The sequence below is a fragment of the Mobula hypostoma genome, chromosome 19 (genome assembly GCF_963921235.1).
Source record: "Mobula hypostoma chromosome 19, sMobHyp1.1, whole genome shotgun sequence".
NCBI lineage: Eukaryota > Metazoa > Chordata > Chondrichthyes > Myliobatiformes > Myliobatidae > Mobula > Mobula hypostoma.
In genome coordinates, this window is record NC_086115.1 from 57,776,624 (window position 1) to 57,920,802 (window position 144,179).

At 43.3% G+C, this 144,179-nt stretch overlaps 1 long non-coding RNA gene across 1 annotated transcript; it reads right to left on the bottom strand.

Moving 5' to 3' along the window:
* Positions 1 to 21,401: 21,401 nt before the first annotated feature.
* LOC134358752 (uncharacterized) lies at positions 21,402 to 115,950 on the bottom strand. The gene is made up of 3 exons (XR_010020939.1): positions 115,885 to 115,950; positions 58,579 to 58,702; positions 21,402 to 21,510 (listed from the first exon to the last, which is right to left on the bottom strand). It is a non-coding gene; the product is annotated as an uncharacterized LOC134358752 (long non-coding RNA).
* Positions 115,951 to 144,179: the final 28,229 nt, after the last annotated feature.

Here is a 144,179-nt window from a genome sequence, read left to right on the forward strand (position 1 = left end):
CCCTCAAACCTGGAGGACTGGTGGATCACTCTTAGTCTGGCCTCTACCCTCTGACCTGTTCGGCATGAGCGACCCTGCAAAGACCTGAAGTATGAAGCCCTAACGCCTGCCAACATGGCTCTCCAGGTCATTGAGGCACAAAGCCTCCAAACCACAACAAGGTTGTTGTCCTCTTGGAGGTGCTTATTACAGGCTAGGCAATATTACATCAGAGCAAAATCTTTCACTAAAAATCTAAAGCTGGGAACATTAATTGCCTGTAGAGAGAAAAGAACATTAGAGACATAAAGTCATAGTTTAACACTGCATTACTGCTCAATAACTTTTTCAACGGTTCCAGGGGAAAAAGTTAAAATGATTACACTTAAACAAACAGAGAACCATAGAATCATTCAGCATGGAATAAGCCCCTTGGCCCATCTAGTCAAGGCAGACCAAGGTCCCAATCTAAGCTATCCCACTAAACCTTTTCAAACATCACCTGTCCAAGTGTCTTTTAAGAGTTGTTGATGTTCCATGGGTAGTGGGGTGGAGATACATCTCTACCAAAAGAGATGTAAGGTACTCCTTCCCTCCACTATCCTGCAGGTCACCCTTGGGCGAGGTGCGGCACCTGCTTAGTGCCCTGCTCAAGGTCAAGTGAAGCCATGGGTGCAGGTGGTGGATGGTCGTAGGAGCAGCTGGTGCATATCACAAGTCCTGGTTATGCAAACACTGATGCCAGACAAACAATCTCTGACGAGTATTGGTAATGGCTGGGGTCACCCATCTTGTAAAAACACTGCCCACAAGAAATCACTCCTGTAGAAATATTTACCAAGCACAATCATGGTCATGGATAGAACATATGTGTGGAGGGGGTCTTCTCCACAGGCAACGATCCCTCCTTCAGTAACAGATGGAAGACCATAATCACCAGTATCATACAACATGGCATATAATGATGATGATGATGACTGCCCCTACCTCAACCACTTCCTCTGGCAGATCTTTCCACATATTGACCACTCTCTGGGTAAAAGTGTTGCTGCTCAGGTTCCTATTAAATCTCTCCCTTCTCATCTTAGACCTCTGCCTCCTAGTTCTTGATTCCACAACCCTGGGATGGAGGCCCTTAATGATTTCACACACCTCTATAAAGAGTATAAAACCTGATTCTCCTATAGTCCAATGAGAAAAATATCTATCTGCTCATCTCTCTCCATAACTCAGTCCCTAGAGTCTTGGCAACATCCTTGTCAATTTCCTCTGCATTCTTTCCAGCAAAATGGCATTTTTCCTATTGCAGAATGACCAAAACTGAATAAAATATTTCAAGTGGGGTCTCACTAATATTTTATACATCTGCAGCATAACATCTTTGTATTTATATTCAGTTCCCTAACTGACAAATGCCAGCTAGCCAACCTGTCTACCACTCAGTTTCCCTGTGACTCCATCTTTAGGGAACTATGCATTTCTACACATAGGTCACTTTTTTCTACAACACTCCCCAGGGCCTTACCATTCTTTGTGTAAGTCCTACCATGATTTATCTTCCCAAAATGCAATACCTCAAACTTATCTGAGTTGAACTCCATTGGCCATTCTTTGACCCCCACTTATCCAGATGATCAAGCTCTCTCTGTAAATCTTGATAACCATCCTCTCTGTTTATGGCACCAGCTAGACTAATGTCATCTGCTTACTTACCTACGACATACTCTCATCCAAAGCACTGCCATAGATGAAAAATAGCAATGGGTCTAGCTCTGATCCCTGAGGTACGCCACCAGTTACAGACCTTCTGACTGAAAACAGCTATTCATCTTTACCTTCTGCATCTTACCATCAAGCACGTGTCTATCCAATTAGTAGACCTCCCTGAATCCCATGCAGTCCAGCTTTCCATAGTAATATACCATGCAGAACTTTATCAAAGACCTCACTGGAGTCCGTGCAGACTATATCTACTGCACTGCCCTCATCAACATTCTTGATCAAACTCAAAAGAAACTCAAGCAAATTCGTGAGGCTTGACCTCCCATGCTCAAAATTGTGCTGACCATCCTTAATCAGGCCCTGTCTTTCCAAATGCCTGTATAGCTTAATCTTATGTCTCAGAGAATCCCCTCCAATAATTCACCTGGCACAGATGTTAGACTTACTGATCCCTTGCTCCCAGCATTTTTCTTAAATAAAGCCTCCCTCTAGTCTTCCAGCACTTCAATCATCGTGAATGTTGGCTCTGAAAGAGAAAGAATGAGGTGACTTCAAAAGGATAGGAATTAGAAAACATATGGTCAAAATATGTCACTTATGATGGAGGGGAATTTAAAGTTCAAAGTACATTTATTATCAAAGTATGTATACATTATACAACCTTGAGATTTGTCTCCACACAGGCAGCCACAGAACAAAGAAACCTCAAAAGAACCCATTTATTAAAAAGACTGTCAAACACCCAATGCGCAGACAGAGAGAAAAAACAAATCATGCAAACAATAAAAGAAAACAAATAGCTTCAGAACTGAAGTTTTACGAAAGACACAAAGCCAGGCAACACTGCAGACAGAGCAGCGTAATTTAAAGAAATTTCGGAAGCTGGAATTATCACAACAGATGCGATGGAGAAATAAGAATAAATGGAATGGAATCCTTAGACAGAGCAGGGTGTTGGAAGTGGGATCAAGAGAGATATAGGAATTGCTGGTCATCAATTTAGGCTCATAAAGGAGAGAGAGTACTTGCGAGAAGAGATAGACCAGGCTTAAGATGAGTGAAAGATGAAATTAAGACTAAACATGTCTGCATTTTCTATCTCAGCGGAAGAGCAGAGTGCATTACCTCTATAGTTATCAATACACCAGAGAAAGAAGTTAAGCAGGGAGTTCAAGTAGATCTATAAACAAAAATATTCCATTTATCTCACACAATGTCAGACATAACTAGGACTCATTCAGGTTCCCATGGCAGCACTTTATAAAGAAAAAAATTGGTTTTTCTGTATTAATATTATAGAATCCATATATTCCCTCTTGGTCTACACATCAGCTGAATTAGGGTTTATTTGCGAACATGTTTCACATTGAGGAGGAATGAATAATGAGTGCTTGATGTGTAAATCTTCAGCCAATCTATAGAAGCTGAGAGCTGTGGAGAGTACTTTGGTTTTATTTGACAAAATGTGCATGGACAATGGGTATCTCAGGAAGAAGCACAACAGCAGAGGTTTTACAGATTTTGGGGCATCACAGTAGCATAGCAGTTGGCACGATTCTATTATAGCTTGAGGAGTCGGAGTTCAGAGTTCAATTCCCGTTGCTGCCAGCGGGGAGTTTGTACATTCTCCCTGTGACCATGTGGGTTTCCTCTGGGTGCTCCAGTTTCCTGCCACCGTCCAAAGACATATTGGTTAGTATTGTAATTGGGCATTGTAAATTGTCCAGTGGTTAGGCTGGGATTAAACTGGGGGAATTGCTGGGTGGTGTGGTTTGAAGGGCCAGAAGGGCTTATTGCACACTATATCTCCGTCAATCAATCAATAAATACATAGTCAAATAAATAAACAGATATTCTAAACATAACTAAATAAATAGATAAATTTATTAATGGTGGTCATAGTTTTGGGTGTGTGAGCATCACTGGGAAACCCACACATCCCAGAGCTGAACGGTCCCTGGAGCTGTGAAACAGAGAGAGAGAGAGAATGCCTTTAATCTCACGACAGACCATAGGTCATCAACTTTTTGCTGTTGATGTTTCTGTAGCAGGCAATTTCTTTTTTACGAGGTCAAGTTGCTAGCTTGACGCTCAACCCAGCATGGATGGAAAGCGTGCCTGGGGAGCCTGCTGGATTCGAACACAGGAGCCTTCGCTCCAAAGTCCGGGGCTGATGCCACTACGCCACCAGCCGGCCAACTGTGAAGCAGAAGTGTTAACTAATGTGTGACTGCACTGCTATGAGCACGCGTGCTGATGCACAGAGCATTCGCTGGGTGGATGTGTTTGCAACGCAACAGGTTAGAAGCTGAGGTGGTGTGCAAAATATCTGAGTGCAAGGCACTACTGACAGTGATAGTGGCAAAGCAGAGAGTAAAGGGAAAACAACAGGAATTCTGCAGATGCTGGAAATTCAAGCAACATACATCAAAGTTGCTGGTGAACGCAGCAGGCCAAGCAGCATCTATAGGAAGAGGCGCAGTCGACGTTTCAGGCCGAGACCCTTCGTCCTGACGAAGGGTCTCGGCCTGAAACGTCGACTGTGCCTCTTCCTATAGATGCTGCTTGGCCTGCTGCGTTCACCAGCAACTTTGAAGTATGTTGGTTGAGTAAAGGGAAAGTTACTTTGGGGTAAACTTTGGAAAGGAGCTGTCAGATGTCAAGCCTTTTGTACATTCAGTCCAGGGCCGAGGCACTTGAATACATTGCAATATTTATGTGATGAAGGAATCATCACTTAAACCAACCCTAGAGGAGATCAGGCAACAAATAGAAAATTTAATACTTTGCACTTGAACTAATTTCATTTGTGAAAATGAATGGAAAGAGACACTCAAATATCTCCTCACAGCTGTCTTCAAAGTACTTATTTATTCCATGCAATTATTCCCATTTTCACAGTTCTTTGTACAGTGCAGAATTTCAATTCTCCCCTGAACTCACAACACTTTGAATGGATGCTCCAATTTGCCGGCCCAAAGACGAATTCAGCCAATGAGTACTGTTAAACATTTTTGTTTATTATTAACTTAACCAGGACAATCTGTAAAACAAACCTGGATTAGAAAGTATTAAGCATATTCTGTGACAAATCTTAAACATACTTTGGAACAATATTCAAAAAAAAGTTGGTCTGAAATGAATCATTCATGGGTTATTTCACTCAACCTTTTTATTGTTACGACTGGAAAGGTTACTCCTGCTTTTGGCATAATTGGCACAAGTTTCTGTTTCTAGATTTAATTAAATCCAGCTGTACTGGATTACCTCAATGACTACAATACCAATTATATCACTAATTAAGGTAGAGTGAGTCAGACAAACCAGGCCAAATGCAAGCTGTCTCTTTTTTTTTTGTGGCGAAACACTGAGTTAAGTGAATCAAGATTGCCACAATACAGTGGAGTTTGGTTAATTAGGCCATTGGTTAATCGGGACAGATGCTTATTTGGGACAATTCTTAAAGAACAAAAATTAATCGAGAAAATAGCTGGAATTTCCTTTGTTAATTGGGGACATTGTGCCACTGAATTGGGACAGGAGACTGTTGCTGAATTGTTTCTGACTAGTATCAGTCACGTATTTGTGTGGCCATTAAGACTACACCATGCTTGTAGCAAACAATTTTTAAGTAGCGTCAGTTGCATGTTTGTGTTCAAAGCAGCAGTGTTATTTTGTCACTGATAGTTGCTGACAAATAAGCAGTAAGACAATTCGAACTGTTTTGCTCACTGAAGTTTCAAGCATTCAGGCTTGGAGTTGCCAGAAACAGCTGACAATGAAAAATTTCACTACTTTAACAAGTTAGGACCCAGAAAGATTTTAATGGTATCAACAATAATCTTAAATGTTACAATGAAAATGAAGATTTGGAGGATGCAATCATCAACAGCATTGTATGAAGGCAGTCCATTATCTGCACTAGGTGGCTGCGCTGATTTTGTTCATTTACAGTTTATCAAAGGAATGCATGCAGTCAATTAATTCTTCCATCGGTAACTATTAGGAACTGATACCCACTTCTATAGTACTGTAGTAGCACTGGTAGTGTTCAAGTTTGTTCTGTATTTCATTTAAATATGTAATTTGTTATTCAATTAAATTGTAGTTTGTCTTTTTTTTCTTTTTAGCTATTTCCACAAAACTTTGGCTAAGTGAGACAGCTGCTTAATTGGGCCAAAATATACTGGTGCTGATGTGTCCCAATTAACCTGAATCCACTGTATTGTGATTAACTTGTTGTCCTTTTGTATTGTAGAATACATACGTGTTTACTGAATCAAAGGGGAATGCGTGGAGATGAGGGAGAATATGTTATTGGGATGCATTGAGAAAAGGAGTAAGGGATTGGCCTGATAGGATCCCTCCACTGGGAGAGGTCCAGGACTGAATGGGAGACAGCAGGATGCCTGGCCCTTTCCTCTTCAGGACAATCAGGAGACCATGTGCTCTCCTCAAATGCTGTCTGGTACCAGGACCTCACCAACTGGGCCACACCCTCTTCTTGACTCTGCTATCGGGTTGGTGGTCTAGGGGCCTGAAGACACACACCTCAGGGTTCAACAACAGCTTCTTCCCCACTACCATTGTGTTCCTGAACTGAACTGATGACCTCTAAAACTACCTTCGACTGTATTTTTTCTTTGTCTTGACCATTACAATTTTTTGTTGATAGGCCATAGAAAGCATTCTTTTTGGATGCAGACCCATTTGGTATGGCAACTGCTCTGCACGTGACCACAAGACACTGCAGAGAATTGTGGACACAGCTCAGCACATCAGGGAAACCAGTCTCCCCTCCATGGACTCTCTATACTCACCGCCTCAGTGAAGCAGCCAGCATCATCAAAGACCACACTCACTCCAGACATTGTTGCTTCTCAGGCAGAAGATACAAAGCCTGAAAGCACACACCTTCCAGCTCAAGGACAGATTCTACACTACTGTTATCAAACCCTTCAACATACCTCTTGTATGACAAGATGGACTTTTGGCCTCACAATTTATGCTAAGTTTGTTAAATTATGTTTGCCGTCGTCTTGTCATATAGTGTTCTGCTACAGCATAAATAGAATTTTCATGTCAGTAATACCCTGGGTAATCATGCCTAGTGAATGGCTGTGTGTGTGTTTGTGTGTTCATGTTTATGTGTGTACCTGTGTGTGTGTATGTGTGTATCTGTGTATGTGTGTGTGTGTGTGTGTGTGTGTATCTGTGTGTGTGGTGTGTGTGCATGTGTGTATCTGTGTGTGTGTGTGTGTGTGTGTGTGTGTCCATGTGTGTACGTTTGTTGTCCTGCTAACCCTCCCCCCACCTCCTGGTGCTCAAATCAGCCAACACCCCAGAGACAGCAAATTCCACTTACCTGGGGGAGCTGTGAGCGCACCCCAGAACTCAGCTTGCTGACACCCAAAGACAACCCAAAAGAGGAATAAACAGACCCACCACACTTCACAAAACCAGGTGGGTGGAACACAGTGTTGCTTGAAGAATGAAGAGGAGCTTACAAAGGAACAATGAGCAGAGGACCAGCTTACAAGGGAGCTGGTCTTCACCCCAGGCACTCTCCACTCACCAAGTAGGGCAGAGGATGAAGAGGGAGGAGGGGCCTGGCTGAGAAGAGAGGCTTAAAGTGCCCTGGACAGACATGGATCAAAGCGAGGTTCTCCTCACGGCTGGGATTCCTGATCTGCCTTCAAACAGCCAGAACATCGGCCAGCTGGTCCATGTCCACATCCTGACTCTTCAGCTCCTGTTTGGTCTGGCGATGGCATCTGGGAATAAACGGCACTTTGATCAATTTGTCCCAGTAGCCGGAATTGGTTCTCACACAAGGTCCAGCCTCCCCACCCTGAGGTCTAGATGGACAGCATCTAGCACAGTATGTTGGAATGAAGAGATGCCCTGCAGAAGGTAGGCTCATCTTTAAATGTCAGGTGACTTGGCATTCTCCTGGGGCTCCTGAGCTGGCCCGGCAGCAGTGAAACACAAGGGTGACTGAGGACAGTATGTATGGCCGGGAAAGGGTTAACTAGGACCACTATCTTCTGTAACTTTCGGTAGCATCCTGGAGATCAGGCAACCCCCATGCAACAGGAACTGGGAAAAGAACCTCAGACTGTGGACCCGCCACCCCATCTGCCTGAGGTCCGAGCAGAATGGTAATTGTCTGGTGATGTGAGCAACTCACTCAGCCTGGTGACCTCTCCTGAGTCCAGAGGGGATCTGGACTGCCTCTGTGTTGTTCATCCACTCGTGAGGGTGGAGCTCAGAGCAGCTGAGAGGGTCAGCTGTTGGATTGTCCGACCCCGGCGGATTGTCACCCTGTCGTTTAGGAAGCAGTGTGTTGCCAAGACAGACAGATCTGGGAGAGGGTCCCAGCACATCGGCAGTGCCCTGGACTCTGGTCATACTATCTGTCTGGAGACACGCTGACTTAACCCTGCCCCGAGTCTGGAACTGGACAATGCTGATTGTACCCTTCACTCTCCGAGCCTGTGGAAGTACCAGGTGATCACATCCACGTTCAGTGGCCCAGAAGCCCACTGGTCCTGAACATCGTCCTCACACCCAAGTGCCAAAACATCTGAAGGACCCGAGAGCCACAGCACCCAGCCCGGAGAAGGCTGGACACCCAGGACCCCGGCTTATTCAAATGCTGCATCACAGGAGATCTGTGGACACATTCCCAGTGTGGACGCATGACCCTTCCATAGTGTGTATGGTCAGAGACCATGAGAACACCCAATGGTTTGCTCACCAGTAGAGCCAGATAAGCCCACGTAAAACAAACATGCAGGCTGAAGGCATGAAATGAGTGGGGCTTCACTACCTCAGATCTCCCAGACCCAAGCACTGGATTGAGCCATCCCTAGTGATTCCTCTTGGGATCACTGGCTGTGGCCTACTCCACCTGCTGGGTGCTGGGTGACCAAGCTGGACAGGGTCTCAGAGGTGAATGGTTAGAGAAGGTGGCCCCTCATTCCTAATCCCGAAGGACGGGTCAGTACGGCACAATGGACACCAGGGTCTGAGCACAGCCTCGGAGAGGCTGGTGGAAGGGGAGATGTCAAGGACGGGAGTCAATGCTACCAGTGTGCTGTTCCCCTGCTCCCTGACAGTCAGAGAGGGATCTCCTAAAGGTAAACACAAAATAATCTGCAGACGCTGTGATCAAAGCAACACTTTCAGTACGCTGGATGAACTCAGCAGTTCAGGCAGCATCGGTTAGAAACGATGAGTCGACGTTTCGGGCCGGAACCCTTCGTCGGGACTGAAGGATGAAAGATGGGGAAGGATTTGAAGAATGCTTGTAGCTTCAGTTGAAAGACCAGCAATTTGAAAGACAAAGGGGTGGGGGAGGGGAAGCATTGACGTCATAGCGCTGAAAACAATGGGTAGTAGAAGAAGGAGGCGGAACCATGAGGGAGCTGGGGGAGGGGTGGAGTGAAATAGGGATAGAGGAAGGGAGGGGGAGGGAATTAACAGAAGTTGGAGAATTCTATGTTCATACCAAGGGGCTGGAGACTACCTAGACGGTATATGAGGTGCTGCTCCTCCAACCTGAGTTTAGCCTCATCATGGCAGTAGAGGAGGCCATGTATGGACATATCCGAATGGGAATGTGAAGCAGAGTTGAAGTGGGTGGCAACCGGGAGATCCTGTCTGTTGTGGCGTACGGAGTGGAGGTGCTCGACGAAGTGGTCCCCCAATCTGCGTCGGGTTTCACCGATGTAGAGGAGGCCGCACCAGGAGCACCAGATGCAATAGATGACCCCAACAGACTCACAAGTGAAGTGTTGCCTCACCTGGAAGGACTGTTTAGGGCCCTGAATAGTAGCAAGAGAGGAGGTGTAGGGACAGGTGTAGCACTTACGCTTACAGGGATAAGTGCCGGGTGGGAGATCAGTGGGGATGGACGTGCGGAAAGGGGAGTCGCGGAGGGACCGATCTCTGCGGAAAGCGGAGAGGGGTGGAGAGGGAAAGATGTGCTTAGTGGTGGGGTCCTGTTGGAGGTGGCGGAAGTTGCGGAGGATAATGTGCTGGATCCAGAGGCTGGTGGGGTGGTAGGTGAGGACAAGGGGAACTCTGTCCCTGCTGTGGTGGCGGGAGGATGGGGTGAGGGCCAAAGTGCGGGAAATGGAGGAGATGCGGGAGAGGATAACATTCATGATGGTAGAAGGGAAACCACGACCCTTAAAGAAAGAGGACGTTTGAGATGTCCTGGAACGGAAAGCCTCATCCTCAGAGCAGATGCTGCGGAGACGGAGGAACTGGGAATAGGGAATGGCATTTTTGCATGTGGCGGGGTGGGAAGAGGTATAGTTGCGGTCGTTATGAGAGTCAGTGGGCTTGTAGAAGATGTCAGTGGACAGTCTGTCTCCAGAGATGGAGACCGAGACATCGAGAAAGGGGAGAGAAGTGTCCGAGATAGAGCAAGTGAACTTGAGGGCTGGGTGGAAGTTAGAAGTAAAGTCGGTGAAATTAACGAGCTCAGCATGGGTGCAGGAAGCAGCACCAATGTAGTCGTCAATGTATCGAAGGAGAAGTTGGGGAGCAGTACCAGAATAGGTTTGGAGCACAGACTGTTCCACATAACCAATGAAGAGGCAGGCGTAGTTGGGTCCCATGTGAGTTCCCATAGCTACACCCTTAGTCTGAAGAAAGTGGGAAGAGCCAAAAGAGAAGTTATTAAGTGTGAGAACCAGTTCCACCAACTGGAGGAGGGTAGTGGTGGTGGGGAACTGGTGAGGTCTATTATCCAGGAAGTAGCGGAGGGATTTGAGGCCTTCTTGATGCTGCCACTGCGCAGGACCTGGAGGAGTGCCCGAGGTGGAGGGGCAGGTGAAGTGGTGACTAGGCCGAGGGACTTGCTCCTTCACGGTGGCTGCTGCTGCAGTGGCTGATCTCGGAGAGCGTTCCTTCCTCTGATACCAGTTGATTCTTCAACTTACCTGCAAGATCTGAGGTGCCAGAAGGTGCAATCGGCGACATTGGTAGGATGAGTGGAGGGACGTCCAGACCCTCAGTTCCAGACTTGTATCACCCTGGTTCAGTACATCAGCCAAAATGACAAGAGGGTTGTAACCGACACACTTTCCCACTGGGCTTCCAAAGACGGGAGCCCTCGGGAAGCTTCCTTTGGGTGAACCAGCAGGGAGGGAAGGCTGAGAGGGAATCCCTGGGATCAGGAATGAAGGTGGCTATCCCGCTCCAAGCTCACAATTACAGACTGAAGGAGTCCGGCCCTCGCCGGGAGCCCCTGCCTCTCGAGATAGGTGCCGCTGGGGTTCATATATCCTCCCCAGGTGTGCCAACCCCAGGATCAACCCCAATGACCCCCGTAGGAATTGCAGAGACCGGCTGTGGGTGGGTCCACACTGGGGGGGGAAGAGTCACTTTAGGGCCAATTGAGACCTGTGACCACCCTCCCCACAGCCTAACCCACCGATGACACGGGTGCCCCGGAGTGGGATGCCATCCAGGAGGGTGGTTCCCCCAAATGAGTTGGCACCAACCGGAGACCAGGGTCCCAGGGCTGGGCTGGAGACACCACAGAGCATAATATGCACCCTGGTGAAAAATACACCAACAGCAGCTGTTGGCTCTTGGGGGAACTAGCCTGATTCGGGCAGAGACTCCTCAGAGCCAGCTGTTGCCAGACAAGGACCCATCCTGCCTTCTAGGAGGTCTTGGTACTAGTGTGTTCCAAGGTTTACCAGATGATGTGGCTGGCGGGTGGGCAGCAACTGTCTGGCCAGTGGCTTTAACCAGTCCTTCTGTTTGCCTCAGTGCCAGGGGAGAGCCCCCAGTTGGCATTGGCCAGAATTGATCTCTCCGGTGCCAGTGCTGTTACTCTGAGCAATGCCAGGCTAAGCCTGGAACCGGAGCAGGATCCGTTCCTGTTGCCAATGTGCGGACACGGAGACAGGACGTGATGATCCAGCTCAGGGGAGAACCCATTGTCAGATGTCACCCAGAAACAATCAGAGTGGTCCAAATGATACACCCATCAACATACATAAATGGCAGCTTTTAAATTAGACATAAATCAACATCAAAACAAATTTAGAGAAGTGTGAGCCCAGGTTGGACAGGATGGAAATCGTCCTGACATGTGAAAGGCGGTTTCACACGGTTGACCTGTGGAGGGAAGTGCCAGTGATTGTCGAGTTAGCACTGAGATGTGGATGGGACACTGAGAGATTGATCTGAGAAGCATCAGTTCGTTGCGGTCAGGGATCTGCTGTCTTGGGCTTGTATGGTGGACAGGTTGCTCACAGCTCCATCACTGGCACATGAGGTGAAAGCCTCCGTTTCCCTGCTCTCACCCAGACGCCCTGGTTTCCAGCAGTCATTGTCCTCTGGGAGAAGAAAGAGCAAACGTAAATTCACCAATTTACAACTAAACAACCACAGGGCCTTTCACACAGAGATACACAGCACAGGAACCCGTCCACACCTTCACCACCCTGTCCACCTGTGTCACTGTTTTCAACAGGACCTTTCACACAGAGGTACACAGCACAGGAACCCGTCCACACCTTCTTCACCACCCTGTCCACCTGTGTCACCGTTTTCAGTCTCTCTGTTCTACAACTGTCTTTGAGCCCTGTTATTCACTTTATATGTCTTGTTCTGGTTTAACTTCCCAAAATCTATCATGTTGTCCTTGTCCCAGTTAACTTCCACCTGCCATTCCTCAGTCCTCTCTCTCAGCTGGTCTCCATCCCATTGTAACCTTAAATGACTCTCACAGTCACCATTCACCACTCTTGGTGTCATTCACAAACTAAATATACCATCTGCACTCTCCCTCAAATCTTTAACACAGAAAACAAACGACAGATTGAAACTACAAGACCGTTTACATTTCTAGATTTTGAAGCAGGGTGAAATGTGACAGGATCCCCATTCTGCAATTGGACAATGGCAACAACTTTGCCAGCTCAAGGGGAGCATCTGACATCACTGAAGGGCCTTTGTTTACATCAATTTAGAAGAAGCTCCTTAGCAACGACCCAGGATCAAAAAGGACAGTGTAATAATGTAATAATGTAATAATTAGCCATGTTTACCATGAGCCGATCTTCCAATTCCCAACAGCTAATCTATCATCCCTCCCAAAGACTATCACTCTACTCATTTTCCCCTAAAGAAATGGAAAGAATCAGTACTTGGTCTCACTGTTACTGCAGTTCTCTCTCGGGGTGTCTCTCCACCTTGTGCAGGTTTCCTCATTCTCCTTCAGATATCTTCCACTATTCTCCACAGCTGCCTCTTTTCTCTTTAGAGTTTCAATGTCGAAGATTTAGTCCAGGAAAGTCAGTCAAGGTTGGGATGGAATCCCACCAAGGATCAGGATCCTGATTCTCAGGATGAGGCCTTTCATCCATCATGGTGCTACTACAATGAACACTCCATAGATCCTCCATGTCTGTCTCTGTCCTCTTCTTCCACTTCTCCAGCTCTTTCTCTCTCAAATACTTAACCCTAAAAACAGGACGTGTTCTTTTCCACAGTCTCCTGTGTTCACCCTTTCCAGTGTTAAGAGTTCCAAAACAGAAAATACAGTCCATGAAATGTAGTCAAGATCACAATGAAATCTTTCTGAAAAGAAGAATTCTAGAGTCCAAAATGAGACCTTTTGGCTGGTGGTGGTGCGGAAGATTTGAATTCACCAGGTTCTGACTCGATCCGTACTGCTCCCTTGGGAATGCTAGTGAGCGGAAGGTCCAAAGACCAGATTTGTCACTTTGACCAGTCAAATCCTGACATCACCATCCGAGGATCAGAGGAATCTGCAGCCCAGAGAGAGGCATCTGAACACATTGTGTCTACACCAGCCTCCAGATCAGCAGACTGTCCTCCAGCTGCACTGAGGGGTTGATATGCCTCTGGTATCTAGGTGACCAGAGTTAGAAACCTGCTGTGACATTACATCTCATTGTGATGTGTCCCATTAGTGTGACAGTGACCTTATGAGGTCAGGCTTTGACCTCTCCCTGAGTGGTCAGATCTCAACATCTCCATATTTAGTAAAAGCCCTGCTCATCGGCTGGGTTGCAATGATGTGATGAGGGTGAAAACAATAACTGGTTTCTATGGTGACCTGGATCTGTGACCTTGGGAATGGTAGAGATAAGACTGTTCCTTCTCACCGCCACTTGAATTAAGGGAGATTCACTGCTAAGATGGTGCTCAGAAACGAGGAAATAGCTAGGACATTGCACAAAATATTTTGAATTATTCTTCCTAGTTTAATTCAACCTTGAATTGGGAAATAAAGTGAAATATTGTAAGGAGACACATAAATGAATCATGAAAATGAAGCTGGGATGGCTTCTTGTGAACACTGCCCCACTGCCCGCAGTCCCCTGGAAAACACAGTGGTGTTACTGAAGACCTCCTGTGAAGACTGTCCCTCTCCCTACTGACTCCTTGACTACATTCTCACAGGAGCTTCCTGTCCCACTCCTTGCATCCTGACTCCCAATGTCCCAGAGTGGAAATCACGTCTCTCCGACGCAGGCAGCAAAACAAGCCACACCAAGTCCAGCTCCTTCAGTTTCTCCACTAACAAACAACTCTCTGATGGTGTAGGCCTTCAGAACCTTAAATTGTTAACGTCCAGCAGGGCCTTGCGATCATAAAAAATACTTTCAAAAATGAGACAATAACACCTTTGTTTAGCCAAGAAGAAACAGCTGTGTCCCAGCATGCTGCCATCTTACTGGAAAAGCTTCTCACTTCTGCAGCCAGTACATAGTAATAAGCTATAGCAAGGTGGTTAAGAAACATAGTAAGGTGGTTAAGGAGGATTATGGAATGCTTGCTTTTATTCGTCAATGAACTGAGTTCAAAAATCAGGAGGTTATGCTGCAGCTTTATAAAATTCTGGTTAGGCCGCATCCGGAGTAATGTGGACAGTTCTGGTTGCCCCAATATAGGAAGGACGTTGAGGCTTTGGAGAGGGCGCAGAAGAGGTTTACCAGGTTGCTGGCTGGATTAGAGGGCATGAGAGGCTGGATAAACTTGGGTTGTTTTCTCTGGAGTGCCGGAGGCTGAGGGGAGATCTGATAGAGATTTACAAGATTATGAGAGGCATAGATAGAGTGGACAAAGTGAATCTGTTTCCTAGGGTTGAAATATCTGATATCAGAGGGCATGCGTTGAAGGTGAGAGGGAGTAGGTTTAAGGGGGATGTGAGGGGTAAGTTTTTTACTCAGAGAGTGATGGAGGCCTGGAATGTGCTTCCTGGTATAGTGGTAGAAGCAAATACGTTAGAGGCTTTTTAGAGACAATTGGATTGGCACATGGATATAGGGAGGATGGAGGATAGTGACATGGTGTAGGTAGGAGGGATTTGTGTTTGGGTGTCTTTGATTTGCTCTTTAGATGATTCAGCACAACACTGTGAGCCAAAGGGCCTGTTCCTGTGCTGTACTGTTCTGTGTTCTCTATGTTCTTAACAGCCAAGCAGGGAGCAGAGCAATAGAAATGGAGGAACAGACTCAATGGGCTGAATGGTCTAATTCTGCTCCTATGTCTCTTGGTTTTATGGTTTGAGCAGCTGTTTACTCAACTGAGTTTAAGAAGTGGAGGGTTTGAACAGGGCAATAGTTAGTAATATCTTTGTGATGGAAGGAACTGTTTCTTCATCTTGTTGAAATAAGAGGATTCAGAACTGTGTTTTTACATTATTATTCAGTTCAGTACCCTTAAGTTAAAACCAATGCCTTTAACCCTCCTCCAAAAGGTAGATTGAGAGAAGATTGTTCAATGTCCCATGATTAGTGAGGAGAACAAACATTCTGTACCAGGAGAAGTAACTGCTCCCCTTAGACCATTCCGGGCAGTCAACAACTGACGTACTTTAGACCTGTGCTGTGGTACAGAATGCAATGGAGACAGCAAAAATGTTTGATAAAATGGAAAGCAAAACATAATAAAGACAGTGACTGGATTCAAAATAAACACCAGTTTCTAAACACAGGAGATTCTGCTGATGCTGGAGATTTTGAGCAACACACACAAAATGCTGGAGGAACTCAGCAAGTCAGGCAGCGTCTATGGGGGGGGAATAAGCAGGTGATGTTCTGGGCTGAGACTCTTTGTCAGTCCCATATTTTGTGAATGTTGAACCAGTTTATTCTTGCTTGTAATTAATGACGGGTCATCTTGATAAGAACTTCTCCACTGGGTCACCAGCAATCAGGGAGGGCACGGTAGCATAGTGGTTAGCACAACGCTTTACAGTACAGGCAACCCTGGTTCAATTCCCACCACATCTGGGTTTCCTCCCACACTCCAAAGATGTACTGGCTGGTAGTTTAATTGGTCATTGTAAATTATCCTGTGATAATGGGAGTTGTTGAGCAGTTTGGCTCGAAGGGCTGGGAGCCTATTTTATGCTGTACTTATTCCTTACTGCCTGTTATGTCACTGGCATTTAGTGAGCAATGAAGGTCCTCCATTTCTGGTGGGGTACAGACCTTCCTTCCTCCCAGTTTTCACTACTGTCAGTCATGCAAGTACTGCGTGGAGACTCTGATGCAGAAGGATTCTTCATTGTTTTTTTACGCTCGGTTCGATATCGCCAACACTGAGCCCCCGAGCAGAGCCACTGAAGCAACCTGCACCTTGGTCATCTCTGAGCCTGAAGTATGCAGGTGTTTCCAACGAGTGGACAGTCGCAAAGGTTGCAGGACCAGATGGCACCCCAGCGAGGGGTACTCGATATGTGTGTGGCACAACTGGCACGTGTTTACAGACATCTTAAATCCCTCCCTCTCCCAATGTAGAGTGCCCTCCTGCTTCAAAACATCCACCATTGTCCCTCTACCAATGTAACATGTCTGAGTAACTGGCGTCCTGTCACACTCACCGCAATAATGAGCAAATGCTTTGAGAGGCTGGTCAAGGCCTACATCTGCAGCTTGTTACCGCCCACACTGGACCCCCTACAATTCGCCTACCAACACAACAGCCACTGCTCTACACACCGTCCTTACACATCTGGAGAAGAAGGATGCTTATGTGAGAATGCTGTTCTTGGATTACAGTTCAGCATTCAACACCATAATTCCCTCCAGGCTCGACAAGAAGCTCAGAGACCTCGGCCCTCACCCTGCCTTGCGCAGCTGGATCCTGGATTTCCTGTCAGATTGCCAGCAGGTGGTAAGAGTGGGCTCCCTCACCTCCACCCTCTGACCCTCAACTCAGGTGCCCCTCAGGGCTGTGTCCTAAGCCTTCTCCTTTACTCCCTGTATACCCATGACTGTGCGGCCACCCACAGCTCCAATCTGTTAATTAAATTTGCTGATGATATACACTGGTTGGCCTAATCTCAAATGATAATGAAGCAGCCAACAGAGAAGAAGTCATCAGCCTGACGCAGTGGTGTCAAGAAAACAACCTCTCTCTCAACGTTGCAAAAACAAAGGAGCTGGTTGTGGATTACAGGAGGAATGGAGACGGGCTAGCCCCTATTGACATCAATGGATCTGGGGTTGTGGGGGTAAACAGCTTTAAGTTCCTCGACATACACATCACCGAGGATCTCACGTGGTCTGTACACACCAGCTGTGTGGTGAACAAGGCACAACAGTGTCTCTCTCACATCAGACGGTTGAAGAAGTTTGGTACGGGCCCCAAAATCGTAAGAACTTTCTACAGGGGTACAATTGAGAGCATTGTGACTGGCTGCATCACTGCCTGGTATGGGAACTGTACTTCCCTTAATCGCAGGACTCTGCAGAGAGTGGTGCGGATAGCCCAGTGCATCTGTAGATGTGAACTTACCACTATTCAGGACATTTACAAAGACAGGTGTGTATAAAGGGCCAAAAGGATCATTGGGGACCCAAGTCACCCCAGCCACAAACTGTTCCAGCTGCTACCATCCGGGAAACTGTACTGCAGCATAAAAGCCAGGACCAACAGGCTCCAGGACAGCTTCTTCCACTAGGCCATCAGACTGATTAATTCACACTCATGCAATTGTATTTCTGTGTTATACTGACTATCCTGTTATACATACTACATATTACAAATTACTATAAATTGTGCATTGCACATTTAGATGGAGACATAATGTAAAGATTTTTACTCCTCGGTTATGTGATGGGTTTAAGTAATGAAGTCAATTCTAACAGTTTTGTTTTACCAGTCAGGGTTGTTAGCCCTGACTGAACATCTGAACCTAAAGGACCTCTGCCCTTTGACCTGTTTGGCATGGGTGGCCCTACCAAAAGCCAAAGCACAAAGCTGTGATTCCAGCCTACATGGCTCTCCGGGTCAAGCATCCAGACCATGACAAGGTGGTGGTCCTTCTGGAGGATTTCGGGCTGTATCACAATAAAAATAAAAACAGTAAAAGAATGTAAGTTCCATGGTGCTTGACTAACTGATAGTCTATTAAGCAAATCTGAATAGGCACCAGTACAGTTGGTGTGAATGTTTGAATCGGACTAGTAAATATATTTGAATATTTATTTAATAAGTTCTAATTAATTGGCACTGATCAAAGTCACCCTTTTATGTAAAGACAGTAATTGAGGTGGGCTAAGATGAGATACTGTCTGATCACATCTTTAAAAATGCAACATATTTTAAAACCTTATGTCCTATGCAAATTTTGCAATCTGTGAGGTTTCAATACTCTTGTTCATTTTTCATTGAAAATTGCTGCTAATTGAGCAATTATTTTGTCACTCCGAATAAATGAAAATCCACCTTTGATAAATTCTTCAAAATTTGTGTTTGTGTTTCAAGCTTAGACATAAATGATATTGTTAGTTAATATTTCAAAAATTTACCCAATTTGCCCACAAATAACTTGCTGTAATTTTATTTTAAATGGTTAATTTTGTTAAGTGGTTCAAAGATATGAACTTCCTATGCAAACTTTCTGCTGAACAAGCCTACTCACAGCTAAGAGTAATAGTGCTCATGGATTACACGAAAATTTCATCCTCTGCCCGTTGTTACGTTCCTTTTGCTTTGAGCCTGGAATGCTGCCAGGAAACCTTTAGCAACAGTGGCAGTTAGATTGACAGCTCAGTTGGACATACCCTAGGCATGAAATGGAGGCATAGACAAAAGCTGATACCGTTTTCTTCTCAATAACAAAAACTCATATTGGAGCGGTGGACCGGGTTAGGTCCAGGCAGAGAAGATTTTCTTGTTTAACTGTGGCCAAATTATTGTCCAAAATCTGAAAAATAGTTTGGAGTTTGCATCTGACTCTTAGAATGGAGTGGGAGGAGCTAAAGATGGCAGCACAGCTTTTTGTGGACCTGGATGACTTCTCTCAGTTCATCCCGGAAACAGTTGAATCTCCTGTTCTCATTTTTTTTGCCTTTTCAAGGTGGCTAGGGCCCTGTCGGAGTCCATGATCTGCAGCTGCGCTCAAACTACGTTCTTCAGGGCGGTGGGTTCTTGCTCCTCAGAGCTTGTCGAGCGGCCTGCACCTCGGTATCTCAGGAGCGGCTTGTAAGACATTACCTTTGGGGTGTGGCCCTGTAGACAACCTGATTGCTCTCCGATATCACTGACTGAAGTGTCATGGCAGATTGAAACTTCAAGATGGCGGGCTGAACTATCAGCGGGCTTTGCATTCAAGTGACCGCCCCTCTCTCTCTCTCTCTTGATGGTGAGTGAGAATCTGTTGGCTCCGAGTCTGGGAACTCAGATAAGTGACGCTGCAGATTGTAACAATGAAACAGCAAGCTATTGGCCTCCCCTCTCTCTCTGGCAGGAACAGGAGATCTCTCTCCTTTGTCAGTGACAGTGAGAACCTAATGAGGTGGAGGGATGGGCAGTAGGTTTTGATAGCCTCTAGATCATGGCCTCGGTGGTCTTGCTATTGTTGGCATGGTGGATGCTGTGGCTCGGATTATTTTGCTGAAGCAAGTGGGGAAAGGGCAGGACTGTTGCTTCTGTAGCTGCTTAAGCTGGGAGGGGCAGGATTAGGGGTCTTTGGGGTTCAAACGTTTCTCTGCCATTCATTTTTTGATTTTTTTTCTCTCTGTTTCAAGGAGGTCTGTGAAGAGTAAGGATTTCAGGTTGTATATTGTATATATTCTCTGATATCCAATTGAACCATTGAACCAAAATGGAATAATGTATCCCAAGTTAACTTGTAAATAATATTCAACATCTCACTGGTGATCACTGTACTAGGGGCAATTAGCAGGAAAGTGAACAAAATAATTGGTTCACTTAACCTTCTAGAGAATTTGGAGAAATTTGCAGAACCTGGTTGATGGTACTTTTCTGATGCTTAAGAACCTGCTGTCAGTTGTCTGGGTCTCAGAAACATAAAGGACAGTTGGGATTACTGCTTTCCCATAGACATAAATTTGTGCCAGTTAGGTTGTCCCATGTTCAAATACTCTTGTGCTCAATTGCTGTGAAAGGCACATTAAGGGCATTGCAGAATTTCCTTATCGAAGTTTGCTTTTGCTAAGATGTGGCTCCTGTGATGTGGGAAACAGCCCATGTCTTCCGGGGCCTTTATGTGAGCCTTTATTATTGAAGGCAATGTGGTGGAACAGAAAGTGTTGGTATCGAATCTTAGCCTTACTAATGTTGAGTTTAAGGTCCATCCTCAGACACTTCAGTGATGCTTAGCATCTGATTGTGCACAAATTAGGGTGTGGTCTGCAAACTATAATTTGGCTGTAGAGGTCTGTGTGACCTTAGTTGTGGAGTGTACTCAATAGAGTTGGTTTATATATGTTTAGTTCCTTAATGTTGTTATAGCTGGGAGAGGTAATGGGGGTAACCTCCCACTACCTATTAAATGTATCCAATTGCATGTGTCTCCAATAGCCTCTGACGACCAAATCCAGCTCCTGGCCTTCACGTGTGGCTTAGCTACTGTGCCAGGTGGAACCATTTCTACTGACAGGAGAAAGAGCAAAGGCGGGTTTCTGGTGCCTTAAAACCAGTTGCTTTGGGCAGATGGGGCTATTCAGCCGTGGTTGGCAGCTCACCTAGGAGAAGGAAAACTCTGATCTCAAATCCGCGCTGCCCTGCGGCTGTACCCGCTCATAGTGAAGGCTTTAGGAGTAAACCCCGATGGTAACATCGAGAGCAGGAATCCTAAGGCAGTCCTACGTTGAGTTGAAAACTGTCTGGCAACTCCTGCGAGGGGGCTGGTGCCAAACTGGATGAGTCTCTGCTGTTCCTTTGGGTTCGTCAGATGCATGGAGAGGGGGAACCTGCTACTTGGGCAACAACTCGCTCTCCATTTCGTACTGCCCAGGCTTACATATCTAGACACCTAGGACACACCATCTATAGTCGACCCTGACTGATGAGGCCTCTGTCCTCTCATGTAGTTTTGTGCACATGGTATTTGTACAAATGACTGAAATCAGCTGTTTGTTTTAGTACATATCCATTTTAAAGAGACCATCAAACCATTCAGCAACATTGCAGTGAGAGTCATGACTTTATAACTATGCAAATGACAATCATCTGTCGCTCATGTATGTGGAAATCGTGAGCTATGGATTGTAAATGCTTGGAGTTTGCTTCTCAGACTTGCTGTAAACGCTGTAAGTAATGTTTTCCCCATTTGTACAATAGACAAGAAGGACAGGCTTAATGATTCAACAGACTTAAAAATAAATTCGGAGGAAAACAATGCCTCACCCATGTAACTGGAGGAGTCTTCACTATGGCAACATTTTTGGCAAAGAGCATCCTTTATTGATAGCAAGTCTCCGGAATAACCACGTACACAATACCAGTTGATGGATAAAAGGAACTGAACCATTCACACAACCAATGGCACCCCTGTCAAAAGATTTGTAGGTCACTTTTAGCCTATACCTCTATAACAGGGAAAAGGTGAAAGGTTGCAGCTTGTCGATTTGCTAGGCTATGATCTACTCACATAAAGTGTAGCTGGTAAGAAAGCCCTGACAACTTCAATATGATGAGCTATGAGTCCAATTACTTCTGACACTGGAGCTGTGGTGAGCGCATAATTCTGTCACTGGATGACAAGACATTATTAGTTAGGGCAGGCAGCAATCTGACACATGGCCAGCTGCAGACGTAACGTGACTTTGCAAGAAAGCCTCTGTTGAAATAAGCTAAGGAAAAATCTTCAGGTTGCGAGGGACACACTTTGGCATTTAAAATTCATGAATATTTTACTTATTTTAAAGATTTTGTTATTTATCACAATTGCACCCCATAACGAGGCAGATAGGAAGAACGGTATGAGCTCACTTAGTCCTGCTGAGTACATCTGTTTACTGGAATATCCTACAATTCCCAACATTTCTAACAGTTCTGCCAAATCACGTAATATCTATTCAATTACTTTATTTTAGGTACAACTATTGTTGCTAGAATTTCAGATGGTGACGAGAGGGCGTACAGGAGTGAGATATACCAACTAGTTGAGTGGAGTTGCAGCAACAACCAACGAACTGATTGTGGGCTTCTGAAAGGGTGGGATGAGGGATCCTCATAGAGGGGTCAGAAGCGGAAAAAGTGAGCAATTTCAAGTTTCTGGGTGTCAACATCTCTGGGGATCTATCCTGGGCCCAACATATCGATGCAGCTACAAAGAAGGCTTGACAGGGACTATATTTCATTAGGAGTTTGAGGAAATTTAGTATGTCACCAAAGACATTCGCTAATTTCTACAGATGTACCGTGGAGTGCATTCTAACTGGCTGTATCGCTGTCCAGTATGGGGTGGGGCGGGGGAGGTCTACTGTGCAGGATCAAAATGAACGGCAGAGGCTTGTAAATTAGTCAGCTCCATCATGGACACTAGTCTCTGTAGTATCCAGGCGCAATGCCTCAAAAAGAGGGAGTCCATCATTAAGGACCCCCATCACCCTGGACATGGCCCCTTCTCATTGTTACCACCAGGAAGGAGGTAGAGGAGCCTGAAGGCACACACTCAACAATTCAGGAACAGCTTCTTCCCCTCTGCCATTCCATTTTTGAATGGACAGTGAATCCATGAACACTACCTCACTACTTTTTATTTCAAATTTGATAACACTTATTTAATTTAACTATTTAATATATATTTTTACTGTAATTCATTTTTTTTCTATTATTATTATGTATTGATTATACAGCTGCTGCAAAGACAACAAATTTCACCACATATGCCGGTGATAGTAAACCTCATTCTGATTTGATCTCTCCATTTTGGCAGCACTGCTTGCGGACGCAGTGATTCCAGGCTGACGTGGCAAATCTGTGGAATTCTTTGTGACAGGCAGCTGTGGAGGTCAAGTTTTTATGTATCTGTATATTTAAGGCAGAATTTGATAGATTGTTGATTGTTCAGGGCACAAAGGGATATGGGGGAGGAGGCAGGAGATTGGGGCTGAGAGGAAAATTGGATCAGCCATGATGAAATGGTGGAGCAGACTCGATGGGCCAGATGTTCTAATTCTGTTCCAATATCTCATGGTCTTGTATCTCACTTCATGATCTTTAGGGTTGTTATAGCCAGGGATGGTAATGGGGACAAGCCCCCACTACCTATTGAATGTTCCCAATGGCATGCCCCTCAAATACCCTCTGACAAACAAGGCCAGCTCCTGGCCTTCACATGTGGCTTAGCTATTAAGCCCAGCAGAAAACATTTCTACTGACAGGAGAAGAGGCAAAGACAGGGTTACCGGCACCTTAAAACCATTTGCTTTGGGCAGATGAGGCTCGTCAGCCATGGTTTGCAGTTCATTTAGGAGAAAGAAAATTCTGATCTCAAAACTTCTGCTGCCTTGCGTCTATACCCACTGGAATGGAAAAAAATCCAGAGCCGGAGTCCCTAAGGCAGTCCTACAATAAGTTTAAAGCTGACTGGCAACTTCTGTGACGTTGCTGGTACCAAACTGTCTCTGCCGTTCCTTTAGGTTCATCAGATGCGTGGCGAGGCGAAGCTTGCTACATGGGCAACAGTTTGCTCTCCATATTGTACAGCCCAGGCTTGTGTATCTAGACAGCTAGGACACAATATCCATGGCCAACTCTGATCGACAGAGGCCTAAACTCAACAAAAACTCAGAATGTATGCTAAGTGCTTTGTGCAGCACTGTGGAAATGATTCTTTTTCAGAGCCCCGTCTTTCAAATGAGCAGAGGCAAGTGAGGAGATTTTCTGGTTTTCAGGTCAACATTTTTCAAGGAACCAACAAATTACGATATATTGGTTATTCATACTGGATGCTTGCATAACATTTCCATGAATAGTAGGGCTGCCAGACTTTGACAACGTAACAATAGTGAATGCACCCAAGGAATGAGATGTTGATGAGAATTGTGATAAGATCCAATATAAATACATGTTCTCCTTCCAGTACAAGGCTTATTTACGAAATACCCACTGGCAAACTTGACAACTGATCATGCTTCAGTAACTGTCCTCAGGCTGTTTTCATTATCTTCTTTCCTGATGGTGATAATTCTGTTCTTCGACAATGGGATAAAATTTACCTCTTGCCAGTCCATTAACAACTACGTTTTATGTCCTACCATAACTAACTCATCATAACTAATAACAATGGACCTCCCTGACTTAAATCATTGGGACTAACATCATCATTATGTGCTGTGTTGTATAATGTGGGTGAGCATGGTCTATAACCATGATTGTTCTTGGCAAATTTTTCTACTTAACTGGTTTACCATTGCCTTCTTCTGGGCAGTATCTTGTAAAGGAGGGCAGCCCCAGCAATTATCAATACTCTTCAGAGACTGTCTGCCTGGCGTCAGTGGTCACATAATCAGGATGTGATACGCACCAGTTGCTCGTACGACCATCCACCATTGCTTCACGTGACCTTAATCTTGGCGAATTAAGCAGGTGCTCCACCTTGCCCAGGAGTGACCTGCAGGCTAGCAGAGGGAAGGCGCACCCTACACCTCCTGTGTATCTCCACCCCGCCCCACCAATTGTGAGAACAAGACACTCAATTGAATGGCAAAAGGAAGAATACAGTAAATGTCAGTCTTTCCATCAACACCTCATAAATTAAATGTTGGCTAATGGGTTTCAATACTTTGGTCTTGTATCTTTCCATTTTAAATGCATATTGTCCTTATATACAGTATTATCATTTCATCAACACTTCACTAATTGTCCACATGATGTATCTAGTATCTGGTCTCCATGTTTGATCTCCGACATCTGCTGCGTACATCAGTAGTCCAGTTTTTGAAGCTATCCTATCAGGTGTCCACTTAGCTCCTCGGCAATCATGTCATTAGGACTTATTGGCAAATCTCGAAGCCCCTTGCTGCTTCACTAGGCAACTGGCTGAATTGTTTATACAACACTTCCCTCTGGAGATCTGGAACAGGAAGTCTATGCAAGATCCTAGATTCCTGCTCATGAACAGCATTGCTGATCTGTCATCGCATGAACAGGGTTCTGATACACAAAATATAAGAGCCCACCTTGTGCTGTAGAGAAGTATTCTCCCTGTTCATTGCTTTAATGGACTTCTTGAATGTTTGGATAAACCTGTCAGCTGACCCATTCATTGCTGGGTGGTGAGGAGCTGACTTGAAATGTCTGATGCCATTTTTCTTCATGAACAGTCTGAATTCTTTTGATGTGTATTGTCGTTTGTTGCCACTCACACTTTGTTCTGATAAGCCATTTCTGGCAAAGATAGTCCTCAGAGTGGAAGCAGTCTTTGCTAAGGTGATTGACTTCATTGGCCACTTTGAATGATCTTCCACAGCAATCAGAAGCATGGAGTCCATGAATGGCCCAGAAAAGTCAATATGTATTCGTTGCCATGGCGAAGATGGCCACTCCCACAGGTGTAATGGTGACCGTAGGGTGCATTTTGAACTATTTGGCAACGGAACAGCTTTTGGCCAAGTCTTCAATCTGTTTATTTATTCCTTTCTCAAATACCTTCTCAGCTGTGACAGTCTCTGGTTAGTGCTACCATTTGGGCTGCATTCATGTCCAAAAAATGCTCACCCTCCACTTTTCAATACATAAAGCTCTAACTGTAGTGTTCACATTCACAAACGTCACATTCATTTTCTGTTTGCCTTTGGGAGACACTTTTTTGCCTGTGTGTGTCTTTAGTATCTCTGAGTTTTTCTCTTATGGCAGCTTAGAAAACAGCCTTTGAAATTATAGACAAAGCTGACCCTGTATCCAGCTAAAATTTTAGTTTTATGCTGGACACATCTATTGTGATCCATGTGATTTTGTGATCTGCTTCAGTAATACTATACTTGACAGCTCACCTGTGTCAGACTCTGTGTTGTCTGACTCTGTTTCACATTTGCTCACTTTATACATTGGCTTAGTCTTGTGTTTGAAACTTTTCACTTGGTGTGCTTTTTCTCTTTGGTTGTGATTTGTGTCTGCCTTGCATAGTCTCTCTATGTGACCTTGTCTGTGACACTTTTTGCAAACGTTTTCTTTGAACCAACAGTCATTTTCATTACCACATTTGCCACATGGATATCATTTTTGGCTTTTTGCACCATTCAGAGACATTTTGTGAATTTCACATTCTAACCACTTTTTCTGTAGTTCTGCTGCATCCTTTGCTGCATTCTCTAATGATATTGCAATGATCAATCCTGCTCTAAGGTTAAGCCTCTTTCTGACAGTAACATCTTTCGAGTACTTTGACTATGTATGCCACATACAAGTCTCTCACTTAATGCGTCAGAAAGTCCATCTCTAAAGTCACAGTACTGGAAAAGTTTGCACAGTTCTGCAATGTATTCAGAAATATTTTCATCCTTTGATTCCTTTTGTAAAATCTACATCTCTCTGCTATTACCAGTGGTTTAGGGCTCAAGTGGTTTTATAAAATTGAAACAATTTTGTTGAACGTCTTGCTTGCTGGCTTTTCAGGGGTTACTAAGTTCATGTAGGTGACTGTATGTCCTAACACCCATTAAGCCAAGAAGCATGCTGGCTTTCTTCTCAAATCCACATTGTTTGTGTTACAATACAGTTCCACACTCTTGATCATACAAATTTGTCAATTTTCCTGACAGAAGCCATTGCCATGTTACTTTCACTTTAAATTTGCTAGATACGCATCTTTCACTGCGTACTATACAGAGTACTCAAGCATCCCTTTATTAGTGTCTACGACAGCCTTCTCTGTACTGTATAACTCTTCTCCGTGGATTGTCACCTTGTCGTGGTGGAGAAGCTTGTGCGGTCCCGTGATCCCGAGAGCAATGCCGTCTGGAGCTATGCTCCTGGTAGGGTCACCCACGGTGGTAAGGTCGAGGGTGAGGTCCCTGACAAAGAGCAATCCAACCAAGACCTCAACGGTGGAACAGGCGGACGAAGTTACTTCAAACTCAACGGCTGTGAAGGCGGATGAAGGCTGCAACAAATCCATCAGCTCCAATCGTCGTGGTTTCCATGCCATTGGAATCAGTTGGTTGATTTGCGAAGTATCGTGTGCTTCTTGGAGTGCAACGTCAAGTGCACGTTAAACAAATACACGCACAGGCGTCTTCGCTCTGTGGGCCACTTCTTCAGAACGAAGACCATCATCCTCGACCTCGAGGGATAGCCACGACGACGACGACAACTGTTTAACTCTTTCCTCTCACTGTCTCTCTCCCTTTTATTGTCTCGTGACTGTCGGTTGAGTTGGTGATATTCTCTGACATTCAGGTTTGTACTTGTCGCAAATTTGTTGTGTCTGTATACAACTACATATCGATTTCAAAAAAAAAGGAGATGGCTTTAACTGGTGAGAGAGAGAGAGAGAGAGCAATGCACATGCACAGACAACAGATCAATACGCATGCTTAGACAACAGATCTATACGTAGTGCTAAGGGGAGTCATTGTTCTAAAAGAAATAGATCATACATTACATATAGGTCATGGGCTAAGGGTGAAAGGTGAGATGTTTAAGGGGGATCATTAGGGAAGCTTCTTCACTCAGAGGATCGTGAGAGTGTAGAATGAGCTGCCAGCACCAGTGATGCATGCCAGCTCAATTTCATCGTTTAGGAGAAGTTTGGATACATACATGGATGGTAGGGGTCTGGAGGCCCACGGTCCCGGTGCAGGTCAATGGAAGTAGGCAGTTTTAATGGTTCAGCATGATCGAGATGGGCCAAAGGACCTGTTTCTGTGCTGTAGTTTTCTATAACTCTGTGGGTCTAATGAAAATTAAATGATTTTTTTCCCAAATAAGGCACTCTGAATAAATATTATCTAGTAAATAACTTTATGAGTCTGTAGTGTTTATGGGAGAAGGATAGGAAGTTCTGCGGGCTGGAGGAGGAAATGGAACCAAGCCTAAAGATTTACAGGGAGACTCCTACCATGGCGGTAATGAAGGGGAATGTCTGATACCTCTCCCCAACACTGTAGCTTACTTCTACTTTCTTTACCTCTTTGAATGCTCATTTAAAAGAAAGGACCTCCAGTGCTGTAACCTCAGGATTGCTACCAATGTCACGTGCTAATGAGGCCAGAAGTAGGACGATCATACAGTTTAACACGTGGCTATGGAGTTGGAGCAGGAGGCTTTTGGATCACTGGGCTCTCTTCCAGGGAGGTTGGGACCAGTACTGAAGGAACAGTTTGAACCTAACCTGGAGAGGGACGAATGTCCTAGTGGGAAAGTTTACTAGTACTGTATGGGGGAGGGGGTTAAACTGGAATTTCAGGGGGATGGGAACTAGAGTGCCAGAACAGATAGTGGAGTGGTTGCGGAGAAAGATGTTAAGACCTCAGACAAAGTCAGGAACCAAAAGGTTGAGCGTGATGGGACTAATGTTCTGAACTGTGTATATCGTGTAGGAAAGGCAGCTGAGCTCAGGACATGGATCAACATATGGAGTTATGGTATTGTAGCCATTAGAGAGACTTAGTTGTAGGAAGAACAGGACTGGCAGCTCCATATTCTGGGTTTCCATTGTTTGAGACATGATAGAGCACGAAGGATTGAAGGAGGAGGGGTGGTGTTAGTAGCCAGAGAAAATGTCATGACAGTGCTCCATCAGGACAGACTGGAAAACTTGCCTAGTGAGGCTTTATGGGTGGAACTGAAGAATAAGAAAGGTATGACCATTTAATGGAGCTATATTATAAACCACTCAACAGTCCATGAAACTTAGAGGAACAAAATTGTAGAGAGATTGTAGATTGTGGCAAGAAATATGAGGTGATAGTAGGTGACTTTAACTTTCCACATATTGACTGAGATACCCATACTGTAAAAGGACTAGATGGGATAGAGTTTGTCAAATGTGTTCAGGAAAGTTTCCTTAACCAGTACATAGAAGTCCCTACGATAGTGAGGATGGTACTTCATATTAGGGAATGAGATAGGGCAGGTGACAGAATTTTGTGTAAGGGAACATTTTGCACCTAGTGATCATGGTGCCATTAGTTTAAAGAAAATGAAAAGGGTAGGTCTGGTCTTTGGGTTGCGATTCTAAATTGGAGAAAACCAAGAAAGGATCAGCAAAATGTGTATTGGGACAGGCTGTTTTCTGGCAAGAGCATACTTGGAAAGTTGGGTACAAAACTTATATGTGCCTATCAAAATAGAAGGCAAGGGGAACGTGTTTAGAAAACCTTCGTTATTGAGAAATATCGAGACCTTAGTTAAGAAAACAAAAGGTAGGAACAAATGAGGTGCTTATGTAGTTTAAGAAATGCAAGGGAGCACTTAAGAAATAAATCAGGAGAGCTAAAAGAAGGTGTGAGGTTGCTCTGGCAGACAAGGTGAAGAAGAATCCTAAGGGCTTCCACAGATACATTAAGAGCAAAAGGATTGCAAGGGACAAAATTGGTCCTTTGGAAGATCAGAATGGTAATCTCTGTGTGAAGCCAAAAGAGATGAGGTAGATTTTAAATGGATTTTTTGCATCTGTGTTTACTAATTAACTAAATACTGTTTTTACTGTAAGTCACTAAATAATTATTATCAACAAATCACCTGCAATACCGGAGGAAATAACAGACAACAGATACACTAACTTCAAAAGTGGCTACTGTGCTATTCATGCCCACACTTTGGTAGGTCTGATCACCTGGCTGAACTTCTACTCCCAGAGTACAGGCAGACTGAAGACAGCAGCACCAGTAGTGAGGACCAAGAAGGTATGGAGATGGGAAGCACAGGAGCACTTACAGGACTGCTTTGAATCAATGGACTGGACTATTTCAGGGAGTCACCTTCGAACTTGGATGAGTATGCTGCAGTTGATACTGACTTCATTAAAACCTGTGTGGATGAGTGTGTACCTACGAAAACTTCCTGGATATTTCCATACTAAAAGCTATGGATGAACCAAGAGGTTTGTAGTTTGTTCAGGGCTAGATCTGTTGCACTTAAGTCTGGTGATCCAGTTCTGTATAAGAAAACCAGATATGACTTGCAGAGGGCTATTTCAAGAACAAAGAGACAATTCTGAGGGAGGTTGGAGGTGACGTTGGATGCATGTCAACTCTGGCAGGGTTTGCAGGCCATTACTTCCTACAAAACGAAACCCAACATCATGAATGGCAGTGATGTTTCGTGACCAGATGAGCTCAATGCGTTTTATGCTCACTTTGAAAGGGAGAATAAAACCACAGCCATGAGGATTGCTGTGGCATCTGGTGACCATGTGATCTCTGTCTCTGAGCCCAACATCAGGCCGTCTTTCAAGAGAGTGAACCCTCGCAAGGTGCCAGGGCCCGATGGAGTACCTGGTAAGGCTCTGAAAACCTGTGCCAATCACCTGGCAGGAGTATTCAAAGACATTTTCAATCTCTCACTGTTACAATCGGAAGTTCCCACTGGCTTCAAAAGGACAGCGATTATGTCAGTGCCCAAGAAGACCAGCATGAGCTGCCTCAATGACTATCAACCAGTAGCACTCACATCTATGGTGACAAAATGCTTTGAGAGGTTGGTCATGGCTAGAATCAACACCTGTCTCAGGAAGGACGTGGACCCACTGCAATTTGCCCATCGCCACAATAGGTCTACAGCAGACACCATCTCAATGGCTCCCTATGCAACCCTGGATCACTTGGGCAATGGAAATATCTATGTCAGGAGCTTTTTATTGACTACAGCTCAGCATTTAACACCATCATTCCTACAGTCCTGATCAGAAAGCTTCAGAACCCAGACCTCTGTACCTCCCTCTGCACCTGGATCCTCAGCTTCCTAACCGGAAGACCACAATCTGTGCAGATTGAAAAATAATATCTCCACCTCGCTGACAATCAACATTGGTGCACTACAGGTGTGTGAGCTTAGCCCACTGCTCTACTCTCTCTACATCCATGACTGTGTGGCTAGGCAAAGCACAAACAGCATCTATAAATTTGCTGGTGATACAACCATTGTTGGCAGAATTTCAGATGGTGACAAAAGGGTGTTCAGGAGTGAGACACCGGTTAGTTGAGTGGTGTCACAGTAATAATCTTGCACTCATTGGCAGCAAGACCAAAGAGCTGATTGTGGATGTCAGCAAGGACAACATGAGGGAACATAAAACGATCCTCAGAGAGATCAGAAGTGGAGAGAGTGAGCAATTTCAAGTTCCTGGGTGTCAAGATGTCTGGATACACATGTTGATGCAGCTATAGGGAAGGCAAGACAGCGGCTATATTTCATGAGGAGATTGAGGAGATTTGGTTTGTCAACTACAACACTCGAAAACTTCTACAAAGGTACCATGGAGAGCATTCTGACTGGCTGCATTACCATCTGGTATGAAGTGGCTACTGCCCAAGATTGCAATAAGTTGCAGAAACTTGTAAAATTAGTAATTCTAACAGCCCATTCAGTAGCAGGAACAGCACACAACAAGGAGGTTTCTTGCAATTCAGCAGTGCATTTCAAAAGGAGAGCTTAGCGAGCGTTCGGTGTCATTCTGGCAGCCCAGTCAGTGGCGGGAGCAGTGCAGCGAAGAGTAAATAAAAGTACAGAAGAGACAAGCGGAGCTGCCATTGTTGGGAGTGAGCCAGTGGTGAGAGTGGGCGTGTCATGTTTTGGCTCACAAGATGTGTCAGCTCAGGGTAGGTCGTCCACGTAAGTTTCTGTTAAGTTTCCCTTTTTTTTTGCTGTGTCAGGAGTACTTAGTTTAAATGGCCATTATGTATTCTTCAATCCGGATGTTGGAGTCCTGGGAGATCTACATCAGCATGAAGTGCGTCCGGCTGCAGCTCCTTGAAGACCATGTTAGGGATCTGGAGCAGCAGCTGAATGACCTTCAACTTGTACAGCAGAGTGAGGAGATCAACGATCAGAACTACAGGGAAGTAATCATGCCTAAGTTGCAGAAGGCAGCTAGCTCAGTGACTGTGAGGAGAAGGAATGGGACGGTGAATAGGCAGATAGTGCCAAGCAATCCTGTGTCCTTTCCTCTCAATAATAAGTATACCATTTGGATACTGTTGTGGAGGATAACCTCCCAGGGGAATGCCACAGAGACCAGCATGGGTCCATTGTGCAGAAGGGAAAGGGGGAGAAGAGGGGACTCAATAGTCAGAGGAACAGAGAGGAGATTCAGAGAACATGAACAGGACACCCAGATGGTACATTGCCTCCTAGCTATCAGGGTCAGTGATGTCTCAGATCATATCCACAGCATCTTGGAGGGGGAGGGAGAACAGCCAGATGTCTTGGTACATACTGGTACCAATGACATAGGAAGGAAAAGCAAAGAGGTCCTGAAGAGAGAATTTAGAGAACTAGGCAGAAAGCTGAGAAGCAGGGCCTCCCGGGTAGTATCTTCTGGATTGCTACCTGTACCACGCATTAGTGAGGGTAGAAACAGAATGATTTGGCAGATAAATGTGTGGCTGAGAATCTGGTTCATGGGGCAAGGCTTCAGGTTCTTGGATCATTGGAATCTCTTCTGGGGGAGGCATGCCCCATACAAAAGGGATGGGTTGCATCTGAACCAGTATTCTCCAAGGCAGGTTTGTTTCCAACATTTTGGGGAGGGCTTAAACTAATTTGGCAAGGGGATGAGAACCAGAGTGAAGGGACTCACAAAGGATGGATGGTAAATAAGTAAAGATAGCGTGAAGTCAGACTGTCAAGAAGGGTAGGCAGATGATAGGACAAAATAGCAGCTAGCTGGGAGGGTATTTGTGCACTAGGGATACAGAATCAAAAAGGGTAGCAAATACAGTACGCAAAGTGTTATATCTCAATGCACGGAGTATCAGAAATAAGGTGTATGATCTTGTTGCACTATTACAGATTGTCAGGTATGATGTTGTGGCCATCATTGAATTATGGCTGAAGGATGGTTGTAGTTGGGAGCTGAATGTCCAAGGTTGCTCATTGTATTGGAGGGGCAGGAAGGTCAGAAGAGAGGGTGGCATGGCTCTACTGGTAAAGGATGGCATCATATCATTAGAAAGATGTGGCATAGGATCGGAAGGTGTTGAAACTTTTTGGGTTGAATTAAGAAACTGCAAGGGTAAAAGGAGCATGATGGCAGCTATACACAGACCTCTAAACAGTAGCTGGGATGTAGACCACAGATTAGAAAAGGCGTGTCAAAAGGGCAAATTTATGATAGGCATTGGAGAGTTTAACTTGCAGGTCAATTCGGACAATCAGATTGGTAATGGATGTCAAGAGAGTGAATTTGCTTTGATATCTATGAGATGGCTTTTTAGACCAGCTTGTCATTGAGCCTACTCGGGGATGAGCTGTACTGGATTGGGTGTTATGTAATGAATCAGAAGAGATGAGGGAATTTAAGGTAAAGGAACCCTTTAAGGGACAGTGATCACAATATGATTGAGTTCAACTTGAAATTTGATAGGGAGGAAGTAAAGTCTAACAAGGCAATATTTCAATGGAGTTAAGAAAATTACAGTGGTATGAGAGAGGAGTAAATTGGAAGGTGATGATGCAGGGTTGACAGCAGAGAAACAGTGGCTTAAGTTTTCGGGAAAAATGAAGAAGATGCAGTACAGATGTATTCCAAAAACACAGAAAATCTCAAATGGCAGAATAGCACAGTTGTGGCAGAAAAGGGAAGTCAAAGCAAAAAAAGGCATATAACAAAGAAAAAAATTAGCAGGAAGAACAAGGCTAGGGAAGCTTTTAAAAACCTAAAGAAAGCAACTAAGAGAATCATTAGGAGGGACAAGCTGAAATTTGAAAGCAAGCTAGTAACCAATATCAAGCTGGATAGAAAAAACCTTTTCAAGTATATAAAAAATGAAAGAGAGATGAGAGTGGATATAGGACCACTAAAAAATGAGGCTGGAGAAATAATAACGCGGGACAAGGAAATGGCAGATTAATTGAATGAGTATTTTGCATCAGTCTTCACTGTGGAAGATACTAGCAGTGTGCCAGGTGTTGAAGGATGTGTAGGAAGTGAAGTGAGTGCAGTTATTATTACAAGGGAGAAGGTGGTCACAAAAGTGCATAAGTCACCTGTACCAGATGAACTGCACCCTAGTGTTTTGAAAGAGGTAGCATTAGAGATTATGGAGGTGTTAGTAATTATCTTCCAAGAATAATTGGAATCTGCAATGGTTCCAGAGGACTGGAAAATTGCAAATGGCACACCACTCTTTAAGAAAGGAGGAAGGCAACAGAAGGGAAATTATAGACCAGCTAGCCTGACCTCAATAGTTGGGAAGATGTTGAAGTCAATTGTTAAGGATGAGGTTATTGAGTACTTAGTAACATAGGACAAAGTCAGCATGGTTTCCTTAAGGGAAAACCCTGCCTGAAGAACTTGTTGGAATTCTTTGAAGAGATTATAAGTAGGATAGATAAAGGGGATGCAGTGGATGTTGTATATTTGGACTTACAGAGGCCTTTGACAAGGTGCCACACATGAGACTTCCTACCAAGATAAGAGCCCATGATATTACAGGAAAATTACTGGCATGATTAGAGCATTGGCTGATTAGTAGGAGGCAGCAAGTGGGAATAAAAGGATCCTTTTCTGGTTGGCTGCCAGTGACTAGTGGTGTTCCGCAGGGCTCAGGCTTGGGACCGCTTCTTCTTATGATGTATATCAATGATTAGGTGATGGAATAGATGGCTTTGTTGCCAAGTTTGCAGATGATACAAAGAGTGGTGGAGGGGCAGGTAGTGTTGAAGAAACATGTAGGCTGCTGGACTCAGATAGTTGAGAAGAATGGGCAAGAGAGTGGCAAATGAAATACAATGTTGGAAAAAGCATGGTCATGCACTTGGGTAGATGAAATAAATGTGTAGGCTATTTTCTAAATGGGGAGAAAATCCAAAAATCTAAGATGGAAAGGGACTGGGAGTGCTTGTGTCAAACACTCTAAAGTTTAACTTGCAGGTTGTGTCAGTGGTGAGGAAAGTAAATGCAACGTTAGAATTCATTTCAAGAGGTCTGGAATACAAGAGCAGGGATGTGATGCTGAGGCTTTATAAAGCACTGGTGAGGCCTCACCAAGAGTATTGTGAACAGTTTTGAGCTTCTTATCTAAGAAAAGATATGCTAGCATTGGAGAGGTTTTCAGAGGAGGTTCACAAGGATGATATCTGGGAATGAAAGATTCATCATATGATGAATATTTGATGGCTCTGGGCCTGTACTCGCTAGGATTTAGAAGGATGAGGGAGGATCTCATTGAAACCTTTCAAACATTGAAAGGCCTAGACAGAGTAAATGTGGAAAGGATGTTTCCTATGGTGGGAGAGTCTAGGACAAGAGGGGACAGCCTCAGGATGGAGGGGCGTCTATTTAAAACAGAGATGTAGAGAATTTTCTGTCGCCAGAGGGTGGTGAATTTGTGGAACTTGTTACCACAGGCAGCCGTAGAGGCCAGCTCGTTGGATGTATTTAAGGTGAAGATTGATATGTTCTTGATTGGACATGGCGTCAATGGTCATGGGGAGAGGACCAGGGAGGGGTGGGGGCTGAGGAGGGGAGAAAAGGATAAGCCATAATTGAATGTGGAGCCTAATTCTGCTCCTACAACTTTTGGTCTTTTGGTCTAGTCAGCTGTATCATGGCTATCAGCCTCTGTAGCATCCCAGACATCTTCAGGGAGTGGTGCCTTGGGATCACTAAGAATCCCCACCACCCAGTACGTGCCCTCTTCACACTGTTACCATCGGGAAGCAGATACAGGAAGCCTGAAGGCACACACTCAGCGATTCAGGAACAGTTACTTCCCCTCTGCTATCAGATCTCTAAATGAATATTTAACCCCACGAACACTGCTACTTTTCTATTTCTGTTATTTTGCACTACTTATTTAAATTGAACTATTTAATAGACATATATATACTTAACATAACTCAGATTTTTCTCTATATTTATTTATCATGTATTTCATTGTACTATTGCTGTAAAGTTAACAAATTTCACAAGACATGCCCGTGATATTAAACCTGATTCTCAGGAGATGGACACAGTGTCTACAGAAGTCTATCAGCAGTGAGATCATGGATCCTAGACGGAATACAGGGGAGGAGGTGCTTGCTGTGAGGCAAATCATGGTGGACAAATTCCCATGCTCTAATTAAGAGTTCCCTTAGACCCATGGGAGGCAAGTGCAGAAATTGCAAGAGCCTGAGAAGAGATATTCAAATCAACATGTGAGGTATCAGAGAATTGGAGCTAATGTTGCTCTGCTGTTTAAGAAAGACTCTAAGAATCAACCAGGAAACCAGGCCAGTTAGCCTGACATCAGTAGTAGGAATGTTATTAGAAGGTATTCTAAGGGACCAGATATATAAGCATTTAGATAAATAGGGACTGATTAAAAATAGTCAGCATGGCTTTGTGCATGGTAGGTCGTATCTAACCAATCTTACAGAGTTTTTTTGAGGAAGTTACCAGGAAATTTCATGAAGGCAAGGCAGTGGATGTTATTCAATGGACTTTAGCAAAGCACTTGACAAAGTCCCGCATGAGGGGTGCTGGTCAAGAGGGTTCAGTCCATCAGCATTCAGGATGAGGTGGTAAACTGGATTAGACATTGGCTTTGTGGTAGTAGAGGGTTGCCTCTCTGGCTGGAGGCTTGTAACTTGTGGTGTGCCACAGGGATCGGTGCTGGGTCCTTTGTTCTTTGTCATCTATATCAATGAACCGGACGATAATGTGGTTAACTGGATCAGCAAATTTGCAAATCACACCAGGATTGGGGGACAGCGAGGAAGACTATCGAAGCTTGCAGTGGGATCTGGACCAGCTGGAAAAATGGCAGATGGAATTTAATGGAGACAATTGTAAGGCGTTGCACTTTAGGAAGACCAATCAGGGTAGGTCTTACATAGTTAAAGGAAGGGCATTGATAAGTTCAGGAGTACAAAGGGATCTGGGAATACAGGTCCATAATTCACTGAAAATGTTGTCATAAGTAGATAGGGTTGCTAAGAAAGCTTTGTAGGATGTAAGCCTTCATAGATCAAAATATTGAGTACAGAAGTTGGGATGTTATGTTGAAGTTGTATAAGATGTTGGTAAGGCTTAATTTGTATTAAGTGCAGTTTTGGTCACCTACCTATGGGAAAGATGTAAATAAGATTGAAAGAGTACAGAGAAGGATGTTGCTGGGACTGGAGGGCCTGAGTTATAAGGAAAGATTGAATAGGTTCAAACTCTATTCTTTAGAACATAGAAGGCTGGGGGGGAGATTTGATAGAAGTGTACAAAGTTATGAGGGGTATAGGGTAAGTGGTTTTTTCACTCAGTTTGGGTGAGCATACAACTAGAGCTCATGGTTAAGGGTGAAAGGTGAAATGTTTAAGGGGATCATGAGGGAAAACTTCTTCACTCAGACGGTGGTGTGAGTGTGGAATGAGTTGCCAGTGCAAGTGGAGGATGCGATGTCGATTGCAATGTTTAAGTGAAGTTTGAATAGGTACACGGATGGGAGGGCTACGGTCCGGGTGCAGATCGATGGGACTAGGCAGTTTAAATGGTTTGGCATAGAATAGATGGGCCAAAGGGCCTGTTTCTGTGCTGTGGTTTTCTGTGACTCTAATACTCTAACTTAAATCACTTTTGTGCAGTATTGCACACAGGCACTCACTGCAATATGACATTACCAACTGTGGTACTATTGTGTAACTACTTTCCCCAGAGTTTTCTGTTCTTGTTACTCTCCAGAACAAGGAGATCATGACCAATCTGTAGGTCAGCGTAGCTCATCATGATGTTTCATCCATCCCTACAGTGACAAACACCATTGCAGATTCCTGTACAACATGGTTAGGTGGTGAAGTGTAAGAAAGAATAAATGAGAGATACTGTACCGTCTACGAAATTATAAGCCACCAGCCAAAAAGTCAACCAAAGGATCACAGCTGCTTCCAAGCTAAGGGACCACAGGACCTGCCTCGGTATGAGGATTGGTTGGGTTAGATCAGATTATGCTGTCAATTGGTCATGTGCCAAATAGCCTGGAAAGCAAGTATTGAATTATCACAAACAAGGGAAAATCTGCAGATTCTGGAAATCCAAAATAACACACACAAAATGCTAGAGGAACTCAGCTGGCCAGGCAGCATCTATGGAAAAGAGCAAGCAGGCAGTAAGTTGGGCCGAGACCCTTCATCAACACTGGAAAGAACGAGGAGGTTAGAGTAAGAAAGTTGGGGAAAGAGGGGGAAGAAGTATAAGGATATGTCCACACTACGCCAGATAATTTTCAAAACAAAGCTTTTTCTCTTCGTTTTGACCCTCTGTCCACATTGAAACGGCGTTTTCATCCCCCAAAAACGGAGCTTTTCTAAAACACTCTCCAGAGTGTGTAAATTTGAAAACGATTGTTGCGCGTTGTAGTGTGGACGGGATAAATGGAGAGATTTAAAAACGCTGTCATGACAACACCACAAGAACAATGCATTTTCTGCTTCTGCTTGGTACTGTGCAAGGACTGCCGGACGGCTGTAATAACGCGCAGTCGGTGTGAATGGCGTGAGAGTTAAATTGCAAAGTGAGCTTTTTTGACTAGATCCCCTAAATTGATTTGATTGAGTCTATCTTTAAAAATATTAATGTCAGAAATACTGCGCAGGTCGGGCAGCAGAAGATGATGTTGATCTTGGGTAGAGGACGGCTTCATGCATGTGTTGTTTACTTTATTGTCTACGTTAATAGCCTGTTTGGAGTTAAACATCTCCACGTTCTCCACTGCTTTGCTGACTTTGTAGTCATTTGTAACTCGCAGAAACAGTTCGACTTCATTGTCTGTCTAAATGAAGATGTCTGGTCTGCTTTTTCCAGCGAAGGTTTTCTTTGTATTCCTCAAAGACATTGTTCAAAACTTTCTTTCGCCGTTGTTGTTGGTACTCTAGTTTTTGACCAATGGAAATAACACAACGCTGCCGCAGAAACGTAACTGTTATACTGTTTCCTCTTCGCTTCTTTTCTGTAGATGTGTTTGCGCATGCCCAGTAGGAGCAGATTCGCCCAAATATCCGTTTTAATGTGGACAAAGATATTTTGAAAAATGCCTAGTGTGGACGCCTGTCATTTTTACTCGAAACCGGCATTTTCAAAATGATCTGGTCTAGTGTGGACGTAGCCTGAGGTGGCAGGTGATAGGTGAGAATGGGAGATGAGAAGGGGGTGAAGTAAAGAGCTGTGAAGTTGATTGGTGAAGGAGATAAAGGGCTGGAGAAGGGGGAATCTGACAGCAGAGGATAAAAGACCATGGAAGAAAAGGAAGGGGGAGGAGCACCAGAGGGAGGTGAGGAGATAAGGTGAGAGTGGGTAACAGGAATGGGGAATGGTGAAAGAGGGGAGAGGCAATTACTGAACATTTGAGAAATTGTTGTTCATGCCATCAGGTTGGAGGCTACCCAGATGGAATGTAAGGTGTTGCTCCTCCAACCTGGGTGTTGAAAAGGATAGCTACTGGGAGATCCGGCCTTCTCTGGCAGATGGAGTGTAGGTGCTTTGCGAAGCAGTCTCCCAGTCTACGCCAAGTCTCACTGATATACAATGGGCCACACTAGGAGCACCGGATGCAGTAGATGACACCAATGGACCCACAGGAGAAGCATTGCCTCAACTGGAAAGACTGAGGCCCTGAATGGAAGTGAGCGAGGAAGTGTAGGGACAGGTGTAGCACTTGTTCCACTTGCAAGAGTTAGTACTATTACATACCTCAAGGAGATCTTGTGAGAATGATGGAATGGTCTTTCGGAGGTCATCTGATGTAGTTTTCCCACCGATGTGAGGTCACGTGATGACATGTTCACCACGGGTATATAAAGGGAAGACCTCAGATGACATAGTTAGTTTTTAGTTTTTAGTTTTCCAGCTAGAACGTTAGTCTGTCTCCATTTCTGTTGCGTACTTATTTTATGACGCAGTTTCATTTTTAAAACGGAGTGTTATGTTCTGTTGCAAGGTACAACAGTGCCGGACTGGCAAGTTCTGCTGGACTTGTTGATGTACCTTTTTCCAGTAGTATTAGAGAGTGAAGACTTTATCGAAGTACAGGATATGAAGGATTAAGAGAAGTCGGGAATGTTCGGCAGTTTAATAAAGGATTGACCTTATTGAGTCTTCGTTGAAGAAGTAGCGACCTGCATTAAAGATAACTCCTGCCGAAAGAAAAAGGTAGTTTATGCGGGATTTGCTGTCTAGAAGAAATTAAGGTCAGTTGTTTTAAGCCGTTTATTTCCTGCATCGTGAATCCTTTGGACAGAACCAACTGGAAAGTTGCGTCTATGAAGAAATCCTTCTCCAGAGAAGTCTCTCCCAATTGAACGTATAAATTTGTTGGACTTTCGAACTTACCATTTTAGGAACTGTGTTTGACTTTACCGCTTTAAAAACTGTTTTCGCATTTGTCGCTTTAAGAATCAGTACCGAGTGACGATTTGTTGAACAGCCGCATAGTGGTTAACTGCTGGTTAAGGTTTTCATTTGTTTTTTATTGTTTATCCGTGTTTAATACATGTTTGGTTGTTTTTATATAACCTGTCTCGATTGATATTCATTGTTGCCGGTTACGTAACAATACCAGGAGAGAGATCAGTGGGGAGGGACGATTGGACAATGGAGTCCGGTAGGGAGTGATCCCTGTGGATAGCGGAAAGAAGGGGGAGTGAAATACATTCTTGCTGGTAGGATCCCGTTGGGGATGGCGAAAGTTACGGAGAATTATGTGCTGCTTCACTTATGATTCACATAGATCTACAAACCTACAGCTCAATACCCATAGCCCTCTATTTTTCTAAGCTCCATGTACCCATCCAGGAGTCTCTTAAAAGACCCTATTGCATCTGCCTCCATCGCCATCGCTGGCAGCCCGTTCCACGCACTCACCACTCTCTGTGTAAAAAATTTACCCCGACATCTCCTCTGTACCTACTTCCAAGCACCTTACAACTGTGCCCTCTTGTGCTAGCCATCTCAGCACTGGGAAAAAGCCTCTGACTATCCACACAATTAATGCCTCTCATCATCTTATACGCCTCTATTAGGTCATCTCTCATCCTCTGCCGCTCCAAGAAGAAAAGGCCAAGTTCACTCATCCTATTCTCATAAGGCATGCTCCCCAATCCAGGCAACATTCTTGAAAATCTCCTCTGCAACCTTTCTATATTTTCCACATTCTTCCTATAGTGAGGTGACCAGAACTGAGCACAGTACTCCAAGTGGGGTCTGACAAGTGTCCTCTTAGCTGTAACATTACCTCTCGGCTCTTAAACTCAATCCCACTGTTGATGAAGGCCAATGCACTGTATGCCTTCTTAACCACAGAGTCAACCCGCACAGCAGCTTTGAGTGTCCTATGGATTCGGACCCCAAGATCCCTCTGATCCTCCACACTGCCAAGAGTCTTACCATTAATACTATATCCTGCCATCATATTTGACCTACCAAAATGATCCACCTCACACTTATCTGGGTTAAACTCCATCTGCCACTTCTCAGTCCAGTTTTGCATTCTGATGATGTCCCATTGTAACCTCTGACAGCCCTCCACACTATCCACAGCACCCCCAAACTTTGTGTCATCAGCAACTTTACTAACCCATCTCTCCACTTCCTCATCCAGGTCATGTTACCCACTTATCTGTCTCCTGAGGCCCTGGTGTGATTACTTGCCTATACCTCCTCACTTTCCCTGACCAGATGAAGGTCATCGAGCTGCATCTCCAGTTCCCTAACCCGATCCCTAAGGAGCTGCAGCTCGACGCATATGCCATAGGTGCAGCTGTCCAGGAGGTTGGAGTCTCCCGGACGTCCCACATCTGAGAACCAGAACAGAACAACGGCCTCACAGACATACTTCCTGTTTCTATCCCTCATAGGTAACTTATCTCGCCTTGACCCATTATCACCAAAGCCCTACCACTCTGCCTCAGATCACTCCACTGATGACTGCTCTGCTAGGCAGCGTCTCCCTCTTATGCCTGAACCTTCCCTGCTACCTAACTCACAATTGGTGCTCTGCTTGTAGCCACTGATAGGCCACGTAGATCTCTTAGTTCCCTCCTATTATTTCTATAAATCTCTTTCCTACAGCATTGGGGATGCAAGAAGCATTCAAAAATTATTTCTCATGTTTGGGAAATTTGCTGATGAGCTCATATTGAGAGCTTTTTTTTTCCTTTTGCATCTGAAACACTCTGGGTCTTTCAGAATCCTTGTGCAGTGGGAAACCTCGGGAGTTAAGTTTTACCAGCAGCTGTGTTGATCTTCACAACAGTGAACTAATCTGATTTCTATGCTTTCATCATGCTGCCAACCAGAGAAGACAATGTTTTTGGTGGCTGCCTAGTTATGCCTTTATCTGAGCTCATCTCTTCACTTTCCATGGGGGAAGATGCCTGAAGCAAATTTTTGGAAGGAACTTGCCATAGTTAATAGTGCCATTTCTTGAGGGGAGATCCCATTCAAATTTACTCCACCTTATTTCAATTCTTTAGTATGCCCAAATAAGCATTTTCCCAATACTCATGGTGTATGTACAGTAGTTGGTAGGTAACTCACATGGTGTATGAAGTCCATTGACCATTTCCATCTTATTGCCAATTAGTCCTTGGTATTTGCCCATTTTAAATTCTCTCCCCACTAAGAAAGCCCATAGTTTTTGAATTGAAAAACTTGAGTTAAGTTAACTCGTAAGCTGCAGACGCAAACTATACAACCTCCAGGGCAAGCCTGACCATAGCAAGTAAATGCCATGAGCCCTGGTGGCCACTGTGCCAACTGTGTCATGCTGTAGAGTGTTGGGCTTCTAGGTTTCTCGAGCATCTGTTGCCGAGCAAGTAATTGTTGTCTTAAATACAGTTGTTAAGCACTTGTGCTGTCTGTTTAACTTGGCCAACTTAATTGTGACTGGTAATTTCTATGATTATTTAACTTGGACTCCTGGTTAGCTCGGCTGCCAGAATCATTGTGTGGAGAATTATTTTTCTCGCAGTGTCATTAGGTTGTGCCACCGATGTTCTGCTGGAATTACTATGTATAACCTTTTGTTTCCACCTCTACGTGAGGAGTCTGTACTTGGGTTCAGACATTGCCAGTGCTCACTGTGACAGACTCTGCCGTTCCTCCACACCTGGGTTCAGTCATTGCCAGTGCTCACTGTTACAGTGTCTGCCAATATTCCACATCTGGGTTCAGTCATTGCCAGTGCTCACTGTTACAGTGTCTGCCAATATTCCACATCTGGGTTCAGTCATTGCCAGTGCTCACTGTTACAGTGTCTGCCAATAGTCCACATCTGGGCTCAGTCATTGCCAGTGCTTACTGTGACAGTGTCTGTCAATACTCCACACCTGGGTTCAGTGATTGCCAGTGCTCACTGTGACAGTGTCTGTCAATACTCCACACCTGGGTTCAGTGATTGCCAGTGCTCACTGTGACAGTGTCTGTCAATACTCCACACCTGGGTTCAGACATTGCCAGTGCTCACTGTGACAGACTCTGCCGTTCCTCCACACCTCGGTTCAGTCATTGCCAGTGCTCACTGTCACAGTGTCTGCCAATATTCCACATCTGGGTTCAGTCATTGCCAGTGCTCACTGTTACAGTGTCTGCCAATACTCCACTTCTGGGTTCAGTCATTGCCAGTGTAAGTAGTTGGGATCACTAGTCGGAAATTTTAAAAGGATAATTCTTTTGGTGAAATGCAAAGTATCTGGGGAGAAATGATGTTGCATTGACAGGAACCAATGTATGGATAGAAGCTGCTTTATTGGTGAAGTGTGCTCTGAACCTTGACGGTCAGATGTGCTGTTTTACCTCAAGCACCTTTCCACATGGTGACAGGAAAAGTCATTGTGTAAAGACATTTCAAATGCATTGCAAAATGTCTCCATTCACTGGGAGCTGATTTAGTTCTTCTGCCAATTGAGGGACAATAACAATTCTGTCTTCTAGCTGTAACTATGATCTGTGAATTTGTGTCTCACATAAATTGTGAACTGCAAGGAGGCATGACTGGAATTCTTGTACATCCAGGAAAGGACTGTTGGGAATATCCAAGTTGGAGAATACGTGTTGACCAGAAGGTTTTGGTCTTTCTAGCAGGAATCCTGAATAAGCTATTATCCCACCTATCCGACCACAGATTCAGCTGATTTCCTCATCCTGATAATAAAATTCAGATTCCATGGTGTCTCTTTCCTCTACTGGTATATCAAAGGTGACTGCTGTGTTATGAAAGAGGTCAGCAAGCCTGGTTTGCTGGTTTATTAGAGAGATTGACAGCTAAGCAGCTGCATAGCCTTGGCTGTAGCAGGGACTAGGCCCCGCATTGTGGTGTGCCTGTTGCAGCTGATAAGAGGGGGGAATGCCAGAGGCGGTGTGGAACAGCTTCCATGCTGGAGTGGGCCCAGGCCCTTCACACCACTGCAACCCTCCGATGTTCGCTCTTGGATTGCATGTGCACGTCCGTCTGCCGGCCGCTGAAGGCTTCTCTCACTGACAACACTCATGCTCCATCAACCAATGGGACTTGGACTGTGTTATATATTTACTGCTATCTTATGTGTGCCTTGTGCTGTGTACGACTGTTGGTACTATAACTTGCACCTGAGACCCAAAGGAATGCTGTTTCGTTTGACTGTATTCGTGATATTGATGTATGGTTGAATTATAGTTAAACTTGAAATTTAAACTTAAATCAACTGAGGCATCTGAAACTTTCTTACAGGATTTCTGTGGCTGTTGTTAACAATCTGCTGTTATTGTGTGAAAATCAATGTGTCTTCCTTCAGTTGATCTGGTAATCCTGCACATTGGTGCCATTTGCCCATGCAAGACAGGTTAAACTTGGTGTCCAAGGATTTCAAGAGCTAGCAGGAATGCCATGGCACTTCAATATGAATGCTTAGTGACAGCCGCCAGTGTGCTTGGCATCCCCATGAAGGATAATGTGTCAGGGATCACAAGCGAGTCGAAGATTGACAGATATAGATATGAGTGGCAGCAATGGCACACAGATCCCTGGGAAAATGTAATTTGGCGGCTCATTTGATTCAGATAAGTTAGTTCATTTTCTTGGGCGGTGGAGTGGAGATATAGTAAAGGAGGAGTGAGGCTCTCCTTCGCTCTGCTAACCTACAGGTCACCCTTGGGAAAATTGTAGCATCTCCTTAGCCTGCCCCTCTCCCCACCCTGGATCGGGGTCGTGTGAAGCCATGGGAGCAGGTGGTGCATATCATGAGTCTTGTTTATGCGACCTCTGACACCAGGCAGACAATCTTTTGAGAGTATTGGTGATGGCTGGGGTCACCCGTCATGACACTACCCAGAAGAAGGCAATAGCAAACCACTTCTGTAGAAAAATTTAAAAGAACAACCATGGTTCTGAGACCATGATCGCCTACTTCATACAACACAGCACACGATGGTGATGAGTTTACTTTCTGCGTCCAGATTCGAACTGGATTAAATTAGCTATCTCACATTCTAGAGACTGACTGATATGGCAGAATTCAACACAACATCCTGATGTAAGCCATGCGGTAGTGAGGACACTTTCTAAGCAGGATTCTAAGCAGAAAAAGGGAAGATAAAGGAGAAAATGCTGGTCATGCACAACAAGTCAGGCAGTACCTATGGAGAGAGAGGAAATAGCAGGACAAACGTGTCAAATCAGCATCCTTTCATTAGTTCTGAAAGGGTGTGATTTTTATTAAGATTTTCTGGTAAACTGACACTAACTGAGTCATCTAACACTTTGATTTAAAATTCCTCATAGGATAAAGTAAGCCACAAGCATATTCCAACCCAATGCACAATCATCAGTCACTATGATGGCATTGATTGGCATTTCAGTTCAGTTCCTGTTTGATGAGCTTGGGATAGACTGACAGCTTGGAAGATTTGGGTGAACAGTCACCTGGTGGTTAAAGAGTGCAGTTTACTGAGTTATGGAACACTCTCACCAATTTAAAATAAACCAATCCAATTTTCAACCAGTAAACATATTTGATTAATACGCAGCTGTTGTGCCACCAGTGATGAAATTTAAATGTTTTTTTTTCCCAAAAAAGGCACTCTGAGTAAATATTTCCCAGTAAATAACTATTTGAGTCTGTAGTGCCAATGGCATTTAGGCCAGCAATGAGGATTCTCTATCTCTGGAGGTACTCAGGGATACCTTAATCACGTCTGTAGCTTCCTCTTGGTTCTCACAACTGTCAGTCATACAAGTCCCGGATGGAGACTCAGGAATACCATTGCACTCAGATGTAGAAGGAATCTTCATTGCTATTTCCATAACAATTTTGTTAAAGCGGTCAGGGCTGTTGGCCTGACCTGAACCTCGAAACCTGGAGGACCGGTGGACCTCTCTTAGTCTGGCCTCTACCCTTTGACCCTATAAAGAGCCAAAGCATAATTCCCTGACTCCAGCCAACATAGCTTTCTGGGTCATTAAGGCACACAAGCCTCCAATCCCTACAACAAGGTTGTAGAGTCTGTAGTGTTTAATGGGAGAAGGCCAGCAAGTTCTGATTTTCAGGTAAAATGACAGTAGGCAAATGTAATGAAACTTCATCCAGACTTGCAAAAGAAAAAGTCAAATCTTGCAAATTCTCGGTCTGGTTGGAAAACCAGAGGTTAAAGGAGGAGCTGCTTATTTTACAGAGTCACAAAACACCACAGCTCAGAAACAGGCCCTTCAGCCCATCTAGTCCATACCAACTTGATCTGCAGCTGGACCACATCCCTGCAAACCCCTCCCATCCATGTTCCTATCCAAACTTTAATGCTACAATTGAACCCACATCTATCACTTCATCTGCTGGCTTGTTTCACACTCATATCACCATCTGAGTGAAGAAGTTTCCCCTTAAATATTTCATCTTTCAACTTAAACCTCTAGATCTTGTCTCACCCAACCTGAGGGGATAAAACCTGCCTGCAATCACCCTATCTATATCTCTCATAATGTTCTGCTCATTAATCTTACCAACCTTTCCTTAAACTCATTCAAATACAGGATGTGTAAAGTTCAATATTTATTGTCCATCCCTAATTGTTCTTCATGAGATAGCAGCAAGGCACCTTAACTGAACCTGTGCAGTCTTTTATATATTGGTGAGACCCGACGCAGACTGGGAGACCGCTTTGCTGAACATCTACGCTCTGTCCGCCAGAGAAAGCAGGATCTCCCAGTGGCCACACATTTTAATTCCACATCCCATTCCCATTCTGACATGTCTATCCACGGCCTCCTCTACTGTAAAGATGAAGCCGCACTCAGGTTGGAGGAACAACACCTTATATTCCGTCTGGGTAGCCTCCAACCTGATGGCATGAACATTGACTTCTCTAACTTCCGCTAGGCCCCACCTCCCCCTCGTACCCCAGCTGTTACTCATTTTTATGCACACATTCTTTCTCTCACTCTCCTTTTTCTCCCTCTGTCCCTCTGAATATACCTCTTGCCCATCCTCTGGGTTCCCCCCTACCCTGTCTTTCTTCCTGGACCTCCTGTCCCATGATCCTCTCGTATCCCCTTTTGCCTATCACCTGTCCAGCTCTCGGCTCTATCCCTCCCCCTCCTGTCTTCTCCTATCATTTTGCATCTCCCCCTCCCCCTCCAGCTTTCAAATCCCTTACTCACTCTTCCTTCAGTTAGTCCTGACGAAGGGTCTCGGCCTGAAACGTCGACTGTGCCTCTTCCTATAGATGCTGCTTGGCCTGCTGCGTTCACCAGCAACTTTGATGTATGTTGGTTGAATTTCCAGCATCTGCAGAATTCCTGTTGTTTTCAGTCTATGTAATGTTGATGTGGAGGTCCAGCATTTGGACCCATTTGCAATGAAACAATGCTAATTATGTTTCCAAGCCAGGATGACTTGGAGGGAAAGGTACAACAGATGCTTGAAATCTGAAATGTAAAGGGAAAGGGCTGGTTTTATTTCAGATTGATAGCAGGTCAGGCAAAATCTGTTGGGAGGAGCAATTTGTGTTTCAGGTCAATGCCCATTCATTAGAACTTGAACAGTTTAGAAATGGAAATAAGGTATTTGAGATTCAAGATTGTTTAATGTCAATTTCAGTACACAAGTATAAAGTTCTTCCCTCAATCTTCTTAGGAAGTGTAGGCGCTGCTGTGCTTCCTTGTTCTGGGAGGTGATACTAATGGACCAGGTGAAGTCATCCGTGATGTGAACTCCCAGGAACTTGGTGCACTTAATTCTCTCTCTACGGAGGAGCCATGTATTCTCAGAAGAGAATGGTTTGTCTGCACCTTCCTGAAGTCCACAATGATTTCTTTCATCTTCTCCACATTCAGGCTTAAGTTATTCTTCTCACACCAATCCACCAGCCACCTCATTTCCTCTCTATACTCCGTCTTGTCATCGTTCTTGATAAGGCCAACCACTATTGTGTCATCCGCAAACCTGATGACACGGTTTGAGCTGGATCCTGTGATATAGTCATGTGTCAGCAGTGTGAACAGCCGCGGGCTGAGCTCACGGCCCTGAGGAGTGCCAGTGCTCAGTGTAATGGGACGAGAGATGCTGCTGCCCACATGGTTGACTGAGGCCACACTGTTAAGAAGTCCAGTATCCAACTGAGACCCTGCAAGGATAGCTTCCCTGCCATAGAAACAGCAATCTGTGAATGAAGATCCTGATACTGGGTATTGATAGACTCTAGAAGTTGGTAAGATTGTTACAAAAAACCCACAGTTTGAATGAAGTCTTTCAGGGAAAGGAACTTGTCATTCCAAATTGGTCTAGTTGATACATAGTCACCATGAAGATTACATGAATGGCTTCATTCTCACTTTTAATTATATATAATCTAAATTGTAAAAGTGACCAGAGTAGAATTGTGGAGCAACTTATCACCACTTTTTCAGAGCAGCAAGAGGACAGGCAATAAATATGGCATTGTTAGTATTGCTCAGATCCCAAGAACAGATATTAAAAATAAAACTTATATCCAGAAGCAAAATTACTGCCTGAACATATTTTTCCTGCAGATTTAGTGCTGTGAGAACTTGGCTAAAGATGGTCTCTCATTGCATCCAAACAAATACCAAATGAGAACTAAAAACAAGGCTAGTGTGTAGTTTCTGTTGATATGTTTAGCACATGTGTTTATCACTGTGGTGACTGCCAAATGAACCGGGTTTGTTTTTACTTGTTCAGCTTCTCACTTTTGCCTTCAGAAGTGCATTAAGGACTGAGAGTAGCAAATCCACAAAGACAAATTGAAGCCTATGAAGGCGACAACTGTTTATTTTTCTTATAATTTTTTTGAAGATTATTTATCCAGAGCTTTGCTGCATGTCTACTCAGAGCATAATAGTGCTTATGGTGAAGCCACAACATGGATTTTCCTGTCTTCATTTTTTGTTCTTCATTCTTACAGTTGTCTCCTCCCGTAGGAGGTATGTGAGCCTCAGGACCTACACCACTAGGTTCCAGAATATTTATTACCCCTCAACCATCAGAACCAGAGGGGATAACTTCACGCAGCTTCACTCATCCCAACACTCAAATGTTCCCACAACCCGTGAACTCACTTTCAAGGACTCTTCATCTCATGTTCTTGATTTTATTTATTTATTATTATTTCTTTCTTTTTGTGTTTGCACAGTCTTGTCTTTTGCATACTGGTTGAATGCCTAGTTGGTGTGGCTTTTCATTGATTCTATTATGATTAGATTAGATGATGAGGACATGCAGTCCTCTTTTATTGTCATTTAGTAATGCATGCATTAAGAAATGATACAATGTTCCTCCGGTGTGATATCACAGAAACACAAGACAGACCAAGACTGAAAAATTGACAAAAACCACATAATATTAACATATAGTTACAACAGTGCAAGTAATACTGTAACTTGACGAAGAACAGGCCATGGGCACGATAAAAAAAGTTCAAAGTCTCTCGAAAGTCCCATGATCTCATGAAGATGGGAGAAGGAAGAAAACTCTTTCTGCCATGAGCCTTCCAGCGCCGCAAACTTGCCGATGTAGCATCCTGGAAGCACCCAACCACAGTCCGACCCTGAGTCGTCCGAAAACTTCCAGCCTCTGACCAGCCGTCCGACACCGAGCACCGGGCACCATCTCTGCCGAGTGCTTCAACCCCAGCCCCAGCCGCCAGCAACAGGCAAAGCCGAGGATTTGGGGCCTACTCTCCGGAGATTCTCGATCGCACAGTAGCAGTGGCAGCGAACCAGGCATTTCAGAAGTTTCTCCAGATGTTCCTCCGTGCTTCTCACGTCTGTCTCCATCAAATCAGAATTGTGTACGGCCCCTATTTAACAAATACGATATCATTTCGCCGGAGAGGCAGCGTGCGCTATTATTCTGTAATGAATTTATTGAGTATGCCCGCAAGAAAATGAATGTCAAGGTTGTATATGGTGACATACATGTACTTTGATATTAAATTTAGTTTGAACTTTGAACTTTGCTGTTACAATGCAACCTTCCCATGTCTTGAATTCCCTGGTCTTTGAACTCTCTCAGCAAAATTGCTGAATTTCTGCCAGCTGAGGTCAGATGGAAGCGTAATGTTATACTTCTGAATCGTGTCTGTTGGGAGCGGGAGTGAGACTCCATAAACTTATTTCACTTGGGATTGCCAACAGGTGTCAGTGAATGAAAACACATCTTACATCACATCTGTCTGGATTGTGTTCAACCCCAGCTGACAACCCAGAACCAGCATAAAATGTTTCTGTATTGGAACACACTTAAACTTCCAATTTCACTTTCACCCCTTCCTTCAAAATTAAACAGCCAATCCAGCTTTCAATCTCAGTTTACTGCTCTTTTAAGAAGTAAAATTATCATTTTGATTGAATTTTTACAGGAGCATGTTAATCTTGGACCATGGTTTATAGAATCAGAATCATGTTTAAGATCATGAGCATATGTCATGAAATTTATTGCCATGCAGCAGCAATCCAATGCAATACATAATAATAAAAATTGTGAATTATGGAAAGAAGTTTTATATATATATATATATATATATATATATATATATTTCTTTTTTAAAAGTTAAATTAAATAAGTATTGCAAAAGCAGAGAAAGAAGTGAGGGTTCAAAGTCTATTCAGAAATCTGATGACAGAAGAAAAGAAGCTATTCAATGAGATCACCTCCTTCTCGATGGTAACAATGAGAAGGGGGCATGTCCTGGGTGATAGGTATCATTAATAATGAATGCCACCTTTTTGAGACATTGCTCCTTGAAGATATTCTGAATAGCTGGGGAGGTTAGTGCCTATGATGGGGCTGATCTGAGTTTACAACTTTTTGCAGATTATTTTGATCCTGTGCAGTGGACCCCATACCAGACAGTGATGGAGCCAGTTAGAATGCTCTCCAAGGTACATCTGTAGAAATTTGTGAGTGTCTTCACTCAGCTTCACACATTAGTAATCAAAACATAAAAGTTTTGTCAAAGGCAAGATATTTTTGGTCCATGTATGTCTTGCCAATAAATGACTATCATAATTGGTACATGCACTTTATGGTGCCATGTAATACTCCCAAATCACATACAGAGCTGGTTAGATTCAAAGGTGAACTCGCTGCATTACAAAGTTAGACTCGTTTTAGAAATCTACAGGCTGCACGCACTGTAATACTTCCCCTCCATTCACTAAAATTTGGCTGCCTCTCTGAGAAAAACAACAGAGATGCTGTTAAATTTGGACAGGATGAGGAGGGGGTTGGCTTTCTTTCTTTGCCGCTCTCCTGAGCTGAGAATCTTCAATTCACATAAGCTTGGTGTAGTGAAATGGCCATTCCATCTGTCTGGGCTGAATTCTACTCAAAGGTCACTGATGGGAAAGAGATGAAATTGCACATCATTCTAGGTTAAATTAGTTTAACTCTGTGTGCACCAGATCCCCTTTATCTTATCCCAGAAACAGAAATATGTAGACAGTACTTCATTTGCTGAAATCGCCAAATGGTATCATGGTAAATCCTAAATCATTGACATTGTTGACAATTCATCCAATTATATCCAGGCAGACCATTGAGAATAGTCCATTTCTCATCTATATAGAGAAGGTAATATCGATGAAGTGACCATTCCTTTCAGAATTAGAGCAGACTACCCACTCCGTGTTTGGAAGCAAGTCAACAGTAGCTTAACTGAATAATACATTCTAAACCTACTGGCTCAGTACATGGAGGACGTGGGAGATATGTAGAAAGGTAGAGCTAAGGTAGAGGATGAGTCAGGAGCAATGTTCTGTCTAATTTGCAATGACCAGTGTGCACAAAAATCTTGTGCTGTGCAATTTTTTGCCCAGTGACAACAACATGTACGTATTGAATTTTATATATAGAGGTATTCATTTTAACAGCTAGCAAAACACTGTCAATAAGAATTTTGATTTCTGGATTTGATAATTTTCGCTTTTGTTCATCTGCACTCCCACAAAACATGCGTAGGAGATCCATAGCTTTTGCATACCTGTACAATTTGCTTGCTAAATGACACTTTAAAAGTGAAGTTTCCAAATATCACTCCACTTCTTCCCACTTGCAAATTCTCCAGTAATTTTTGCATCGCAACAATACATGCAGGTAACACCATTTTCTGTATTGTACATAAATATTTCTTAGCTGCATGTTCCTGACCTCATGAGCTTTCAGTATAGCAGTTTCTACTGTTTCATTAAGCCATTCTGTTTTAAATGTACCAGCAGTTCTTTTGCACTTCACGCCTGTTGCTTCTTTTGAATTCAACATAGTGAATTAAAAATTTCTTCAATAAAAGCAGTATAAACAAACTATTTTTAAATCTGCAGACAAATATTCACAAATTCCACATTGTCAACACCATCTGCATCAGAAACCAGAAAAGGAAATGTGATTGTGTACAATCGTGAAATATCGTTACTACACCAATGAGGTGGAGGGTGGCAATCGTTTGTGCACAGTTTAAATTCTTCGTGCGCTCGTAGCATAAGATGTATGTACATGCGCACACCTTAGAGGAAACATTGGTCAGGAACTTGGTAAATGGTACAGTGGGCTCAAAAGCCTATTTGTGCTCCTAAATCTTGTGTTCTCATTGCGAACTAGTTCAAGCTAAACCCCAGAAAAATGGTGGATAAAGAAGATCACTACAAAAATACTTTATACTTTACTTAATTGTCGCCAATCAATTGATACTAGAGCATACAATCATCACAGCGATATTTGATTCTGCACTAGGACCAGTATCAATTTCATTTCTCTCTGGCTTTGCTCTAGAGCAGGGGTTGCCAACCTTTTTTATGCCAAGGACCGTACCATTAACTGAGGGTCCTTGGACCCTAGGTTGGGAACTCCTGCACTAGAGTAGGGATCTCAAATCATAGGGATGCCTAAGATGTCAGAGTGGGTTTCCAGCATTTTTCCCATCAGGAATTCTGCTTGGTCTTTAAAGGTAATTAAAAGTGTCTGTGCAACTATCATCAAATTCTTTTTGTTTTCTCCCTATTTTTTCTTTCTCTTTTTGCTGCCGGTTTCTCTGAGAGGGCAATTACTGGCCTGGTGTCTGCAACGTGCATAAACTCTGTGCTGGGAGCTCAGGATGGTATGGTGCAAAGTTATATCATGCTCAGAACAAAATCCCAGTCATAAATTTTCAAAGATTCAAAGTACATTTATTATCAAAGTATCTGTGCAGGATATATTCCTGAGATTTGTCTTCCTGACAGACAGCCACGAAATAAAGGAAACCATGGAACCCATTCAAAGAGAAGGATCAAACCCCACCCCCCACTCCCACACACAAAATTAAAGGACTCCATATTCAGTGCAGCTTAGTTTGTTTTCTGCAGGCTGCCCCAATCAAAATCATCCAAAACAGCAACAAAAAGAACAGGAGTTAGCAAAAATTGGAAACTCGTAATAACATGAAGTACAGAGTCCAACCACAAACCATGTCCATTAAACTTTGTACAAGACCCAAAACTCTGGCACCATCCTCCAGCAACATCCAGGGAGAGAGACTGTCACATGCAGACACTTTCCTCTGGCAGCAACGAGTGAGAGGCTGGTAGACAGTGTTGAACAACCGCTTGCCTTCCGCACTTGCCTCGATGATTTCAATCTTCTTGGGTGCTTTAATTTAACTTTACACCTCAGTTCAATTGCACACTATTTAACCACTTGGAACTAGCAATAAATCCCTACTTCTCATTTTCTCTCTGATTGTTTGCTCCTCCGTTATTGTTCTCACAATCCCTCCATTTTCATCTTTCTTATTTTCTGCTCTTTTGCTTTCTGTCCAGCCTTTTCTCCTTTTACTAGTATTTGTATCTGCACCTTCCTACCCTCCCCACCTTCCAACCAACATTCCGTTCTGCACTTTGTTTTCTGCCATCAAGCCAATGTTGGATCCAATGTGTCACTTGATCTGCCTTCCCTGTGGGACTTTGTCAAACACCTTATTAAAATCTGATATGAGAGGTTGCTGTTGGCAACTGCTAATTCTGTTTCAGAACTGATGAAATTCAGAGTACAATGTTACTAGTCCTTGATACAATTATAGATTATGTACACTTCTGATGTCTATAGATTGAGTGGTAGAGTGGCTAATAGAGTTCAAAATAAAGTAATAAAGTTCAAATAAAGTTATTATTAAAGTCAGTATGTGTCACCATACGCTACCTTGAGATTTATTTTCTTTCAGGCATTCACGGTACAACAAAGTACAATATCATTAATGAAAAACTACACACAAACAGACTGACAAACACCCACTCTGCAAATACAAATGTAAGGGGTTTCTTCTTTTATGTTACTGCGTAGGCTAATCAAAATGGCTTCTTTGTTATGTTAACTGCTGAGAAATTTCTCTCGCTAGCAGCTTGTTTGGGTTATAGAGAGAGTTGTATTCAGTTGCTAACCAACTGGGATAGATGTTATTCTTTCTTGTGTGTCTGTAAGCTATCGTGATGCGCTGGTTTTTGGGGAGAAGGCGCAATGGGGAGAGAGAGAGTGGACACGATGCAGTGAGCTGGCCGACGGGACAGACCCTGAGCTGGAGTCCGAGGTCCGGGGTCTTCGGCGAGGAGAGGAGACGAAGACAGACTCGTGGAGCATCTGGTCGACCACCGTGGTTGGTCCCAGGCGGCAGGTCGAGGTGGTCGGAGGGGATCGAATGGTGAAGAGAGGACCATTACTAGAGCTCCAACTGGTGTGCACGAAGAGGTTGAACTTTGATAAGTTTGGCGCCTTTTACTTCCCTTTTATATTTTATCACTATTTATTATGTAGTTCCAGTAATATCTATAAATTGTAATCATTAAATCGTATATGGTGTATTGTCTGTTATTTGGCGGGGTGAGGTACATCACACAGCATCCACACAAACTTGATTACCCAGTTTGGTGGGGCTGAAGGCTACTTCCCCTAGGTGGTGGATGGTCGTACGAGCAGCTGGTGCATATCACAAATCCTGGTTATGCGACCACTGATGCCAGGCAGACAATCTCTGAAGAGGATTGATAAAGCCTGGGGTCACCTGTCTTGTAAAGGCACTGCCCAGAAGAAGGCAGTAACTGAATATGTGAAAATGTTATGTTGCAAGAAATTATATTTATTTCATCACTGTACTGGATGCCCTATCTCTGAGAGAAGTCGCGTAGAAACTCAAGAGAACAACAATACCTTGCTCAAAAAACAGGAACAAATTGCAGCATCACTATTATCATGCAATTGGAATTGGTTTTATTATTGTCACATACACTGACACACGGTGAAAAGCTTGTCTTGCATACTGTTCGTACAGATCAGATCATTACACAGTGCAGTGAGTAAAACAACAGCAACACAGATTAAAGTGTAACAGCTACAGGGAAAGTGCAGTACATTAAACAATGAAAAGTGGTGGAAACGAACTCCCTCGAAACCATGAAATAACAATCTTTAGGGAGGTTGTGTATAGAAACTTGTAGACAGTCGCCCGTGCTATATGTATGATAAAGTCAATTTTGGAAGCACAACACAGGTATAACATTACGAGAATTTCTGCAAATGCTGGGAATCCAAGATAACACTCACAAAATGCTGGAGGAACTCAGGCAGTATCAGGCAGTATCTCTGGAAATGAATGAAGAGTCAATGTCTTGAGCTGAGATCCATCATCCAGACTATTAAAGGGTCCCGAGGAAGTGTATCAGTCTGAAATGTGGACTGTTTGTTCATTTCCATGGATGCTACCTGGCTGCTAAGTTCTTCCAGCAATTTTGTGTGTGTTGCCTAGGGTATAACATTATGTCTAAAGTATACCTGACAAAACAAACTCTGGACTTGGCAATCAATTACAAAATAGGCCTTTCAATTACTTATGCCTCAGTTTAACAGGCATGAGAAAAGTGTACATCTTCCAGCCTTTGAAATAAAATATCGCCAGGCATTTCGTGTGATATTCCAGCGATTCAGCACCCAGCAGGTGACTTGGTCATTCATTTTTAGCTGCCTCATACATGTACACATTAAAGAGTGCTTTTAAAAATCTGCCATTTAACATATGCTGTACTATAAATATAATTCAGAATATCTAATTTTGTTAAAATTTCTGTTACAAGGTTAAGCATTTATTTTGTAGCCTCTGTAGTTCTGAAGTATGGACTGTTTTTAAATTCAATCTCAATATCTTTCCAATATCACTGCTTTCAAAAAAGGGTTTCTGTGTTTTAGGAAACTAATACCATCCTGTAGGTTAAAGAATGTCACATTAGAGTACAGTTCACCAATTATTTATTTTTTTGTAAAATAAATAAATGTTTACTCAGGACTCTAAATAAATGAATTTGGTGAATGTGCATAATTGAACTTGATTCATTCCACTGAACTCTCCTGGCTTCAACATACAAAACATTTTCTGTTAACCTTAAAATAGAAAGAGTTTTTTTATATCCCATTTCACATGAATGCGTTCAACAGTTTTCAAACATCCTCCTCAGTTTGTGGCATTTGCAAAAATAATTCCGTATACTTTTTTATCCCAACCATTAAAAAGACAGATATATGAATTACATCACATTGCAGGGGAAAAATTGAAATATTTCCACCTGTTCTTGGAATGCTTATTTAGGAACTTCCCAGACATTCCCACCTTGCTCTAAACTATACCTGCAGTCTTCATAGGGTTAAACTGCAAGCTAAAACTCTTTCCATATTTTAAATATATCCCTGTTTAATTTATTTAACTTCTGGAATTCTTGTTCTTATAATATTTGTCTGTATCACAGTTATAAAAGCTCACCTATCAACCTCTAGGATAAAATTAGTCCAAATTATGGCCTGAAATGTAGGCACTTTAAATGGGTTAATGGAGTGTCACACTTTTCATAAAAATTATAATTAAAAGGGCCATTTTGTCTTTGCTGAAGAACAATTTTCAGTTGGTGTGCTCCAGAGACATTATATAGTAGTGTAAATGTGCCCTGTAAATGTTGACTGTCCATAAAGCCTCTCTGTCTCTTTCCCCTGTATAATTCTCAAGTCTATATATACTCCTTTCACTCTCTGCTCAGGTATCAGTCATCGTTTGCCTTGACTTTTATTGCCTCTAAGTGGCAATGAACCCCGTCATCAGCAACTTGGATGGCACAATTTAAATAGTGAGGGTAAAGCTCCGCCATTTTCTTGTTCCTGCAACTTCTGACAGATACGACCGCGTGCTTCCACAATAGTAATTATCATCTACTACTCTCTACTCTACTGCTTGTACTCCGCTGCCGTTTAGGGCCGCAATAAAGGTCCCCCATGTTCAGGGCAGTGTTTAGGGTTTCCTTCAACACGTCAGTAGCCTCCTCCCGGTTTTCACTACTGTCAGTCACGCAAGTCCCAGATGGAATCTCTGGAATACTGTCACACTCGGATGTAGAAGGAATTTTCATTGCTGTTTCCGTGACAATTTTGCTTTGATCAGTCAAGTTTGTTAGCCTTGAGCTGAACCCCTGAAAGTGGAGGACTGGTAGAGCACTCTTAATCCGCCCTCTTCCATTTGTACTGTTTGACATGTGTGTCCCTACCAAGAGCCAAAGCATAAAGCCCTGACTCCAGCCAACAGAGCTCCAAACCATACAACAATATTGTGGTCCTCTTGGAGGACCATCTACTGCTGATGCAGTGGTAATCCACACCTATATCTGATCTGCTTCCTGTCTCAATGTGAGGATGTTTAGCAAACACACACACACAGGTCAGCTCACAAGCACAGGAAGGAAAAGAAAGGATTGAATAAATTTGTTTGGATTCAACTGGTTTTGGTTCAGTTTTAAAACCAACAAATCTCAAGCTCTAGCCCAAACATTTTTTTTTGTACTTTTTCATGTCCCAAAAGTGAAAACATACAAAATACTTCTAAATATTCCACCTGCCAGTCCTGTGTAAGAAGTTTCAAAAGTACTTGTGAATCACATATATGTACATTGATTTCCAAGAGGTGTTCCTCTTTTTCAAAATGGATGTAAACACCTTGGCTTGAGTTCCTCCAGCACTTTGTGTGTGTTGCTCTGGATTTTCTAGCATCTGCAGAATCTCTGGAGCTTTATGGCTTGTTCCAGGTTTCAGACATGCGAGACAAAAATTCCAGGATCATCTGGAGGAATGCAAGAGAATTTCACTTGAGGATGCATCAGAAATACTTGGGCTGGCTGATGGATTAGGTTGTTGAGATCAATATTCCATATTTACTCACACCAAAAGACACCTCAGTCTCTCACCCAAAAGACTGCTGAATGCTTTCTGTGGTATGCAACTACAGGTTTTTAGATCAAACCAACTGGTTTCCTTTTAACAGGAATTCCAGACTCTGGTGAACAGAAACTCGTTTTCAGCCAGATTGTTTGGACTTTGTTTTGTTCCTTTCTGCACTAATGGCAGACGGGATTAATTCTTGGGATGGGAAACGGGCTGTCTGAATTGTGTCATTTTTCTTTAGTGTTATTGGAGCTGTACTCATCCTGACGAATGCAGGACACTCCTGACTTGTTCTTTATGGATGGTGAGAAACATTTTGAGGTGTCAGGAGGTGAGTGAACTCTGCCATGGACGGTTCCAAGCCCGGCTATGGATGGAGGAGAGTTGGGCATGGGGCTTTCTGTATAAACCCAGAACTGTGGGGGCACCAACAGAAGCTCTAAAAACCTCATCCCTGGGAGAGGAAGGATTGTTCGAGGATAGGCTACACCTGGGGACAAGTTGAAGTACTGACGCAGAACAGAGGATCTGGTGAGTTGCTGTCGGCAGCCTATGCCCGGTAGAGGTGATGGGCTTAAGCAAGGAGGTGAGTGACGTGCTGCAGGATAGCCAGTGACTGAGCTGCCTTAACACTGAGTACGGTTTTTCCAGATGTTTGTTGAGCCATAACCTTGGAAGAATGCACTCTCTGCCCCGGTTAATGAGCTCCTCTTCATTTAGGCCATTTCAGCATTTTTCAATAGGTCGTTAATGCGAGTGATGATCGGTTGTTATTTGTCACAGGAAACAAAATCCTATTTTTGGGAATAGTAGCTTTTAAAAGCTATGCATTCCCGTAGTTTTAATAACAAGTCGTAAATTTCAATTAATAAGGAATTTGTGCACCTTCCAAAGAAAAAGCTGTGGTATGGTTGCTCTAATTATGCATGGCCTTTTCCACACTTTCTCTTTCAACCACTCTATGACCCCCTTAAAAGCATCTTACATAGAAATAATGTCCCCTAGTGTTGTCATGGGGTACAGGCATCCACCAAAGTAATTGTTTCCATTTTGAAGTCAAACTGTTCACTTGGGAAACCAAAGAAAATTCATTAAATATATTTGGCAAGCCGGTTAGAGAGTCTGTCTCTCAGGCCTGGGCCAGCAATCATCGAGGTGTGAACTGTTGTTCGGCTGATCTGCACTGTCCAGAGACACCTGCTTTTCCAGGAGTACTGCAGTTTCCTGAGTGTGGTGGGATATTCCACAGAGTCCTCATCTGCTTCAACCACTCAACAACATGTCAAAGACACAAACCACACTTTGAAGAAATTACACGGAAACACTCCAAACAGGAAACGATTGAAGTGCTCGACCATCTCTGGAAATATACTTCATAAAAAAGTTTCTTTCGGAGCCTCTATGCATTCTATGTTTTTGGAAACGGCTATTATTGGAATGGTTCATGACAATTCCAAGCACGTTTCCATTCTCATTGATTCAGTTTAATTGTGTTAGTACCTGGAGAGGATTCAAGAAACAGATCACCATTTTGTGTAATAACACGCTCAGCATTGCTATGACTTGAGAATGGAGAATAATCTGAAGAAGAAAGTGGGCCTGCACAGAAAAGAGTGTGACTTAAGCACAATGTAAATTGTGAGTACTGTACCCTTGCATAAGGTGATAGTATAGTTAAAGTAACTCCCATTTGGAGACACCCAACAGGTACTGGAAGCATAGTAACCTCCCAACCTCTTGGGAAGGGTAAGTGTCTCAGTTATGAAATTTTCAAATTATGGTTCAGATATTTTATGTAAACATACAGATCAGGAACAGAAGTAGACATGTGTCCCCTACATACACGATCCCGGTGCCAGTTAATATGCTCTTCATGGATCTGAATTCCAGATTCCATTAAGTAAATCACAAACATGAGAAAATCTGCAGATGCTGAAAAATCCAGAGCAATGCACACAAAATGCTGGGGGAACTCAGCAGGTCAGGCAGCATCTATGGAAATGAATAAACAGTAAGCACTTCAGGCCAAGACCCTTCTTCAGGACTAAGAGGGAAAGAGGGAAATGCCTGAATTAGAAGGTGGGGGGAGGAGAAAGAGGCTAGCCAGAAGGTGATAGGTGATGGGTGGGGAAGGTCAAGGGCTGGAGAAGAAAGAATCTGATAGGAGAGGAGAGTGGACAATAGGAGAAAAGGAAAGGGGAGGGAACAGAGAGGGAAGCAATCGGCTGGAGCAAAGTAGTAAAAGGTCAGAGTAGGGAATAGAGGAGGGGTGGGAGATCTTGTTCACTGGAAGGAGAAATTGATATTCATGCCATCAGGTTGGAGGGTATTCAGACGGAATACATGGTGTTGCTCCTCCTCACTAAGGATGGCTTCATCTTGCCACAAGAGGAGGCCTGGGACCAACATGTCTGACGGGGAATGGGAATAGGAATTTAGATGTTTGGCCACCAGGAAGTCCCACTTGTGGCAGATGATGCAGCGGTGCTTGATGAAGTGGCCCCCCAATTTATGACGGATCTCACCAATGCAGAGGAGGCCGCATTGGGAGCACCAGACACAATAGACGATCGCAGAAGATTCACAGGTGAAGTGTTGCCTCTCCTGGAAGGACTGTTTGGAGCCCTGAATGGAGGTGAGGAAGGAGGTGAATGGGGAGGTGTAGCATTTAAGCTGCTTGCTGGGATAAGTGCCAGGAGGGAGATTAGTAGGAAGAGACGAATTGACAAGGGAATCCAGGAGGGAGTGATTCATGTAGAAAGCGGTTGGTCGGGGTGTTGGTGGGGAGGTAAAGATATGTTCAGTGGTGGGGTCCAATTTGAGATTTACGGAAGTTGCAGAGAATAATGTGTTGGATATGGAGGCTGATGGGGTGGTAGGTAAGGACAAGCAGGACTTTATCACTATTATGACAGCGGGAAGATGGGCTGAGGGCAGATGTAAGGGAAATGGAAGAGATGCGAGTGAGGGCAACATCAATAGTAGAGGGAGTAAAACCCTGTTCTTTAAAGGAGGAGGACATCTCGGATGCCCTGGAGTGTATTAACCATTAAGGAATTATCTACCTCTGCCTCAAAACTACTCAATAACTCTGCTTCCAGCACCTTTTGTGAATAAAGTTCCCTGAAGTCTCCGGACCTCCCTGAGAGAGAGAAATGCTCCATCCATGTCTTAAGTGAGCAATCCTTATTTTTAAACGACCCATCATTCTATCTTCTCTCATAAAAGGAAGCATTTCTTCACATTTGCACTGCCAAGGTTCCTCAGGACCTTCTGTGATGGAATCATGTTTCATTTACGTGTTAATTAATTCCAGTTTATCTGCAGATGAGTGGTGAGGCAGGCTCAAGGCCATGAAAGACCTCTTGCTACTTACAATCCTTCTGTGGACACATTCCGAGTTTGCAGGTACAGGACCACGTTTGGTTTTCCCTCCTTTCTCAAAGAAACCTGGCTGGCAGTGCTAATCCTGTTCATGGGATGAAGAAAGACAAGGCATGCTGAATCCCACAGCTGAGAAGCCACCATGCTATGAAAAGCTTAAGGTAGGAGACGTGAGATCGCAGATGTTCGGATCTGGAGTCAAAAACAAGCTGCTAAAGGGACTCAGTGCATCAGACAGCATATGTGAAGGCAAAAGGACAGTCAGCATTTTGAGTTGAAACTCTCCATCAGAACTGAGAGTGCAAAGGGGAGATGGTCGGTATAGCAAGGTGAGGGGGAGCGGGGAAAGCAGGTACTGGCAAGTGACTGGTGGATCCAGGTGAGGGGAGATAGTAAGCAGATGCTGCCAGGTGGGTGAGGGAGATGGCCTTCAAAGCTGCAAGACAATAAAGGGTTGAATATTATGGAATTTGATAAGAAAACCACATAGTTGCCTTGCTTCATGATTAATTCTCTTAAGTTCTGCCAGGACAAATTAATTCTCTTAATTCTGCCAGGATAATCAAGGACACAACCCACCCAGCCAACACATTTTTCGTCCCTCTTCCCCCGGGAGAAGGCTCAGGAGCTTGAAGACTCGTACGGCCAGATTTGGGAACAGCTTCTTTCCGACTGTGATAAGACTGCTGAACGGATCCTGACCCGGATCTGGGCCGTACCCTCCAAATATCCGGACCTGCTTCTTGGTTTTTTTGCACTACCTTACTTTCCATTTTTCTATTTTCTATTTATGATTTATAATTTAAGTTTTTAATATTTACTAGTGATTTGTATTCCAGGGAGCAGGAAGCGCAGAATCAAATATTGCTGTGATGATTGTATGTTCTAGTATCAATTGTTTGGCAACTATAAAGTATGAAGTATAAAGTACTTTAAGTATGTTTTATTCCAATAAATAGAATATGAAATTAGACTATTTATGACAATGGTACTTAATCCTCTCCTCACTTGATTCCTGCTATGTGGATTGGTTTAATGCCATCTCCCATATCTTTGGGTGCTGGAGAGGTTGTTGTGTGGTACAGTGGAACTGGCATTGGCCTCCACTTCCTCTGGGAATGAGGCTTAAGTACATCTTGGGTTGAAAGGTCCTGACACTGTTGCCTGAACCTACTAGTTTCTTTGTAACTTCCAAGTGTGAAGACTCTCCATCCAGTGCCAAAAGGGCAGCAACCTACTGCACACATCTGCTCACCATTTGTCACTAATCACCTCTTCTGGGACTGTAGCCAGAGAGGTCAGTGAAAGACAGATATAGGTATTTGCAAAAACATTGCTGAGGTGCAGGATCTGAAATGTTGTTATTGTACATCTCAACAAAAGAGTGGACTGAGTCAAGCTGAGACAAGTGGAAGCCACTTGTCCCTCAGCAAGTCTCCCACTCCGCTGGAACAAGTGTGGAAGCCTGGAAAAAGACTTCATGTGAACCAGACATCCTGAATCACTGCTGGACCCTTAGCACCAGCCTCAGCATTATAGGCATCCGTTGGTCTCGTGAGACCATGGACTTGCGCCTTGGAAGGTTTCCAGGGTGCGGGCCTGGGCAAGGTTGTATGGAAGACCGGCAGTTGCCCATGCTGCAAGTCTCCCCTCTCCACGCCACCGATGTTGTCCAAGGGAAGGGCATTAGGACCCATACAGCTTGGCACCGGTGTTGTCGCAGAGCAATGTGTGGTTAAGTGCCTTGCTCAAGGACACAACATGCTGCCTCAGCCAAGGCTCAAACTAGCGACCTTCAGATCACTAGACGAATGCCTTAACCACTTAGCCACACACCCACACAACATTACACTATGACTACATGGAATAAGAGCAATTGGTCTTTCAGCAGAAAGGGATGAAGGGGAGAAAAGCTACGTGCTTGAGTAATATTGATTTCACTTCACTTTGCTTTGATCTTATTTAAAATATGTTTAAGTTTTCAGCTAACTTATAAACAATTTAGTGTATATTATTTAAGTGTATATTAGATTAAAAAAATGAGCAGGACGAGGCAATATGTCCCCTCAAACCTGCCTGGCTAGTCAATATAAGACCATAAGATATAGGAGAAAAATTAGGCCATTTGGCCCGTCAAGCCTGCTCTGCCATTTCATCATGGCTGATCCATTTTTCTCCTCAGCCCCATTCTCCTGCCTTCTCCCAGTTTCCCTTCATGCCCTAAACAATCAAGAATCCATCAACCTCTGCCTTAAATATACGTAAAGATTTGGCCTTCACAGTTGCCTGTGGCAAGGAATTCCACAGATTCAGCACTTTCTGGCTCAAGAATTTCCTCCTCATCTCCATTCTAAAAGGACCACCTCTATTCAGAGGCTGTCTCCTCTGGTCTTAGACTCTCCCACCATAGGCAACATCCTCTCCACATCCACTCTATCAAGATCTTTCACATTTGATAGGTTTCAATGAGGTCACCCTCATTCTTCTGAATTCCAGTGACTACAGGCCCAGAGCCATCAAACGCTCTTCGTATAAAAATCTATTGAATCCTAGAATCATTTTCATGAACCTCCTTTGAACCCTCTCCAGTTTCAGTGCATCTTTTCTAAGGTAAGGGGTCCAAATCTACTCCCAATATTCCAAGTGAGACCTTACCAGTGTTTTATAAAGTTTCAACATTACATCCTTGCTTTTATATTCTAGCCCTCTTGAAATGAATGTTAACATTGCATTTGCCTTCCTCACCACAGACTTAACCAGCAAATTTAACCCTTAGGGAACCCTGCACAAGGACTCCCAAATCCCTTTGCACCTACTGATCATACTGATCTGCCCTAGGCCCCAGCTCCTCTGCAGCACACACAGAATGCTGGAGGAGCTCAGCTGGTCAAGCAGCATCTATAGAGAGGAATAAACAGTCAGTCTTTCAGGCTGAGACCCTTCTTCAGGACTGGAAGGGAAGGGGGAAGATGCCAAAATAAAGAAGTGAGGGGATGGGAAGAAGGAAAAGCTAGAAAATGATAGGTGAAGCCAGGTGCGGAGGAAAGATAAAGGGCTGGAGAAGAAGAAATCTGGTAGTAAAGGAGAGTGGACCATAGGAGAAAGGGAAGGAGGAGGGGACCCGGGGAGGTGATAGATAGGTGTGGAGGAGAGAAAAGAGGCCTGAGTGGGGAATGGAAGAAGAGGGGAGAGAAATACTTTTACTAGAAAAAAAATTGATCTTTAGGCCATAAGGTTGGAGACTACCTAGACAGAATACAAGATGTTGCTCCTCTACCCTAAGGGTGGCCTCAGCCTGGCACAAGAGAAGGCCGCGGACCGACATATCGGAATGAGAATTAAAATGTGTGGCCACCGGGCAATTTTACTCTTGGTGGATGGAGCAGAGGATCTCGACAAAGTGGTTCCCCAACTTACATTGGGTTTCACCAGAGGAGGCCGCATCGGGAGCATCGGGTACAAAGGTAACTCCAACAGATTAGCAGGTGAAGTGCTGCCTCACCTGTGAGGGTTGCCTGGGAGGAAAGTAAGTAAGTAGGGGTCGTATTTCAATAGTTTACAGGGATAAGAGCCAGGAGGGACGAATGTGCTAGGTAATCATGGAGGGAGCAATCCCTGTGGAAAGTGGAGAGTGGGTGGAGGTAACGATGTGTTTGGTGGTCAGATCCCGCTAAAGATGGCGGAGGTTGCGGTGAATGATGTGTTGAATGAGGAAGCTCATTGGGTGGTAGGTGAGGACAAGAGGAACTCAATCCCTGTAAAGGCAATGGGTAGATAGGGTAGGCGCAGATGTCTGGGAAATGGAGGAGATGCCGATGAGCGCAACATCAATGGTGGAAGAAGGGAAACCCTGTTCTTTGAACAAAACAGACATCTCTGATGTCCTGTATAGGAAAGCCTCATCCTAGGAACAAAGGAACTGAGAAGGTAAAATTTTAGCATTCTTCCTTTCCAGTCCTGGAGGGTCTCAGCCCAAAACGCCAATAGTTTACTCTTTTCCATTGATGCTGCCTGAGCTGCTGAGTTCCTCTTGCATTTTGTGTGTGTGGCTTTGGATTTCCAGCGTTTGCAGAGAAGGGTCAATATAGCAATTGGAAATGGTAGGTTTATGAAAACTGTCAGTAGACAGTCTGTCTCCAGAGATGGAGACAAAGATATCGAGAAAGGGGAAAAAGGTGTCAGAAATGGACCAAGTGATTTTAAAGGCAGGGTGGGAGTTGGAACCAAAGTTGATACAATTGATGAGCTTAGTATGGCTGCATGAAGCAGCACCAATGCGGTTGTCTGTGTAGCGCAGGAAGAGTTGGGGAGTATTACCATGGAAGGTTTGGACATGGACTGTCCTACAGAGCCAATGAAAAGGCAAGCATAGCTGGGACCCACGCAGCCGTCCATGGCTACCCCTTGGGTCTGGCAAAGTGGGAGGAGCTGAAGGAGAACTTGTTGAGAGTGAGGACCACTTCTTCAGACAGAGGAGGGTGGTGGATGGGAACTGGTAGGGTCTTTTGTTGAGAAAAAGGCTGATAGCATTAAGGCCATCTTGATGGGGGAAATTGAAGTGTATAGGGACTGGACCCCATGGTGAAAATAAGGTGGTCAGGGCCAGGGAGTTGAAAGTTGTTGAGGCAGTACCTCTTCTGTGTCAGTTCCCAATATCCCTTAATTCTTCAATCTAATAGAGATTCATCTACCATCTCTAAGTAACTCGAGTGATCTGGCCTCCACAATATTCTGGGGAATAGAATTCCATAGATTCACCACTATCTATGGGAAGAAATTGCTACACACCTGTTTTAGATAAATATTCCCCTAATTTTTAACTATGTACCCTCTTTCAGGACTCACCCACTAACGAAAACATGTCAGCGTGTACCCTATGATACTCCTTAGGGTCTCATAGCTTCTTAACTCCAAAGAACACATATTCAACAGGAGGACAGTCTTTTCATGTTCTGACAGGTAATCCTTAACAGTAGTCTGCCTAAGTCTCTCCCCTGCAGTCATACTCTGCTGTCCTGCCATTTATGGAGGTTCAGCTCTTGTTCCCTGTGACTCAAACTGAGCACACATGGATGGCGAGCTTTGGCACAATGTGTTGCTGGTCACATGAACATAGACCACGCTCCTGCATTAACCTCCCCCAGAGCAGAAAATGCTGGAAAGACTAGCTTTCCTTCCAAATGTCCACCCTTGTAGTGAAAGCTAACAGGCTTCTGATAAAGGCATTCTGCTTGTCTGCGTATTCTTCAGGTGCTGAAGGTAATTCTACCCATTTCTATTTTTATTTCAATTTTTTTTCCAAAATTTGCAGTTTTATTTTGCATTCTGATTATCTACCCTCACCTTTATGAACCCAAAATTTGCCCTAAATTGGTCTCAGAAGAATTATTTCATGAATGCATGATTTTCACACTTATAAATTATTCCAGTGGGTAGCTGCATTACCAATCACTGGGACGGAACATAATTAAGTCTGCGTTAACCACGAAGGGAAGTGTGATTTCCAATAGCTTCAGTTCTTTCATTTCCACCCTTTCTTTTTTCCAAGCACTGAACAACATTATCAAACTAAGTGTATAGGGAGCCAACCTAGTCCTAGGCCTCTGCCGAAACAGCTGCTGCTACTGGCTGCTTGAAGATGCATGAGAGCAGCATGAAATGACTCACCCTGCAAGCATCTCTGCCTCCCTCAGGAGCAGCAACTCAGCAAATCAGAGAGACAGGGGCTATTTTCCACAAGGATGTCTCTAGTGTAAAACTCTAAGAAGATTCACATTCTCTTGCGCCTAATAGACTGTCCCTAAAACAAGTCATTAGTATCAATAATTTAATTTTGTTATTCCAAAACAGCATTTCCTCAACTTCTCTAATCATCACGCTTCTAGTAACATACTGCGCAGCTTGTTGTAAATGTTGTCAGAAAGGTCAAAGTTCAGATTAAACCCAAATCCTTTTTTGTTTGTACATGTTCTTTCTGTTATTGCTGTGTTGTTTCAGGCAATGCACTAATCTTGAATGACAGGCCTGGGGTAAGACATTTTTGCGAAGATTTTTTAGAGGTGGGGGGGTAGGTGGGAGGCTTTTTTTTGAGCAGGTCAAGGTTCATTTAAAATGCTCAGAATGGGCAGTTTGAATGATGTTTAAGGCAGTGAATTTTTATTCGGAACCTTTGAATAGTTATTAGTGAAGGATATCATAGCTTTGCTTTAGAACAAGGGAATGGCAAAGAAGCCTTTTTATCAAATGGTATTTCTTTGTTAGATTTGGATTGCGCTCCTGTTAAATTTGATGAAAATTATGTATATAAACAAGGAATTTAGCAAAGCATATGATGAGACGTTTGTTAAATCAGACAAGATGTTTTCTTGAGTACAATAGTGAGTTTCAAATCTGTTTCATGTATTTCAGAGCAGCAAAGTTCAAATTACAAGTGGCATTCTGCTGAACTGGAACTGACCAAAACTATTAACTTCCCTTCTCTCTCTCTACTGGTGCCGTCTGACCTGCAGAGCATTTTTCATCATTTTCTATCTTTATACTACAGCATGCTTTTATATAACTTTATATTAATTGTTTGCCAGGAAATATCTCCCAGTCCAAGGTCAATAGAATTCCAGGAAGAAAATGTAAGCTTCACATGTTTACTGAACAAGCTTGAAGGTGAGCTGAGCACTTGACCATCAGGCATGCCTCGCACATCACTTGCTGCTTCTGGAATTAGCCTTCGACAAGCAATTCAAAGACAAGGTGGTTCAATGTACACCAGCTGCTGGAGGAGCTCAGCAGGTCAGGACGTATCTGTAGAGGAAAACGAATAGTCGATGCTTCTGGACGAGACCCTTCATCAGAACAAGGTGGTAGCGATGGAAGCCGAATAGATTCCTGGAAATGCCATCACAATGACCTTCCCACCTCACTTGCACCATTGATCAGCCCAGCCAGCCATTCCTGCCTCCCATCCGATTCCTATGTCTTTTAGAAGATGAACTTAGAAATATCTTATTGAAGACGTATGAGTTTCAATCACAACACCATTTGTCTTCTTCCCCATCTCCAGAAATGAAAACTTCAAAGAAAATTAAAACTTGTATTTAAGTGTTTCTAACAGTTTTTCACTTGGACTGTTGGGAACAATGTGTGTGAGGTTCATTGGAAAACCCGCATTCCAATGATGTTAAGTAATGTAATTTATTTCAGCTTAGTTTGGGGTAATAACATCATAACATTTTTCAACTTTATAGCCATGCATGTATTTTTTTTTGCTTTTTGTGGGATATTAGTGTTGGTAAGTGAGAGAGTTTCAGCAGCAAGCAGTCCCGGATCGAGTACAGCAGTACTCTGAATAAAGCTTCCTCCAACACTGCCCCAGCAATGTGTTTTTGTTTAACCTTAGAAGTGATTGCCTCCCTCCCTGCATTAGTCTAATATTTCCATTACAAATAATCAGCCTACAGCCATCTCAGAAACAGACTGTCAATTTACTGACATTTAAAGTGGTCCATCAGATCTGTGTTGCTTTCTGAACATGCAGTGGTTGGAGATACAGCTGTAAGATATAGAGCAGAAATAGGCTACTTGGCCCATCAAGTCTGCTCTGCCATTTCATCATGGCTAATTTATTATCCTCCTCAACCCCATTCACCTGCCTTCTTCCCATAACCTTTGATACCCCAACTAACCAAGAACCTATCAACCTCTGCTTTAAATATACTCAGTGACTTATCCTCCACAGCCAACTGTGAGGATAATACCATAAGACAAAGGAGCAGAAGTCGGCCATTCGGCCCATCGAGGCTGCCCCGCCATTTTTATCATGAGCTGATCCATTCTCCCATTTAGTCCCACTCCCCCGCCTTCTCACCATAACCTTTGATGCCCTGGCTACTCAGATACCTATCAATCTCTGCCTTAAATACACCCAATGACTTGGCCTCCACTGCCGCCCGTGGTAACAAATTCCACAGATTCACCACCCTCTGGCTAAAAAAATTTCTTCACATCTCTGTTCTGAATGGGCGCCCTTCAATCCTTAAGTCATGCCCTCTCGTACTAGACTTCCCCCATCATGGATAGGTTGAGAGAGCTTGGGCATTTCTCTTAAGAGTGAAGGCGGATGAGAGGTGAGTTGATAGAGGTGTATAAGCTGATAAGAGGCATAGACAGAGAGGACAGCCAGAGATATCCCCAGGGTGGAAATGGTTAATAAGAGAGGGCATAACTTTAAGATGTTTGGGGGGGGAATGTCAAAGGTGAGAGTTGTAGGTTCATAGTATGTGCTACGAGGGATGGCAGTATGTAGGAGAGAAGAGTTAGGTTGCACTTAAAGTGGTTAAAAGGTTGGGATGAAGGGCTTACACTGTGCTGCACTTTCTAAATTCTATATTCTAAGAACATAAATTCTCCAATGTAGATAAATAATTGGGTGGTGAAGTTCTGTGGTAAAGTCTGGGAAAGGTAGTTTCTCTTAGTATTTGGTGACATGGGAAGGGAATTCATTGCTGCCCACTAGCAGCTACTGGAAGATTTAGACTAGAGTTGCGTTTAATTTCCAAGTGAGCCAAGGTGCAAGTCTTTCCGCCCAACTGCTTCAACTGGATTTAAGTGTTAATCCTAAGAGTAAAGATATCATGTTCAGGCCCACTGCATCACTCAAATTTTGAAACTCATAATCTATAAATATATTATTTTCATCCTGTTTCTGAATTTCCAAACCAGATGCCTGAAGTCAGCCTTCCTTCTCCCGTTGTGGTTGATGAGGCTATTTCTTCCCAATATCGAGACATAGAGACATGGTGCATTTCATCATAAGCATGATGTTTTGGATTAAAATTAAATGTTATTTCTAATTTTGAAGTGCAGTTCACTACTCTAGTCTTGGTTATAAAATGGAAAAGTCTCTTTAGAAAAATAGAATCAATGCGAGATTTTTGTTTTAACTACAGATTTCTTACAGAGACAGCATCGGTATGCAAGCAGCCAAGAATATATCTGAGTGGTTTTAACATGCAGGAACAAAACCTCTTTGTTTTAAGAGTTAGATTTATATGTTTGTTGAAATGGTGAGTAATAACATTGCTGGTTCAATGAGGAGAGAAAGACAAAAATCTTTGGGTTCAGAGGACATCGGGCTGCTCTTTTCCCCAATCCCTGCTCTATCATTTGTTCAATCACAGTTGCCCTCATTTTTATTCCCCTTTCACAAATAATGCAGATTGTGTTTCTCTATCACACTTTCGGGGACAAGATGAATGATGTAGAAAGCCACGCCTTTCAACCCCATATGACTTTAATGACTTCTTCCCTTGGTGACAGATATATAAACCTGTGTTTTAATTCAAGGTGACAATCATGTGGATAAGGGCCAAGGGTACTGAAAAACCATCCCAATTTTAATAATATGAGACCATGGAGATTTAAACATGCAGTTATCACCTGAATAGAATTAGCCCATCCTTTAGCAGAGCCAAAAGTCACCAAGGATAAACAATCCATCAGCTTTCTCATAATTAAATTATGCTTGAAGTGTCGGGTAAGGTACAATACCCTACAGAAAGCATATTTCTATATTTGAATACCTTTCTCTCTTCCCCCACCTTTCTATGAAATCCAAGCACTCTCTATAACATTTGTCAGCTATTTCATTATGACCATGTGCAAATCACTAGGGTATACTGAAAACTGATTATGTTGAGAAATTGTGGGAAACCTGATAACAAAAGTCCAACTTAAAGGAGAATGACTCGTCATGTAACATGGATGTATAATTGTTCTGGAAGATAGATGAGGCAGAGCAATGTCCCTTTAAAGCTGCTTCAATACGCACAGCATTCAGCTCTTCACCAACTCTCCCAAAGGAGGCTATAATAATGATGGTGACACATGAGCTTATTTGACAGCTGTCAACATAGTCTGTGTGGTGCATACACAATCATTGAAGATCCCTCTGCTGCTGTGTTGTGCTTTTATGTTGTACGTCAGCACCACCTGCTGTTTTCTGCCATTAGTTCAGTGTGGTCAGAGAATGGCTGATACAATAAATAACCTGTTATTTAACCTGAAAGTTGTTAAACAAGTATCAGGTAGATTTGGGGAAAAAAAAAATCAGCATATTTTTATTTTGCAATCAATGACAAGGGTGTCCAGTGGGTGAAATAAAACATTTAAATAAAACTAGTATTCAGCAGTAGAAATGTTTCATTTACTTAAATTCGCTCGTTCGTTATGTGCCGTGTTGTATGAGCTGGGCGATCATGGTCTTTCTATGACCATGATTGTTCTTGGCAAATTTTTCCACGGAAGTGGTTTGCCATTGTCTACTTCTCCCCAGTGCCTTTACAAGATGGGTGACCCCAGCCATTATCAATACTCTCAGAGACTACTGGGTGTCAGTGGTCACATAACCAGGACTTGTGCTATGCACCAGCTGCTCATACGACCATCCACAACATGCTCCCATGGCTTCTTGTGACCTAGATCAGGGGTCTAAGCAGGTGCTACACCTTGCTTAAGGGAAGGAGCATCTTACAGCTCCTTTGGTAAAGATGTATCTCCATCCCACCATCTATTGCTTAAATCTTGGATTGCATATTTAAACATAAATTTTCTTCATTCTGCATTGAAATAGCAATCTAGTTTTAAAATTTGAATAGCTTCACAAGTATTTTAAGGTGAATTATCAGTGGCAGGATGGCTGGATATTTTCACCAGCTGGACAACTGGGTGAGCTGTAGGTATTTGATACTGCTCCCTGCATTTCTCTTGGAAAAGATGCTTAGTGAAGTCTTATTCTACCTCAGTGTGCACGAATCCACACTGTACTTCAAATTCGACTGGAGAGGTTGGGGGTGGAGGTGCTGCTTGAAGAGGGTTCTGGCAATGTATTACTCTGTGCCAGATAGCAGGGAGATTCCTCTGTGGTTAGTGCAATTGGATTTATCTCGATTCTGAAGCCAATCACAATTACATTGCATCTCTGGCCCCTGGCATGTTCTTCCATTTCCAGACCAGACTGATGGTGAACTTGTATCAAAGGTTTCTCCCACCAGGTATTAGAACTTTAGCAGGGTTACTGCCTATTCCTGTCACACAACTGGAATTTTTTTTTAGACCATAAGACCATAAGACATGGGAGCAGGATTAGGCTACTTGTCAAAACAAGTCTGCTCCACCATTCAATCACGGCCGATCCTTTTCTCCCCTCCTCAGCCCCATTCCCCAGCTTTCTCCTGTAACCTTTGATGCCATTTCCAATCAAGAACCTAACAACCTCCACCTTAAATATACCCAGTGACCTGGCCTCCACAGCTTCCTGTGGAAACGAATTCCATAAATTCACCACCCTCTAGCTAAAGAAATTTCTCTGCATCTTTCCTTTAAATGGATACCTCTCTATCCTGAGGCTGTGCCCTCTTAACCTAGACTTCCCCAACATAGAAAATGTCCTTCCCATATCTACTCTGTCTAGGTCTTTCAATGTTCGAAAGGCTTCAATGAGATCCCCCTCATCGTTCCAAATGCCAGCAAGTACAGGCCCAGAGCCATGAAATATTCATCATTTGATAACCCTTTCATTCCTAGAATCATCCTTGTGAATCTCTTCTGGACCCCCTCCAATGCCAGCATAACTTTTCTTAGATGAGGAGCCCAAAACTGTTCACAATACTCAAGGTGAGGCCTCACCAGTACCTTATAAAGCCTCAGCATCACATCCCTGCTCTTATATTCCAGACATCTTGAAATGAACACTAACATTGCATTTGCCTTCCTCACCACTGACTCAACCTGCAAGTTAACCTTCATGGTGTTCTGCACAAGGACTCCCAAGTCCCTTTGCATCTGAGATTTTTGGATTTTCTCCCCATTTAGAAAATAGTCTGCACATTTATATCTACTACCAAAGTGCATGGCCATGCATTTTCCAACATTGTGTTTCATTTGCCACCTTCTTGCCCATTCTACTAATCTGGCTAAGTCCTTCTGCAGACTTACTGCTTCCTCAATACTATCTGCCCCTCCACCAAATTTGTATTATCTGCAAAATTAACAACAAAGCCATCTATTCCATCATCTAAATCACTGATATTTAGTTTAAAAAGCAGCCCCAACGCCAACCCATGCAGAACACCACAAGTCACTGGCAGCCATCTAGAAAAGGATCCTTTTATTCTCATTCGCTATCTCCTACCAATTAGCCAATGCTAGTAATTTTCCTGCAAAACCATGGCCTCTTAACTTGGTAAGCAGCCTCATGTATGGCACCTTGTCAAAGGTCTTCTGAAAATCCAAATATACACATCCACTGCATCCCCTTTATCTATCCTACTTGTATTTCCTCACAGAATTCCAACAGGTTCATCAGGCATGATTTTCCCTTAAGGAAACCATGTTGACTTTGTCCTATCTAGCCCTATGTCACCATATACTCCATAACCTCATCTTTAACAATCGACTCCAATATCTTCCAGACCACTGAGGCCAGGCTAACAGGTTTATAAATTTATTTCTACTGCCTCCCTCCTTTCTTAAAGAGTGAAGTGACACTTGCAATTTTCCAGTCCTGCAGAACCATGCCAGAGTCCAATAATTCTTGAAAGTTCATTACTAATGCCTCCACAATTTCTACTGCGACCTCTTTCAGAACCCTTGGGTGCAGTTCGTCTGATCCAGCTGATTTATGTACCCTTAGGTCTTTCAGCTTTTTGACCACATTCTCCCTTGTAATAGTAACTGCACTCACATCTCTTCCCTCATACCCTCCAACACCTGGCACACTGCTAGTGTCTTCCACAGTGAAGTCTGATGCAAAACACTTATTTAGTTCGTCTGCCACCCTTTTTCTCCAGCTTCATTTTCTAGTGGTCCGAAATCCACTTGCATGCATCTTTTACTTTTTACATACTTGAAAAAGGTTTTTCTATACACCTTGAAATAGTTTGCTAGCTTGCTTTCATATTTCATCTTTTTCATCTGAATGATTCTTTTAGTTGCTCTCTGTAGGTATTTAAAAGCTTCCCACTCCTCTTTCTTCTTGCAAATTTTTGCTTTGTTGTGTGCTCTCTGTTTTGCTTTTACATTAGCTTTGCATTCCCTTGTCAACCCAGTTGTACTATTTTGCCATTTGAGTATTTCTTTGTTTTTGGAATACATCTATCCTGCACCTTCCACATTTTCCCCAGAAACTCAAGCCATTGCTGCTCTGCTGACATCCCTGCCAGCAACTCCTTCCAATTTACTTTGGTCAAGTCCTCTCTCAAACCACTGTAATTTCCTTTAATCTAATGAAACACTGCTACGCCAGACTTTACTTTCTCCCTATCAATTGTGATCACTGACTCCTAAGGGTTCCCTTAACTTAAGCTCCCTAATCACCTCTGATGCATCACATAACACACAATGCAGTATAGCAGATCCCCTAGTTAGCTCAACAACAAACTGCTATGAAAAATAATCTTGTAGGCATTCAACAAATTCACTCTCTTGAGACCAATTACCAACCTGATTTTCCCAATCTACCTGCATGTTAAAATCTCCCATGACTATCATAACATTGCCCTTTTAACATGATTTTTCTATTTCCTGTTGTAAACTGTAGTCCACTACCCAGCTACTGTTGGGAGACTTGTATATAGCTGCCATCAGGGTCCCTTCACCCTTGCAGTTTCTTAACTGAACCCACAAGGATTCACATATTCCAATCCTATGTCACATCTTTTTAATGATTTGATACTATTCTTTACCGGTAGAGCCACGCCACCCGCTCTGCCTACCTTCCTATCCCTCCGATACAATAAGTAACCTTTGACATTCAGCTCCCAACTACAACCATCCTTGAGGGTTGATACAGTGGTGGCCACAATATCATACTTGACAATCTGTAAAAGTGCAACAAGATCATCCACCTTATTTCTCATATTTTGAGCACTGAGATATATCACTGAGTACCGTATTTGCTACCCTTTTTGATTCTGCATCTCTAATGCACTGATATTCACCCTGCTGGCTACAATTTTGTCCTACCTTCTGCCTGCCCTTCCTGACAGTCTGACTGGACACTATCTTTGCCTTTTCACCGTCCATTCTATCCTGAGTCCCTTCACTCTGGTTCCCATCCCCCTGCCAAACTTGTTTAAACCCTCTCCAACAGTTCTTCCTATGTCATTGGTACCAATATGTACTAAGGCATCTGGCTGCTCTCCCTCCCCCTCCAAAATACTGTGGATGTGATCTTGGACGACCCCCGACCCTGGCAACTGGGAGGCAACATTCCATCTGGGTGTTGCATTCATCTCCACAGAATCTCCTGCCTGCTGCCCTGACTATTGAGTCCCTGTCACTATCGCTCTCCTCTTCTCCCTCTATCCCTTCTGCACCAGGGACGTGCTCAGTGCTAGTAGCCTGGTCTCTGTGACATTCCCCAAGAAAGTCATCCCCCACAATACTATTATTGAACGCAACAGCCAGAGAGGCTGTCCCATTCTTCCCATTATAACTGTCCCATTCCTGCTTCTGACAGTCACTCAGCTACCTGCCTCCTGCAAATTAGGGGTGACTACTTCCCTGTAACTCCGACTGATGATCTCCTCATACTCCCATACAAAGCGTTATATAAAATATAGCATTTTATATCATGTTAATATAATTATAAAATTAGATTAATATAATTTTGAAATCCATGTTAATATAATTTGAAATACCCTATAATTATGTGTCAATGAATATAACCAATACATTTTCTAATTAATAAACATACCACAACCTTTAATTTCTAACATTTTAGAGCTTCACAGATTTACATTGCAACTTGAAACATTGACAACACCCACAAGTTGTAACAGTAAGCAAGAACGGAAATCGGTAGCTCTTTGTTAGTGAAATGTTGACTCGCTGAACACCAATGCTGTTTAGTCAAAGCATTTTTCTTTTGCCATTGTACCTGTCAATGACTTGATGCCATTGTTTACTTGTGTTGTGAGTTGTGGTTTGTGGTTGTTTGATGTGCATATTACAAAACAAACATTTAAAGTGTCTTTAACGCAAACAACAGGAATTCTGCAGATGCTGGAAATTCAAGCAACATACATCAAAGTTGCTGGTGAACGCAGCAGGCCAAGCAGCATCTATAGGAAGAGGTGCAGTCGACGTTTCAGGCCGAGACCCTTCGTCAGGACTGGTCTGCACTTTAAAGTGTCTGCAGTTTTCAGGCTACGTAAAAGTTTTCTGCTTAGCAGTCATTGGTTCGCGCAACTGTTAAAAGGAAATTAGAGGGAACATTGCCTTCAAGTGCCTGTGGAGCCATTTCACTATGTAAGGCCTTTCTTATGTCACAATAGCGAATAACTCTATCAATCAAAAGGAACCATAAAGCATCCTTTCCAATCTCCACTGCTCACAGTTCCTTCTTTATGACTCCTGAATAACACTTGCAGGGTCCAGTTCCTGACCAACAGACCCAGTCTGCATGCAAACATCTCAAGTTAAAGTGGGTCATCATCGCAGAATTTTCCTCACCACGTTGATGCCCCTCACCTCCGGCAGGTTTCCACCTGAGCGGATGTAATTTGTCAGACACGTGGTAAACTGTTCAAACTACAACATTTCCACTCTAAAACGAAATTCATTCCAACTTCAGATACAGGGTTGCAGAATGCAGATGAGACATGAATATGCACACATTTAGAGGTCATTTCCAAGTCATTGTTAGCTCATTTTGTACGAGAGGATGGGTCTTAAATTTACACTGAACTAAAGTACTTTGCTAACTTGCATCACAATAAATGTCCATAAAAGGAGATCTCTAGAAAACTTGAACAATTCCCATATCTTGGAAACTGCCGTTCAATGAAGGCAGAATTACTGCTGACATCCACAGTGCCACTTTCCATGTACCACCACTTCCATTGGCTAATTTAGAAAACATAGACAAAAATCAAGACAGTAGATCATTCCCTTCCCTCCTGTATACTTCTGTCTTCCCTGACACCCCCAATTTGACTAGAAGGAGAGACAAACCAACGTTTATCCTAACGAAGGGTCTCGGCCTGAAACGTCGACTGTACCTCTTCCTAGAGATGCTGCCTGGCCTGCTGCGTTCACCAGCAGCTTTGATGTGTGTTGCTTGAATTTCCAGCATCTGCAGATTTCCTCGCGTTTGCCAATGTCAACTCTCTCTCAGGCCAACATCCCCAGCTCTATGTGCTGATGCTTTTTTTTTGCTGGTGAGGGGAGGGGGGATTGTTGCTTGCTGCTGCTTACACGCAGGAGGGGGGAGCTGGGGAGGACTTTGGGGTTCTAACATTTAACTTCGTTCATTCTTTGGGGCATTGCTCTGTTTTTGTGACAAGAAAAAGCATTTTAGGATGTATATTGTATACATTTCTCTGACATTAAATTGTACCTTTGAACCTCTGGGGCTCTAAAACTTGGTTGGCTTCAGTGGACTAGCCACATAGTTCACATACTTACTCAAGACTCCCAAAGTAGCCATTGTATTCTAGGTTCTGTGATAGAACATAGAAAAGTACAGCACAGAAAAGGGTTCTTCGGCCCACAATGTGTGCCAAAACAACTAAATTAGCAATCAAATGGTCAACTAAACCAATACTTTCTGCCTACACAATGTACATATCTTTCCATTTCCCTTGCATTCATGTGCCTATCTAAACACCTTTTAAAAATCCCTAATGTATCAGCCTCTACCACTCCAGACAGCACATTCTGGGCACCTACAACTCTGTGGGAAAAAAAAACAAAAAAAAAATCTTGCCTCTCACATCTCCTTTGAGGTTACTCCCTATCACTTTAAATGCATGCCCTCTGGTACTAGACATTTATACCCCGAGAAAAATATACGGTCTAATGAACAACTACGAGGTGCACAGTGAAAAAGTTTCTCAAAAATTTCCTGGAAGAAAGACATAACATTCCCACTGATCTATGGTAATCTCTGCTCCGTGACATCTTAAGCTAAAGAATGAATATTTGGGTGACACAGAGAACCTCAAACCCATGATGCCGTGGCAGATACAGGCTCAATTGCAAAATTTTAGGGAAGTTGGTAAGATTACATGGATGAAATGGGTATGGAGGGCTATGCTCTGTGTGTGGGTAGATAGCACTAAACAGGTTGGCATGGAGTAGATGGGCCAAAATGCTCATGTCTGGGCTGTAATGTTCTATAATTCTAAGAAATGGCAGCCCATTGCAAATGGCAAGAGGGGCAGGTTGATAGATTGAAGTTTTTTAAATAACTGAAATGATCAGAATGTGCTGAACACAAATTAAATCACCAATGAACACCCAACTGCTTTGGAGCTTTATTACATGTCGGTAACGTGTTTTTATACACAGATTAGCCTATCTACCAAGCACCACCTTTCCTAAGCTGTATGTACCACATCAGCCTCATCAACCATTTCAGAATTCACAGAACAAGAATGGAAGCACATTGTCATTGTCCTTGATCAGTGGAACTGCTTAAGGAGATAAAAATGTAAAGGAGGGTGTTTCGTAAAATGGATTAAACACTTTTATAGAACCCTCTGAATTTTCCTTCAACTAATTGTGATGGAGTAGAAACCAGACTGTTGTTGCTGGGGTTCCTGACTTTCCTTTCTGTGTTCTTGCCCAGTTGCAGTATGTTTAGTTTCTGAAATATAATAACTATCTCAATTGTACCAGAATCTCATTTCGTGGCACATTTGTACCCCTAGTATTTTATAAATAACGTGCTTCTTCATAGAGAGTGGCAAATGAGAGCTGGTACCAAACACAGAATTAAAAGTTAAAGATTAAATTAAAAATCAACCTTATTTGTCACATGTATATCCAAACAAAGAAACACACAGTGAACTGTGTCACTTGCACATCTTCTGTGATGTTCTGGGCGTCTTGCAAGTGTCACAAGTTTCTGGCACTAACATAGCATGGCCACCCCTTACTAACCCTAACCCCCTACACCTCTTTCGGAATGTGAGAGGACATTGGAGCACCCAGGGGGAACCTACACTGTCACAGGCAGGACAGCAGTGGTGGGAATTGAACCCCGAATTTCCAATCACTGGTGCTGTAAAGCATTATGCTAACTGCATTGCTAACTTGCTGCCATAAATCTTTTTGTGTATTATTTAAAGTTTTCCTGCAGGCTAAAGTTTTCCTTTAAATTTGAACACATATTCTATTCAATTAATCAACAGGGGGAAAACTAACTACAATGGGGTTTACAAGTGCCATTGAAATGAACAATACAACCAAAAACATTTCGAGAAAGCAACTGTTAGGATGGAAATTAGTGAAAGCCTGCCAAGGCTTGGTAGAGGGGAAATAATTAAGTTGTGATATTTTTAAAGATTAGTGGTCAGGCAATGAATTTTTCAGTTTTAACTAATAAAACTTTTAAAAAGCGGTCTGGAGAACTTACTGGAAATAATGGTTTTCTTTTTTTCAGTGGTAGCAATAAATATTAACCATGTAGAAGCTGCATTTTCATTCAATTTTCTGTAAGAATACTTCAAGTGGCTTTCAAAATATTCATGTGGACTATAGGCCAATTCATTTGTTTGCGGAATTAGTCAGTTAGTGTTGTGATGATGATTATTTGATTTACGGTATTATAATGAGGTTATTACCTTTCTGTAACATGATCATACAGGACCCACAGAAAGGAAAGCAGCCCTCATTTCCCAGTTCAACCAATGGTTAAAAAGACAAACAGCCTCTTTTAGAAATCCAAGTTCAAAGTTCAAAGCAAATATATTATCAAAGTATATATATATCTATATATCACTATATACAACCCCGAGATTCATATTCTTGTGGGCATATTCAATAAATCTAGAATAGAATACCAACCATAATGGAGTCAATGAAAGACCACAACAACTTGGGTTTTTAACCAATGCAGAAAAGACAGCAAACTGTGCAAATACAAAGAGAAAGAAATAATAATAATGAATAAATAAAGAATAAATATTGAGAACATGAGATGAACAGTCAACACTTGGAAGGCTGTTATAAGGCAGCCAACAATTAGTCAGAGTATGTTTGGATTCCTGATCAATGTGTGTCAAAGCTACCTTAGAAATGCAGAATCAAAGCAGGCAGCACAGTTGCATAGTGGTTAGCACAACTCTTAATGGTACGGGCAACTGGCTTCGATCCCCACCGCTGCCTGTAAGGAGTTTGTATGTTCTCCCTGTGATCATGTGAGTTTTCTCTGGGTGCTCTGGTTTCCTCCCACAGTCTAAAGGTGTACCGGCTGGTAGGTTAATCGGTTAAATTGTCCCTTGGTTAGGCTCAGATTAAGTTGGGGGATTGGTAAGTGTTGTGGCTCAAAGGGCTGGAAGAGCCTATTCCGGATTGTATCTCAATAAATAAATAATAACTTGTTTTCTCAAGGAACTAACAGGTATACAATTTGTTGGCTTTCTATAGCAAATATTCATGATCTTGAATTCATTGGTAAGCGAGGATGTCAAAAACACTGAGTATATTATGGAATATTGACTTTCTAAAATGTATTGAGCTCTTTCACTGAAGCACGCTTCTTGCCTGAATGCATTGGCCAAGAGGAACTCCTACCTCAGCTCATCTTAAGTATCAGGATTGATTGCTGCCCTTTCATGTCACACCTTTGTGTAAACATTTTTAGAAGTGCTGATTGTGTAGTTCTTCACTTTCTAAGCATCTTCTTGCATTTTGTTGATTGAAGTGAACCCTATTTTGCAAATGACAAGATGCATTCCTTTTACTTAAATTAAATTGCTTGGCGACATTGGCGTGTATTTTTCGTTAATCCAGCCTCTCACTTCAAAGATGTCACTTCATTACAGAGAGTAGGCCAAGCCAGGTTGTTTGTTGTTGCTATGCTGCTTTTGGTCATGTGACACGGGGTGGCCGGAAAGCTAAGCAAAGTCACATTAGGGCAGGGGTTTCCAACCTTTTTTATCCCCTGGACTAATACCATTAAGCAAGGGGTCCGTGGACCCCAGGTTGTGAACCCCTGTACTAACCGAGCCTGAGAGAGGACTCATCCAGTGTATGGAGTTGGCCTACCGCTTGTGTTGAATCCTGTCTTCTCTAGGATCTGAAGCTCTCAATTCCATTCCACTAATCACAATATCTCACTGAAGATTGTTTATTGGGTTGGGGCTGGGGAGAGGGAGAGAAAGGTGTAATTGATTTGATATACATCTGAAATTTTGCCGTAACTTTGCAGTTTAAATCCCCTACCTGGTATCAAGAAACGAATAAAGCTCTGAACTTTCATTCTCTTCCTCTGAGGGCAGAGTTGATATAATAATGTGTCAGCAGACAAACTGTGGGTAGTTAGATTATGCTCATTATATTAAACCATTTAATGTTCTCAGTCATGAAACCACTTTGTCCTTAAGGTACAATAAAACAAATTCTAATCTACTTATTTAACAATGGCATTGCTTTGAAATCACCCCTATTAAGAGAAAGCTACAATGCAGTACACTGCACAAACGTACTCATGATTTATTTTCTGATGATGAGCTGTAAAAACCTTTTTCCTTCCTCCTCTGATAAAAAAATCATCATAATTTACTGATGTCACTTTATGTTTTATGCTAGTTTCTTTAAATTTTCCGCAAGAAGGAATGACTAACTGTACCTCTGAAACTGGGAAGGAGATGGAACGTGATATGCAGACACACATTCTGGCTGTGAGATGTCATCTCATTTTCCTTTAGTGGTGCTGGCTGCTCCTCACGAACTAGCTGCATTCCATAATCCGCTGCAGATATCACATCATTCCCCGGATGAGAGAGCGTGAGTGTTATGTTTTGTAAATTCAAAATGTTAAACTAATTCAAAAGAAGACAAGGAGTCTGGGAATGTGGGACTAGCTTTGTGTTTACCTTAAGCGAGGTGTGCACATATCACGTTGTAGTTTGATGAGATATACAATTCACATATTTATATTATGGGTTTTATATATATGTAAAACCCATAATGCGGACTGCAGCCTTATCATGGTATGGAGGCTTGTATGCGTCAATGATCCAGAGAGCTATGTTGACTGGAGTCTGGGTCTTGATAGGGTCTCCCATGCCAATGAGGTCAAAGGGTAGAGGCCAGGCTAAGAGTGGCCCACCAGTCCTCCTGGTGTAGTGGCATCCACAACGCACTTCGAGGCGAGTGCTGTTGGATTCGAATCCAGTCGGCTCCTTGTACACTTTCAGTCTATGCTGTGTTGAGCAATGAGCTAACAACTTGGTCTCATGAAAAACAGACAAAAATGTTAAAGAAGTGACAACGTCACCACCCAGTGTGCCACAAGGCGCAGAAAGAACCAACAGCGACCCCTAGGTTTGGGGGTTCAGCTCAGGGACGACAACACTGACTAATCAAAAAAATTGTTATGGAAACAGTAATGGAGAACCCTTATATATTTGTTTGTGGCAGCACGGACAGACAGGGATGGAGGATCTTCATCACTGCCCGAAATGCCTGCATTTACTTAAATATTAGTTATATTACTTAAATATTAAACATATTGAGGATGAAATCACAGGTTTATCCCAATTTGAGCCATTGTTGCAGAGATATAGAAACATAGAAACATAGAAAATAGGTGCAGGAGTAGGCCATTCGGCCCTTCGAGCCTGCACCGCCATTTATTATGATCATGGCTGATCCTCCAACTCAGAACCCCACCCCAGCCTTCCCTCCATACCCTCCGACCCCCATAGCCACAAGGGCCATATCTAACTCCCTCTTAAATATAGCCAATGAACTGGCCTCAACTGTTTCCTGTGGCAGAGAATTCCACAGATTCACCACTCTCTGTGTGAAGAAGTTTTTCCTAATCTCGGTCCTAAAAGGCTTCCCCTCTATCCTCAAACTGTGGCCCCTCGTTCTGGACTTCCCCAACATCGGGAACAATCTTCCTGCATCTAGCCTGTCCAATCCCTTTAGGATCTTATATGTTTCAATCAGATCCCCCCTCAATCTTCTAAATTCCAATGAGTACAAGCCCAGTTCATCCAGTCTTTCTTCATATGAAAGTCCTGCCATCCCAGGAATCAATCTGGTGAACCTTCTTTGTACTCCCTCTATGGCAAGGATGTCTTTCCTCAGATTAGGGGACCAAAACTGCACACAATACTCCAGGTGAGCATAGTAGGAATTAGTTATCCCTGTGCTGTCCATCTACCTCCCCTGTCAGATTAGCTGTTCCAGGAGCTTAAAATGGAAATCACAGGAAAGATGCCAAATGCAACCATTGCCTGGTGCAACTATACTAAGCACTGTGCCACCAGCCTTCCCACCCGAGAATGGGAGGCATCTGATGACAATTTGATTTTATTTCCTGCCGTGTTTTTGTTAAGTTGCTTGACTATGAAGCTAGTTCAAAGGGCTAACTGCTACCAGACTCGAATAAACCAAAGCTCTTCACGTGTCCTTGCGAGGACCACCACCATCGTCTTCCCCACAGGGTTGGTGTTGCTTTATTCAGTGCTATGGTTTATATTGAAGACCACATAAATTAAAATATGGAGCTGGTTAAAGAGCGAACCTAAAGACATATATGCAACATGAGTGAATGTGACAACTGATTACTAAATCCAGCTTGGAAAATTGACTCAGTTCTGACATCAGCACTTCAGGAATGGTTTTAATGTCTCTGCGCTCAGCCATGGCATGGGAAATTATATCCATCTCTTATTCTTTGCGGTTCACTAGCCCTACATTTCTCATTCTCCTGCAGCTCAATTGATTGCTTTTTGTTTTGGTGATTGCTTGCATTAAATTTAAATCCATTTAGCTCATGCATAAGTGGGAAGACAATGTGTGCAATTTATTAACCTCTTTGTGCATTATGAACTGGTGATGATCTTTTAGCCTGACTGGTCCTAACAAGTATTTGCTTACTTTGCAATGAGATGTCACAATTTGGGCAAGATCAGAAACAGACCCTGACGGTGAATTGAGCCAAAGCAGTCTCCCAGTTCAACTTTGAATAATGCCACAAAACCACTGTAAACTATGGATCTATTTCTTTTAGCACAATGACTCCCCTTAGCGCTAATTATTGACTGATAACTTATGCATATACATTGATTTGTTGCTCCTCTGCAAAATGAATATACACGTTAGCTTCACCTCCGAGTGTGTGAGTTTATTTACTTGATTTGTAGTTGTACTGACACAACAAATTGGCAATGAGTACGAACCTGAATGTCAGCGCATATCACCAACTACACTAACAGTTATGAGGTGACAGAATTTGGAGGAAGGGAGAGAGACAGCAAGAGGAAAGAGTGAACCAGTATGAAGAAGGTAGTCACAGGTGCTAGAAAAGGGTGTGTGAGGAACAGTGCACAGTATGCAGTAAGAGATGCACAACTAGCAAAGCTAAAGTGAAAATGACATACCAATGGCCTTCATCGGGAAAGTTGATGAATTTGATTATGCTAATGAGGATTGGGAATCATATATCGAGAGGATTGTACTGTATTGTAATGCTAACGATGTGGATGAGATGAAGAAAGTCTCCACACTTCTTGGCTTAATACTTGCTAGAACATACAGTCTCTTACACAACTTAGTAACTCCTGAAAAGCCAGCAAGCAAGATGTTCAACGAAATTGTTTCAATTTAGCAAAATCACTTGAGCCCAAAAGCGCTAGTAATAGCTGAGAGATTTAGATTTCACAAAAGGAACCAGTCAAAGGAAGAAAGCATTTATGAATACATTGCAGAACTGCGCAAACTTTCCCAATACTGTGACATTAGAGATGGACTTTCTGATGTATTAAGGGACAGGCTTGTAGGTGATATGCATAGTCAAAGCAGTTAAAGTGCTTACCAGGCTGAGTGAGTATGGTCTGCGCACAAAGAGAGAAAACTGTGAGTTTCTCAAGAATAAAATCTCATACTGTGGACATGTCATTGACCAGCATGGCTTACATAAGTCACAAGAGAAGATTGAAACAGTGCAGCAAGCACCAGACCAGAAAATATGTCACAACTCAGGTCATACTTGGGCCTTGTAAACTACTACCACAGGTTTCTCTCAAACATTGCTACAGTGCTGCACCCATTGAATGCACTGTTGTAGTCCGGAGCAAAGTGGAAATGGTCAGAAAGATGTGAAAGAGCATTTAAGGAAACAAAAAGACTATAACATCAGATGAACTGCTCACCCATTATGTCCCATCTCTAACCATCAGACTGGCGTGCAATGCATCCCCTCACAGCACTGGTGCTGCTTTGTCACACACTACAAAAGATGGATCTGAGCATCCAAATGCATTTTCTTCAATTCAATGATGGGCACAGAACACAACTACACACAATTCGACTGAGAAGTGCTTAGTATGGGGAATAAAGGATTTCTATCACTACGTCTGTGGACAAAAGTTTACTGTAGTGTCACACTACCAGCCCCTTGTGTCCATGTTTAATCCCTGGAAGGGAATTCCAGTGATGTCTGCTACCCAGTTGCAATATTGGGCAGTAGTTGATGCAATGCTATTAAATCTTGTGGCATCGGAGTTCCGTCTTCAGTCCTGGCATCCTCTGTAAGGAGACTCTGTGCGTCCTCCTCGTGGAATGAGTGAATCTTCTTCAGGTTCTCCAGTTTCCTTTCCGGGTTCAAAGATGTGCCTGGTAGGTTAATTGTCTCGCAGTTATCAGGGTTGTCAGGGGTTGCTGAGTGATGCGGCTTGAAGGGACAGAAAGCCTTATTCCGCTTTACATCTCTAAATAAATAAAAATCTCTAAGTAATCTTGAACAACTGCAGTAATATTGATGAGGGAGTCAGTGACAGCAAAGGGCCTGTGGTTCATTTCCAAGTCCCAACTTGAAGGACAACCTTCAGGAAGTGTTTTCGTCTGCCAATCGCCCTTGTCTTCTTCAACTTGGAAGTTGCAGGCTTGGGAAGTGCAGTCTGAGTCAACCTTGGGACGAAGTGCATCTGGATGGAATGAACAATTAGGACAGTGGATTGGGTAACAACTACGTTAGCTGCTTTGATATGGATTGTGTTAACCTTCTCCAGAGTTTTAGAACTGCATTCATCCAACAAATGGAGAATATTCCATCATAATTCTGACAAGCCATAGGGATGGCAAAAAGGTTTTGTAGTGACAGAAGATAAGCCATTTGCGTCATGATTCCTATTACCCAACCTGCTCATTATTTATGAGGAGGAGATGAGTTTCTGGTTAATGGGGACTCCCAGGATGTTGCTGGTGAGGGATTTGGTCAAGGTGTAGACACTGAATCTCTAGATAGTTGCAGAGATTTCTCTTGTTGGAGATGACCATTGTCTGGCACCAGTATGAATGCTACTTGCTACCTAACAGCCCTTGTTCTTGCGGCATGCAGGCACGAGACGAGATACTTTATCTGCTGAGGAACTGCAAATAGAATTGAACATAGTGCAATCGTCGGTGAACATTCCCACGTCCGGCCTGGGGAAAGGATAATAGACCTTCAGCAAATACGGCCAACTTGCTTTGTGCGAGGTAGGATTCCATCCACTGGAGTATTTTCCCTTTGCTGCCCAGCGATCAGAGCAGAGCCTTAAAGGCAGGCTCTGCGAGGTAGACAGACATCAGCAAAACAAATAACAGTTGTAATGGAAGAGTGTGAGACTTCAGGGGAGAAGGAAGGGGGCTACCTTTAATGCTAATGTCCAGCTGGGAAATCTTCAGAAAGTTGTGAAATACGGAAAAGTTAACTTTAAAAAATATTTAAGGTGTTTTTCATCCCGGTTATTGTTTGAAAACCTGACATGTATGATAATTGATTTCAGCTGTTGTGTATGTGCTGCTAGGAATTGTGGGAAACAGGTCTCGCCTTTAAAGAGCGCTCTCATGGCAGTCACAATGCTGTAAAACAAAAAGCTGCCCAAGAGGTTAAGGAAACTACATGGAGGAAGGATGCAAGGCTTTTAATTGATGTTCCTGCACCTTTCCCACATTCGCTGCGCAAATGGAGTCCCATGCCCAAGACACAATGGAGCATGGAGTCACCACCTGGCAGTGATCACACTGGGTGACTGTCTCAACAGCTGAAATAAATACTGTGAGACCCAGTAATGGTATGTGAAATATGCAGAACATTAAAAGTCAGGGAGGCAAAGGCATCAACATCTTCATCACCATTATGTGCCGTGTTGTTTGACATGGGCAATCATGGTCTTGATTGTTTTTGCAGATTTCTCCACAGAAGTGGTTTGCCATTGCCTTCTGCTGGGCAGTGTCTTTACAAGACGGGTGACCCCAGCCATTATCAATACTCTTTAGAGGTTGCCTGCCTGGCCTCAGTGGTCACATAACCAGGACTTGTGATCTGCACCAGCTGTTCATATGACTTTTCATCACCTGCTCCCATGGCTCCACGTAACGCTGATCGGGTGGGAGGGGGGATCTACACAGCTGTTACACCTTGTCAAGGGTGACCTGCAAGCTAGCAGAGGGAAGGAGTGACTTGCAACCCCTTTGGTAGTGACCTAGCTCCACCTCACCACCCTGACTGTAGACGGAACTGAAGGAAAAACAAAAGGTTAAGAAGTTTTTGACAAAGTGGTGGTTTTTAACGAGTCTGTTAAAGGAGGAGAAGGAAATGCAAAGGTAGAAGGAATGTGGGTCTGAATCTCACAACTACGATCTAGGTAACTGAAGATACTGATGAAGAAGTGAATATGGAAAGCAACTGGGTGAGCGAAGAGGAAACCCAGTGGTGAGGAAATCGTTGGAAGCTGAGAAGGATAGAGTGTGGCCTTTGGGGCATTTTAACATGCGGGTGAAAAGTTTAGTATCTATAGGAAATGAATTACTTCTAATGTGGTAAGTGAAGCATAGGTTCACATTTGTCATGTGACTCATGCCAACATTCATTACATGAAGGGCAGGAGCAGATAAGAGACTGCATATGTCTATGGAGAAGATCCTCAAGCATCTCTGTGTCCGTGTAGCTTCAAACTTCTCCACCCAGGTAACAGCAGACCAGCCTGGATGACTGACAAACTAAAGCAGCAGAAGCACGGTGTCACAACAGTAATGCCCTGACGATGGCAGCTGATGCTCTTCAGAACATTCCTGATGAATGATCTTTGACCTGCACCTCGCTCCTCAGACTTCACCTGACCCACTGATTGCTTCCAACATGTTCTGCTCTTCTTTCTGAATTACGGTGATGTGCTTGGCGATCAATAGTTGGTCAATAACCTGGCGAGATCTGGACAGTCACAGGATTCAGAGAGATGCGCATATCAGGAATTGCTTGCACATCCTGCTCCAGGTCAAACAAGCCCAGAATAACTGGATGTTGTAAAATCAACATATCTTCCCGCACTATCTGATTTCCTTGCAGAAAAGTTTAATGGTAAGGGATATGCGAAGGTCATAGTGGACAATGGCAATCTGCTAGTGAGGACGAACGATCTGTCCTTTTTTGTGAGATGATGCTTGACCACCAGGTGACTGTAATCAAACCCAGGAGAGGCAAAGGTAGGATTGAGGGTTTGAAATAATTGTTTGCTGTCAAGGATCTTAATGGAAGGAAATACTAAAAGCAGGCTGAAAGAATAGTTACGTTACGGCTGGGAGAAAGGCAGTGAGGCAGAGTACGTTTGGAGGAGTGTTCCAGGTGGCAGGGGATACAATTAAGATGAAGTGTATTGGTGAAGTAGAGTGTTTCTACTATGAAAAGCTGTCTCCATGCAAAATAACACTGTCACTTATTTCCAAAGTAAATCTAATTTAACTCAACATGTGCTATTGCTGTAATCATTATATTGTATTGCCAATGTTATCCATTTCCACACTTATCACTTCTAATAACATAGTAGGCGAAATTGCCAATTTATCTACAATGTGATCTATATGATAGACTATGTGTGTGTGTGTTCTATTGTAAAGGCCCTTATTGGCATTAAGAAAGACTTTAAATCTTCATGCAATGAGTCTGTCAATTAAGATTCCAGCGATGAGAATAATCAACATGCGGATACATTTGCAGCATTAATTTTTGCTCTTCAGTTTCTATCATCTAGCAAAGGGCTTATAAATAACTTAAAACCATGTTATGAAATATTGTATAATTGAATGTGTTCTTATGATGATACATGAGTATTGTGCAACTATATGGTAATTCATCCTTTTCATACCTGGGTGAAATAGCAGGTGAATCAATCTCCATTCTGACTTGTTTGCTCAAACAAGAGAATATAGAAAATGCACAGCACCACCATCAACTCTGCTCTCAGACACATCTCTCCCATTTCACGCACATCTGCTCTCACCCCATCCTCCTGCCACCCCACTAGGAATAGGGTTCCCCTTGTCCTCACCTACCACCCCACCAGCCTCCGGGTCCAACATATAATTCTCCATAACTTCTGCCACCTCCAACAGGATCCCACCACTAAGCACATCTTTCCCTCCCTAACGACTTATGTATGTATGTGTATATATATATATCTATATGTCTATATATGTATAAAACTAGGGTGCCTAAGACATTTGCACAGTACTGTGTTTGTCAACGTGTAGCAGAGAGCGAGTTTGTTAATCTGACATAAGCAAAGGATGTTGGGAATGGGAGGAGTGTGGGACAGGTGGCAGAGAGGGAGTGCCAGTGGGGTGGGGTTGATGTGGGTGAAGACACACCCAGCCCTGAGACACCAGGCAAGGTCATTTGATTCCAAACAGATCATTTGATCAGAGATTAAGGGAGCCAGGGTTTTACTCTTTGGAGAGAAGGAAGAGGAGAGGAGACATGATAGAGGTGTACAAGATATTAAGAGGAATAGATAGAGTGGACAGCCAGCGCCTCTTCCCCAGGGCACCACTGCTCAATACAAGAGGACATGGCTTTAAGGTAAAAGGTGGGAAGTTCAAGGGGGATATTCAAGGAAGGTTTTTTTTACTCAGAGTGGTTGGTGCGTGGAATGCACTGCCTGAGTCAGTGTGGAGGCAGATACACTAGTGCAGTTTAAGAGACTACTAGACAGGTATATGGAGGAATTTAAGGTGGAGCTTATATGGGAGGCAGGGTTTGAGGGTTGGCACAACATTGTGGGCCGAAGGGCCTGTACTGTGCTGTACTATTCTATGTTCTAAAAATAAACAGAATGTCTCTCTAGTGCTTCCTGCTCCCTCAGCTCTCCCTTCCCCTTTTCCCAACCATGATTTCCCTCTTCCTGCCCCCTTTCCCACTCTCAGTCCACAACAGAGACCCAGATCAAAATCAGACTTATCATCATTCACATATATATATGTAAGACGTTGGCACAGTGCTATACATTAGAATCAATTTATAAGCATGTGTGAAAGAAAAGCTCTATATAATGGGACAGGTTTCCAATTGAAAAAAATCAAATATTGAAAAGTAAAAGTTAGTAGCTGGAAAGTTAACTGAAGGTAAGCTTTATAATGCTTTCTGATACTTTGGTAAATAGGATTGAAAGTATTGCTGTGCGAAAACTAGCTATTAAGGAACCACCATTTGGTTTAGGAATTAACATCTTGCCTCTGTGGGGGGAGAATACCTATGTTGAAAATGTTTCACATGACAAAATAAAATGTGTATAGCTTGCCTTTTTGAAATGTTAAGGAGGACTTCTTGGGAGTCGCATATTTTACTCAGCAAATGGTTGTTTAGGTAAAACAAATAGTAGGCTAAAGTAGTTTCAAATGGACGGAAATACAAAACACCAAACGTATTTCCTAAAACCTGGCCCTGATTATGGGTTGCTGTCACAGAGCATTTGGATTGGCTGAGAACTGTGTCAAATCTCACAATAAATGCACAGTTGGTGGAGAGTCTGCATCTTTTTAAATTAATTTGACATGAAGAAAGATCCTCCATGATCCGTGAAACTTGTATTTCTCAGAGACTGTTCCTATGGAAGCTCGATGAAGTAACACTCTGTTCTCAATGAGTGGGATTGTGAAAGACTCTGGCTGATGAATACGGACTGTTGAGTTCAACAATTGGTCATGCTCTTAAACCAATGAGCTGAAAACAGGATATTCCTCCACACTGGGTTAGATAGGAACATATTAAGTCAGAGTTTTAATAATCAGTGGCTGTTGCTCCTTTCCACGCCTTGTGGCTCATCAGGTGGCAACCTTGATGTTTGTTTAGCATTTGTCTGTTCATCCGTGAGGCTGAGCTGCTAACCTGACACTCAACCCAGCACGGATGGAAAGCGTGCAGGGAGTGGGCCGGATTTGAACCCGCGACCACTTGCCTCGAAGTCTGGTGCACATACTGGCCAGCAATAGTCAGTGGGCGTTATTATAATTGGCCATGCAAAATTTTGAGTACTGTGTACACCGTTGAGGAACATCTTGGCACCAGAGACGTTCAGGTACGCATCTTCCAGTATTCACAGAGGATCTTATCTCTTTTGTGATTTACAATCAGAATCAGAATCAGGTTTAATATCATCGGCAAATGTTGTGAAATTTGTTTTGTGAGCAGTACATTGCAATATATAGTAATAAAAGCAATAAGTATATATAAAAATAAATTAAAGAGAGGGAAAAGTAGTGAGGTGGTGTTCATAGGTTCATTGTCCATTCAGAAATCTGATGGAGGAGGGGAAGAAGCTGTGCCTGAAATGTTGAGTGTGTGTCTTCAGGCTCCTGTACCTCCTCTTTGATGGTAGCAATGAGAAGAGGGCAGGTCCTGGGTGATGGGGGTCCTTAACGATGGTGCTGCCATTTTGACGCATCGTCTTTTGAAGGTGTCCTCAGTGCTGGGGAGGCTAATATCCATGAGGGAGCTGGCTGAGATTGCAGCTTTCTGCAGCTGTTTCTGATCCTGTGCACTGGCTCCTCCATTCTAGATGGTCGTGCAATCAGTTAGAATGCCCTCAATGGTACATCAGTCAAATCTGTGAGTGTCTGTGGTGACATACCAAGTCTCTCAAACTCCTAATGGAATATAGCCGCTGTCATGCCTTCTTTGTAATTACATCAGGATAGATCCTCAGACCAAGGAACCTGAAACTGTTTACCTTTTCCACTTCTGATCCCTCTATAGGAACTGGTGTGTGTTCCCTTGACTTGCCCTCTCTGAGGTCCACAATCAATTCCTTAGTCTTACTGACAGTGAGTGCCAGACTTTTACTGTGACACCACTCAATCAACTGATCCATCTTGCTCCTATATGCCTTCTCATCACCATCTGAAATTCTGCCAACAATGGCAGTGTCATCAGCAAATTTATAAATGCTGTTTGAGCTATGTCTAACCACACAGTTGTGGGTATAGAGAGAAGTGGGCTAAGCATCGATCGTTGAGGTGTGCCAGTGTTGATTATCAGCAAGAGGAGATACTATTTCTGATTCACACAGACTGTGGTCACCCCTTGAGGAAGCCAAGGATGCAGTTGCAGAGGGAGGATGTACAGAGGCCAAGGTTCTCAATCTTTTTGATTAGCACTGAGGGCATGATTGTGTTGAATGCAGAGCTGTTGTCAATAAACAGCAGCCTGCATAAGTATTACTAATGTCCATTGGATCCAAGACCAAGTAGAAAACCAATGAGGTTACATCCGCCGTAGACTTATTGTGAAAACTGGCAAACTGCTTCAGGTCCAGGTCCTGGCTTAGGCAGGAGTTGATTCTAGCCATGACCAAGCTCTGAAAGCACTTCATCGCAGTAGACGTGATTGCCACAGGACGAAGGTCATTGAGGTCACTCATCGTGCTCTTCTTGGGGGCTGCTATGTTATGGCCCTTGAATCAGACGTGAACCTCCAACTGAAGTAGTGAGGGATTGAAGATGCCCTTGAACACTCGCGCCAGCTGGTTGGCACAGGTTTTCAGAGTCCTCCTAGGTACACCATCAGGGCCGGACATCTTGCGCGGGTTCAGCTTCTTGAATGACGTTCAGGCATCGGCCTCCGAAACAGGGATCACAGGGCCATCAGGTGCTGCAGGTATTCGCATAAATGTAGTTTTATTCTTCCTTTCAAAGTGTGCATAAAAGGATTGAGCTCATTTCAGAGTGAGGCATCACTGCCATTTGTGATGTTAGGTTTGACTTTGTAGGAAGTAATAGCCTACAGACACTGTCAGAGCTGACGTGCATCCAGTTCTGTCTCTAACCTCAGTCAGAATTGTTTTTTTGCTTTTAAGATAGCTTTCCATAGGTTATATACCTGCATATTCTTGTATAGCTCTGGATCACCAATCTTGAATGCCACAGTTATAGCCCCCAGTAGACTTCAAATCTCCTGATTTATCCATGGCTTTTGATTTAGGTACGTCCAGTGTGTTCTCAAAGGCACACACTCGTCCACATAGGTTTTGATGAAGTTGATGACAACTGTGGCATAGTCATTTAGACTCCAAGATGAATCCGTCAGCATTGACTAGCCCACCAACTCAAAGCTGTCCTGTCAGTGCTCCTTCGCCTCCCTTGACGATAGCTTTTTGGTCCTCACTACTGGTGCTGTGGTGTTTAGACTTTGCCAATACCCTGGGAGTGGAAGTACAGCCGGGTGACAGGTAAAGAAACGAAAGAAGATGGTGGCTGAAACAAAAGTTTGGAAGGGTGACAGGGGCTGCATAACAAGGCCTGTAAATCATTCGTATCCCACCTGGAGAGGATGAAAATGCTTCTCATGGTCAGAAGTATCCTTCAGTGCTGAGGAATTGCAAATATTGAGTGCTGTGGTGAAGGAATGAAATGAGGCAGAACACTCTGGAGTATGCCACACACGTTGCAAGTCCTTAGCTCTGCAGAAAGCCAAGGTACCTCCTCTGCAGAAGATAGCTTGGATGCACCATAACTCACAGACATTTGGGATTTTGAAGAGTTGTAAGTTCAATGGATACAGTCAGAAACTGGCGAAAACAATAAATTATTATCCATCAACAAGAAAGAACTATGAAACCTCTTCAGCATTGGAAAGATTTTAAATGTTTGTATATGTTATTAGAGATGTAATTGTCCAGTCCAAACTGTAAAGAAGCCTTACATTTAACTTGGCTTATAGGATTGTGATCCATGGTGAAGGTGGTCAAGAATAGCGGGGAATTGTGCCCCTTTACTAGTCACCAATATTACAGTTGCCTTCCAGTGAAACAACTAAAAATGAGCTCAGCATCACAAGTGGAATGAGTCAGTGTTGTTGATGGATTGACAGTCATCCTCCACACAATCCTTCTTTAAAAGAGACCAACTGCTGTTCATGTCAGAAGAAAGGACACATGCCAGCAATGTGTAAACAAAAAGCAACAGATAAGAGGGACATTTTGAATCGCAGGTTTCTCATGTGGCAAAGAAGGAAACTGCTCAGTATTACAATTGTTGCAGATGACACAACATTCTTTTCTATAGCATCAATGCTAAGGCAGTCACTGTGTGGAGAGCAAGATTGTTGGATCCTAGCTTCGATTGACAAGTCATTAAAGAATCTGATTGACACAGCTTCAGACTGTTTCATTATGGGAAAGATGTCCATGACAGTCCAGTCACTTACCTTATTTAAGGAGTGCATGGATCTCAAATTTTGTTGAGTTGAAGATCTAGAACATAGAACATAGAAAAGTACAGCACATTACAGGCCTTTTGGCCTGCAATGTTGTGCCGACCCTCAAACCCTGCCTCCCATATAACCCCCCACCTTAAATTCCTCCATATACCTGTCTAGTAGTCCCTTAAACTTCACTAGTGTATCTGCCTCCACCACTGACTCAGGCAGTGCATTCCATGCACCAACCATTCTTTGAGTAAAAAACCTTCCTCTAATATCCCCCTTGAACTTCCCACCCCTTATATTAAAGCCATGTCCTCTTGTATTGATCAGTGGTGCCCTGGGGAAGAGGCGCTGGCTATCCACTCTATCTATTCCTCTTAATATCTTGTACACCTCTATCATGTCTCCTCTCATCCTCCTTCTCTCCAAAGAGTAAAGCCCTAGCTCCCTTAATCTCTGATCATAATGCATACTCTCTAAACCAGGCATCATCCTGGTAAATCTCCTCTGTACTCTTTCCAATGCTTCTACATCCTTCCTATAGTGAGGTGACCAGAACTGGACACAGTACTCCAAGTGTGGCCTAACCAGAGTTTTATAGAGCTGCATCGTTACATCGCAACTCTTAAACTCTATCCCTTGACTTATGAAAGCTAACACCCCATAAGCTTTCTTAACTATCCTATCTACCTGTGAGGCAATTTTCAGTGATCTGTGGACATGTATCCCCAGATCCCTCTGCTCCTCCACACTACCAAGTATCCTGCCATTTACTTTGTACTTTGCCTTGGAGTTTGTCCTTCCAAAGTGTACCACCTCACATTTCTCTGGGTTGAACTCCATCTGCCACTTCTCAGCCCACTTCTGCATCCTATCAATGTCTCTCTGCAATCTTCGACAATCCTCTACACTATCTACAACACCACCAACCTTTGTGTCGCTGCAAACTTGCCAACCCACCTTTCTACCCCCCACTGATGATTTTGGGACAGATGCAATGCATGAAATATGACTAGAGTTTTGAATTATCAATAGTTGAAGTCGACTATAGTAAACATCGAATCATTTAATTCTGTTGGATGAAAATTAATTTAGAAAATTGAAGACTGAGTCGAAGGAAATATTCAAATGGATATACTAAAGTCACATTTGGAGACATTGTTATCTAAGTACTTGCACAGAAATCCTCAGATGTGAAGCATACACACGGATCAAACCTGGTATTAAACAAATTGACTTAATGTTCCTTATTCCTTGAAGAGCCTAGAGAAAGAAAAGAACTTGAGAAATTGGAAAGAAATAGTGCTTTCATCAAATTAACACAGCAAGTAAGAAGCAATAATGGTAATTGTACCAAAAGTTTGACAAAACATTAAGATTATGTGGTGACTACAAGATAACTTTGCATCGAACTGTCGGTGATTAACATATCCTTTACCAACCTTCCTGGACCCATATGCAGGGTTAGCATGATCCACCTTTGTTTATACTAAACTTGTTTGCTGCATGACCATGGTCATCTGGAGATGGATAAGGACAGTTATTAGTACCGTACAATCAATCAAATGAAGTATGGACACCTAGACTAATTTGCCTTAAGGAATCAAATCCACAAGGAAGATCATATGTTTAGTTATAGCCAACATTTTGCAGAGCATTCATAGCTATCTGGTGATTTTCAGGATGATTTTCTGATTGCTGCAACCGCACATTTTGGAGGAAGCACTGAAGTGATGTCACCACCACAATGTCAAGTTGAACCAGTCTCAACTAAAGACTGTTCTTCTGAGGATGAAGGTAGATGCTGGTAGATCTGCCGTCATGCGATCATGAAAGCCGAGGGTCCAGAAAGTGTTGTAGATACTCATTCCTTTCTAAGCCTCAATATTAGAAATTCTTGTCTGATATAGAGATGGTGTCACCAATGCATCAGCACTTAAGAGGAACATTAGATGGAATCAATGTACTCAATTTCTCAGTCTCTAATCTCATCCACAATGGGCTCCATGCACATACAAATCACTTCCATAACTGGCATTGACATTAATAAGAGTTTGTGTCAAGTTTCAGGAGAGTTGTTTTCTCTCTATCTAACCCCTATAAGTGCCCTCAAGCCTCCTCAACCCTACAAATCTGACATCATGTTGAAGGAATATCTGCTATTGTTAATCAATCTGCTCTGAGCTTTATCGTGGACTCCATGCCCTTGTATTTCACTCCATTTGTCTAACTTGACCTTGAAAGTAGAGAGTCTTGCATGTCTGAGTTCCACATACACCATCAGGATGTGATTCAGATCCAAAATATGGGGCTCCCAGGGCCTCTCCATTTCAGTGTGGGCTGGCAATGCTTATGACAACCCGCTCTGCCACTGATCTTTATGTTGCACTGAACGTCGTTCATTTGAATCTGCGTCACTTAGCTGCAAGGAGAAGGTAAGTGGAAGTATTCTTACCATCATAATTTTATTTAATATTAATACTTTACATTGATTAAATGCATTAGCTTTTAATACTTAAAATACCTCAAAAGATTATTTTTAAAGTCGATTTTAACACGCTTTGAAAGGTTTTGATTAACAACGGTATTTAAACACAGTTGAAGGTGCCATGGGCACCAGTTGTCAAATGGTCACCCGGGGATTCTGTGGGCATTAACTTGTGTTTCACCATCAAAGTCCTGGTTGCTGGTTCCAGACAGCTGTGGCCTCAACTTCAATTAGACCCATAGGGTTGCAGAATATTGGTGTGGCTGCAGTGATTGCAGAGGGGGCAATAGATGCCGTCATGAGTGATCCAGCCCATTGCCAATCCTTGCTGGACCATCTCAGGAACGCTGCAACCATGCAGTATAATATAGTAAAATCAGGCACGTAATGACCTTGGCTGTGTTCCATCACAGCTGTCACCACTGCAACATCGCAATCCAAAACAGATATGGCTATTAATTTGCTTTGGTAAATATGACCATGTAGCGGTGTGCTACACACAGCGCTAGAATAACCACACGGAGTCGGTGAGTTAGAGTTGCGATGAAAGAGATTTATTCAAACTTCGCGGCCTGCTTTAAAGCCTTCCCGTTCCCGCCCTCCCTGGGGCGGGACTGCTATGGGGAATGCATATTCCCAGACCCTTTCTGCACGCGGGATTTTCCCCCTGCTGGTGAAGATGGCCTGGCGCCCTTTTTGGGGCCGGCCCTCTGCCTACGCGCGCTGTTCTGAGCCGGTTCGTGTGTGCCAGAAAGTGGGTCGCCACATAACCACCCGCCCCCCCAGAACCAGCGATACCTCCCCCAATGTCCACAGTCTGGATCGGCCTCTGTTTGGGAGGTCTGCCCCTGTGCCGCGGTGCCTGAGCCTGGACCGGCTGTGCCAAGTCCACATGGGCCGGTTTGAGTCGGTCCACCGTGAAAACCTCCTCTCTCCCCCCAATGTCCAGCACGAACGTGGACCCGTTGTTCCTGATCACCTTAAACGGCCCCTCGTAGGGCCGCTGTAGCGGTGCCCAGTGTCCGCCCCGTCGTACAAAAAGAAACTTATAGTTCTGCAGGTCTTTGGGTACGCAGGTCGGGCTCTGTCCGTGCTGTGAAGTGGGTATGGGGTCCAGGTTACCGAGCCTCTCCCGTAGTCTGTCCAGGACTGCTGTGGGTTCTTCCTCTTCACCCCTTGGGGCTGGTATGAACTCTCCTGGGACTACCAGGGGTGCGCCGTACACCAACTCGGCCGACAAGGTGTGCAGATCCTCTTTGGGCGCCGTGTGGATTCCGAGCAGGACCCAGGGAAGTTCGTCCACCCAGTTAGGCCCCTCCAGGCGGGCCATGAGAGCCGACTTCAGGTGACGGTGGAAACGCTCCACTAGTCCGTTCGACTGTGGGTGATAGGCAGTTGTGTGGTGTAGCTGAGATCCTAAAAGATTGGCCATAGCCGACCACAGGCTGGAGGTGAACTGGGCGCCCCTGTCGGAGGTAATGTGGGCCGGTACCCCAAAGCGTGCTGCCCAGGTTGCGATCAGTGCTCGGGCGCAGGATTCGGAGGTGGTGTCGCTGAGCGGGACTGCCTCTGGCCATCTGGTGAACCGGTCTATCATAGTTAGGAGGTACCGCGCTCCTCGTGACACTGGCAGGGGCCCCACGATATCCACATGGATGTGGTCAAACCTCCGGCAGGTGGGTTCGAACCGCTGCGGCAGAGCCTTGGTGTGCCGCTGCACCTTGGCCGTTTGGCACTGCATGCACGTTTTGGCCCATTCACTGACCTGTTTACGCAGTCCATGCCACACGAACCTGTTGGAGACCAGCCGGACGGTTGTCCTGATGGAGGGGTGCGCTAAGTTGTGAATGGACTCCAAAACCCGCCGACGCCAGGCTGCTGGGACGACGGGGCGGGGTTGGCTGGTAGCTATGTCACACAGTAGGGTCCTCTCACCTGGGCCTACGGGGAGGTCTTGGAGCTGCAAACCGGAGACTGCAGTCCTGTAACTGGGGATCTTAGTGTCTGCCTGCTGTGCCTCTGCCAGCGCTGCATAGTCCACCCCCTGGGACAGGGCCTGTATGGTAGGTCTGGAAAGTGCGTCCGCCACGACGTTGTTCTTTCCAGAGACATGCCGGATGTCCATCGTGTACTCGGAGATGTAGGACAGATGTCGCTGCTGGCGGGACGACCAGGGGTCGGAAACCTTCATGAACGCAAAGGTAAGCGGTTTGTGGCCTGTGAACACGGTGAAGGGCCTACCTTCTAAGAAGTACCTGAAATGCCGGATTGCCAGGTATAGTGCCAATAGCTCCCGGTCGAAAGCACTGTATTTGAGTTCCGGTGGTCGTAGGTGTTTGCTGAAGAACGCCAGGGGTTGCCAGCGACCCTCGATGAGTTGTTCCAGCACTCCACCGACCGCTGTGTTGGTTGCGTCCACCGTGAGGGCAGTAGGAACGTCCGTTCTGGGGTGCACTAGCATCGCGGCGTTTGCCAAGGCTTCTTTGGTTTTAACGAAAGCGGTTGCGGCCTCTTTGTCCCAGGTAATGTCCTTGCCCTTACCCGACATTAGAGTGAACAGGGGTCACATGGTTTGGGCTGCTGAGGGGAGGAAACGCTGGTAGAAATTCACCATACCCACGAATTCCTGCAGGCCTTTGATTGTGTTGGGTCGGGGGAAGTTGCGGACCGCGTCTACCTTGGCGGGCAGCGGGGTTGCCCTGTCTTTAGTAATCCTGTGGCCCAGGAAGTCGATGGTGTCGAGTCCGAACTGGCATTTGGCTGGGTTGATTGTAAGGCCGAATTCGCTCAGGCGGGAGTAAAGCTGGCGGAGGTGGGACAGATGCTCCTGCCGACTACTGCTGGCTATGAGGATGTTGTCCAAATAGATGAATGCAAAGTCCATGTTGCGTCCCACCGCGTCCATTAGCCGCTGGAAAGTCTGTGCGGCATTCTTTAGACCAAACGGCATTCGGAGGAATTTGAAAAGTCCGAACGGGATGATAAGTGCTGTTTTGGGGATGTCGTCCGGATGTACAGGGATTTGATGGTATCCCCGGACGAGGTCTACCTTGGAAAAGATCCTTGCGCCATGTAGGTTTGCTGCGAAGTCTTGAATGTGCGGCACAGGGTAGCGGTCTGGCGTTGTAGCCTCGTTCAGTCTGCGGTAGTCACCGCATGGTCTCCAGCCCCCCATTGCCTTGGGCACTATGTGAAGGGGGGAGGCCCATGAGCTGTCGGACCATCGTATGATCCCCAATTCCTCCATCTTCTTGAACTCCTCCTTCGCCAGTCGAAGCTTGTCCGGGGGAAGCCTTCGAGCACGGGCGTGGAGGGGTGGTCCCTGGGTCGGGATGTGGTGCTGTACTCCGAGTCTGGGCATGGCTGCCGTGAACTGCGGTGTCAGTACTGATGGGAAATCCGCCAGGACCCTGGTGAATTCACCGTTGGACAGCGTGATGGAGTCCAGGTGTGGGGCTGGCAACTGTGCTTCACCCAGGGAGAACGTTTGAAAAGTCTTGGCGTGGACTAATCGCTTCCCTTGCAGGTCGACCAGCAGGCTGTAGGCTCACAGAAAATCCGCCCCCAGGAGTGGTTGGGCCACGGCGGACAGTGTGAAGTCCCATGTGAACCGGCTGGAGCTGAACTGTAGCCGCACCGTGCGGGTGCCGTAGGTTCGTATTGTACTGCCATTTGCGGCCCTCAGGGTGGGTCCCGGTTCTCTGTTGCGGGTCTCGTAACTCGTTGGAGGTAAGACGCTGATCTCTGCTCCGGTGTCAACCAAAAAGCGGCGTCCCAACTGCTTGTCCCAGACGTACAGGAGGCTGTCCTGATGGCCAGCCGCCGTAGCCATCAGCGGCAGCTGGCCCTGGCGTTTCCCGGGAATTTGCAGGGCGGTCTGCAGCGGCGGGCCTCCGTGCCCCACCGCTGGTGGTAGAAACACCATTGTTCGTTAGGCTCCTCACTCCCGTCGCCGGGTTTTGTAGGCTCTGCTGCCGGGCCTGGTCTGGTCTGTCGTTGGGCACGCGGCTTGGTGATCTGTGCGACGGGCGCCCCTCTCTCTTTCCTGGCATTCCACAGCACATCTGCTCAGGCTGCCACCTCCCGGGGGTTGCTGAAATCTGCGTCAGACAGCAGCAGGCATATGTCCTCGGGCAGTTGCTCTAGGAACGCCTGCTCAAACATGAGGCAGGGTTTGTGTCCTTCAGCCAGGGCCAGTATCTCGTTCATTAATGCTGACGGCGGCCTGTCTCCCAAACCATCCAGGTGCATTAAGCGGCGTGCTCGTTCGCGCCGTGAGAGTCTGAAAGTTCTTATGAGCAGGGCTTTGAATGCTGTGTAATTGCCGTCCTCTGGGGGCGACTGTATAAACTCCTCAACTTGTGCAGCTGTCTCCTGGTCGAGGGAGCTCAGCACGTAGTAGTAGCGAGTGGACTCCGAGGTTATCTGCCGAATGTGGAATTGAGCTTCTGCTTGTTCGAATCATAATTGGGTTCACAGCGTCCAGAAGCTTGGCAGTTTTAACGAAACTGCGTGAACAGATGCAGCGTCGGTCATCTCTGGTCCAAATATCGTTTGGGCCGTCGGGGTCACCAATTGTAGCGGTGTGCTACACACAGCGCTAGAATAACCACACGGAGTCGGTGAGTTAGGGTTGCGATGAAAAAGATTTATTCAAACTTCGCGGCCTGCTTTAAAGCTTTCCCATTCCTGCCTTCCCTGGGGCGGGACTGCTGTGAGGAATGCATATTCCCAGACCCTTTCCGCGCACGGGATTTTCCCCCTGCTGGTGAAGATGGCCTGGCGCCCTTTTTGGGGCCGGCCCTCTGTCTACGCGCGCTGTTGTGAGCTGGTTCGTGTGTGCCAGAAAGTGGGTCGCCACAACCATTTTATGGCTGCATCCATCACAAGGGAACCCCACCACCCAAGCAATGCTCTCTTCTCGCTGCTGTCATCAGGAAGGAGGCATAGGAGCCTCAGGAAACACACCGCCAGGTTCAAGAACAGTTACTACCTCTCAACCATCAGCTTCTTGAACAAAAGGGGATAACTTCACTGAACTTCACTTGCCCCAACATTGAAATGTTTTCACAACCAATGACCTCACTTTCAAGAGTCTTCCTCTCATGTCCTCGGTATTTATTGCTTATTTATTTATTATTATTTTTTTTCTTTTATATTTGCACAAGTCTTCTGGTTGAACACCCAAGTTGGGCAGCCTATCATTGATTCAGTTATGGTTATTATTCTATTTTGGATTTATTGAGTATGCCCACAAGAAATTGAATCTCAGGGTTCTGTATGGTGACATATATGTACTTTGATATTAAACTTACTTTGAACTTTGGATTTGTTACTCCTTGACATTCATTACATTTCTGGAGAAGTAGAGAATATTTAATTTGGAACTGAGGAATTATAGATACATAGAAACATCGAAAGCCTACAGCACAATACAGGACACGAGGAAATCTGCAGATGCTGGAATTTCAAGTAACACACATAAAAGTTGCTGGAGAACACAGCAGGCCAGGCAGCATCTCTAGGAAAAGGTACAGTCGACGTTTCGGGCCGAGACCCTTCGTCAGGACTAACTGAAGGAAGAGTGAGTAAGAGATTTGAAAGTGGGAGGGGGAGGGGGAGATCCAAAATGATAGGAGAAGACAGGAGGGGGAGGGATGGAGCCAAGAGCTGGACAGGTGATAGGCAAAAGGGATATGAGAGGATCATGGGACAGGAGGCCCAGGGAGAAAGAAAAGGGGGAGGGGGAAGCCAAGAAGATGGGCAAGGGGTATAGTGAGAGGGACAGAGGGAGAAAAAAGAGAGAGAGAAAAAGAATGTGTGTATATGAATAAATAAATAACAGATGGGGCATGATGGGGAGGTGGGGCATTAGCGGAAGTTTGAGAAGTCAATGTTCATGCCATCAGGTTGGAGGCTACCCAGACGGAATATAAGGTGTTGTTCCTCCAACCTGAGTGTGGCTTCATCTTTACAGTAGAGGAGGCTGTAGTTAGACATATCAGAATGGGAATGGGACGTGGAATTAAAATGTGTGGCCACTGGGAGATCCTGCTTTCTCTGGCGGACAGAGCGTAGGTGTTCAGCGAAATGATCTCCCAGTCTGCGTCAGGTCTCGCCAATATATAGAAGGCCGCATCGGGAGCACCGGACGCATATGCCCTCTTAACCACACAGTCAGCCTGCACAGCAGCTTTGAGTGTCCTATGGACACAGACCCCAAGATCCCTCTGATCCTCCACACCGCCAAGAGTCTTACCATTAATACTATATTCTGCCATCATATTTAACATACTAAAATGAACCACCTCACACTTAGCTGGGTTGAACTCCATTTGCCACTTCTCAGCCCAGTTTTGCACCTTATCGATGAGAACGGGCCATGAGAAGGCCTTGGCGGGTAGAATTAAGGAAAATCCCAAGGCATTCAACAAATATGTGAAGAGAAAGAGGATAAGACGTGAAAGAATAGGATCTATCAAGTGTGACAGTGGGAAAGTGTGTGTGGAACCGAAGGAAATAGCAGAGGTACTTAATGAATACTTTACTTCAGTATTCACTATGGAAAAGGATCTTGGTGATTGTAGTGATAACTTGCAGCAGACTGAAAAGCTTGAGCATGTAGATATTAAGAAAGAGGATGTGCAAAAGCTTTTCGAAAGCATCAAGTTGGATAAGTCACCAGGACCGGATGAGATGTACCCCAGCCTACTGTGGGAGGCAAGTGAGGAGATTGCTGAGCCTCTGGCGATGATCTTTGCATCATCAGTGGGGCTGGGAGAGGTTCTGGAGGATTGTGGATGTTGTTCCTTTATTCAAGAAAGTAAGTAGAGATAGCCCAGGAAATTATAGTCATAGTCATAGTCATACCTTATTGATCCTGAGGGAAATTGGTTTTCGTTACAGTTGCACCTTAAATAACTAAATAGTGATAAAACCATAAATAATTAAATAGTAATATGTAAATTATGCCAAGAAATAAGTCCAGGACCAGCCTATTGGCTCAGGGTGTCTGACCCTCCAAGGGAGGAGTTGTAAAGTTTGATGGCCACAGACAGGAATGACTTCCTATGACGCTTTGTGTTGCATCTCGGTGGAATGAGTCTCTGGTTGAATGTACTCCTGTGCCCACCCAGTACATTATGTAGTGGATGGGAGACATTGTCCAAGATGGCATGCAACTTAGACAGCATCCTCTTTTCAGACACCACCATCAGAGAGTCCGGTTCCATCCTCACAACATCACTGGCCTTACGAATGAGTTTGTTGATCCTGTTGGTGTCTGCTACCCTCAGCCTGCTGCCCCAGCACACAACAGCAAACATGATAGCACTGGCCACCACAGACTCGTAGAACATCCGCAGCATCGTCCGGCAGATGTTAAAGGACCTCAGTCTCCTCAGGAAACAGAGACGGCTCTGACCCTTCTTGTAGACAGCCTCAGTGTTCTTTGACCAGTCCAGTTTATTGTCAATTCGTATCCCCAGGTATTTGTAATCCTTCATCATGTCCACACTGACCCCCTGGATGGAAACAGGCGTCACTGGTGCCTTAGCCCTCCTCAGGTCTACCACCAGCTCCTTAGTCTTTTTCACATTAAGCTGCAGATAATTCTGCTCGCATGATGTGATAAAGTTTCCTACCGTAGCCCTGTACTCAGCCTCATCTCCCTTGCTGATGCATCCAACTATGACAGAGTCATCAGAAAACTTCTGAAGATGACAAGACTCTGTGCAGTAGTTGAAGTCCGAGGTGTAAATGGTGAAGAGAAAGGGAGACAAGACAGTCCCCTGTGGAGCCCCAGTGCTGCTGATCACTCGGTCGGATACACAGAGACCGGTGCGTCTGACTTCAGTGATAGGTAAGTTGATGGAGAAGATCCTGAGAGGCAGGATTTATGAACATTTGGAGAGGTATAATATGATTAGGAATAGTCAGCATGGTTTTGTCAAGGGCGTGTCATGACTTACGAGCCTGATTGAATTTTTTGAGGATGTGACTAAACACATTGATGAAGGAAGAGCAGTAAATGTAGTGTATATGGATTTCAGCAAGACATTTGATAAGGTACCCCATGCAAGGCTTATTGAGAAAGTAAGGAGACATGGGATCCAAGGGGACATTGCTTTGTGAATCCAGAACTGGCTTGCCCACAGAAGGCAAAGAGTGGTTGTAGACAGGTCATATTCTGCATGAAGGTCGGTCACCAGTGGAGTGCCTCAGGAATCTGTTCTGGGACCCTTACTCTTTGTGATTTTTATAAATCACCTGGATGAGGAAGTGGAGAGATGGGTTAGTAAGTCTGCTGATGACACAAAGGTTGGAGGTGTTGTGGATAATGTGGAGGGCTGTCAGAGGTTACAGTGGAACATTGATAGGATGCAAAAATGGGCTGAGAAGTGGCAGATGGAGTTCAACCAGATAAGTGTGAAGTGGTTCATTTTGGTAGGTCAAATATGATGGCAGAATATAGTATTAATGGTCAGACTCTTGGCAGTGTGAAGGATCAGAGGGATCTCGGGATCAGAATTCATAGGACACTCAAAGCAGCTGTGCAGGTTGACTCTGTGGTTAAGAAGGTATTTGGTGTATTGGCCTTCTTCAACTGTGGAATTGAATTTAGGAGCTGAGAGGTAATGTTGCAGCTATATAGGACCCTGGTCAGACCCCACTTGGAGTACTGTGCTCAGTTCTGGTCGCCTCACTACAGGAAGGATGTGGAAGCCATAGAAAGGGTGCAGAGGAGAGTTAGAAGGATGTTGCCTGGATTGGGGGGCATGCCTTATGAGAATAGGTTTAGTGAACTCGGCCTTTTCTCCTTGGGAGCGATGGAGGATGAGAGATGTATAAGATGATGAGAGGCATTGATTGTGTGGATAGTCAGAGGCTTTTTCCCAGGGCTGAAATGGTTGCCACAAGAGGACACAGGTTTAAGGTGCTGGGGAGTAGGTACAGAGAAGGTGTCAGGGGTAAGTTTTTCACTCAGAGAGTGGTGAGTGCATGGAATGGGCTACCAGCAATGGTGGTGGAAGCAGATACGATAGGGTCTTTTAAGAGACTTTTAGATAGGTACATGGAGCTTAGAAAAATAGAGGGCTATAGGTAAGCCTAGTAATTTCTATGGTAGGGACATGTTCGGCACAACTCTATGGGCTGAAGGACCAGTATTGTGTTGTAGGTTTTCTATGTTTCCTTCTGTAACTTCTGACAGCCCTCCACACTATCCACAACACCCCCAACTTTTGTGTCATCTGCAACTTTACTAATCCATCCCTCCACTTCCACCTTTAGGTCATTTATAAAAATCATGAAGAGTAGGGGTCCCAGAACAGATCCCTAAGGCACACCACTGGTCACCAACCTCCATGCAGAATAAGAGCCATCTACAACCACTCTTTGGCTTCTGTGAACAAGCCAATTCTGGATCTACAAAGCAAGGTCCCCTTGGTTCCCATGCCTCCCTATTTTCTCAATAAGCCTTGCATGGGGTATCTTATCTAATGCCTTGCTGAAATCCATATACACTATATCTACTGCTCTACCTTCATCAATGTATTTAATCACATCTCAATAAATTCTATCAGGCTAGTAAACCTGCCTGCCTTTGACAAAGCCATGCTGACTATTCCTAATCATATTATACCTCTCCAAATGTTTATAAATCCTGCCTCTCAGGGTCTTCTCCATCAACTTACCAACCATTGAAGTAAGACTCACTGGTCTATAATTTCCTGAGCTATCTCTACTCCATTTCTTGAATAAGGGAACAACATCTGCAAATCTTCAATCCTCTGGAACCTCTCCTGTCCCCATTGATGGTGCAAAGATCATTGTCAGAGGCTCAGCAATCTCCTCCCTCACCTCCCACAGTAGCCTGGGGTATATCTCGTCCAGTCCCGGTGATTTATCTAACTTGATGCTTTCCAAAGGTCCAGCACATCCCCTTTCTTAATCTCTACATGCTCAAGGTTTTCAGTCCAATGTACGTCATCCCTACAATCGCCAAGATCCTTTTCCAGAGTGATTACTGAAGCAAAGTATTCATTAAGTACCTCTGCTATCTCCTCTGGTTCTGTACACACTTTTCCACTATCACATTTGATTGATCCCATACTCTCACGTTTTATCCTCTTGCTGTTCACATACTTCTAGAATGCCTTGAAGTTTTCCTTAATCCTACTCACCAAGGCCTTCTCATGGCCCCTTCTGGCTCTCCTAATTTCATTCTTAAGTTCCTTCCTGCTAACCTTATAATTTTCTACATCTCTATCATTACCTAGTTTTTTGAACCTTTTGTAAGCTTTTCTCTTCTTTTCTTGACTAGATTTTCAACAGCCTTTGTGCACCACGGTTCCTGTACCCTACCATCCTTTCCCTGTCTCATTGGAACGTCCCTGTGCAGAACTCCACACTAATATCCCCTGAACATTTGCCACATTTCTGCCATGCATTTCCTTGAGAACATCTGCTCCTAATTTATGCTTACAAGTTCCTGCCTGATGGCCTCATATTTCCCCTTATTCCAATTAAACACTTTCCCCAGTTGTCTGCTCCTATCCCTCTCCAATGCTATGGTAAGGGAGATAGAATTGTGATCACTATATCCAAAATACTCTCCCACTGAGAGACTTGACACCTGACCAGGTTCATTTCCCAATACCAGATCAAATACAGCCTCTCCTGCTATAACTGTATCTACATATTGTGTTAGGAAACCTTCCTGATCACACTTAACAAACTCCACCCCATCTAAACCCCTTGCTCTAGGGAGATGCCCAACTATATTTCAACTTGCGAAGAAATTTTTTAGTCAGAGGGTGGTGAATCTATGGATTTTGTTGCCATGGGCAGCAGTGGAGGCCAAGTCATTGGGTGTATTTAAGGCAGAGATTGATAGGTATCTGAGTAGCCAGGGCATCAAAGGTTATGGTGAGAAGGCAGGGGAGTGGGACTAAATACGAGAAAATGGATCAGCTCATGATAAAATGGTGGAGCAGACTCGATGGGCCGAATGGCCTACTTCTGCTCCTTTGTCTTATGGTCTTATGGTCTATATTGGGGAAGTTAAAATCTCCCACCACAACAACCCTGTTATTATTACTGTACTCCTTTCCCGAATCTGTCTCCCTATCTGCTCCTCAATGTCCCTGTTACTATTAGGTGGTCTATAAAAAACACCCAGTAGAGATATCGATCCCTTCCTGTTCCACCCACAGAGACTCCTCAGTAGACAATCCCTCCATGACTTCCTCCCTTTCTGCAGCTGTGACACTATCTCTGATCAGCAGTGCCACACCCCCACCTCTTTTGTCTCCCTCCCTGTCCTTTCCAAAATATCTAAAGCCCAGCACTCTAAGTAGCCATTTCTGCCCCTGAGCCAAACAAATCTCTGCAATGGCCACAACATCATAGCTCAAAATACTGATCCATGCTCTAAGCTCATCCGCTTTGTTCATGATGCTCCTTACATTAAAATAGACACATCTCAAACCACCAGTCTGAGCATATCCCTTCTCAATCACCTGCCTATCCTGCCTCTCACACTGTCTAGAAGCTTTCTCGATTTGTGAGCCAACTTCCCCTTTCTCCATCTCTTCAGTTCGGTTCCGACCCCCCAGCAATTCTAGTTTAAACTCTTCCCAACAGCCTTAGCAAACCTCCCTGCCAGGATATTGGTCCCCCTTGGATTCAAGTGTAACCCATCCTTTTTGTACAGGTCACACCTGTCCCAAAAGAGGTCCCAATGATCCAGAAATCTGAATCCCTGTCCCCTGCTCCAATCCCTCATCCACACATTTATCCTCCACCTCATTCTATTCCTATACTCACTGTCACGTGGCACAGGCAGTAATCACGAGATTACTACCTTTATGGTCCTGCTTCTCAACTTCCTTCCTAACTCCCTGTAGTCTGTTTTCAGGACCTCCTCCCTTTTCCTACTTATGTCATAGGTACCAATATGTACCATGACCTCTGGCTGTTCTCTTTCCCACTTTGGGATTTCATTGACGTGATCTGAAACATCCCAGACCCTGGCACCTGGGAGGCAAACTACCATCTGAGTTTCTTTCCTGTTTCCACAGAATCGCCTGTCTGACCCCCTAGCTATAGAATCCCCTATCACTGCTGCCTTCCTCTTCCTTTCCCTACCCTTCTGAGCCACAGAGCCAGATTCTGTGCCAGAGGCGCGACCACTGTTGCTTCCCCCAGGTAGGCCATCCCCCCCAACAGTACTCAAACAGGAGTACTTATTGTTAAAAAGGACAGCCACAGGGGTACTCTCTAGCCTCTGACTCTTCCCCTTCCTTTTCCTGTCTGTCACCCACTTATCTGTCTCCCGAGGCCCCGGTGTGACTACTTGCCTATAACTCCTCTCTATCACCTCCTCACTTTCCCTGACTAGATGAAGGTCATCGAGCTGCATCTCCAGTTCCCTGACCCAGTCCCTAAGGAGCTGTATCTCAAGCACCTGGTGCAGATGTGGCTGTCTGGGAAGCTGGGAGTCTTCAGGACATCCCACATCCAATATCCAACATCCTGTAAAGAGCACCGGCCTCACAGACATACTTCCTATTCTTATTCTCTACAAGTAACTTACCTCACCTCGACCCGTTATTGCCGAAGCCCCGTTGAACCAAAGCCCTCCTACTCTGACTCCCTCTATTGAGATGCGCGCTCTATAAAGCTGTCTTATTTTTAAATTCTTCCTGCTGATCTAACTCGCAGATGTCCACATGCCTGCACAGTCTTGACTCAATCAAACCACTGAACAAAAAATGATTTCCTCCTTTTAATCTCTTCCTGCTGGTCTAAATCACTGACATCCACACGGCCACGCAGTTGTGCCTTGATCGTTCAGTGGCCTCAGTAATCTTCTTCAAAAGTAAACTCTGCATTCCTCATTTCCCAGTTGCATTTACAAATTATCTCACATCTATAGCTGGGTCATGAGGTGACAGGGTGGAGAGAGATCTCTAACAAAGGAGGTGTAAGGAGCTCCTTCACTCTGCTAGCCTGGAGGTAACCCTCGACAAGGTATAGCACCTGATTACCTCCCCTCCCCCCCACTGATCAGGGTCACGTGAAGTCATGGGGCAGGTGGTGGATGGTCATATGAGCAGCTGGTGCATATCACAAGTCCACTGACACGGACCTCTGTCACCAGGAAAGTGCATTGACAATGCTGGGGGGGGGGGGGGGGGGGTCACCCTTCTTGTAAAGAACTGCCCAGAAGGCAATGCCAAACCATTTCTGTAGAAAAATTTGCCAAGAATAATCGTGGTCAAGACCATGATCACCCATATCATACGATATGGTACACACTGAACTTACAATAGTTGAGTCCTACTTAGCTAATCAGGTGATAACATCTGACAGAGCCAAGCCGCTATTAATTTACAATATCGGCAGGACATTTTCGAGATGAAGAATTGCCCCAAATTGCAAATTAACATCTGATATAATCCTCTTGGCCTCAGCTTTGTGAAAACAGTATTTGGTGTATCATCTCCCTCTGATTTCTGTGAGGTTGCTGGCTTTATATATTAATGGTTCATCTTCCTCTTCACAGGAAGTTAAGGAGAATAATAATTGATCCACTTTTACCATATTTAACCTCTGTCGTTCATCGAGTGAAGTGTAGCATCTTGGGCTGCGAATTGTTTTAGGAGATTTTAAACATTTGTATAATTTCATCCTGCTTTTCTTTTCCCCTTTTTTCTATTTATAGAAACATAGAAAATAGGTGCAGGAGTAGACCATTTGGCCCTTCGTACCTGCATCGCCATTCAGTATGATCATGGCTGATCATCCAACTCAGAACCCTGTTCCTGCCTTCTCTCCATACCCCCTGATCCCTTTAGCCACAAGGGCCATATCTAACTCCTTCTTAAATATAGCCAATGAACTGGCCTCAACTGTTTCCTGTGGCAGAGAATTCCACAGATTCACCACTCTCTGTGTGAAGAAAAGTATTTCCTCATCTCAGTCCTAAAAGGCTTCCCCTTTATCCTCAAACTGTGACCCCTTGTTCTGGACTTCCCCAACATTGGGAATAATCTTCCTGCATCTAGCCTGTCCAATCCCTTTAGAATTTTATACGTTTCAGTAAGATCCCCCCTCAATCTTCTAAATTCCAGCGAGTATAAGCCTAGTGGATCCTTCCGATTTAATTTTCCGATTGGACTGAATTCACTCTTCCCTTTGACCTTACCTCTTCTTATTTCTCAAACTTCAGAATCACTAATAGAGGACAAACCCTGATTGTCCCATGGTTCCAGATGTTCCTTTGCCCGAGCTACATCACTGCTGCCAACTTCCATGCAATAAGGCAAAAGCTGAATCTGCTGTGTAAGCTTAACCGCCAAGGCAGAATATAAGCATTCTCATTCAACATAGCATTACCGAGTTTTGTACTACAGCATGCAAACAGGCCCTTTGAACCACTGAATCTGAGTTGACCTCAAGAACCATTAATGTCTGGATCTCATACACCAGGTGTCATGGCAACAGACCTCTTTGTCATAAAAAAGTACACCAGCTCTTATGTGGACTTTGAAGGGGTATGATTGTAGTAGATTTTCATTGGTTTAAATTATAAACAGGAATTTTGAGTGAGTTTCGCCATCAACTGAACAGCTTTATTATGAAGGACAATGTTCAATCGTTGAATGATTAGTGAGTAGCACCATATACTCCATTAGAGTGCCTGACTATGATCATCTCCAGTAAGAGAAAATCCTTCACATTCAATGATATTACCATCAAATCTTATAGGACGTCATTGACCAGAAACCCAACTGGAATAGCCAAATAAATACTGTGGCCACAAGACCAGGTCAGAAACAATTTGGCCTGAAGTGATTAACTCAGATCCTGACACTCCAGTGCTTTCCCACATTCTACAATGCACAAGTCTAGTGAAATATTCTTCAACTGCTATTTGAATGTAGCTTCAACATTATTGAAGAAGCTTCACACCATTTAAGGTAAAGCATTCTATTTGGTTGGTATGCCATCTCCATCAGTACAGGTGATGGAGGCTGTCTGTTTAGCTTCCTTTTCCACTCGCGTTATACTTATGACTGTGTGGATAAGCACAGCTCCAATGCCATGCACAAGCTTACTGACGACACCACTGTCGCAGGCCGAATCAAAGGTGCTGGCACATCAACTTATAGGAGGGAGATTGAAAATCTGGTTGAGTGGTGCCACACAACAAACTCTTACTCAGTGTCAGCAAGACCAAACAGCTGATTTTTAATTTCAAGAGGAGGAAACTGCAGGTCAATGAGCTACTCCTCATTGGGGGATCAGAGGTGGAGAGGGTCAGCAACTTTAAATTCCTCAGTGTTATCATTTCAGAGGACCTGTTCTGGGCCTAGCATGTAAGTGCAATTACAAAGAAAACATAGCAGTACTTCTACTCCCTTAGGAATCTGCAAAGGTTCAGCATGACATCTAAAACTCTGACAAAATTCTACACGTGCATTGTGGAGAGCATATTGACTGGCTGCATCACAGCCTGGTATGGAAACACCAAGGCTCTTGAATGGAAAATCCTACAAAAATGGGTGGATACAACTCAGTCCACAAAGGGAAAGCGCTCACTACCATTGAGCACATCTACATGAAGCATCGTTGCAGGAAAGCAATACCCATCGTTGGGGACCTCACCACCCAGCTCATGCTTTCTTCTCACTGCTAGCCACAGGAAGAATGTAAAATAGCCTCAGGACTCACACCACCAGGTTGAGGAACAGTTATTATCCCTCAACCATCAGGCTCTTGAACCAAAGTAGATAACTTCACTCAACTTCTCTTGCCCCATCATTGAAATGCTCCCGCTATCTCTGGATTCACTTTCAAGGACTCTTCATCTCATGTTCTTGATATTTATTGCTTATTTTTTTTATTGTTATTTCTTTTTGTATTTGCACAGTTCGTTGTCTTTTGTACATTGGTTAAATACCCAAGTTGGTACAATTTTTCATTGATTCTATTATGCCTATTATTCTATTATCGATTTATTGAGTATGCCTGCATGAAAATGAATCTCAGGATTGTACATGATGAGATATACACACTTTGATAATAAATTTACTTTGAGCTTTGAGCTTTGAATCATCTTTCCTTCCCACTCCAGGAACATAGTGGTTTCAGTATGTACCTAGAAAATAGACTACTATTATTTGCTTAGCGCACTCTGACAACACCTCCCAAATTGTAACTTCTGCATGATAAAGGACTAGCAGAGGAAATCGACAGCTTGCACACACCGTTCTGAATTTGAAATATATTGCATGTTCTTTGTTGTCACTGGGTTGACATTGTGGAAAGTTGTCTCTTACAACATTATGGGGAATTCTTCACCATTCTTGCCATTGACTTCCCAATACTAGAAATTAAAAAGCAAAATGGTTTTGGCCACTGACTGCTGAGATATGATGTTCAAAGCAAAAGCGAACCACAGAAAATAAACACTGGGAAATGAAACAATGTGTTTTTGAATTTCCAATACATTCAGCTGTGGCACTACGGCTCCAGTATTGTTACATACCTCAAGGAGATCTTGTGACTTTCTTGTGAGAATGATGTAGTGGTCTTTTGGAGGTCACCTGATGTAATTTTCCCGCCGATGTGAGGCCACGTGATGGCATGTTCACCACGGGTATAAAAGGGAAGACCTCAGGTGACGCAGTTAGTTTTTAGTTTTTCCAGCTAGAATGTTTGTCAATGTCTCCATTCAGTTTCGTATTTGTTTTATGACGCAGTTTCATTTTTAAAACGGAGTGTTACATTCTGTTGCAAGGTGCAATAGTGCTGGACTGGCAATTTTTGCTAGATTTGTTGATGTACTTTTTTTCCAGTAGTATTGGAGAGTGAAGACTTTATCGAAGTACAGGGTATGAAGGATTAAGAGAAGTCGGGAATGTTCGGCAGTTTAACTAAGGATCAACCTTATCGAATCTTCGTTGAAGAAGTAGCAACCTGCATTGAAGATAACTCTTACCAAAAGAGAAAGAAAGTTCATGCAAGGTGCTGTCTAGAAATTAAGGTCAGTTGTTTTAAGCCATTTATTTCCTTCCTCCTGAATCTTTTGGACAGAACCAGCAGGGAAGTCGCATCTATGAAGAAATCCTTCTCCAGAGAAGTCTCTCCCAAATTAATGTACAAATCTGTTGGACTTCTGAATTTACCATTTTAAGAACTGTATTTGACTTTACTGCTTTAAGAACTATTTTCATATTTATCGCTTTAAGTATCAGTACTGAGTGACGATTTGTTGAACGGCTGCATAGCGGTTAATTTCCGGTTAAGGTTTTCGTTTGTTTTTATTGTTTATCTGTGCTTAATAAATGTTTGGTTGTTTTTATATAACCTGACTCGATTGATATTCATTGTTGCCAGTTATGTAACAAATATAAGTATGCAGAGCTGGAAAACAAAATTCCTAAAGTTGTGTTACTAAAAATGAAGTAAACAGCATTGTGAACAATATAGATAAAATTAAAATAGCTTTACTTAACAAGTACTGTAGATCAAAACATATAGTGAAATGTGCCGTTCTGCTTCCAATCAAACCAGAGGACAGCCCACAAGCGTCACCATACTTCTGAGGCCAACGTAGCAATTATAAACGCAATAAAAAATTACAGGCTCACATAACAAAAATAAATCAAAACTGTGCACAAATCTTGCTAAGGGGATGTGGAAAGGAAGCCATTTTGCTCACCACCTGTCTTTTAACTTGACTCTCTCCTCTCTGTGTGGTTGATTCAATGGATCTCTTCCTGTAGTAATGTACAGGTAACAAAGGCTACATGGAGGTGGTGTTCGAAACAATGGGTGACTTATTAAAGAAAAACTGGTGCGGACCAGGAGATCGGTCAAAGTTGATCAACTCGAGCATGAATTTGGTAAAACTTTTATACTGTCGTTTGATGGGATTCGCAGGAACTGATTAATGGTAAAGCTAGACCTAGATAACAGAATACTGGTTACAGAAAGAGTTATGTAATAGACTAGGTCCCCACCACAGAATAAAATGATTATCCACAAGTCAAATTTAGTTAACAGTAAATCCAATCTTCTATTGCAACATGATGTTCCTGAAACTTGGGTGTCATCACTGCTGCATTCCATGTCTCCACTCCTAGGCTTGTCTGCCGTTCCCTGTTACCACATTAGCACAATCCACATTCCAATTTACTAATTATTAACTCTCATCTTTCTTTCCCTTACAACAGATAAAAGAATGCAAAGATGCGAAAGGGTCAATGAAGTGGAAAGTATTTATTATCTTCCAGTCTGTGAAACAGCCACATCTGCAGCTGTTGAAGCTGTGCAGTCAGTTGGTATAGCTCCCTCATTAAAACCTCAGATGCAACACAAGAATTGTTGCTCCACATTTCATTCCTCTTCAGGAGCATGTGCAAGAATTTAAATATGATTGCTTTTGGAAGGACACGTTAAACAGACACATATGGCTGCATCTTTAACATTTTGAAGCCAATACTCTAGACGCTCATTCCATCCTCAACACCCACCCTCTGTTCCTGCCCTGGCGTTTTGTCTGTGTTTTACATTGAACAAGGATTTGGTTAGGAAATTCCATCGGCTCTTTAAATTGCCGTTGGCTTGAATAATGTTTTGTCTACAGTGCCTTTAAGTGAATTATTTTCTGATATTATTATGCAACTTTCCAAAAGAACATTGGAAGAGAAATTGTTTCTTTTACTTGGTAAAGTTAGCTTATTGTTAAAATGCCTCACATGTTGCTTGGAGGAACATATGGCCTTCATCTGTTCCAGTGTCCTACAGTACTGTGCAAAAGCCTTAGATATATATATATATATATATATATATACACACACACACACACATACATAAATATACACACAGCATCTATGGAAAAGAGCAAACAGTCGACATTTCGGGCTGCAACCCTTCATCAGGAATGGAGAAAAAAGATGAGGTCAGTGTAAGAAGGTGGGGAGAGGAGAAAGATGGGTGATAGGTGAAACCAGGAGAGGGTGAGGGGGTGAAGTAAAGAGTTGGGAAGTTGATTGATGAAAGAGATACAGGGCTGGAGAAGGGGGAATATGATAGGAAAGGACAGAAGGCTGTAGAAGAAAAGGAAGGGGGAGGAGCACCAGAGGGAGGTGATGGGCAGGTAAAGAGATAAGGTGAGAGAGGGAAATGGGAATGGGGAATGGTGAAGGGGGGGGGGAGCAATTACCAGAAGCTGAAGAAATCAATTTTCATGCCAACAGGTTGGAGATGACACTGATGGAATATAAGGTGTTCCTCCCCCAATCTGAGTATGGCCTTGTCGCAGCAGTAGAGGAGGCCATTGTCCCTCCCCCGCCCCCCATCAGTTCCCTCTTCTCCAGTCCTTTATCTCTTTCACCAATGGACTTCCCAGCTCTTTACTTCACCCCTCCCCCTCTCCCAGTTTCACCAATCATCTTATACCTCTTCCTCCCCTCCCACTCTGACTTCTCATATCTTTTTCTCCGGTCCTGATGAAGGGTCTCAACCCAAAACCCATAGATGCTGCCTGGCCTGCTGAATTCCTCCAGCATCTTGACTGTGTTGCTTAGATTTCCAGCATCTGCAGATTGTCTCGTGTTTATATAGCTCGATAGCCTGAGACTTTTGCACAGTACTGTGGTAATTTTATGTATTGCATGTATATGTGGAGAATAATCTGATATTGATATGGCTCTCTATTGTGGACTGACAGTGGGAAGGGGGCAGGGGGAGTTGAATCATGATTGAGAAAAGGGGAGGGAGCGGGAAGCACCGGAGAGACATTCAGTAATGATCAATTAACTCCTTCTGAACGTGTTGCTCTCCACTCTGTCCACACTAATCCCACCCTCACCAGCAAACTCGCAGATAAGAGGGGTGTTGTACTAGTCCTGTGGACTGACCTCTACCTTGTTGAGGCCAGGCGGCAACTCTCACTTCCTCTTACTTACCCCTCGAAAAGGAGCCCACTAGGAAGCACTGATGTCTCCTGTACCATCATCAATTTTATCGACATCGGGGATCTCCCATCCATTGCCACCAACCTCATAGTTCCCTCATTCTGCACCTCCAGTTTCTACCTCCTACCCAAGATCCATAAACCTGCCTGTCCAGGTAGATTCATTGTTTCTGCTTGTTTCTGCCCCACTGAACTTGTATTTGCACACATTGATTCTGTTATATCCCCCCTTGTTCAGTCCCTTTCTACCTACATCTGAAACACTTCAGATGGTCTGGATCTTTTCAAAGACTTTAAGCTCCCTGGCCCAAATCATCTCATATTTACTAAAGATGTCCAGTCCCTATACAACTCCATCCACTATCATAAGGCATTAAATCTCTCTGCTTCTTATGAAAAACCAGTTGCCCTTCACCACCACTTTCCTGCATCTTGCAGAACTGGTCCTCACCCTCAATAATTTCTCCTTCAACTCCTTTCACTTCCTTGAAACAAAAGTGTAGCCATGTTCCAAGCCTACAATGGCAATTCTCCCCAACTCTTCCTACGCTACATCAAAGACTGCATTGGTGCTGCTTCCTGCTTCCATGCTGAGCTCTTTGACTTCATCTACTTTGCCTCCAACTTCCACCCTGCCCTTAAATTTACTTGGTCAAATTTACTTGATCTTCCATCCACTGCCACCAACCTCATAGACCCTTCCCCTTTCTCCATAGTTCCCTCTCCATTCTCAATCTTTGTCTCTATCTCTACAGATAGTCTTGTGCTTTTACCATACAGTTTTGTTCTGCTATTAATAAGGAGAACCGACTATAAGATGAACAATGAAATGAGGATATTTAAAATTGATAAAGGGAAAGAAATATTTTATCAAACACAAGGAGTTAATGAATTTCATATTAAATGTATTAATATAATCCATCTAGACTGGGGGTTCTAAACCAATGCTTTTGAATGGAAAATCCTATAAAAGGTAATGGTTTTGGCCCAGTACATCATGGTTAAAACCTTCCCAGCCATTGAGCACAACTACATGAAACATTGTCTTAGGAAAGCAGCACCCATTATCAGAGATTCTCAGCACCCAGGCCATGCTCTTTTCTTGTTGCTGCCAATAGGTAGAAGGTACAAGACCCTCGGGACTCACCACTAGGTTCAATCATTATGATCTTGAACAAAAGAGTATAACTATACTCGTCTATTGAGATGTTCCCACAACCAATGATCTCACTTTAAGGACTCTTTATCTTGTTATTTCATGCTCTCATTATTTGTTCCTTTTTAATTATATTTGCATTTGCACAGTGTGTTGTCTTCTATGCTTTACTCGTACTTTCAGTAATCCTGTTTACAGTTACTTTTCTATAGATCTGTTAAGTATGCCTGCAGAAAAAAGAATCTCAGGGTTTTATGTGGTGACATGTATGTACTCTGATAATGAATTTTACTTTGAACATTGAATGTTGAACTTTTGAACTTAGAAACTGGTGAAGAGATAGCAGAGGCATTGGTACATAAATTGGAAGAAGATGCAGTGACAAAGGACTGGTGGCTAGCTGACATATTAGCTATGCACTGGAGTGTGAATGAACATATCCAAAGATTAATTGACTAATCAGCCTAACATCGGTTGTTGGAAAGCTTATTAAATCATGAACATTGACTTCTCTAACTTCTGCTTATGCCTCACCTCCCCTTCGTACCCCATCCCTTATTGATTTATTTATTTATTTATTTTTGTCCCTCTCACTATACTCCTTACCCATCCTCTGGGCTTCCCTCCCCCTTTCTTTCTCCCCAGGCCTCCCATCCCATGATCCTCTCCCTTCTCCAGCCTCGTATCCCTTTTGCCAATCAACTTTCCAGCTCTGAGCTCCTTCCCTCCCCCTCCTGTCTTTGCCTATCATTTCAGATCTTCCCCTCCCCCTCTCAAATTTCTTACTATCTCTTCTTTCAGTTAGTCCTGACGAAGAGTCTCGGCCCAAAATGTCAACTGTACCTCTTCCTATAGATGCTGCCTGGCCTGCTGCGATCACCAGCATTTTTTATGTGTGTTGCTTAAATCTCTGCTAGAGGGAAGATTTGAAGGATCTCTAAAACAAGTATTACAATAAATAAAAGGAAGAAATTCTGCAGATGCTGGAAATCCAGAGCAACACACTCAAAATGCTAGAGGAACTCAGCAGGTCAGGCAGCATCTATGATATTGAAAAAACAGTCCACATTTCAGGGCCAAGACCCAGAAGGACTGTTGGATCTTCTGGGTCTTGGCTTGAAACATTGACTGTTTATGTAATTATATTGATGCTGCCTGACCTGTTGAGTTCCTCCAGCATTTTGTGTGTTGCTTATTACAATGAATGATTTTGAAAAAGGCAAATCTTGCTAATCAATCTCATAATACTTCTTGAGGAGATAAGGAAAATAATAATGGAGTATATGCAATTTATCTATATTTTCAAAACTCCATCTAGAATTGCTGAATGAATAATGTCATAAAATGCAAAATGACATGACAGGTTGCAGAAAGGATTGTTGGCTAGCTGCATGATGGAAAGAACTATTGTTCAAAATTTAAATTCATTATTTTGACATTGGAATCAAAAACGGAAGTTAAAAATTTGCAGATAGGAGAGGGTAGTGGGGTCAGGGATGAAGTATCACCACCAAAAGACTGATGACATTATTAAAGCTGAAGAACGTTCAGCTTCAATCACCACCACTCGGAATTGGTTATGTAACCTACAAAATCACTTTCAAGAACTCTTTACAATTCATATTCTCAGTATTATTTCCATAGTTTGTCTTCTGTTGCACATTGGTTGTTTGTTGGCCTTTGTTCATGTATAGTTTTTCATAAGTTCTTTTGTATTTTTTTCCTGTAATTATCTGTGTGAAAATGAATAATTGACTGTAAATCACCACATATTTGTTGGAAGATTAGGGGGTCACTAATTATATGGAAGGTGAATATCTGTGTGAGCTAGAAGAAGAAAGGAATCTTAATAAATGTGCCAATTAAATTTTAAAGATCATTATTAAAAAGGAAAACCAAGTATCAGGCTTTAGTAATAGAACCTGCACCGAGCTTAGTAAAGCTGTGGTTATAGTACTGAGTACAGTTCTAGTTACCATATTATGAAAAAGGTTACAGGATGTAGAGAAGGATTATACAGTTGAAATCTGAGTATATGCATGAGGAAAGAATGAGCAGACTAGTTTTCTTGAGAAAGAAAGGCTGATGGAACATATTGTGGTATGTTGTAACTGGGTTAACTGTCTGGACACACCCCTCTGCTGACTGCCCCTGTGGCTCCTCCCACAGACCCCTGAATAAAGGTGATTTCACCCTGCCCCTGCCCCTCAGTCCAGGGGCAGACACTCAGCATGGAGGTCGTATTGTACAGCGAATAAAAGCCTTTCAGCATTTACCCTACTTCAGTCTTTTGGAGTTATTGAAGGTGCTTCACATATAAAGGTCTTTAAAATCCATTAACATTTGATTTGCACCTATAAAACTCTATAACATCCATAAATGTTTTGATAGAGACGATATGGATAAAACACTTTTACTGTGGAAAGTGAATATCTGGAGTCCATTCCAGTAAATGGTCACCAAGCAATCCAACAGAGAATGCAATGTAACCTGCTCAGAACAGTAACTTGTAAGAAGATGGAACCTGCTAGCACATGGGAGTGGCCAGAATGAATGGCTTAACAAGGTAATGAAAGAGAAGGGAATAGAGGGTACATAGGGAGTAGTGGATGTGGTGCAGTTCATCACGGGTAAAGCCCTCCCCACCATTGACCACATCTACAGTGAGCAGTGTCGCAGGAAAGCAGCATCCATCATCAAGAACTCTCACCATCCAGGTCATGCTCTCTTCTTGCTGCTGCCATCAGGAAGAAGGTACAGGAGCCTCAGGACCCACACCACCAGGTTCAGGAACAGTTATTAACCCTCATCCATCAGGAGCTTGAATGAGAGAGGGTAACTTCACTCAACTTCACTTTCCCCATCACGAAACTGTTCCCACAACCTACGGACTCACTTTCAAACTCACCCCTCAAGTTCTCAATATTTATTGCTTATTTATTTTATTATTCTTTTTTTTCTCTTTCTTTCTGTATTTGCACAGTTCATTGTCTTTAGCACACTGATCGTTAGTCAGCCCCGTTGGGTGTAATTTTTCATTGATTCTATTGTGTTTCTTGTATTTACTGTGGTTGCCTACAAGAAAGTGAATCTTAGAGTTGTATAGGTTGACATATGTGCACTTTGATAATAAATTTACTTTGAAATTTGGATTTAACTAAGGAAAGATATGAGGAGTCTTGAATGGAATGAAAACACCAGCATTAGGTCAGATGATCTAATACTGCCAAAAGAGCTAGGAGCAGGAGTCTGCTCTGCTAATCCATCATAGCCCATTTAGTACCCCTCTCAACCTTCTCCCCGTAATCTTTGACACCCTGACTAAACAAGAATCTATTAACCGGAGCTTTAAATATACCCAATAACTTGGCCTTCACAGTTGACTGTGGCGAAGGATTTCACAGATTCACCACCCTCTAGCTAAAGAAATTCTTCCTCATCTCTGTTCTAAATGGATGTCCCTCTCTTCTGAGGTTGTGCTCTCTGTTCCTAGACTCCTCCACTATGGGAAACATCCTCTCCACATCCACTCTTATATCTATGCCTTTCAATATTCGATAGGTTTCAATGAGATCCCCCTTCATTCCTCTAAACTGCAGCGAGTACAGGTCCAGAGCCATCAAACGTTCCTCGCGCATTAACCCTTCAATTCCCAGGATTACTCTTGTGAACTTCCTTTGGATCCCCTCCAATGCCAGCATATCTTTTCTTAGATAAGGAACCCAAAATAGCTCACAATGCACCAAATGCAGGCTGACCAATGCCCCATAAAGCCTCAGGATTGCATCCTTGCTTTTATATTCTAGTCGACTCAAAATGAATGCTAATATTGTATTTGCCTTCCTTACCACAGACTCAAGTTGGTTATCAACCTTTAGGGAATCCTGCATGAGGACTCCCAAGTCCCTTTGTAATTATGATTTTTGAATTTTCTTCCCCTTTATAAATCAATCTGTGCCTTTATTCCTTCTTCCAAAGTGCCTGACCATACATCTCCCTAAACTATATTCCATCTGCCACTTCTTTGCCCATTCTCCTAATCTGTCTAAATCCTCCTGCAGATTCCCTGCTTCCTCAACGCTACCTACCCATCCACCTATCTTCATATCGTCCACAAACTTGGCCAAAAAGCCATCTATTCTGTCATCAAGATCATTGACATGAAAAGAATGGGTCCCACACGGTCTCCTATGGAATGCCACAAGTCACCAGCAGCCAACCAGAAAAGGCCTTTCCCACTCTTTGCCTCCTTCCAGTCAATCAATCTTCTTTCCATATTCATATTTTTTTCTGTAATCCCATGGGCTCTTATCCTGTTAAGCAGCCTCATGTGCGACACCATGTTAAAGGCCCACTGAAAATCAAAGTAAACGACATACACTGACTCTTGTTTGTCTATCATCCTGCTTTTCCCCTCAAAGAATTCCAACAGATGTGTCAGGCAAGATTTCCCCTTCAGGAAACCATACTGACTTTGACCTATATGTATTATCATGTACATGATAATACCTCCAAGTACCCCAAATATTCATCCTTAGTGATGCATTCCAACATATTCCCAACCGCTGAAGTCAGGCTATCTGGCTTATAATCTCCCTTCTTCTGCCTTTTTAAAGGGTGGAGTGTATTTGCAGTTCTCCAGTCCTCTGGAACCATTCAAGAATCTAGTGATCCTTGATAGATCACTATGAGTGCTTCTGAAATCTTTTCAGCTACCTCTTTCAGAGCTGTGGGGTGTAGTCCATTTGGTCTAGGTGACATATCTACCTTCAGACCTTTCAGTTGCACAGGTACCTTCTCCTTATGTAATGTTGAATCAGGTTCGCAGGTCTGGCAAGTGAGACAGGAAATGCACTGAATTTGAATAGGTATATTAATAATTCATTTACAAACAGTAAAAATTCAACCAAACATTCATGTTTCCCAAGTTACAGACACTACAAAGCTGAATACTCAGCAAACATTCGTACATTCAACAAACATAATTAGTTAAAAGTGCGCACAGAGCATACCTTCCCAATGGTCTCGCTTTACACAATGGAAGAAAACAAGCCCCTTGCATGTGCTGTTTTATATAGCCACAATGTTTGAAACAGGAAACTAGGAAGTTATCCAATGAGAAAAGCAGCTGCAGCTTTTAAACTAACCAATCACAATGGAAGTGACTTTTGGCAATCAGAATAAGGCATGTCCTCATTGGACAACTTAACAATAGCGACTTAGCTCGCTTCTATCCAATGACACTTCCGAATTTCTAGCATACTGCTAGTGTCTTCCTGAGTGAAGACTGATGCAAAATGCTTATTTAGTTCATATGCCATTTCTTTGTCCTCATTACTATCTCTCCAGCATCATTTTCCACTCTCTTGCCTCTCTATTACTCTTTATATATCTGAAAAATCTTTATATTTCTAGCTAGCTTACCTTTATATTTCTACTTTTCTACATTACCTATGGCTTTTCAGTTGCCTTCTGGTGGTTTTTAAAAGCTTCCCAGCCCTCTAATATCCGATTAATCTTTGCAACGTATATTATATGCCCTCAAATTTAATTTAATGCTGTCTTTCACTTCCCTTTTCAGCCACATTTGCGCCACCTTTTCCTTAGAATATTTCTTCTTCGGGACGTATCTATCCACATATTCCAAATTACTCCCAGAAACTCCAGTCATTGTTGCTCTGCTATCATCCCTGTTAGTGTCCCCTTCCAATCAACTTTGGCCAGCTTCTCTCTCATGCCTCTAATTCCCTTTACTCTACTGTAATACTGATACATCTGACTTCAACTCCTCTCTTTCAACTACAGGGTGAATTCTTTTATATTATAATAGGTGTCTCTTTAGCTCAATCAAATCTGGTTCATTACACAACAACCAATTGTCTTTTCTCTAATGGGCTGAACCGCAAGGTGCTCCAAAAAGCTAGCTCATAAGCATTCTATAAATCCTCTCTCTTGGGATCCAGTGCCAACCTGATTTTCCCAATCTACCTGCTTATTGAAATCCCCCATGACTATTGTAACATCTCCCTTTTTACATGCCTGTTCTATCTCCCATTTTAATTTCTATCCTGGCTATTGTTGGGAGGCCTGTATGACTCGATATATCCAATGTAATTCTCTGCAAGACGCAGCCCCAGAATCCCCAATGTCCTCTAACAGGAATCTGCGACCTCCAGAAAATAAATAAATTAGACCTTCTAACTTTGCTTAGAACAGAATAATTGTACAAGCCATTTCTTCCATTTCCTATCATCCACATTTGTGAGTCAGAGGAAGAGTACGATTTTTCTTTTGAAAAGACTGTTATTTTTGTTTAAAAAATAACTTTTCTCAACAGTCGCTGTAGATGGTAGTACAGAATGTCAGTATGGGACAGATTGGTGTCTAAGAAAATTTACACAATGCACTTATGGCTTTGCCTGCTTTGACAGTACTTAGGAAAGATCAGTCTTCTCAGATATTGGGTTTCAGACACTTATTGAGCAAAGGGATCTGTTCTATGAGAAGGCCCCATTTAAATGTAATAAACTGAATCCTGATATCTTATTGTTAATGTTTTGGTCAAGGAGTTCTGCAGAGGTTTTTTGGGTTGACATACATCCACATATTCTGTGATCGCAGTAGGTGATAGGTTAGCTTTCCTGATCACTTTTTAATTTTGATTAATTTTTATCTCTTTAAGTACATGGTTATTATCCACTTTAAGTTAACCCTTTTCGCATCTTAGACTTGCATGAATTTGCATCTGTACAATTCTCCTGACCAGGTTAATATACTAATCTCCTTCTTAGGCATTCACTGAGCAAGACTTTAAGGATATTCTTTGCAGATTATATGGACCCTGAGCCAAATTGCAGCAGATTCCCGCAGTGGATTTTGACCGAGAATGATTATGGTCATGAACTAAGTCAGACTCTTGTCTTCATGGTGAGGTGTACAAGATTCCTGCTAAGCTATGAAGCATCCTATTAACCACTGTCAGCAGGCTATCATGGAAGGTGTTATGCCTTTCCTCCACTGACAATATGCCATCATACTATTAAATATAGGAACAGAATTATGCCGTTTGGCCCCTCGAGTCTACTCTGCCGTTCCAAGAGACAGTGCTGGAGGAGCTTGTCCAACCGGTCTGAGATTTTTGCTCGCTGTGTGGAAAGATGAGCAACCTAACTGTGACACCATAGCTCAGGAAGCGATTCAAGGGGGTGGATGGTGTATCCCGAAGGCTGTATTGCTTGCCTGGTGCCCAGGTTCAGGACATCTTATCTGACCTGAGGAATTTACAGTGGGAGGGGAAAGATCCAGTTGTCATGGTCCAGGTGGGTACCAACGACATAGGCAGAATGGAGAAAGAGAGTCTGCTGAGGGAATTTGAGCAGCGAGGGACTAATTTAAGGAGCAGACCCAAAAAGGTGGTAATCTCTGGATTACTACCTAAGCCACATGCAAATTGGTGTAGGGTCAAGAAGATTAGAGTGTTAAATGCATGGCTCAAGGATTGGTGTGAGGGAAGTGGGTTTGAGTTCATGGGAGATTGGCACCAGTATTGGGGGAAGGAAGGAACTGAACCTTTGGGACAGCTGTACCTGAACCGTGATGGGACCCGGATCCCAGCGCATCGCATAACTAGTACTGCGGATAGGGTTGTAAACTGAATAGTAGGTGGGTGGGATCAACAGATTGGAGAAATATGGATAAAGTAAAAAAGAACAGTGTGGATAAAGATAAAGAAAAAAACAAGATTAAAAAGAGAAAAATAAGCATGGAGTGAAGAAAAGTCAAATGCAAAAGAGTAAAAGATTACAAGATTTTAAAAACACAATGAGTGTAAGGGCACTTTATCTAAATGCCCGTAGTATTCGAAATAAGGTCAATGACCTTGTGGCTCAAAACAGTACAAAGCAGTATGATTTAGTGGTCATTACAGAGACATGGTTGCAGAGTGGAGAGGATTGGGAATTAAATATCCAAGGATATCAGGTAATACAGAAAGATAGGCAGGAAGGTAAGGGAGATGGGTAGCACTCTTAATTAAGAATGAGATCAGGGCAATAGTGAGAGACAATACAAGATCTGTCAGGATGCTAAGCAGGAACCCTATTGCAGACCAAGTACTGTGTGCACTGTGACATTTACTGAGTTGCAAATCCAGGGGGCAACAAAGTCAGCGTCAAAGTTTAGGCAGAGATCAAAACATCCAGAGAAATCCAAAACCCAGAATCAGGAAACAGACAGAGTCGATATTCAGACAGACAGCGTACAGATACAAATACAGGAAAGGTTCAGGAAAACTCACTAGCACAATCTAGCAACAAGGAGGTGAAAACACAGGACTGAAATACACTGAGCAATAAACAGAGAGGCAGATGATAGGTGGAGCACAATGAGACACAGGTGGCAGCAATACAGGTAATAATGTGAAGCAGATGAGAGACGCAGTACTCAGTAATACAGGGGCCGGAGTCGAGCAGGAGTGGGGACAGGAGCACATGGCAATACAAAACCACAGACTGACAGCTAGGGGGAAACACACAAAAAGACAGAGTTCAAGTGCAGGTACTGACAAGATCTAAGGAGCAGAATGTTGAATCTATCTGGATAGAGATTAGGAATAGTAAAGGGAAAAAAAATCACTGGTGGGAGTTGTCTGTAGGGTACCAAATAATAACATTACAGTGGTACAGGCAATAAACAGAGAAATATCTGAGGCATTAAAGAATGGAACAGCAGTTATCATGGGGGACTTTAACTTGCACATAGATTGGGTGAATCAAGTTGGTCGAGGCAGTCTTGAGGATGACTTCATAGAATGCATCCTTGATGGCTTTCTTGAACAGCATGTTACTGAACCTACAAGGGAACATGTTATCTTAGATCTGGTTCTCTATAATGAGACAAGTAAAAGGGGTCCTCTTGGGAAGAGTGATCACAGTATGATGAGTTCCTCATACAAACAGAGGGTGCAATAGTTCGATCTAAAACCAGTGTATTATGCCTAAACAGTGGAGACTGCAATGGGATGAGGGAAGATTCGGCTAGTGTCGACTGGGAACACATGCTATTTGGTGGGACAGTTGAGGAACAGTGGAAGACTTTCAAAGTGAATTTTCATGGTGCTCTACAATACTATATTCCAGTTAAAAGCAAGGACAGTAAGGGTGGGAAGAGCCAGCCTTGGATAACTAAGGAAATAAAAGAAGGTACCAAACTAAAAGCTCGTGCGTACAAAGTCACCAAGAGTAGTGGGAAACTGGAAAACTGGGAAAACTTTAAAAAGCAACAAAGTGCCACTAAGTGAGCAATAAAGAAAGGGGAACTAGATTATGAAAATAAACTAGCCCAAAATATAAAAATAGATAGTATAATTTTTATAATTATATAAAGCAGAAAAAAGGGTGGCTAAAATGAATGTAGGTCCCTTGGAGGACGAGAGGGGGGAATTAATATTGGGTAATGAGGAAATGGCCGAGGCTTTGAATGACTATTTTGTGTCAGTCTTCATGGAGACATGTCTAACCTGCCAAAGAGAAATATTATGGATGCGATGGGAGGTGAGGACCTCAATACAATAGCTAATGAGGTAGTACTGAGCAAACTTGTGGGCCTGAAGATAGACAAGTCCCCTGGTCCTGATGGAATGCATCCCAGGGTACAGAAGGAAATGGCAGAAGTTATAGTAGAGGTTTTGGTGATGATTTACCAAAATTCTCTGGACTCTGGGCAAGTCCCGGTGGATGGGAAGACAGTGAATGTCATGTCACTGTTCAAAAAGGGATGTAGGCAAAAGGCAGGTAACTATGTGCCAGTTAGTTCAACATCTGTAGTTGGGAAAATGCTTGAAGCTCTCATTAAAGAAGAAATTGTGAGGTATCTGGAAAGAAATGGATCCATCAGGCAGATGCAGCATGGATTCAGCAAAGGCAGCTCCTGTTTGTTAAACTTACTGGAGTTCTTTGAGGATATAATGAATATGGTGGATAGAGGGAAACAGATGGACGTTATTTACTTGGATTTCCAGATGGTGTTCAATAAGGTGCCAGATAAAAGATAAGATAAGGATGCATAGAGTTGGGGGTGATGTGTTAGCATGGATAGAGGATTGGTTAACTAATAGAAAGCAGAGAATTGGGATATGTGGGTGTTACTCTGGTTGGCAATCAGCGGTGAACGGTGTGCCACAGGGGTCAGTGCTGGGCCCACAGCTGTTCACAATATACATTAATGATCTGGAAGAGGGGACAGAGTGTAGTGTATCTAACTTTGCCGATGATACTAAATTGAGTGGAAAAGCAAATTGTGCAGAAAATACAGCAAGTCTGCAGAGAGATATAGATAGGTTAAGTGAGTGGACAAGGGTCTGGCAGATGGAGTACAAGGTTGGCAAATGCGAGGTCATCCTTTTTGGAAGGAAAATTGGAAGAGCAGATTATCATATAAATGGTAAAAAATTGCAGCACGCTGCTGTTCAGAGGGACTTGGGAGTGCTTGTGCATGAATCACAAAAGGTTAGTTTGGAGATGCAGCAGGCTATCAAGAAGGCAAATGGAACTTTGGCCTTCATTGCTAGAGGGATTAAATTTAAGAGCAGGGAGGCTATGCTGCAATTGTACAGGGTACTGGTGAGGCCACACCTGGAGTACTGTGTGCAGTTGTGGTCCCCTTACTTGAGGAAGGATATACTGGCTTTGGAGATGGTGCAGAGGAGGCTCACCAGGTTGATTCCAGAGATGCGGGGGTTAAACTATGAGGAGAGATTGAATTGCCTAGAACTGTACTCACTGGAATTCAGAAGAATGAGAGGAGATCTTATAGAAATGTAAAATTATAAAAGGGATGGATAAGATAGAGGCAGGAAAGTTGTTTCCACTGGTAAGTGAGACTAGAACCAAGGGGCATAGCCTCAAGATTCGGGGGAGTAGATTTAGGACGGAGATGAAGAGGAACTGCTTTTCCCAAAGAGTGGTGAATCTGTGGAATTCTCTGCCCAATGAAGCAGTGGAGGCTACCTCAGTAACTACTGTATATTTAAAACAAGGTTGGATAGATTTTTGCATAGTATGGGGAATTAAGGGTTATGGGGAAAAGGCAGGTAGGTGGAGATGAGTCCATGGCCAGATCAGCTGTGATCTTACTGAATGGTGGAGCAGACTCGATGGGCCAGATGGCCGACTCCTGCTCCTGTTTCTTATTATGCTTTTACATTCATCATGGCTGACCCATTCTCTCTCAGACCCGATGTCCTGCCTTCTCCCTGTATCCCTTCATGCCCTGACTAATCAAGAAGTGTCATATCATACCAATAAAAGCAGGAACTCTGGGCTTTCACTACCTAATCCATTTGTAGAAGTTAAATAATTGAAGCATTGTATTAACATGCACAATACTCCATTATTCAAACTGGCATTGATTAGCAGTAAATGTTGATCTTGCCAGCAAAGACCATATCCAGTGAATTAATAATAAAAGTATTGCACTTAAAATTCCAATATTATAAAAATAAACAATGAATTAATGTGATGAACATTAACAGTTATTTAACGATTTTACATTTATCCTGTTTTAAAATATTTAGAATGGTTTTGCCTCTCCTTTGCGTGAAGCATTCTGCACTTGTAAAATAATAGAAAGATATCTGCAGCTTAATGTGAAAAAGACTAAGGAGCTGGTGGTAGACCTGAGGAGAGCTAAGGCACCGCTGACCCCTGTTTCCATCCAGGGGTCAGGATGGACATGGTGGAGGATTACAAATTCCTGGGGATACAAATTGACAATAAACTGGACTGGTCAAAGAACACTGAGGCTGTCTACAAGGAGGGTCAGAGCCGTCTCTATTTCCTGAGGAGACTGAGGTCCTTTAACATCTGCCGGACGTTGCTGAGGATGTTCTACGAGTCTGTGGTGGCCAGTGCGATCATGTTTGCTGTTGTGTGCTGGGGCAGCAGGCTGAGGGTGGCAGACACCGACAGAATCAACAAACTCATTCGTAAGGCCGGTGATGTTGTGGGGATGGAACTGGACTCTCTCACGGTGGTGTCTGAAAAGAGGATGCTGTCTAAGTTGCATGCCATCTTTTACAATGTCTCCCATCCACTATATAATGTACTGGGTGGACACAGGAGTACATTCAGCCAGAGATTCATTCCACCGAGATGCAACACAGAGCGTCATAGGAAGTCATTCCTGCCTGTGGCTATCAAACTTTACAACTTCTCCCTTGGAGGATCAGACACCCTGAGCCAATAGGCTGGACCTGGACTTATTTCCTGGCATAATTTACATATTACTATTTAACTATTTATGGTTTTATTACTATTTATTATTTATGGAGCAACTGTAATGAAAACCAGTTTCCCCCGGGATCAATAAAGTCGGACTATGACTATGTAACCACCTAGGTAGTGATGGTGTTTTGTGCCTAGTTCACAGTATACGCATGAAATAACTTTAGGGAAGCTCATTGCCTTGGTGTTAGTTGGGTTTATTTGTTCAAGTCTCAGACATGAACTGCTTTTATTGTCCTTCTGTCATTGCCAATGAACTGAGGTCCTGCCACTGGGAGTCACTGGCGACACAGTAGTGTAGTGGCTAGCACAATGCTTTACAGTGCCAGCAACCTGGGTTCAATTCCAGATGCTGTCTGTAAGGAGATCATATGTTGTCCTCATGACTGTGTGGGTTTTCTTTGGGTGCTCCGGTTTCCTCCCACAGTCCGAAGATGTACCAGAGGGTCGGTTAATTGGTCATTGCAAATTGTCCTGTGATTAGGCTGGGATTATATCTAGGGAGTGCTGGGCGATGGAGCTCGAAGGGGCAGAATTCCACGCTGTATCTCAATAAATAAGCCAAACTGGGTAGTTTAGATAGGAAACCTGTAACAACAAACAAGTTGTTGCATCGCCAATAATGATACTAGCATTTTATTCCATTTTATTTCACTATTGAAATTTCCAATATGCTGTGATGGATTTTAATTTCAAATATCTAAAATTAGGCCTTTAAGGAGTAGTCTAACTTAAGTATATTTAAAGCGGTGGTTGATAGGATCTTGATTAGCAAAAGTGTCAAATGTCGCTGGGAGAGTGCAGAAGAATGGAGTTGAGAAGGATAATAAATCAGCCATGATGGAATGGCAGAGCAGACTCCATCAACTGAATGGCCTAATTCTGCTCCTATGTCTTGTGGTCTTAACAACTATCTTACTATTCTCTAGTGCATCAAAACCTTGCCTATGTAGCTTCATGAAGAATCTGGGAACTCTTTGGTCAAATCATCATCTTAATACATTGTTAAAAAACGCCTTCTTAATGTGTTGACTGAAATGTGTGCTTCCTGCTCAAAAAAAGGTAGAAAGAAATCATTCTCATCTTTGTTGGCAGTAGTGGAATGAAATGGAAGCTTCCAACCAGATGGAAGCAATTCTGTTCGCAGTGATGACACAGTGCCAAGTGTTCATCTCTGTTCTCCTGCAAGTATTTCAGAGAAGCACCATATTTTAAAAGTAAATTGGGGCATACATGAATGATTCTGTACTCTGACCACATTCGCTAAAGCTAGGCCCTCCGGTAATATGGTGGCCAGCTTCCAAATGAACGAGATGGGTAGATACAGATTTGTTCAAAGAAAAGCACCATATCAATTAACACTTCAATATTGTTTACCTACACAGCAATATTATTTTGTAGCTGAAATACATCTGCATAGTTACATTTCCTTAATTCTGTTAAAGACTATTCATTGGATACTGTGATGGATATGAAATTATCCTATTTAACAAATCCTTCCTATTAAAGTAATGCCCGTTCCTGCTGATTTAAGTACACAGGGAATCAATTGGAGCATGTTTTATGAACAAATACTCCTATTAACAATGTTCCCACTAGCTGGAGCCAATTGTAATTGAACAGCAATTTATGGGAAATTTCAAACAATACTGGAACTGACAGATTGTGCTGCTTTATCAGGGATTTTGCACATTGGAATGTTAATGTCTTTTGCCACAATAAGGTGTCTGAGCTGAAATTCACAGCTGCTAATTCAATATTGCTAATACACTGTACAGGGAAGCAATACACTATATATTTTTATGCATATTTTACATTTCTACAGTACATCCCATGTCTATTACTCAATGGGTCAAAAAGGAATCAAAATATTTTGACTGAAACTTAACTAAGATAATAGCATAACCTTTTAATATCTGAATTTACATTGGATCAGGCATGGAATAAAGAAGATAGCTTAATAAAATATCTCTGGAGACCAATTGTAAGAAATCATTACAAAGGAAAAAGTTGTGTTCAACTAACAATGCATATTAGAACCACTTTTGTTTTGTGCATGTGACCAAGTTTTTTATTACCCCCTCTTACAAGCAACACAATTCACAATTACATATGCCAGTAAGATTAAAGCTGATCGGATTCTCTTTTATTTATTTGTTTGTTTGTGATTGAGGTACAGCACGGAATAGCCCCTTTCGGCCCTTCCTGCACAATCCTACAATTTAATCGTAGCCTAATCTCGGGACAATTTACAATGACCAATTAATCTACTAGCCAGTACATCTTTGGACAATGGAAGGAAACTGGAGCACCCGGAGGAAACCCACACAGTCACGGGGAAAACATACAAACTCCTTACAGGTAGTGGCATCTGAGTTTGACGAGATTTGATTTGTCACTAAAGACCGTAGCAAATTTGTACAGATGTATGGTAGAGAGCATTCTGACTGGTTACATCACTACCTGGTAGAGAGGTCCCAATGCACAGGATTGCAAGAGGCAGAAGAGACTCAGCCAATTCCATTATTCCCACCATTGGGAAGGAGGTTCAGCATTCTGAAGACCCACATTCAACATTTTAGAAACAGCTTCTTTCCGTCTGCCATTAGATTTCTGAATGGTCCATGTACCCATTTACATGACCTCACTTCCTCTTTTGCGCTATTTATTTATTATATATTTTATAACATTTCTTTATATAATAATATATTTATATAATAATAATAATTTATTAATCAACAAATTTCATGACATAAACACAAGAGATTCTTCAGACGCTGGAAATCCAGAGCAACATTCACAAAATGCTGGAGGAACTCAGCAGGTCAGGCAGCATCTGTGGAAATGAATAAATGGTCTAGGCTTCTGGCCGAGACACTTCTTCCGAACTGGAAGGGGAAGTGGAATTAAAATGTGCAAGGAGGGGAAGGAGGATAGCTAGAAGGTGATAGGAGGAAAAGTAAAGGGCTGGAGAGGAAGGAATCTGATGGGAGAGGAGAGTGCACAAAGGAGAAGGAGAAGGAGGAGGGAACCGAGAGGAGGTGAGAAGAGGTAAGAGGCCATTGTGGGGAATAGAAGAATGGGGAAGGGGAGGGAGATGGAGAAATCAATGTTCATGCCATCAGGTTGGAGGTTATTCTGACGGAATATAAGGTGTTGCTCCTCCACCCTGAGGGTGGCCTCATCTTGGCACAAGGGATGCCCAAGACCGACATGTCTGAACAGGAATAGGAATCAGAATTAAAATGTTTGGCCACCGGGAAGTTTTGCTTTCAGAGGTACTCAACGAAGCAGTCCCCCAATTTATGACGGGTCTTGCCAATGTAGAGGAGGCTGCATTGGGAGCTCCAGACACAATAGAGGACCCTAGTAGATTTGCAGATGAAGAGTTGCCTCACCTAGATTTTCATAACCTACTGTATATCAGTGATAATAAACCTGATTCTAATTCTGAATGTCTTTAACTGCCAGTTATCCTTTTCTTTCAGGTGGGAAATACCCTCACCTATTTATGTTAAAGTCAACTTTAACCCTATATTGATTGACAGGGTGATAACACTGATCAGTAAGCCAGATGAAATAATACTCAATGTTTTATTAAGGGTCAGTTATGAATTTAATTGATAAACAGTGGCTGATCTCCTCCAGCTGCACGGTCTGGTTCAGCTGAGACTGTGGTAGCACACGGCAGGAGAGCTCTGGCAACAGTACTGTCTGACAGGGCCAATGTCCCCGAAGAATGGGGCAAGGATGGAGGCTCCTTTGCTCTTAAAAAAAAGAGCAAGAAACAGAGTTTCAGAATTTTTCATTTTGCTTTTGTCTCACATTTCCTGTCAAAATGCATTGAATTGTCATGTGACAGCTTATCCATAGTGTTGGAAAAAAATCGATACGGGGCAGGATCAGCTCAAACAAGAAATGGACTTGAAGAATGCGAAGAAAGTGTGTCTTCTTGTTTAACCCATTGAAGTACTGTCTGAAGTGTGTGCCTTTTAACGCTTGCAGTATCCTGAGTAAGGGTGATGAACTTAGAGCATGGATCAGTACATGGAAATATGATGTTGTGGCCATTACCGAAACTTGGTTAAGAGAGGTGCAGGAATAGGTAATTAATGTACCAGGTTTTTGAAGTTTTAGAAATGATATAAGAGGAGGTAAAAGAGTGAGGGTGTGGGTGGAATTGCACTGCGAATCAGGAACAATATGACAGCTGCACTCAGAGGAGACATAATGGAGGGGTCAGACACTGAGTCCATTTGGGTAGAATTCAGGAATAGGAAGGGTGCGATCACACTGAGGGGATTGTACTACAGACCCCCCAATTGCCTTTAAGCAGGTTTGGTAAAAAAAAATAGTGAGTTGAAGGGCCTGTTCCTCGCCATACTGTTCTATATTCCACATACTTAAGGGATCCAAATTTTCTCTGCAATTTGCACCAAGAATGGTAAGCAGGAACCGCTTTCAAATGGCAGTCTTCTTCTTGCCAAGAAGCAGAAGTATATATTCAAACATGAGAAAATCTGCAGATGCTGGAAATCCAAAGCAATACACGCAAAATGCTGGAGGAACTCAGCAGGCCAGGAAGCATCTTTGGAAAAGAGTAAACAGTCGACGTTGTGGGCCGAGACCCTTCATCAGGACGGATCTAAAGAAGGGTTTTGGCTCGCAACATCGACCGCTTACTCTTTTCCATAGGTGCTGCTTGGCCTGCTGAATTCCTCCAGCATTTTATAAATATTTATTTACTATACCAGAGTTACCAATTCACAGAGTTATGGAGTGATAGAAACAGACCCGCTGATTGGGAGTCTGTACTGACCATTAAGCAGCCATTTTACACCAAACCCTCAATAATCTTAGACTTAATTTGAAAATCGTTCTCATCCATTACTCCTGGATTCTACAATCCACCTACACACTAGCACAAATTTCAGTGGCCATTTAACCTACCATCCTACATGTCTTTGGGATGTAGGAGGGAACTCGAGCACCTGGAGGAAACCCATGTGATCACAGAAAGAACGTACAGCTACTTCTGAGGTCAGGGTTGAACCTGAGCCTCTGACTCTGTGAGGCAGCAACACTGTGCCATCTGGTTTCCTCATTTAAAAAATGGATCGAGGAATCTCAGATGAATATGCTAAACTTTCTTCTGCCAAAATCACCAACACCAGTTTCAAGGCTTTTAGGGTAGGCTATAGATGGATATTTTAAACCATCCTTGTGTTTATTGTTGTTAATTTCTGACTGTTTAATGGTGTAACAAGGCCATAATGTGGCTGGGAGCAGATACCTCTCTACCAAAGGAGGTATAAGGCGCTCTTTCCCTCCGCTGGCCTGCAAGTCACCTTTGGGCAAGGTGTAGCACCTGCTTAGCCCCCAATCAGGGTCAAGTGAAGCCATGGAAACAGGTGGTGGATGCTCGTATGAGCAGCTGGTACATCTCACAAGTCCTGGTTATGTGACCACCGACACCAGGCAGACAATCTCAGAAGAGTGTTGATAATGGCTGGAGTCACCCGTCTTGTAAAGACACTGCCCAGAAGGCGGCAAATGTCAAACTGCTTCTAAAGAGAAATTTGCAAAGAACGATAATGGTAACGGCCATGCTCGTCCACGTTATATGACACAGCACGTAACATATGAACTTCACTGCATAAAATAGCTATTTTATAGTCAGCGAGTATTTGAACACAGTTTAATATAAGGTTTACAACATGTCATAATATTACACAAGAATTAGAAAATCTACGGTTGCACCATGTCATGTAAAAAAGTTACAGGACCTGACATCAAATATTGTCTTAAAAGAACTGATCCAAAGAGGCAAAATAAAATAAGAAATGATGCTATTTAGCAAAGAGTGGCATTTTTTTAAACCTTATTCAGATTAATTTCTAGTGCTGACTCTACTAGGAGAGCAAGGTTACATCAGTATGGGTGCAGAGCATTTCATAAACCCTTGCAGTGTGTTGCAGAACAGAACAGCAACAAGATCTGCATTTAAAAGCCATGGGACGCAACACAACAGCACCTTGGCCATATCCATTACATGGCAGATCAGATTCAAGGTTGATAGGACTCCTTCTGTCTCTACTTGCTACATTCACTGGCAAATACCAATATAGCCTTTCATTGTTCCAGAGGCCAATTCGATCATATCGGCTGATCAAACAACTTGCTCTCCAAACACAAGGAAATCTGCAGATGCTGGACATCCAAAGCAACAGACAAAATACTGGAGGAACTCAGCAACTCAGGCAGCATCTACGGAAGGAGCAAACGGTCAACGTTTGGGCTTGGACCTTACATGAGGAATCTTGAAGAAGAGTTTCAGCCCAAAACGTCGACTGTTAACTCTTTTCCATAGATGCTGAGTTCCTCCAGCATTTTGCGTGTGTTGCAAAGAATTTGCATTGGCCATTTGTGTGAAAAATAAACATTTTCTAGTGGGAATTTCTACTAAAGATAATTAGAATCTCAACATCTTCCGCGAAACAAAAAATTGAAAGCAGCATTAATTATAAATTAAATAAATATTATTGTTTCAACTTTATTTGTTCCCAGTCATTTTAAGAGCTTCCCTCACAACTCCATGTTTTATTTAATTGTTCGTCCAACACAGCCTAATGAGAGTTAGGTTTTTTGTTTGCACTTTATGTTAAGATTCTTACATGACTTACTTCATTTTAGTGGCTCAAACCCTGGGAGCTTTATGAGCTTATAAGCCAGAGAAAAAGCACATGGGGAGTGGTGCCAGGAAATGCCCCAAGGCAGAAAGGAGAGGTAAGAATTATTACTTCATCTCTGAATAAATCTACTTAAGTCTGACAATGTTCGAGTACTGGCTGGAGTCCATCAGCTAGGTTAAAACTGACAAGCTGCACTGGACAGCAGATTGAGTGCATGTGACCAATTCTTTTGAGATGTAGATTCCACTGATCACATGGCTGAGAACTGCTTTCATTTGAATCTGTTCCAGCACAAAATATTATTCAAAACTTTGATGGATGGTGGGGATAGTGCATTCCAAGGCTAATTAGGCATGGAGAAAAGAGATGGAACATTTCATCGGTGAAGTCGTCTGTCATCCTGCACATTCTCCACCTAAACAGGAACACTCCATCACCATTCCTATAGGTTCACTTCCTATGAAAGGCCTCAACAGAGTAGATGTTTCCTATCGTGGGGGAGTTTAAGACCAGACGACACAGCCTCAACATTGAGGGGCATCCCTTTAGAACGGTGATGAGGAGGAATTTCTTTAGTCCGGGAATAGTGAATCTGTGGAATTCCTTGCCACAGACAGCTGTGGAGACCAAGTCATTTTTGATAGTTATGGCACAGGTTGATAGATTCTTGATTAGTCAGGGCATGAAGGGATACGGGGAGAAGGCCGGAGATTGGGGCTGAGAGGGAAAATGGATCCGCCATGATGAAATGGCAGAGCAGACTTGATGGGCCTACGCCTTAAGTGATCACATGAACCACATGCATGGCAGAGTCTGAAACTTGGTTTAATACACTGGAGGGGACTGGGCAAAGCTTGAACCTTTTCTCACACTGCAGCATTAATTTTTTATTGAGATACAGCACAGAATAGGTCCTTCCAACCCTTTGTGCTGCACCACCAGCTATCCCTCGATTTATTCCTTGCCTGACCATTGGACAATTTACAATGACCAATTAACCTACCACTGGTATGCCCTAAGGCTGTGGGAGCAGACCAGAGAACTCAGAGGAAATCCACACAGTCGCAGGAAGAACATGCAGGCAGCGGCGGGAATTGAACCTGGGTCACTGGTACTGTAGAACATTGTGCTAACTGCTACACTACTGTGCTACCCTAACAATGGATGTCAAGGAGAAGAGAGAAAGAAAACTTCCAGGTTATGAGATTCATTGGTTCTCAAGCTGTCAAAAGCCAGATACATTACTGATGGCAAGGCTCCAGTTTGCTACCTGCTGCCATCACTTAGTTCTTTCTACCTGTAGCAGGCCATGAACCTGCCAAAATCTTCATCCATGTCTTCTTCTTTTTTTTTGGCTCCAGACTAGGCTATTGCAATGTACTTCAGGAAACTTCAGTCCCATTTCTGCTCAAGGAACGTAGCGGAGGCTTACCCAAAAGCAGACGAGCAGAGATGATTACATGGTGAGTGATAACTTCGATAATAGATTACAGAAAAAAAAAACAAGCCACAAAACAGGAGAGAACAGATACTAAACAAACCAGGAAACAGAAAACTGGGAACAACTAGTTGAATCTGGCTGGGTCAATGAGAACTGGGTTTAAACGGACTGCAGGTGATGTGTTAGAAACGAGTGGCAAGTGACTCCTATTGGCTGCGTAGGGACTGAGAGGAGCCTTCACGTGCAAACCTGACAAGTTCTGCTGCTTAGTCCTAACCCACAAGAAGATCCTGTAAACCTACCATCTCATTGTGTACTGACCTACATTGATCTCCTTTAAGCAAAGCTTTGATTTTAAAATTCTTGCCTTGTTTTTTGAGTCTTTTGAGACATTGTTAGCCTCAGCGCATCCTTCTGCCTTGCAACTCTCCATGGCATTCATTGGCCAATTTTCCTCAGCTGCAGCCAATTCACCAGAAGTCTTTGTTTGCTCTGTTCCTAAATTCTGGAATTCTTGCACCCCCCTCCCATCCAGACACCCCTCCCCTCTCAAAATATATTCACTTCCTCAAGGTGGAGGAGCAACAGCTTATATTCCATCCAACCTGATGGTATGAATATCAATTTCTCCTTCCAGTGAACAAAATACCCCCCTTCCTGTATTTCCCACTCACTCTGACCTTTCATGTTTTCTCACCTGCCTATCACTTCTCCCTGGTGCCCCACATCCTTCCCTATCTCCTATGGTCCACTCTCCTCTCCTACCTCTCCTATCAGATTCCTTCTTCTGTAGCTTTTGACCTTTCCCACCGACCTGACTTCACCTTCCACCTTATCACCTTCCAGCTAGCCTCTTTCCCCTCCCTCCTCCTTTTAATTCAGGCATTTTCTGCCTCTGCCCCACCCCCACTTCCCTCTCAGGCCTGAAGCACTTTAGTCTTTTCCATAGATGCTGCCTGACCTGCTGAGTCCCTCCCGCATTTTGTGTGTGTTAATCTGCATTTCCAGCATCTGCAGAATCTCTTGTGTTCCTGAAATGTGATATCTTGTTCCAAATGCCAAATAATTTACCACAGTACAATTTATAAGTATGAATTTTGTTGATGGGTTTGCCACTAATTCCTCAATACCGCTGATTACATCCTCTCAAGCATGTATAGCTGGGAAAATTCTTTTTAACTTGATGGAAAACAGGGCTTTTCTGAGATGCTTTCTTGTTTTCAGTTGTGTGCAGTTTCTTCTCTTAAATCTAAGTGCAAGATCAGATATTACAATGTTGGCTCCAGTATATAGTTACAGACAGACTTTCCATTTTGAGACATTGATTGCATGCTTATGTAGTTCTATATGGGAGTGGTGTAAGTAAAATATGATATGGTTGGTACTAACTGTGACCTTAAAGTTTCCTCTTGCTTCGCTTGTAAAGATATCCAGGCTTGCCTCCTTCAGACCGAGTTCTCTAGTTGCAGTCGGTTTCATGGTTTATAAACATTCCTATCTTTCAAATTGGTGCAATAATTTAGAAGATACACATAAAGTGACAGCAAATTATCTAGCCTTTGGAGAATCCACCTTTGAAGTTAGTACTCCGAATGTGACCTGCAGATTTTTAAAGATTTGTATTGAACAGTACATCACCCTTTGGGCATCTCCCAGCTGAGAGGAACTTACACCCTACAATGAATCAAATTCCCCTCAGTGAATGCCATTTGGTGTTCCTTAAGATCCTCGTCATGGAGAATTAGAAATCTTTGACTAAGGTGATTCAGAGTGGCCAGATACTCTAACTCCATCTGCAAATTCACTCTAGTGGGCCAGGTCTCAAAGTTGATAGAGAGAGAGACCATAGTGTCATGGAGTCCTGGCAATGACCTGTCAGTCAATGACTTCAGGAAGTGGGACGGAGCACACACCCTGTTTTTATTAATGATGCTGATGTGGAGATGGTTAAGAACTTCGATCCTAGGCGTGAACATTTTAAGAAAGTTCAAGTTTAATTGTCAGTCAATTATACATGAATAACCATGAATGCAACTAAACAAAACAGCGTTGCGCTGGGGCTAAGGTGCAAAATACTGCACTAACAGTTATATACATCACAAGACACATATAAGATAGCAGCAAACATACACTCACATAAAAAAAGTCTAGCCCAAGTTCCTGAGTCCATGAATGCATTGGCAAGAGCAAGCCCATGGAGGCTTGTTCTTAATGTCCAGCAGTACCTTGTGATCACAGAAGGACATTTAAAAGAGACAATAACACCTTTGATTGGCGCTGTAGACCTGCTGTGCCAGACCGCACCACCATCTTACTGGAACATCACTGATACCTTTTCCTTCATTCAACTGTGCAGACACCATAGCAAAAAAAAGCTCATCTGCATCTCTGTTTCATCAGAAGGCTAAGGGAATTGGGCATGATCCTGTTGATCATACGTGCAGCACAAAATGCATTCCATCCGGATGCTTCGTGGCTTGATAGGGCAACTGCTCTGCTCAAGCCTCAAGAAATTGAGGAGACCTGTGAACACAGCTCTGCATTTCATGAAAACCAGCCTTTCCTCCATGGGCTTTTCTGTCTACGTTTCTCACTGCCTCAGAAAAGCAGCCCTCCCATTCCAGAACTAAACTCTTTTGGTTTCCTTTGGGTGGAAGATACAAGAACCTGAAAACATGCACCAACTGTGTCAAGGCCATCTTCTATCCACTGCTATAAGACTGTTGAATGGGCTTTTTGTTGGATAAGATGAACTCTTGACCTCACAATATACCTCATCATAACCTTACACCTTATTGTCAATGTGCATTGCACTTTCGCTGTAACTGTAACACTTTATTCTGCATCATTTATTTTCCTTTATACTAACGTTGTAAATGATCTGCCTAGATGGTTTGCAAATCAAGGTTTTTTACCATAAGACCATAAGACATAGGAGCAGAATTAGGCTACCCGGCTTATTGGGTCTGACCCACCATTCCATCATGGCTGATTTATTATCCCTCTCAACCCCATTCTACTGCCTTCTCCCCATAAGCTATATACACTTCCTCACTATAGGAAGGATGTGGAAGCATTGGAAAGGGTACAGAGGAGATTTACCGGGATGCGGCCTGGTTTAGAGAGTATGCATTATGATCAGAGATTAAGGGAGCTAGGGCTTTACTCTTTGGAGAGAAGGAGGATGAGAGGAGACATGATAGAGGTGTACAAGATAATAAGAGGAATAGATAGAATGGATAGCCAGCACCTCTTCCCCAGGGCACCACTGCTCAATACAAGAGGACATGGCTTTAAGGTAAGGGGTGGGAAGTTCAAGGGGGATATTAGAGGAAGGTTTTTTACTCAGAGAGTGGTTGGTGTGTGGAATGCACTGTCTGAGTCAGTGGTGGAGGCAGATACACTAGTGAAATTTAAGAGACTACTAGACGGGTATATGGAGGAATTTAAGGTGGGGCTTATATGGGAGGCAGGGTTTGAGGGTCGGCACAACATTGTGGGCCGAAGGGCCTGTAATGTGCTGTACTATTCTATGTTCTATGTTCTATAAACTTCGATGCCCTGCCTAACCAAGAATTTATGAAGCTCTGCTTTAAATATACCTAATTCCACTTCTGTTAAGGCCTTGCAATATTCACTAGGTTTCAAGGAGACCCCCCCCCCCACCCCGTCATTCTTCTCAGTTCCAGTGAGCCCAGGCTCAGAGCTATGAAATGCTCCTCATACATTAATCCTTTCATTCCCAGAATCATTCTCTTACCTCAATGATAATAATAATCAAATTATCAATTAACAGTTCTTTTATGCCATTAACAGAATAATTTAACCTTGCCTTTCTATGCAACCATCAGAAGCACTGCCATCAATATTTCTCTCCTGATATTTTTCACACAAGAATACTACTATTTGCTAATGATTTAACCTCTTGTTATATCAGTACATGGTATGATGCCTCCCAATATATCTACCAATGGTTTCAACATTCATTTTGGTGATTTCAGGGGGTTTATAAACAGTGATTTATAAAGCCTCAACATTACATCCTTGATTTTATATTCTAGTCCTCTTGAAATGAATGCCAACTTTGCACTTTCCTTCCTCACCAAAGGATCAACCTGCAAATCAACCTTTAGGGAATCCTGCACAAGGACCCCCAAGTCCCTTTGTGCTTCAACTTTGTGTATTTTCTCTCCATTTAGAAAATAGTCAACCCTTTCATTTCCTCTACCAAAGTGTGTGAGCATACACTTCCCTACACTGCATTTATCTGACATTTCTTTGCATACTCTCCTAATCTAAGTCCCTCAGTAGCCTCTCTACTTCCTCAAAACTACCTGCCCCTCCACCTATCTTCATATCATCTGCAAACTTTGTAACAAAGCCATCAAATCCATCATCCAAATCATTGACATATAATGTAAAAAGAATCAGTCACAACACAAACCCCTGTCTTACACAATTAGTCA